Consider the following 144,179-nt stretch of genomic DNA (forward strand, 5'->3'; position numbering starts at 1 on the left):
TTCTGAGAATTCCTCTACACACACTTTAATTTCCTCACAATTTTGGGGTGGGGAATTCCTTGCAGCTTGGGGAAAATTTTCAAAATTATCTGGTTCTTGCCTACAGCTGCAAAATTTACAGATTTACACTCGTTACAAGTTGATCCTTATCACCTCTAGACTTGGAATGGGGTTGGCACTGGTTTGTCTGCTTTCTTTTTGTACCACTGGTGTCACCAAGGCCAGCGCCTCACAGGGATGTTCTGTATGTCAGCAAAAAATGCTGCAGTAATGTGGTAGGTTTGAGGCCTCCTGGGAAATAGAGAGTGAAAACAGTAAATGCACTTCAGAAGTAAATCCCATCAAATTCACCAGAGCCTGCTCGTATGTGGGAACAGTGATGTAGCTTTATTGCAGAAAAGTGGGATAGAAATAAGAGTTTTACTTATTTTATTTTTATTTATTAAGCCCATTCTGTATCAGGAAGGAAAAGAAACTGTGCATTCTAAATGGAATTAAGAGTAGAAACTGGAACTGATTTTAAAGTTACTCAATTAATTCATCCTTCAGAAATACATCAGATATGAATAATGATCAAAATACATCAAAGCTACTTATTTGAAGGGCAACTCCTAGATTTCCTGAGCCAGTTACTTCTTGGGACCTTCCATACAGCGTAGGAACATCCCCTTAGGTAGCTGTGCTGGGTGGGGGATTTGTAGTTAAAATATTTAATGGTCCTCAGCTCTGACAATGACCCACAGCTTTGCAAGTCAAATCCTAATGAGTGATGTCTGTCATGTGGCAGAAACTGGCTTTCTTCACAATACAGAAAAGTAATAAATTAGTCCCTTTACATATCCATTCCCTTGCATTTGAATAACTCCTTTGTTCTGCCCCTTCTACTGTACACAGACAAGCATATACACTGATCTGTACAGTGAGCGGATTTGACAAGGCATAGTATGTGGATACATAAGAACAAATGTATCTTATTTTTCATGGGATGTGCCCATGCCAGCATCCTTCCCTACACTTCTCCTTTTTTGAAAGCTGTAATGTAAGCTAGAAAGAAGGTCTGTGACAGATTTCACATTTATATTCCTCATCTTTCATATTGTAGAAACAATGCACCACATCTCCAGAACCTCCAGAATACATTTTAAGAATGAAAATCACAATAACACTGAGGAGAAAAATGCCACTTGTAATGCTGCCAATTCTCTTCACCTTTCTGCTGAGCCTTTTCTTTCCTCCCTTTTTTTCAATTCCTTGACTGCAAATCTCATGTTATAGTGTGTAGGCAGCAGAAGCCAATCCTTTTTGGAGAGTGTTTACTTAACAGTAAATGAGTTTGATGGACAGATGCCAGGCAGTTCAGCAAGACTTCAAAAGCTTCATAAGTGATGGTCCATAATGCTGACAAGAAGAGTGGGCATACCACTGCCTCAGGATATTATGACTTCTGGATCTCATATTTGTTATGATGCATTGCCTTTCATGCCTAAACTCTTCTTGCATAACCCTTTTTGAAATTATCCAACAAGTATTGTTTCTTGTGGTTTATTGAGTTCTATGTCAGTCTATTTTTTTAAGTTGTTACATAGAAGAAAACGAAGATAAGAGTTCTAAACTGTGTTGCAAAAAACACATTCAAAGTTTTGGCTTATGCAACTCATAATTTAAAGCACTTCTCATTGGACAGGATTTTCTATTATTGCCAATGAATATTAAAGAGTATGTAGCAAATACTTACTTTGAAAGTTATATATTTTTATTCACAAGTAATATATTACATTACTTATGGTTCATAAGATCCAATAGTGTACTGCTAAATCCAAATGCAATTGAAATTGGGACTTTCTTCTACTGCCTCTCTATCTACAACTGTTCATGGTGGTTAAATATAATCCAGAATGTTTCCCAGATCTCTGAGGCAGGTTTTCAGGGTGGCCAAAGGGGGTAGAGGAGGGATGCAAGTGGGTAGAATCCAATAGAAGCTCTAGGTTCCAGTACACCTTGCTCCTAGAAGCCTACTCAGTGGCATCACTAGGGTTGGCATCACTCCGTGTGGTAACTCATTTTGTGCCCCTCCCCAATTAACCTCCTCCCATATTACTCCATATAGAATACTTAGGAATGATTGTTTTTACTAATGTTACTCATAAATCATAATTCCCATATATCACTGAATGTAATGGGAATAGTTGTGACATAACTAGCAAAATTAAAATTATACCTTTTAATTACATGGCATAGTGGTTTGAGTGTTGGCCTATGACCAGGGTTCAAATCCCACTGGGGTGACCTTGGGCAAGTCACACGCTGTCAGCTTCAGAGGAAGTCAATGGCAAATCCACTCTGGACAAATTCTGCCAAAGAAACCCTCCAATAGGTCTGCCTTAGGGTTGCCATAGGACAGAAATGACTAGAAAGCTCATAGCAACAACCAGAACAACTGATACACACAGCCTAATGTACATTGTTTCACATGGTTAAAGTGAAAATACGCCAGTTGTGTCCTTTCCTGGAAGCAGAGGACCTGGAAACTGTGGTGCATGTGCTGGTAAACTCACAACTCAGTTTCTGCAACATGCTCTACATGGGGCTACCCTTGTACTTAGTCCAGAAACTTCAATTAGTTCAGAGCAAGGCTGCTAGGTTGGTCACTGGTAAAACCAGAAGTGATCATATAACACCTATTTTAAAATCGCTCTACAGGCTGCCCATTGGTTTCTGGGTGAAATACAAGGTGTTGGTCATGACCTTTAGAAGGATGTGAGAAAACCACCTCTAAATATTCCATGCCTTAAAAAAAAAACTATGAAATTCATAGGGTCACCATAAGTAAACAGATGACTTGAAGGCACAGACATATATAGGCTTTTTGAGTCAACATAATTCCCCCCCCCCCCAAAAAAAACACCAGTGGATATATGCATTTAATTGCATGCATTAGAATGCTTGTGGATGATTGTGTATATCTCATGGAGATAAGTTCTGCCAGATCGAACAAGACCAGAATTCTCTTTTCATCACCTGTGTATTCCTAAACACCCCTTTCCTGCCCTTTCAGTCCTGGGACTCCATATTTCGTCTAGCTGTTGTAAAGTCCATGAAACATCATGGATCAAAATCAACCCTTCTCATTTCCTGAATATCAAAGCAATCTGTCCACTATGAAAACACCTCAGGTTCTATTGAGGGGCAATCAAACTTTGGATTTCCCACAAAATCTCTATGAATTGGGGTTGGCTTGCAGGTATTAATGTCACACCAAAACATAACCTTTTTGCTGCAATTGGGCCCCCACATGTACAATGACTGTAGCCCTCAGGTCTACAGCTCAGAATTCTTTTGTCCATTTCCATCTGCCTCATGAAACCTGAATTCTCAATTCTTACGGCTTGAATCTTTATATTTCTGGGGACCCTTTCTTCAAGACAGGTAGCTATTATGTCATCCAGTCCTAAAACTCCACTATACCTTTTGACTTTTCTATTCTGATTAGCTCTGCATGCTGGTTCTTTGAATGGGTTATCCTTGAGTGTGTGTTCTTTCCTATTTCTTCTTATAAAAGTTCATCTAGTTTCCCATGTCTGGAGTTTTTATCAGTTTTTATCAGTATAGCTGGTGCTTTGTTCCTATATACATTACCCTCTCTCATAAAGCCAAGCTAAATATTCCCTGTATTAATTAAAATAGATTTCTGCTATCAATGGAAGCCAGCAAGCCTCACACATTTAGGATAACATGAGCATACATTTCCTTCTCCTCCCTTAGAAGTAAATATAACCTTACAAAAGGACAGGAAATCTTTCTTTTTGCAAAAGGCCATCAAGGGAACAGCTAGCACCATACATGCATGATAAAATTCATTGCATCAGTTACATCCATAGACAATAGAACATCCATTCAACACATATTGTGCACTTTTGCTCTGATGCAATTCAGAGCGATTTTGAAAATATCTCTATAAAGGCCTAAAATCAATTGTGAGTCCCAAACTAGAACAGCCTCATTGACTCAAGAGAACTTACAGAAATGCTTACTTAACAAATCCCATTTATTCAATGGATGTTCTCTATAAGGGACTACCCATTGGATTTAGCGTCAAATAGCCCCCCCCCCCCCCAAGTACTATGAGAAGTTGATAAATCTTTAATAGGATCTGAATTATAACCAAAACGTTATAGAAAACAGTATTTTAGCTGATCATGGAGACTAGAAATGTTTGTAAAAATCACACATGAAATTATTTTCATCCAACCCCAATCATATTGTATAATGATGAAAATAGAAATGTCAATAACTGTCATATCTCAGTAAAACTAGAGTCAAATCTCTGCCCACCTACTGCTTCTTCTCAATTTTCTTATACAGAATCTATTTCTCATTTGACTAGTTTAGTTTCTTACATACAACCTCAATTCTTTAGTGAGAAAATGCCAGATATCTTAGTGGTCAGATATTGCCATGGTGATAACTTTTAAATCTAGGTTGGTTGTATTATTTGGAATGTAACTTTAAAAAGTAATGTCTGAACCAGGATTCACAGAAAGAGAAAGTTAGTCTTCTCCACCAAGTTCTGGCTCATGTTTAATAATTCCTCAGGAGTATTCCTTGTTATTGTTATTCAAGAACATGCTTCTTAAATGTTCACCCTTATAAGTTGCTGAACTTCAGCTCCCAGAAGTCCCAGGCAGCATGACCAGTGGCTAGGGACAGAAAGTTTGAAAATCACTGTTTTAAAGAAAATGTGAAAACCCTATAATATACGCATGCTTCAGAAAAGCTTTGTTGCAATTTGATACTAAATACACTCCAAATTTGGACTTGAATCCTTGCTTAAATCCATCCCTTCCTACAATGTCTTTCTCACTCATACTGAAACTTAAAATGGTGGCAATGTATAGAACCTACAGTAGTTTTGCTTGCTGTAAACATCTCTCTTGAGAAGACACTTGCATAGAAGTACTTAAAATGAATGTATTATGTTTCCTGATATCCCCAACTACAATTCAAATTTACTCCATCCCTTTGGGTAGTATTATAAAGCCAATTTATTTGTATCAGCCTCCTCCATCCCCTGCGGATAGAATACTTAACAGATGACTTATTATCACCTCTCTTCTAGTTCTGCTTCTTAAGCTTTTATATGTCCAGGTTTTAAAAAGCAAACATGTATGAGAACCAGAAGGGGATTGATTTTTGTCACTCACTTGTCATTATAAGCAAACATTAAAACCAAAGGCTGGCTACCAGTGAGTTTAAGTTCCCTGCTGCATGGCTGCCAAATTGAAAGTAGGCTGAGAAATACTTCCTTTAGGAAGTTAGCAGAGATAAGGACGATTCACTCTGCAAAACTGGAAATATACTGTAGTTAAAGGATACTTCAAAAGCCCTAATTTCAGTGGGTGGTTCCATCCCTGCTTCTTCTCAGGCAATGCCTTTTTCATCCTCAAGAGATGTTCAATCTCTTCTTCACTACCACTGCTATGATTGCAATTTGTTCCTGTACTGTGTAGCTGAGCCAATATCTATTGAAGTCAATGCAGAATGACTTGGGTCCCTTGGTGTGAGAGAGGCTTTGCTCCTGTCAGCCTTTGACACAACAAAGCATCTTTCTTCTTCTAAGTGACAGATCTATAGTTCGCTATTGACGTTGCTCACTTGACCTCTTCATTTCAAAGAAACTCTTTCTGAATTGTTCACATCCCAATAACCCACTATTTTAGATTTCTATCATGTGGTGGACTTGCCTTAAACCAAGAAACCGAGATGTACTCTAAAAAATGGAGTGGAAGGGGAGAAAATAATTGAGTTTTGTTAACAATAAAACTTCATTTACCCCCTGAAGCTAAGGTTTCTGACTGTCCTTTACAGAAACTAGGAATAAGCTCCTGCCTATTTCTTGGGTGAGAAATAGAGTTTTGGAATAAAGTAATAGTTTTGAACGTGTTTGTGTATCCATACATATTTGAGAAAGACTCCCGTGTCATTTCTAATGTCCTTGTAGTGCAAATATACATGACTTATACTGAGTTCCAGTTAATATATGATTTCTAGGAATGCGATGAATATAGAGGTAAATGTATTTTAGTTTAATAATAGTGGCTGTTCTCATGCCATGACTATGAAGCAGGTGTGTGAAGAAATGCCATCATTCCTGCAATTCTACTTGAGACTAGCTGTCTCAACAGAATAAGGCAACATCTGGAGAGCTCTATAGTTGAGTAAGACTGATCCCCCCCCATACTGATGGTTTCTGCAATTTTCAATATATTTTGTGGAAAATTCCTGCCTTTGAACAAACTAAGTATTTTTGGTCCCTTTGTGAAGTGGAGCTTACAAGCACGGCAAGCACAGCAGGCCAAACTGATTGATCACAAGACAGAAATAATCATCCAGTACTATGTCTTGTACTACAAGGCAACAGTTATCATATTTTCCAGTAGTGTATATTTTACAGAAATGTACAAACAGCACTCAGAAAGTGCACAAATTTTCTCACTTGGCAGGTCACTTGCCCCTGCCCCCAAAGCCCACCTATTTGCCTTTTCTTTTCTTTTTTCATGTTTGTTTAATTATCAAGCATGGCTTTACATTGTCACTATAAAGACAAATGGGTAAAAAGCTAGAAAATAATTTCCCTATCAACTATACTTTGAAGAAGAACCCTAGTTACCTGCAGAAGACAGTCTTACATTTTGACCCTGCAATATTTCACCTATTTGAACAGGCACTATTCAAACACCTTTAGCTGCTAGTTTAAGGCTAAATAAATGAATATGGGAGTTTTCAAGTAGACAGCTACAGTACTGTTTCATGCTACCAGCCTGTTTCAAAGATAATCCCAAAATTGTTATATAAATGTCTGGGTCAAAGCTCCTGTGCAATGAGTCAGTTGACTTGAAGACATGTGCGGTAACTTCAGACACATGTAACAGTAACAATAGATGCACTTGTGTAACAGTACCTTTGGATTTTGATTTGTTTTTTATTTTATTTTTAAAGACAAGATTCTTGGATCTTGAAAGCACAGAGGCCTTTGGGGAGTAAAACCGGTGCTAGTCAGTAAAACTACACTTTTCTGAATGATACATTCCTTTTTAAAAGCAATTCATTATGTAAGCTGTTACAAAAATTAAATAGCAATATACTACTGAATTTCCTCTCCCCCAGTAACTGAGTACATTATTTGTTAAAAATTAAGTATGATTAATGTGAGAATAGCAAGGCCTCTAAAATACCTTAAAGCATCCTAAAAAGCAGCAAAAAGCATGCAGGAAATATTATTTTTTTACCTGAAAAATTCTCATTGCTCCTATACATTTTATTGCTTTTCAAAAGTAACTTCATTATGTCATTACAAAAAAGGTAAATGGTGTTACTTGTGACTCTTACTTCCAACTTCTAGCTGATATTAACATCTGACGAAAGCTCTTTGGGTACATAAAATATGGAAAGAGACTAGAGGAGTAGGAAAGAGACATTAAAATTTAGAAAAAGATGTAATAGTAGAACTCTTGGTCTTTCCTGTTTCACTGAATCTCTTTTTTAACTGCTCATTTCTACATGATTTCCATGGCCCATTAGTTTCATCCTTAGAAAACTACAGTGGTAATGAGAAAGTGCAGAGATTTTTCTCCTTCTACATATGCTCATTTGACTTTATTTTCCTCCTCTAATGTAGCAACCTCCCCTTTCAGCACAGCAGCAGTTTGTAATTATTGTTATATCATTTTATCGCTTTTTATGTCCTCCTAACTACAGAGCAATATGGTGTTCATTGGAGAACGTTTTCACCCTATAGACTGAAGTTTGCATCCATAATGAAACACTGTTCTTAGCATCTATAGAATGTGGGACAATGTACTTATCTCTCACTTTTTAAAAGGTTTATTCATTCTTAATATGTAACAGTCTAATTCCTCTCCAGTCTTGTGTTGACAGTAGGAATGGAAATAATATACTACAATGTTCTAAAAATGGTTGAAAAATTGATTTCACATGTGGCAGGAAACCCTGACAAAGAGAATCCTAGACAGATGAAAATGTTGACAGTTTTTGACTGATTCTCCACAAAACAAAGAAACAAACAAAACAGAAAACACATTTTGGGCACAGGAAACAAATTTCTTGTACAGAAAGCAGTACTTTCTGTGCAGAAAACAAGATTTCTTGTCATAAAATGCTGCTTTTTGATCAGAAAATTTGTTTTCTATGCAGAAACAGTGAGATGCAGCATCAAAAAAGGCCAATGATATTCTAGGCTGCATCAATAGAAGTATAGTTTTCAATGGGGCTCAAGCATTCACAGAATTTGCCTTACGTGGTGGTCGTGGTGGGGTCCAGAATGGACCTGTCAAAATTGATTGATTGATGACCTGTCAAGAATGATTGAGACCTGTCAAAATGATGGTAGGAAAGAGGGAAAAAAGTCTATCAAAGAAATGAAGAGAATGGAGAAAAAGAGCTATTAAAATATTAAACATGGCAAAATTTGAGAAAATTGAATATTGCAGAATTAAGGGTAATTTCTTGTTCTCATTTGCAATTTTGAAACGTGTATCAATACTGATATTTTTCCAAGTGTGTGGGTACTGTATCTCTGCTAGACCTACTTTCCACTTTTTTCTTCTCCATATGAGGAAATATCCGTATGATCAAAACACTGCTCGTAGCTTATCTATTTCCCATTTCTGGACTGAAATCCATATATATATATATATATATATATATATATATATATATATTCCCCTATAGCCAGAATTGATTATTGTTAGTTGATTATATGCTACGTTATACTTTAACTATCATTATGTTATGTATTGTATTTTGTATTTTGTATTTTTTTAATACTCTCTTTATTTTTATTTTGGTATTATATGTTTGTATTTTGTTTTAATTTATTTAATTTTAGTTGAGTGGAGTTGTGCTGGGGAGGGAAGGGATTTATTTATAATATATTCTTTTGATATTGTTTGAATGGTGTTGTGATTATTATAACCCACCCGGATTCCATGTGATTGGGCAGGATATAAATAAATCCATATATATATATATATATATATATATATATATATATATTACAACCACAATCACACTTGATAACTGAGGCCTCGTCAATGAAATCCATACTGGTGAGTGTTGGGCATGCCTTTTTAGGCTCTTTAGTTAGACCTTACTTTTTAGGTTGAACATTCAATGGTATTGAAGGCATAGAAAAGGTCACATGACCATCATAACTTGATCAGGATGTCATCTTTGTGGGTTTTATTCTCCTGGTAGTAGAAGAGTCTGTAAGCCTCTGAGGAGTGCTTGGTACCACCATGTTGCTTCTGCTGAACATGCCTGGGCATGCAAAAAATAGTGGCTTCTCCCTCCAGAATAGAGCTCTCTGCAGCCAGCCTTCCAATTGACTGGCACAGCCCACATGATTCTCATGGTACCCAAAATATTGGTCAGGGGTCACATGACCTGAAAGACCAATTAGAACACATGGGAAATCTAGTATAGTCAGACAGTTTGGAACATGTGGTTCAGAGGAGTCCGAAATCAGTTCCCATTGGTCTTAGAGGGGTCACATGGCCTCAAGGGGGACAGTGGGAACACCTGGGGCAGAGATGGAGGTGAACCCCAATGTCCCGCCCTAGTATTTCCAAAGGGAGAGGCAAACCCATCAGTCTTGAAAGGTAATCAATCAATCAATTTTGACAGATCATCAATAATTCTTCGACAGGTCATAAATCATTTTTGACAGGCATAAAAAAGGTCATAAATCGTTTTTGACAGGTGCTACACCCCCTACTACTAAAAATAAGAGCAATTATGGGCGAAGTCCCTGTAAAACTGAAAGCAGATTTGTTGTCCTCATAGCAATAGATGTCACCTTTGCACAGAACCCAAATTACTGACAGTTGAATCTTGCTTCCTCCCTGGTGGACATCAGCACTGGTTCTACCTGAAGGCAGGAAGCCAGAAAGAAGGCTAGTGTAGAGGCTTTAGGGGGGAAGAGTAGGGTACTACTTGTTGGGGCATTGAAAGACGCACTGTGTCCACCACGACCATCTGCAGAGTTGAACCACATCGACAGGACTCCAGGGAGAAGGAATCTGAAGAGATATCTGCAAAGGTATTCAGGCCAAGAAGGAAAATATTCCTTCACCACTGCAAATGGCCTTGAGCTCCCGGCTTGAGAAAATAAGGACAAGAGCACTTCAAGCTTTCACTCTACACGAGGGCTTTAATAAATAAGTTACTCTGCCAACCAAAACAACCATAACAACAAAACAGAGAGACAGTTACTCTAACACCAACTGTCATAACTGACACTCTCTCTCAGAAGAACTGACTGCATCAACATTCCATAATTCAAGTGTCAACTGTCAACTGCCACTGGAACTGTAATAGGTTCTGCCACAGCTCTATCTTGTGGTCACATACATGTCATTTCCTAACACTACTACTATCCCCTGACATTCGTTTCTGAAGCAACTGCCTCATTTTGCCTTATAGTAGGATCAGCTCTTCCTGCTTTGCTCTGTTGGTTCTAGTGAATTACCCTTCCCTCGTTCTCTTGCATAAATCTTCCAATCTTCCCTGACTCAAACAGGCAACAGTCATTGGACCATTTCCAGGAGATCTACATTACTTTTATGGCTTAATGCCTGCCAAGGAAATGTCCTTTTGACCAAAACACTGCTCCTAGCTTATCTATTTCCCATTTCTGGACTAAAATCCATTTCTCATATCTGGGCTAAAGTTTGCGACTATTTGCAAAACTCTTTGGCTGTTGCTGCTTCTTTGTACATGTTCTCCCTTGAATCCTCACTGTATCAATTTCCCTAACCTTTCTTGTTCTGCTCCTGTTCTATATGTGCAATGAATTTGTTAAACAGATACTCACCCATTGCTGTATACAAATGCTATTCTTCTGTAAATGCTGTTATAGATTGCTTCCCAGAGCTTTTAAAGGATACGTTCAACCCTGAATATCCCAATTTCTGTTGATTAGCTAACATTTTTGTGCCATGTTGTTATACAGTGTGCATTGCTGCAACTGATCCATAACTAGCACCATGATGTAAAAATGTGCATGGCCCAAAATTAATTTCCTTTCCTGATTTGGTTTTGCCACATTTATATTTCTTTTTCCCCCCAGATAATTCAAAGAATGTTTAATAATACTGTGCAAAATTATTATTGTTTGGTATCCGATTCTAAAGATGCTTATTCTTGGCTGACTAAATCCACAAGATGATGCATTGGACCTAGTTATTTGGGGAGTCCTAGAGTCATGGGCTTTAGGGTTTTCAGTGCATAGACAGAGCTGATTCTGTCTCAGAAACAGACAGTCACAGCGACCTTATGGTATACTTTTCAAACCATTTCCAATTCCAAAACATAAAATAAATGTGTTCTGTGTAATGTATGATGGCTTTTTCTATAGTGGTCTTTCCCCATGCACTTGTGAATATGTGCATTAAAACTGATGCAATCTATATATATTTTAGCACCTAGGAATCAACAGCAGGTTTTCCAGGTAGGTCAGTGATGCTTTTGCATAGATGGTGTCTAGTGGACCTGTCCTATACTATGTGCTTATTTTTAAAGTTAGGTACAATGCCACTACAAGAGTGAACCGTTAATAGTAGAAAATCTGGAACAAGCAAGAGAATTTTGTTCATAACCATCAACTGCTAGTTCTCCAAAATATATAGAATGTGTTCAAAAACTTCACAACATATCTGCCAGTATGATCTGTGTTTCTGACAACTATGATAACCCACTTTATTTTATAAACCCCTTCCCAAAATATCTGGTTGCTACTAGCAGAGAAGCCAAGCAGCATTTCAGCAAGATATAATTCTTGACACAGTAATATAGCTGAAAAGAAATTAAAAAAGGATTGGTCTTAAGGGAATCAGTATCAGAAGAAAAAAAATCTGTAGCTTTTTTAGCTTAGAAAATAGACTTTTGTTGCGGGATGATAAAAAGAACAATGATTACGATTACAGGTTTCTAGAAAATAAATGTCCATTTCCCACAGTCATAGGTTCAGGGCTAAGAAAGACCAACCACCGGTGTCCAATATGTTCAAAGACATGTTTCTTCAGACAAGATGAGAAAAGCAGACTACAAAGTTTGTGTCATTACTGTGACATTCTGTTCAAGTTTGATTTATCCCTCTGCATCTAACAAGGACACACTTCAGCCCTTTAAAAGGGAAGACTTTTTGCATTTGAACCATTGAAAGATGTGGTGGAAGTTTAGGCCAGTCCATAACTGACAAATATTCAGGAAGGATGTACAAAACAGGTTTTGTGAAAAGGCAAATTATGAACTAATAAGGTTTTGTCTCTCATGTAGAAGTGTTCTTGACCTAAAGACATTTAGTACAGTATCCTAGCTTTTCTTGTTTCAGTTTGGTTTGTACCAAGTTGTTCTGATATAGCTTGAAACCTTTAGTCTTTACATTACTTCTTTGGTTTCAGTCAAACCAACTCTGTGATGTTCTCAGTATGAATTCCAACTGTGCCTAATTGCAAATGTGTTATTTGAGGCACGCATGTCCTAAAAGCTATTTTAATATATTAGATGGTAATATACTAAATTATATTGGTATATTCTAATAATATATTTAGTATATTAAAACTTGGATGAGTGAGACCTAGATTCAAATACCTGGTCAGTAATGAAGTTCAAAGCTAAGGTCCAAAAGACACTGCAGAAATAATCCATTTTGAGACTGCTTTAACTGCCCTTGCTCAGTGCTAATCCTAATCCTAGGAATTATAGTTTATTGTGGTACCAGAGAAGGCTAAATGTCTCACAAAACTACAGTTTCCACAATTTCCTAGCATTGAGCCAGGGCAGTTAAAGCAGTTTCAAACTGGATTATTTCTGCAGTGTCTTTTGGATCTAAGGCAACTCATTTCCTCACTTTGCATGCCATGATGATTCACTCTCTGAATCATATTTTAGAAACAATAAGCCTCAGGTAGGATCATATCTTTATCTGATAACTGGATTCAGCAGATTGTCCTTAAAAGCAACAACAAAGAGAAGACATCACCAACCGTTTGTATTTCCAAGAAATTTGAAACACGGCATTAAAGGGAAGGGATTGAAAAATATTCTGCTTTACTGCTTCCATCTTCTTCCTTCTTTCATTATGTTTTAATGAGATGAGCTTCTGGATATGATTTCACAGCTTCAGTAAGTTGCCCATCTCTTGAGATTTTCTATTGGATTCCAGAAAGTACAAATGTAATATCTAAGAACAACCCTAGCAAGATTCAGCTCATAAACATCATCCTTCTGTAATCAAAGTATACCTGAAGAATTAAAATGGGCCACATTTTTCATTACTCTGAAAACTACAAACATGATCACAACATCATTAAAATCAAGTAAGAACTCAGATGAGAGAAAGGCGTCTGCTCATTACAATTATGTTTGGACTTTCAAGTTTAGACAGCATCTGCATCCAGACTTTTCCCTAACTAGGTAATTTATAAACTTAGTTGTGGCTTGTTAAATTGGCATTATAATACATATTGTGGAAGCCAATGACAATCACTTTTCTCATCTACTCTGCTGAACAACACATCAAATCCAGAATACTCTTTTCCTCCTTTTGGAATTTTGGAAATTTTAAATTTGGAATATATCACTCACTATAGCAGTCTATTGACATCAACTACGTCCTATACATTGTTCAAATTCTTATTTTGCAACCATCTGAGCTTTAGTATAATTATGCAGGACATTTATTCAACTAGATTTCTTCGTTTGTATGGTCTTGATGCCCTTCCTTCCTTCCTTCCTTCCTTCCTTCCTTCCTTTCTCTTAATTGAAATTAAGCCATATTACATATGATAATTCTGAATGTTTTGTCCAATACCAATAACTTCACTTTACATATGCAGATGGCTAACCGTTTTTTATATATATAAATCATATAGATCTATCAGTTTTGTTTTTCTGTGTGAATTTTGTTTCTGCCTAGGGTCAGTCCTACTCAATCCTATAGAGTTTTCAGATCTTCAGGCTTGGCCCTGAGCTTCAGGGCAAGGAGAGGAATCTCAGAGTGAGAGTACTGCTTTGGAAAGTGTAAACATGATTTTTTCCTCATTTCCTAGACTGGACATTTTACGTTTGGCATACTATGTGCAACTGTGGTTGAAGCTTAATACCTTATACTTATTTATACCAAGGGTTGCCCCTTGTCACATCACCAGGACCCATCTACTGTGACATCATGCAGGGTCATCCCTAGATCTCAAGCTTTGGGCCTGAAACCTCAAAGCCTGGACAGTCCTGACCTGCAAATCCTGCTCTATGTACCTGTGTAATAAAACATTATCTGTATATCACAAGCAGCTTCATTCGATCAACTTATTTGGGGATCACCTTGTTTTTGTAAATAGCTTACTGCTGTAGTGGCTCAGACACTCACACAGCAGTGCCATTTTGAATGTAGGCACAGTTTAATGAATTTGTTACATTATATTTGTTCCATTTATAGTTGATTTATATCCCAGATTAACCCAAACGTGGCATTCAAAGTGATTTATAGATAGATTTTAAAAATTAGAAAGAAAAAGAAACATAACACAATAATAATAGTAAAATACATGCGAACTGAAATAGGCATTAGCAAATAAAAGTAAAGCATACTGTCTACTACTGAAGTTCCCTTCCTAGAGGGCCAGTCAATTGCCATAAATTCACCTTAGACACAATAAATCCATCCCATTGATATCAGTGGGTCCTTTGCAATGAAAAAAAATATATATATAACTGCATCTGAGTCCAACTATTATTTCCCATTCTTTTGTTTCTACAGTAAACAACATTTGATGAATCTTCAGGCTAAAATACTGAATTTTATTTTTCTGTGTAGAAATATTATCTACAAGAAAGCCACATTTAAAAACAATAAATTCCACTACTTGAAATCATTGTGTTCTGGATACTTTCCTGCACTTATCTCCTTAAGGTCTCTTATGTGAGCCTTGTTCGGTAAATCTTTATTGCTCAGCTTTTACCATCACAATGGAATTACATGAAGCTAAAATATAAAACAAAACCATAAATCTCCTGGTGCAATAAAACAGAGAGCATAACGAAACAAAATGTATACAGAGATTCGCTATCATAAACCACCGAGATATTAGTCTGGAAGTTTAAAAAAGTCATAAAACATATTCAGCAACCTCTTTAAATGACATGTAATTCTTAAAATGACCAATGGTTGGTGTTTGTGCAGAAATCACCGAATGTTAAAGCTCAGTCTCACTAATGTGGTTCCAGTGTAAGGAAAACAAATTCCTGGTTTAATTATCTATCATTCTTCATAGTCAATGAAAACCTTATTTTTCCTCTGAGGGGAGAAGTTAAACTGTTTTTTTCCTTATGGGCTATAATTCAAATAGCACTGTGCTATTTGGAAATCCTCCTGTAAAAAGACTGGGGGATGACAGTGTCTGGGGATGTAAACTGGTCATTGATTTTCCTGGAGAACATCTCCATATGCCACATTCCATGAGAAACAGTTTTCAGACAACTAAATGGGTTGCAACTGCAAGTAAAAGGGAGAATTGGAGCAGCCAGAGAAACCCATACGGATCAGCATATGAACATGCTCATATTTTCCAAATATTGTTTTAATGAGTGGATGAGAAACTTTAGGCCTTCCAGATGTTGGACTGCACCTCCCATCAACTCTGGAAGCTTCCCCAGTGGTGAGGGTAATGGGATTTGTAGTCCACTGACATTAGAAAGACATATGGTCACCATTCCGGCTTCAAAACATGTACCAATTGAATCCAGCAACCCAACCTCACTTCTAGTAAAATGTGAGCTAGACAATGTGGGCTAAACAATGGGACTGTTAGGTGGATTTGTTATTGGTTGACCAACCGAATCCAAAGGGTACTCAGCAATGGAGTTTATCACACGGGAGGAATTTCTCTTAATTTTGAATGAAAAGAAAGTGGGGCCAGAATGCATTCATGTGAATTTGCTAGTTCAGCGAATTTACGTGAATTCGAATTGCATTTGAACTGACTTCCCATTGCCCAAAAATAGCTTGCCATTGCCCGAAATTGCGTGTGATCACTCTCACGCAATAACGTGAAACCCCATGATTCCGTTCGGACTTCCCATTGCGCGAATTTGTGTGTGGTGGTCTATCACGCAATAACATTAAACCCCATGATTGCGTTCAGATTGCCATTGGATTATACTTCCAATTTCCCTTGTCTGATAAACTCCAATGGCTCTTCCTCATCCTGGAGAGAAATGGCCAGTAGGGTGCCACAGGGTTCTGTCCTGGGCCCAGTGCTATTCAACGTTTTTATCAATGACTTGGATGATGGAATAGAGGGCATGATTATCAAATTTGAAGACTGACACCAAATTGGGAGGGGTAGCTAATACCCCAGAGGGCAGGTCCAGAATTCAAAATGACCTTAACAGATCAAAAAGCTGGACCAATACTAACAAAGTGAATTTCAGGAGAAATACAGGATACTGTACTTAGTAAGTAAAAATGAAATACACAGATATTGGATGGGTGACAACTGGCTTGACAGCAGTACATGCGAAAGGGATCTAGGAATCTTAGTGGACTCCAGAGTGTACATGAGTCAGCAATGTGATGCAGCAGGTAAGAAAGTAAATGTAATTCTAGGCTACATCAATAGGAGTGTAGTGTTTAGATCAGTGGTTCCAAACGTTGTTCCTCCAGATGTTTTGGACTTCAGCTCCCAGAATTCCTTACTGCTGGCCAAGCTGGCTAGGGCTTTTGGAAGCTGAAGTCCAAAACAGTTGGAAGGCCAAAGTTTGGGAAACACTGGTCTAGATCAAGGGAAGTAATAGTGCCACTCTATTCTACTTTGGTCAGACCTCACCTGGAATACTGTATCTGGTTCTAGTCACCATAATTCAAGAAGAATGTTGGCAAGATGGAGTGTATCCAGTGGAGGGCAACTAAAATACGAATAAGGTCTGGAAACCATGCCCTATGAGGAGTGGCTTAGGGAACTGAGTATGTTTAGCCTTGAGAAGAGAATGTTAAGAAGTGACTTGACAGCCATGTTTAAATATTTGAAGATATGTCATATTGAGGATGGCGCAAGCTTGTTTTCAACTGCTTCAAAGACTAAGACAAGGAGCAGGGAATTCAAGCTATAGGAAAAGAGATCCCACTTACACATTAGGGAAAACTTCCAGACAACAAGAGTGGCTTGAGAATGGAACACATTGCCTCAGAGAAGGGCAGAGTCTCCTTCTTTGGAGATTTTAAAACAGAGGCTGTATGGGAATTTCTTGAGAGTGCTTAGATTGTGTATTCCTGCATGTTAGAGGGGTTTGACTGGATGGCCCTTGTGGTCTCTTCCAACTCTATGATTCTATGATTCAGTACTTCTCCAATGGCCACTGTTTAGTCAGTAAATCTTCAATGTGCCTGAGCTGCTGAAGGGGAAATGTTGGCTTACCTCCGGAGTTTCCCAATTTGCAGGAAGAAACTTCTTACCACACCAGTGGCTTCCACAGTAGGTTGAACATCTATAGGTAGGCCATCCTCTTCTTCTGTCAGGATGGGTTGGCCAAAATGGGGCATTCACAAGTACAAGCTGTGCCACACTGCTATTTTTTTCCTGTTCCACCCATGCAAATGGATGCACCGCCTGCAGCCACCAGTTGCCACCCTCATCTCACCCACCTGGCAGACTATTCAATACCCTGCACAACTGCCAGAGCGATCATCCTAATACGCACACACACACACACACACGTCCCTCCATATTTGCTAGGGTTAGGGGCACAAAACCCCTGTGAATATGGAAAAACTGCAAATAACAAAACCACCATGTTTTTAACTGAGAGGATACCTCTCTAGGAATCTCTAGGTCCTCCAGTGCAACTCTGTGGTCAATGTCCAACAAACACTGACCATAGAACTGAACTGGAGGAGCTACAAATGCCTAGTAGAATATTCTCTCCAGGAATGTCTAGGTCTTTCAGTGCAACTTTTAGTTAAAGTTGACCATAGAGTTGCACTGGAGGACCTAGAGATTCCTAGACAGATTAATCAAATCCATGAATAATCAAATCCACAAATATCAAAGCCGCAGATATGGAGGGATGAGTGTATATATTTAACACTATGTTCATTCAGGCAGTGTTGTTCTTTTCATCCTTGGCCTACACTAATTTCTTCTAGTGGTGATGGAGAGTGAGGTTTGGGGAATCTGAGTACAAAAGGAGCCATCCAAAGAAGCTGTGTACTGTAGTAAGATAGCAAATTTGATTCAAAGCAACAGAGAAAGAAAAAACATGACCGGTGCCAGTAAAAAGGGAAATTGGAGAGTTAGCGAGCATAGCTTTTGCTTTATCTGTATCTACCAGTCTTACATGTTCTGTCTGTAGCACATTTTCTTTCTTTTCAGAAGTAAATTTATATAATATTATCACACATAATGACAGTCTGTTCTGTAAGATATTATTTTTTATGCAGACCAAACAACCCATCTCATAGCTAGCTGTATTCAATAGATCAGTATTAAGTCAACAGGATTTTTATCAGGGTAATCAAGGTCAGACAGGTCAAAGCTGCAATCCAGAATATGAAGACAGGCTATTATTCATTTCAGAAAGAGACTGATTTCAGAGACAGAGGAATGAATCACATCTATCTCATTGCAACACTAGTTCACGGTAGCTTCTTTACAATACAACAGCAAGGTAACTTGCTGACCCAGCTCTGCAAATTTCTTGCTATTCCATCTGATATGTGAGCCAGGATGACCCAATAGTACTAATAATAATAATAATAATAATAATAATAATAATAATAGGATTTATTTATATGCCGCCCAATCACTGGGAATCTGGGCGGCTTACAACAGAGGGGATAATAGATGGTACCCTGCCCTCAGGCTTACAGTCTAAAAAGACACGACACAAAAGGAGAAGGGAATGGTGGAGGGGATGGAGATCAGGTCCAGCATTCTTCTCTCCCTCTGAGACCTGGACCAAGGCAGATGGACTGGAGGAAGGGCTCTTCTTCTTCAGGCTAGCCCTAATGGAGCTGGGCCTGCCTGGTCAACTGCCTCGCAGACCGGAGGATGACAGTTATGGAATGTTCCACTAGTTCTTTCTGAAGTCAAAAACATACAGTACAGTGAAGCCCTACACACACAGGCACACTGGAAGAAATATTCAATTTACCCATTTGACGTTTGTTCTCTTTTCTGAGATGCTCCGCTTCACACTTTGACATTTTGTGTGCTTCAGCTTTTCTGTGGTCCTGATTCTATAATGTTTTTTGGCTGGCAGCTCCCAGGGGTCTGGCAGAAACAGGACTCCTTCTTCCAATGGGCGCTGTGGCAGATAAGTGGCTTGAGGCAGTCTGCACAGCTTGTTCCAGGGTTGGGCTCTTTCTCAAGTGGTCTAATGGAGGACTTGAATGCCCTTGTGAGAGCTGTTTTTTTAGGGATCTTGCATCAGTTGTGAAAGTAGAACCCACTGCATTGCTCTGGGACAAATTAGCATTGGATGACGGTTCCACCCCAAAAGACGTCAGTGAACTTCCAACACCAACAGCACCTAACTGCTGGTCCACTAATGGACTTGGACTGAACTGGCTGTAGGCTGGTATTCTGCCAAAGGGACCATAGGAGCCCACCGATTGGAATGAAGAAGTAGAAGACGACCCTAGAGAGGACTGAACAATAGCTGGATCCTGAGGCAGAGAACACTGTGGTTTGGGTGGTTCACAAACAGTTAAATCCTTAATATCACTGCCACGGAAAATAATGTATTCAAATACTTCATCATGAGGTGGGATTGGCTGATCCGTTGGTCTATCTTCTGTACCGAATGAACGGACTTTGGCCAAGGCGATGGTGGAGTTCTCGGTGTCGATGGTGCAGAGGATGCCCTCGTAGCAGATCTTGGCCTTGGAGATGAGGCTGATCTTGCTCCCGATGTACAGCGTACAACACTTGGCAAACCTCCCACAAACAGGCCAAAAAGGATCTCCTTTGATTCTGTGTGATTTTTCTTGTGTTGGTGCCTATCACACTGTAATCCTTTTAAAAATCAAGACACTTAGATTGTTTGAGTTGGGGGGAAATTCACCGCTTTACTGAATGAGTCATCAAAGTCTTGGTGTCATAGACTGAGAAGCCTGAAAAAGTAACAATAGTAGATCATCTCTTAATGATTTGCTTTCTTTTGTATTGTGGCAGCATTGCATTCTTTAGTAACCCACAGCCTGCCAAACCTACATAATGGAGAAGAAGGAATAATATATTCTCCAACTCCTAGGTAACGCTGTGTATTTTGTTGAATGATGGAGATGAATCTAATAAACAAATGTGTTTTTCCCCAACACTCGGAAAATATTCCCAAGTGTCTAAAAGCCATCTCATTTTCTGGAGGAGCATACCGTGTGTGTCTGCAGCCTCCTGTTTCTGTCTTAAGATCAGAGCCACATGCAAATTCCATGGTGTGGTGTATGCTTTCCCAAAACTGGCCTGCCACTTTCATCCTAGCCCAAGGTCTCCCTTCAGAATCCCTTCTTGGATTTAGGGTGACTGGGTCTCCAGGTGATCTCACTATGGACTAGTGTGTGTGTGTTAGCTCTGTGTTCTTTATGGTAAGCATGACCCACACTTTATTCATTGTTAAGGAAGCCAGTGAGAAATTAACAAGATAATGGTCGATTATGTCCTATTCCTATTCCCTGACCCATTCACACCATCTCTTCAGCGTTTTAAGGGTTGCAGGCAAACACCAGCCTCTGTTTCTTCCAAATAGCAGATGTTTGAGGAAGAGTAGTGTCCCTTTAGTGTGTCACCTGGTGCAGTCCACACACCCTGCACCCACATAGTGACACTGCCTGTAAAATAGTAAATACTTTAACAAGTTCCAGTTCTTAATTCCAAATATATAACATATGTAACCTGAGTTACATCAGACATTTTCCTTCAAACAATTCAGACACTCAGTGCACATTCACTCCCCACTCGCTATTCCAGTTGTATCTTCTTTCAGCTCTCAACTGTGAATTCTCTTTTTAAAAATCCCCCTCCCATTCACAGAAGCTGAGATTGACTTGTCCTTGGTTGTTCCAAATATTGCTTCACTCCTATTCTTCCAAGAGCCACTCAGTAACATGTTTGCACATTGTTTTCTCTGTGCCTTTCCTGCTAAGTTTCACGCATTGTTTTCACTTTCCCCCATCCTATCACTTTTTTCCCTTCATTTAACAGTTAGTTTACCAGCTCTCAGGGCCTGTCCCTAAGTCTCCACTTTTCCTGGGTCACCTCTAAGTGAGAGACAAGGGTGCAGATTCTCCAGTTTTGGTGCACTGAGGTCTAAGAACAAAGGCTATGTGCAAATCTCCAATTCTGCTAGCAGGGCAGTACTTGCTACAGATTGCAAGGCTTAATTAATTTATTCATGCAATTTGTAAAGACTTCCCAGGGGGTCTGTTTATTTGCTTAGTTATCTTTCTCCTTCTCTCACAGTTACTGTGCCAGGGCTTACCCTCTGCTCTGCACTACATACACAATCTGACTAGAAGCAAGTAGGGTAGGTTAAACATTCCTTATCTCATTTCTCTTAATAACTAAGAAAGAAAAACACTCTCATTTCACCTTTATTTGGAAGCAGCCCTTTAGCTAAGATTTCTGTTCTAATTTCTAAAGAGGAAAATAGTTCTGTGTGTGTGTGTGTGCTTGAATGACAAGCTGTGAGGAGCTGTGGTTGATGTTTAATTCATAACACTTAAGAACTATGTGGACTATTGGCTGTAATAAATGAACTGAATTGATTGACTGAACACTTAAAGACATCACCAAGAACCATCCCTAAATCTCTGGATTTGGCTGGGAAACTTCAGGATCTGGAACAATAATAAAATAGCAATCTTATTTAACATATGGAACTTGAACACCATTTAGTGAACTTTTAACTGGTGTAATAATGAATGCTGATTCCCCCTCCCTTTTGTCCAATATGTCTTTTGTTCAACATGGTTTTTTAATGGGAAAAAGAGAGAGGCAACAAAAAGGATGACAGTACCATTGCTGAATCAATAATGGCTCCTTTTGACACAGTACTTAAGACTACTTTGGTGTATTATTGGCCAATAACATAGCGATATCTGCCTCTCTCACATCACCAGGAGACATTAGGTCTGAGGTTTTGACCCTGGGATAGTCTTGACCTGGGGATCCTTTCAAACACTAAGTAACCTTCTTCATATCTAAAGAAGGTAGAAGCAAATACCATACATGAAGCCAATGTTTGTTTATTGTGTTCATTGTTCTCCTTTTGATAGTGCTTACTTCGTCACCTTTTCATTCTTACAACCAAAGTGCCTCTCTAGCTTGCAGTGTTTATATCTTCATCTCCCCAGAGTAAACTTCTTGGAACAAAAGCTATTCATAACATTCAAGTCTATGTGTCATGTTCATAGTGTTTTGGGTAATTGCAACATTTTTGAATGCACATTTCTTTGAAAGCCGCTTCATGTCAAACAAACAAAGTCTTCCAGCACATGAAAGCCTAGCTTTTTTCATTCTTGGACAAAAAGCATGAGAGATAATATTTCAGAAGCTTGAAATTGGCTGAACTGATAGTTTAAGAATATGTGCTGTGTTCATTCAGATTGTGAAGGTGGACAAAATGAATGAAATAATCTGGAATGACTTAATTAAGGGCTCTTCCAGATAGTCTAAAGAATCATGAGTTCTTGCACTAAAGCTCCTTGCATTTCCTTGCCACTGCATCCACAGGTTCTAGTTCTTTTGGGGCTTCTTCTTGGCAATTTTTTGAATCTACACTAGGCCTCTTCCTAATTTTTTTTTTAACACTAGGTTGTAGTTTGCTGTGGTGGTCCTATGGCTTGAAAGACATATTTTCTTTCCCCTGATTATCTTCCCTTAGAGTTATAGTGTGAAAGTGCAAAGATGCTGTTTCACTGATGCACTATAACACTTTAATTCTAAAAACAGTTTTTAGAAAGTAGAGAACGGAGGATGCTTTTTTGTTCCTATATGTTTCAAAAGTAAAAGGAAACATCTCTTGAGGAAAAAATGCTTTAATATTATTAGGTCTAAAGAAGGTAAATATTAGCCAATACAGTGATCAGGTAAACAACATGTGACTTTATCCAGTCTGTAGAAAATGTAGCAATTTAACTTTATTTTCCCATATAATTGCCACCTTCCGTACATTTGTTTCTTAGTCTTTTCTTATGCATGAAGATCAAAAGTGTTTTCAGTCTGAACTGGTGTTGTGTCCTGGTGGTAATATTCATGTGTATGCCCTCAAATTGTTTCCAACTTATGGTGACTACATGGCAAAATGGCACAGTTTGTTGGCACAGTTTGTTCAGAGGTGTCTTCCTCTGAGAGTGAGGGTATGTGACTTGTCCAAGGTTATGCAGTGGGTTTCCATGATGAAGCAGTGATTTCGAATCCTGGTCTTCAGAGTCATAGTCCAATACTCAAACCACCACACCATGCTTTATTTGTTGTTAACTCACCTTGAGTTAATCACAACACATGGTTATCCTGTGGATGAGGCATTTCCAAGTCCCCTATCATCCGCTGCTCTGCTTAAGTCTTGTAAATTCAAGCTCATGGCCTCCCTGATTGAGTCTAGTCATTTGGCCTGCAGCCTTCCTTTCTTTCTACTACCTTCAACCTGTTCTTGCATTATCGTCTTTTCTAATGAGTCATTCCTTCTCATGATGTGGGCAAAGTACAACAGCTTCAATTTGGCCATCTTGGCTTCCAGGGGGAATTTAGGCTTGATCTGTTCAAGGACCCGTTTGTTTGTCTTTTTGGTTATCCACAGTATTCTCAACACTCTTCTCCAGCACCACATCTCAAATGAGTTTATTCTGATCACTCTATTTTGATCCTGGGTGTGAGAAATCTTTAACAACAGCACATCTCCATTTTCATGGACTCTGCATCCCTCGCCTGTTCATAAGTGGCAAATGGAGGGGGACAAAATGAGGTGTGTGTTGCAATTTAAGCCAATGGGGCTTGAATACTGGTGATTTTCCATTTTGCAGGTGGGGGTCTGGAACAAAAACAGAGGGGCTACTGTATTTCAATTTCCCCAATGTCTAGGTTGAATTTATGTAGGTCCTCCATGGTCACCACGAGGGCTCTCATTTAAAGCCCCCGACATTGGAGCTTATCACATGAACTTTAAAACTGTCTTAACTCTTCCTGGGCTGCAGCCAGGATGTGGGATGAAGGCGGGGATTATTGCATGCTAAATTGCTGCCTAATTGCTGTCTGAACTTTTCCAACCATGAAGAACAGCTTTGGGCACATTTCTCAATATTAAGATACTCTCAACAGGGGCCCTGTCTGCACAGGCTTCCCCCCATCCTCTTGGCAGGGAGACCAGAAGATGCATGGCCCAAACCCTGGTTCTTGTGTGAACAGACTGGATGACAGCTGGCCCATTCAGCACCAGGACTGAGGTATAACACCCTTAATACATTAAAATAACTTACTATTTGCTCTGGATCGTCTGAGAAGATCCAGAGCCTTCTGTTCCATTGCTCGGTAGCTGTTCAAAATGTGTCCTTATCTGCCACTCAGTGTGGCTACCACTGCCACCAGGTCAGAATGAGGCACCCATCCATGTGATCAAAGCTGAGTGTTTTGTTCTGACCTCAGAGTGAAGCAACCTTGGGTGGTGGCAGATACCCATGTGATCAGCCACCCAGTGTTGGAACAAGGGGGGGCACTTTGCAGTGGGTGAGGGTCAGGGCAGCTCTGGAGCCAGGATACTCTGGGTTGATCTGCACCAGAACAGGCAGAGCCTAAGAAAGAGGCAGATGTCATCATCAACATCATCATCACAACAACAACAGCAACAACAACAACAACATTTATTTATGATGACCTTTTCACCAAAGGGTGGTCATACAGGACAGGGCAGCCTGGCCCTCCAGGGATGTTACGTTGCTCTTGCTAATGGCATTGAGATTTTATTACCTGTCTTTTACTGCACTTTATCGCCACTCCACACATGGCTAAGAAGGAGAGTGGTCCATCCTGCATATATATTCTTCCAAACCATCTTAACTGATAGATTAACAGAAATAGCATCTGAGACGAAATGTAGGCCCATGGCTCTGTCCTTGTCACTTTTCTTCTGTATGATTTTAACATCGTTGCCTGATGAAGGAGCTTGTGAAGCTTCACCAGCGTGCACCATGTATTTTTTTGTATTTTGGCTGGCCAATAATGGTATGGGTCATCAGCTAATGAAGCCACAATTTAGCCAATTCCTTTTCTGTGGCTTGCATAGCATCATGAATCATACAGCTTGCAAGTGAGCATTTGGATCCATTTGCTTGTTTGTTTTTACAAAACAAAGACATCAGTTGAAGCTACAGATCACAGGGCTGGAACAAAGCTGGTGCCCATATGGTATTTGCTTTGACCATCTGTGGATGAAGTTTGCTATTTAGACAAGTAAGCAAACAACAACAGGCCAAAGAAAGAACAGACCTAATAATAACTGGAGATTTTCATTCACTTTCTTTTCCGTCTTTCTGTAGCCAAAACAAAGTACATAGGAGAGCAAAACTAACAAAAGGAGGTATTCTGCATGTAGTTACAGATACACTGTGTGCATTTTTGTATTTTATAGAAAACATTCTGAACAGCTACAGTTGTAGTGTGTGCGTATGCTATAGGAGGAGATGTCCAGACCAATCCTTTCCTGTTTACTTAGAAGAAAGGTCCACAGAGTTCAATGGGGCCTATTCCAAAGTAAGCAATGCTGTGACAACCCCTAAGCTCAACCCCACATGACAACCCCTAAGCTCAAGAACCCTCATGATGGTTTGACTTTTAGCTCCTATCAGTGACCTTGCAGGTAAGGAGCACTAGGACTGTACCGTATCCCTCATGTCATGTTGTGGAGTCATCATCATGTGGACCAGATTTGTCCAAACAGCTACACAGCCAATTCAGAAAATTGCACCCCCACTCCTGTTTTTCCACAGCTAACAGAGAGACAAATCTGATGCAATAGTTTTGAAGATCTCCTGCACTAGCATTCTTGGGAGTTCTTAAGGGTGAGTAACAGCAAAGTCTCATATACAAACTGAACACTTCTTTTGAGAAAGAGCAAGGAATCCAATTTTTCTCATAATATTTCCTGTACCAACTATGCCACCTATCATCTATCTATCTATCTATCTATCTATCTATCTATCTATCTATCTATCTATCTTCTCCCACCCTATCCTTAAGGCTCTGACCAATATTACACCAATATTTATAATTATGCAATGATGACAGCAGTTCCAGAATTGAATGCCTCAGTAGAAACTGAAGTGCTGTCAAAGGTTAAAAGCTTTTCTATCAAAGTGATATGATCATATTGGAATAGATGAGCTGAAAATAAACTACCTTTTTTCTATACATTTGTGTAAATCACTTAGCCATAAAATGAAACTCTTTCCTGGAAACACCTTTTAGTAAACATTAGCATAATGTATGAGCAGATTAAATCCTGTCTTTCACATCCAGTTTCTACAACACCTTTTGCAGTTTTAGAAAGTTGGCATTAAAATTTGTATTCCTTTGATTCATATATCCTAGTAAACTGTCTAAAATTTTGTATGCATTTTCCCAATATATCAATTTTTACAAGCATCCTCTCCCTAATAAAGTGTATTTTGTATATTATTTTCACCGATGTGCACATGTTTCTGAATGTATACATTCTAGATTTAAAAAACAACAGAGAAAACTGCGCTCCAAAATCCAGAGAAGTGGCAATACCAGAAGATAACTGCATTACCATTCATGTTTTGGCTCAGAAAGTGTAATTAGGTAGCTTCCCATTAAAATAAGAACTGAATGGATTTCTTCCCCATCCCTAGAAGAATGTCATCATTACGTTAAGTAATGTGTTTTTATAAAGAAGTCTTGCATACTGCAGGGATCTCTGGAGAGATGAAGGGTGGGGATATGGTGAGAGACATATATCCCTTCTGGGTTCCTGCCAATTCCCAAGTGGAGTGTTTTACTTTTCTACATAGATGTGAACGACGACCATTAGCTGGGATGGAAGGGAGCAAAAGGGATGAACTTGGAGATCCCATTAAAACTGAAACCTCTTTTCTGTTCTGCACTGAGGAGCAAGTGTGTTCCAATTTTCATCTTGAGTTTCAGGGTGCACACATATGCACAAGTCTGTCATGGATGAACAAATTTGTTAGTTTTATTTTCTCATACTTTTTCATTTCACCCCCTTTCTACTCCATTTATGAATAAAATAGAGGATTTTGGTGAGTTCTTATAAAAAAATGCCCCCCATCTGCACTAATTATCTTCATTAGATGCAATTATTCCCAGCATGGAAATGGCCATGTCTGCCTCACATAGCTGTTAGAGACAAGAGTAAAAAGAGAGTTCAGAAGATTCTAACAGTCACAATTCAGCACCTGATTGAACACAGGGATTAAAATAATCCCAAATCTTAAAACCTGTTCTAAACCTAGCCTCATTCGATACTTTTTGTATATACCTTGGGAGCTATGTTATCTTTGTCCCATTTAAGAATAAACATGCAAATTTGGATAAGTTCTGATCAAATATTGAACTAAACCTAACACATTTCTTATCCAGGCCGAACCCAATGGTAACTAAACCTCATCAAATCTGAAAATGTCAAAATGAGGAAATGTTCAAGAAAAAAGGGATGGCATCCTGTTAGTGACGCACACAGATGTAAGTCTAATTTATGCCTCTGGGTTTTGTGTGTGTGTAAGGCATCAAGATCTGTCTTGTACAATTTATTTATACCCCACCTTTCTCCTTGACTTGGATCCAAATCTACTTAAATGATCAAAATGCCATTAAATCCTACTATTCTATGCCCCCGGCTTCAGACTCAACTATTTACTGGCCAGTGAAGAATGGTGAGTGAAACTGGAGCATTCTGTTATGTGCCTGTAGCTGGTCACAAGATGATGGACAACTGCTGAGATCTCCTAGGGGTCCTCCATACATCCATACATCACCAATGAACACCCAGCAACATGCACACAGATGGTTGCTCTTCTTCTGGCTCCTCTTCTGATGAGCAGTTTTTCTAACCAATACAATCTGAACCCACACTTTTCCCCCTCCACATTGTTGATTGGCTGAACTGCATTTCTGTGCTTTTTCAAACCGAATGCATTTTTTGGGCATGGTTCAAGAAGGCTCAAAGGAAAGGGAGGAGGCACTCAAATTTAACACCTGTGGTTTCTTCCAGTGATGGTAAATAGAAATATGTACACATTCCCTAACAGTGCTGGAGCCCCCAAATTGGATGAATTTGCCAAAAGAAACATGCAAGCAAACATCTTTTAAATTAGGTAGTCCTTTGACTTTTCTTTTACTGTGGTAGAATGGTCTTTTGATGGGGCATGCTATGCTTTTCTCCTTTTCGCTATGTTTTAACATGTGTTCTTAACAGAACTGCTTGCTTAACAGGTTTTTTTTAGCAGTCTTTTAAATTCAAATAGGTTTAAGCCATATTTTGTTTTAATTTGTTGCTAAGTTGCTTTGAGTCCTGTATTGGGAGAAAGGTGGGATATACATTAATTAATTAATTAATTAATTAAATAATATGGATGTTTTTTCGATTGCTACTCAAATCTTCCATGCTATATCAATGCCTTCAAGAGTATTGTAATAAAATGTCAATTTATGTTTGTCCTGTAGAAGGCAGATGAGGAAAGGAAGTGAAGCCAGAGGAAAGGAAATTTCCTACTTATACAAATGAAAGAGCTTCTTAATTAGAACTCCTGTGAATTATATTTTTTTAAAAACAGAATGGGGGTCAACTTCTCAGCTTGCTCTCACAATCTGCTCTCTTTCCTGCCAAAAAAGCACATTTATGTTGGAAAATTTGCTAATGCTAATGCTATTTAAATAGATGGAGATATCTGAGCAAAAAAAAAAAAGTAACGTAAGATTAATGGTGGGTCACTAAGGCTCTGAGCCAGCTGCCATTGACTCCAAGAAAAATATGTTCACTTGCCCTAAGTGAAATTGTTTGTGCCTCTGGAAATGGCAGAGGTTAATGAGCCCTGGGAGAAAAACAAAGCCACACTTTGCATACAAACAAGAAGGAAACTGACAGAAATGGAGACGCAAACAATCTGATTTCTCTGGTTAATAAAATGTAATTGCATGATGGACCATTAGCTCTGAGCAGATGATGCAGGTGGTGTTCTGTTTTTACCCGCAAAGTCACTCAGAATGAATGAACAGTGCCAGAGATCCAACAGTCCTATCCTTCATGTTTTATTCTCATGAGAAGCCTTTTCTATTCAGCGCACACACATAAAGACACACTTACAGTCTATAGCTAGGGCGGTTAGTACCTTCCATGTGAATGGGGCAGGGAATCTCCTCCCAGATTTTAATCCAGATTTTAAAAGAACATATATCTATGTTTTCCATGTTATTTCTGCATTAGGCACTAAGTTTTCTGTTAAAGAAGTAAGGCCCAGACTAGAGATCTCTTGAAAATGGAAATAGTGAACAGCTCTAAGAATTCAAAGATGGATGGACTGTATGTGAAACCTTGTGTTAAGGTTGCCAGTGGGCTCCTGTACCTTTAATAGAGGGAATTTCAGCAGGTGTTGCTTCTTACACAACCAGGTAACAAGCAAGACCTGCAAAAAATTGCTGTTCTGCAAACCATTAAAGACAGAGAATCCCTCTCCAGTTTTTACTCTAGTTAACACTACTTGCATACTTCCCAAAAGGTATAGATAAACTCATTTGAAAAGGCATATAAGGACACATCTATTCATTGTCCACAATGCAAAGACTAGTTTTTGGTGGAATCTATTCTGATTTTTGGCTTTGAAAGGCAGCAATTACCATTCACTAGCACTAAAAAAATCTTTGATTCCAGGGGTTCTGTTTTGTTCAGCATTAATGTTGCCAATTGTTTTTCTTTCTTGTTTGTATTAGGTGCATATAATTCAATGAATTATAGTTGCAAACTGAAATTCTTAATATATATATTTTAAAAACATGTAAAAACTTCAGCAGTTAAAAACAAATGTCTGAGTAACCCTAAATGACCAATACTATCATTTAGTGATAGTAGTCATATAATAGCATGCCTTAGTTCAGCTTGGCACAAATGAAAATGAGAGAAATGAGATGGATAAAGAAGAATCGTAGAGGGACCAGTTATGTGCACAAAAGATTAGACAATGGTGTGAGTTTTCAAAAGAAGAAGAAGAAGCAGCGAGTACTCGTCATGTATTGAAACAAGAGAATGCCCATTTCTCAACAAAGAAGTCGTGAAAATAGAGTGTCTTTGATAGACATTACTACTCAGCTTCTTTCCATTATACTGCATCTTCTTCAGTGACTGCCTTTATCTAAAGGCAGCTCTATTTATTTATGCATGTTCTGTCACAAATATGTGGTTTCTGAAATAATTGAAATGCTTTCTGCATAACCCTTGCTTTTATCTCTGCTTTTTTGTTTATTTTCTGTTACAAGTAGTGAAAAGTTTCTTTCAGATACTTCATGAGAGATGAGTTGATTATTTGTACTCTCAGAGCTCTCGAGAATTGTTATATAACGTAAAGGGGAAACACTTTCAAAATGTAGTTTTTTCCCCTAAGCTCCTTTTCATATTCGAGATGCAAGCAAAATATGATGGAATAGTAAAAGGTATTCAGAATACGAAAACAGGGATTTAATGTGATACAATAAAACAAATGAAATAATACTTCTAATTTTTGAAGTTCAGTATCCCAGTTACTTGATTTGCCTTTGGCAAATTGTCAGAATTCCCCCTCCCCATTATTTTTGGGAGAATTAATAAAATTGATAAAATAAAATAAAGCCTAAATAATTTCTCAATTTAACTTGTTAAACTCCTTAAACGTCTTAAAAGTAACCAGCTTTTTAAAATAGAAATACAGAAGGCCTCAGAGACTGTGGAAGGAGACTTGATACACTCTAACTGAGAGCCCATACAGACAGGACAAAATAAAGCTGCTTTGGGTGACTTTGGAGGTATGCTGTTTAAATGATGCATGCGTCCAAAGAGGCCGGAAGCCGTGCCAAAGCCACGCTCCATTCCTTAGGACTGGAGCATGCCTTTGGCATGGCTTCCGGACTCTTAGGATGCATGCATCATTTAAACAGCATACCTCCAAAGTGACCTGAAGCAGCTTTATTTGGGTCTGATTGGGGAACTCCTTGGCCTAATCGCCAAATCAAAGGAGCCAATAAGATTACATAGTGGCTAACTCATGTTTGGGTACTCCATATAAGCACTTGAGTGAAGGATTTCCTCTTTTGCCCTCCAAAAAATGAAGCTTACACCACCTCTTAGTTATGTTTCCCTGGAGGTCAATAATAAGACTAGAACTTGGAAGGGCAGCTATGAAGGAACTAGATAAGTGTAAAAATATAGAATTGACTTCTAAAGTTAGGATTATCCATGCCATCATATTTCCTATTTCATTATGAAAACTGGATAGTGAATAAAAGTGATAGGAAGAAAACTCCTTTGAAATGTGGTGCTGGAGAAGAGTTCTATGGATAACATGGGCTCTTTACAGACCGCCCAAAAAGGGTGGTCTGCCGGCGCCATCCTTTGCTGCGTGGAGGAGCCCCAGCAGCCAAACCGTGTGACTCCTCCGCGCAACCAAAAGAAGCCGAAAAAGCGGCTTCTTTTTGCGCCGTGGAAATGGCGCCCCAAAGTGCCAATGGTGCACTCGCGGAGTCATTTCCACCACGCTAGGCATCCGCGACATCAAGATGGCAGCGCCTGTTCTTCACGTGTAGAATGGGTGGCGCCATTTTGTACGTGCCAAGCGCATAACAGGGTTAGAGGCATTCAAAAAGGACGCCCCTTTCTAACTCTAGTACGTGCATGGCATGCACTTTTTGCCCGTTTGTAATGGGCCATGGACTCCTAAAAAAGAGAAATAAATGAGACCTAGAGCAAATCAACCATAAATTCTCCCATAAGCTAAGCTGACTAAACTGGGGCTGTTGTACTTTGGATATATAATGAGAAGTCTGTCATCACTAGAAAATACAATACTTGATAAGATAGAATGCCAGTGTGGTGCAGGGTTTCAGTGTTGGGTTGTGACTCTGGAGACCAGGGTTCAGTTTCCAGTTTGGCCATGCAAAGCCACTGGGAGACCTTGGGAAAGGCACACACTCTCAAGCCTCATGGGAAGGCAATGGCACACCTCCTCTGAACAAATCTTGCCAAGAAAACCCCCTGATAGGTTTGCCGTAAGTTGGAAATGACTTGAAGGGACACAACAACATAAACATCATCAACAACAACAGCAAGGAAAAGAGGAAAACCACATGCCAGATGGATAGACTTAATCAAGGAAGCTACAGCTCTTAGTCTGCAAGACCTGATCAGAGCTGTTGATGATAGAGTGACTTGGAGGTCTCTTATTCATAGGGTTGCCATAAGGTGAAATCAACTTGACAGCAATTAACAACATACAAAAACATTATGTTTGGCAGCCAATCTGGAAAGGCATGCTATTTTATGGAAACTGTCACTGGTCTTCATAGTGTACCTGGGATGCTCACAAAAGCATAGGCTTCTATGCAACAGCAACACTTGTGTTTGTCAAAGGGTGAATTCTACAATGTGTCCAACATTGTGATTGGGACCAAGATCCCAACTCTCCTTCCCAGTAATAACATGAAGCACCCCAATCTATAATGCACTGAAATACATGAAGAACCCATCAATATCTTCACTGTTGTATTAAATGGGAATGGAAGAAGGCAGCATCACTCAAATCCAGATTTCACCAATTGCCTCCATGATTCCTACTTCCATTGGGACTCTTATGTTGATACTGATCAGGTTCTACTTCTACATGGGGATCAGAACCATGCGGTGTGGTGGATTGCCATAGCTAGAAGTTGCCTATTCTGAAGCATATTTTTCTTCCTTCTGGTGAACCAGATCAGTAATGCATTTCTATATCTCAGCAGATAATTGGGAGCCAAAACCCACAGTTCCATGATGAACAGGCTTGTCACAATGTTGGGTAGACCATTAAAAATGTTATTGGGAGAAGATGCATACTCCTAAACATTATGAGTCAACATACAATTTTAGGGAAAAAATGTCTCTGGAGAGAAATTGTGATTAGTGTTTCAGGAACAATTTGACAGGTTCTCTCACTGTGTGTTTGTGTCACAGTATTCTTTACTGGATATGTTAGGAAATATTCAGAACTATGACACAACAAACTGTTCTTAAAGCAAATAATTATGCTCTGATCTTTCAATTTTATCTTGTTTTTGTGCTGCTGCCCAATATCTTGCTTTTAAACTGTGTTGGCAACATACTCGCACAAGTGGATTGCAGTTTTATTTTCCTTGTTAATGACAATGTTTAATGACAAAAATTACTTTGAGGCAAAAAAGGATTGATTACTGCATTGTAAATGAGCTCCCCCCCCCCCCCCCCAGTTTTCTTTTTATACCATTATTTTACAATGGGCCAAAGATATTTACATTGACTGAGGTTGATTTACATATTTTCCCCCTTCGGCATTTTTTAATCTAAGCTTTCCTTAGATTAATGACTAACATCATTTATAATCTTACTAATTTTAAGTTACTTCCAGCCTCACCTGAAGATCTCATCTCACCTAAACTGGATTGTTATGCTGCTGCTCTCTCTATCTCTGTGATTAGTGATGTATGTTATTTAGTTTTAATTTTTTTTATTATTTAATCTCCTTTTGTATCCTGTCAATTTTTAATAATGAGCATTTTTACTTTGTTGTAAACTACTTTGAGTCCAGAACTGGGAAAAAGATGGGACAAAATTCATCATCATTATCATCATCTTCATCATCTTTATCATTGTCATCATCTTTTTGTGAAACAGTTTCTCTTGTTTAACATTTAAACGTGTCTGGGAGAAAAAAACGTACATGTTACACTAAACTGGGCAATCTGTGGACCTCTAGATATTGCTGAACAGCAACTTCTAGCAGCCCTAGACAGCATACCCAATAGCAAAGAATTCCAGAGGTTGCAGCTGTTGGAGAATGGCTGGAGGGCCACTCCTGTATTACACAAACAATTTTTTTAAAAAGCTAATGATATCATAGAATAATAATTAACATTAGTGACTACACATAAAAAATGGGTAGTGATGGGAAATGATGAAAGCAGGGATTTGCTGCCACTGGCCATTTCTAAGCATATCCAACACCATTGTCTGCATGGGCCAAAATGCCTGTGTTCCACTGGCCTCATGTTGTGTTCACATGATGCAGGCCAAAATCCAAGGGCCAGCATCTGCACTGATCTGGTGGATCCAGCCTGATCCTGGGGTAAATAGCCTTTACCATGGGTCAATTTGACCCTTGGTTTGTCACAATGTTTCCTGGAAACTCTATCGGCAAAACCTGGCTGTTTATACTGCCCCCCCCCCCCAGTGTTCCTCACTATTAAAAACAAATAAATGAATTGCAATGCACTGTAAGTGTAAATTTTCTCTCATATTAACAAATGTGTGCCTAGATTTATTTCTTGGAATCATGAAGATAAATAATATAGAAATTCTCAATTTAGAATTAAATGCCCTGTTTGCTGTGTTCGTAATTCAGTTTCTTCCAATCACTGTAATATATCTAATGTGGCCATCCATATAGGTTTGTTACACTGTGGCACAGTTCTCCCTGTATTTGAAAATAATGTATGCCAAGTTCATGGTTAGTTTTTAAATTGATTGTGACAGATACAAATGAGAATGAGCTGCCATACTGACAAACCTTTCCTAGGAAATGCTATAAAAGGCAATGCTCACCATTTAAGAGATTTTGTAAGAAAAAGTCTAGGACACTCAACTGAAAAAAGGAAAGTGATTAAGATTGTGAACTCCTAAAAGGTAACATTTGTTTTTAATATGAATGTATTGTATTTTTATGGTGTTTTGTATTGTTATTGTGCTGTTCACCGCCCTGATCGATGGAAGGGCGGTATACAAATAAATTTTTTATTTATTATTATTATTAATATATTGATACATGGGTGCTTGAGTAACATGGTACCAAAACAAAAGGCTTGGTGTGTGTGCTTAAATCCAAATAAAACAGTCCTTTAGTCATAGAAATGCTTTAGAGATGTGAGGGCCTGGAAATGTTAGGGGAAATGTTAGGGGAACAGAATCATACTGGCTCCACAATGCAAGTTCGCACGCCACTCCCAATTTTCCTATTCTGTCCTGCCCCCTAGATTTCCTCATATTCCAATTTCAGCTGTCACATATATTTCCTAGCTCCCAGTCATGGACAATGTACACATTCATTGGGTCATCTCACCATAAACGAGTCTAACACAATTGGGGGCTTGTTCCCACTATGATTTAAAGTGAATTTCTGATCGGATTATATGACTGTCATTCCCATTTGAAACCAGTTCCGATCCTAATTTGATTGATTTCTGTCGTGATAAAGCAAGGCAAATGGGAAAAAACCATTTTTTCCAGACACTAGTTTCCTAGCAGTTCTTTTGAAAAGAATGGATTCTGAAGCATGTTCAACAAGTGGGAATGACAGATCTGAATCACATCATTCTGGAAGGGAGGGACTAATGGCAGAGAGGTGTTTATCATCCCTCCTCAGTTTTGGTATATCCACCACCACCACCCCTTAGCGCTGCCTTTGTGCTTGTGGTGTGACCTACGGGCACATGATTTTTTTTAAAAAAAAATTGATACAAGATTTAATTCATTGATTTTGCAACTACTTAGAATCAGTGAGACTTTTTTGGATGAGTCCAACCCCTACTATTAGGAGGGAAAATGTCCAAAATGATTTACCATTTCCTCACATGGCAGGTGCTCCATTATTTTGATCATTTTAGATGCCTCTTTCTGAATATTTTCCAGCTCTATGATATCCTGTGTGTAAGTGCGGTAAGTGTGACAGTCATCAAGGGGCCCTTTCACACTACACAATGATGACACTATGATTCCACTTTCCTATCATGGCTGGATCCTATGGGAACTGGGGTTTATAGTTTGGCGAGGCACTAGAACTCTCTGGCTGGGAATTCTTAAGGCTCCTCTCTAAACTGCAAATCCTAAGATACCATACAATGTTTCCACGACAGTTAAAATGGAATCATAGCTTTACAACTGTGTAGTTGGAAATGGGCCTACAAATAAGGGTACTTCTCGCCAAGCCATATCACTATAAGTAGATGAAGGGACTAAGGTGCTTTTGCTGCAGAGGAGCTGAGTACTCTCTGGTACTAGGGAATTCCTATCCTTTGCTGATTGCAAAACCCTTCTTCAGACATATTTTACAGCATTAGTGAAGATTCTTAGAGGCAATTGTGGCTTTGTTTGAACTGGGGAAAATGCTTCTCCAAGACCATTTGGATGACATTAAGCTATCAGTATCTGGCTGACTGGCTTTCTGGCTTCCTTCCTTCCTGAAGTAAACAAACATATACACACAAAACCTGTTATTCAGAAGTCCCTTCTGCTCTGGATCACACATCATTTTCTCTGTAAGCTTTTGAAAGGTTTCTTGTCTCTTCAGAACAGTCAATTTATCAAACCATTGCTGGACTGGTCTTCTTTCACCTTCATAACTTGCATAATACGAGCAACAGTACATCTGACCTTGCATTTGTTTCAGTATAAAAACTCTTCTATGCCGACATTGAGGTTGAAAATACTGTTTGGATTCTTTTGTAAAAAATAAAAATTGTGTGCATTTGAGTGTCCTATATGAATTGCTTTTCCTAACTAAAGCTTAAGAGCTCATTGTATGTCTTGCTGAGAATTCAATGACTTCCAAACTTTCATTATATTTCGGATTCAGATCTCAGATGAAATGTATGTAAATTATTCCCATTTAAATGCTTGCTTTCTGCTGTCAAATAAAAACAACAAAAATGAACAGCAAGCACACTTTTGGGGGAAAAAAAAACCATGATGCAAACAGTGGGCAGAGGCACACTTGTGGGTATAGAGATGTGCATAATGAAAAAGTCTGTTTTTTTTATAATAATTATTATATTTGATATGAAAACTTTTGTGTTCAGATTATACGTGGCAATGTAGACATATGACCTTTGTCCTTGGTAGTCTGGCTGTTAAAAATGCTTCAACCTAGAAATATGAACATATGTGACAATCTTATATTTTTGCTAGAGTACCTAGGTAGATAGCAATAGTAACTACATTATGATACCGTTTACTGATGTACTAAGCAGTTTACAAAGTGTAAGCTAATTGCCCCCAACAAGCTGGGTACTCATTTTGCCAACCTATGGAATGATGTCAGGCTGAGCTAACCTGCAATGTCTGGTTCGTATTGAACTGACAACCTTGTGGTTTGTGAGTGAGTGGCTGCAGTACAGGCATTTAACCACTGCATCACCAGATAGATCTCATTGCTAGATCACAGGCTAAGAACAGTCCTTATGGATATTGCTTTTAACCAGTTGTGGCTGGCATTGTTGCAAACACATTCGTTTTGATCTAAATTTCTGACTGATGTAATTCCTCAAATGGTGAACATGTCATGCAAAGATGCTTCAGAGGTACAATACTAGATGTATAGTTCAAACTAGGATGGAAAGATTATTTACAATATTTGTGGCCAGGTTCAAAAATGCCTTTTCCAACTGTTAAGGATAATAGACCATTAACAATTTTGTGCAATTTTCTGCTGGTATTACAATATCCTAAAGTGCTGTAGAAGAATTATTCTGTGGAGGAAACAAGTGGTGTGTGTGTACGTGTTTCAGGAGGCACAAACCTCCAGTTTTCTGCATGCGTAAATATTCTGCAGAGGAATATTCATTTTCTCTCACAGTAGGCAGAAAAACTAGGGGCCTAAATACCCTAAAGGCTTCAGATCCTATCTGATCTTGAATGCAAGGCAGGGTCAGCCCTGGTTAGTACTTGAATGGGAGACCATCAATAAATACTATAGAGTACATTTCAGATGAAGAAACTGGTGAAACCACCTCTGAAAATTCCTTGCCTAAGAAAACCCATTTAAATTCATGGAGTTGCCATAAGTTGATAGGTGACATGAAGGCACATACACACGCACAGAAAGGAAACAATAAAAGTTATTTGTCCTCGCATCTGAGGATGAAATGGGTGAGGATCTACACATCCAGATAGAAGGAAAAAAATTAAAATATGAAAATGGATTAGCATGCCAGCAACTTGCTATTCTGGCTCTGTCTAATGGTGATGGCATCCATTGCACTTAGACTATATGAAAAGAAATCTGAATAATGAAAAGGGGTGAAAAAATGATGTTTGCTACACTATGCAGTTATCTTGTGGGTTCCAAATATTCTGAAAAATGTAATTTACCAGTGCTTTTGGATCCTTAGCCAAATCTGGGAAAGTTCAGTATGTATGTATATGTCCAAGAAATCAGCAACATACAGAAAATCAGCAAGATATTGAGAACTAATATCTCAGGCAACAGCAGATTCTTCAGGCTCCTAGGTTCATGCTGAGAACACAGAAGCCCTGGAAACTTCAATTCTCCAACATCTTGGCATCTAGAATGCTATTGTACTAAGATTGCTGCATCAACCACTGGTCTTCTTGCCATTCTTGCAAAATATGTTCTGATCAAAAGAAAAGGAAAGAAAGATGGCCTGCAAGAGGGTTGGACAGGGTTATTCTCTCCACAGTGTGTAATTCAAGGCAGAGGCCTCTAAGCCTTATTCAGGGCATCTTTGGCGGGATACAGACTGCCCAAAAAGGGCGGTCTCCCGCCGCCCTGGTTTGATCTGCGACAAACTGCGCTGCTCTGTCGTGGAACAAAAAGAACCCACAAAAAGCGGGTTCTTCTTGCGGCGCCTTTGTGATGCCGCAATGCGCCAATGGTGAACTTGCGGTGTCACAAAGGCTCCGGGACATGCGGACGCTAGGCGTCCATCATGTCAAAATGGCGGCGCCCATATGTACAGGGCACCGCCATTTTGACACTCTCATCACGTGCTAGGAGTGAGGCCAATATGGACTGTGTGTCCTCGGCCAACCCCTAGCAGGTGATGGGGGTGCCGCAAAGGCCTGTCTAAATCGGGCCTTTGAGAATGCAACAGACCTATATCTTGAAAGAATACACAATCACACTTCTGAGTCTTGATTTCAGTATTAGAAATTTACCTGCCATCCTAATTCTTCTTTATTTTCTATAAAAATAGACTGGACCTATAACATACTGGACCTAAATCATGAGGATTTGTGAGGTTGTCCTGTCCAAGAAGAATCTGTAAGAATAGATAATCTATAACAGTATATTAAAAATGCCTATTGTCCCATATACAATTATAAATTTTTGAACAGGACAATGTCTAACAACTCCAGACTATTTACATCCATCATGCCTGTTAACAGAATTGTTTATCATCTCCCTAGAAAGCCAGCAAGGCAATCAAACCTGGCATGTAATATGTGCCCAGGAATACTTCATGCCATTTGTGCTGATTGCTCTAAATTCCTCTATAACTTCTTGAAAAAAAGAACATTGCCAGAACCTGTGGCAATTCCATACTGTTTGTGCTGAATTCATTGATGACACAATCAATAGATCATACCTTATTGAAGAACAGAAGATTGTTGTCAAGGCAAAGAATGAAATTGCATAAAACTAACCTAAATCACTCAGGGAAAAGTACCTTTATAAAGTCTGTGTCTGCAAATGTCCTTTCTTTCCCATCTTCACATCTGTGGCATGCCTAATTTTTTTTTAATGACATTCATCCTTTCCATGCCATTTTTGTTTCAATTTTTTTTAGCACATTTGAAAAACTGCTTGAAAAGTTCTCTGAAAAGATATTCAAATATACGTTTCTCCTCCCAAGATGTGTTTGCAACCATCTGAACAATGTGTCCATTCCAAACACCATAACGGAATCCATGTGTCAACAGTCCAGGAAGTGGGACATGACTAAAGTTGGGGAGGGGGACAAGAGGTTAAACTGAGCCGACATCCATAAAATTAGCTCTTTCTAGCTTTTAAAAAGATAAGTTCATTTCAAATCAAGCAGGGAATGCTCACTCATTTTTGTTCCCATGACTAGCTTCTTTTGGGGAGATTACTGGCTTCAAGTTTACAGTGGAGTAGCTGTGATTTCCTTCCTCAATTTCTGTATTCTCCTGATCACATCAACATTTCTACTTTGTTGCATTCAAAACCACACTCTTAAAACTTGCAACAGCTGAAAGCAACAGATATCTTAAGGGAAATGGTCCCAATGTGTGGAGTCAGTTTGCCATTAAACATTTGTTATACTATCTGCTTTCTCACCTGTTCTCCAGGGATGATCCATTCTCTTCTGTTTCCATAGTTTGTCTTGTCATAACCTTCTTTTACAATATATTTCTTAGTCATTTTAACATCTTTATAGAGGTATCTAAGGGATAGATAAAGACAGAATGGATTAGCCCATTTAGCCATGCATCATGATGCTGGCATAAAACCTAAAGAAGTTATTGATTAACCTGGAGGAAAATCAAAGCAAATGGATTTCACTTTGTAAGGGCTTTTCGTACTGTACATTAAGTTATCCTTCCCTAATGGGATTTAAACAATGGATCAGTCCATTAAAAGCTACCATTTTCCCCTTGTTTCTCCCCTTTACATCATTCTGTGCTGGTTTTCCTATCCACAAAGGGAACTAATACATTTCACATACTTCCTTTTTAGTTTCAGTCAGAGAATTTAATAGATGATATAGACATAGGATATGGAAACTTTAATTCAGGAATATTGAAAAAAATATTTTCTAATGAAACACTAGATACTCAGGGACGCATGCAAATTATTGTTTAGGACCTTGAGTAATATCTTTATGCACAAAAGGCAGTGGTGAGACCATGCAGTAAGGTCATGAGAGGTAATTAACTAATTAGTTTTTTGTTAGCCAGTTTTCAATAGTGACCAAAACATTTAAAATTGTAGTGATGTCTCTATGCACTACACATATTCACAACCCTGGCTCTGCTATGAATGTGTAGCCCTGCTACTTTTTCTTAGAGAGATTTTATGTTTATTTCAGTAGAGACAGACCAGATGGCTGTTGCTAACATATGCTGGACTATGTATTCTTACACAAAAGTTTGTATTCTTTGGCCATGATTCCATTGTCAGTGGATTGGTGAATCCTATGGGACACATCCTGTTAATGGAAGCATGAGTGAAATTACCACTCATGTAATTTGTGTAATATAACCATTACACAAATGACTGCACTATTAAAAATCACGGTGGGCGCATCAGCTCCATAGAAATAATGCATTTTGATATCACTTTAACTGCCATGGCTCCATCCTACAGAATCCTGGGATTCATAGTTTTGTGAGGCACTCTTTGGCCAAAGAGTTGTAAAATTACAACTCCCAGAATTCTATAGGATGGAGCTGCAGCACTTAAAGTGGTGTCAAACTACATTATCTCTATAGTATAGATGTACCCTGCATTACTGTCTCCTCTATGACAATGGAAAAGTTATGATGTCTTATCTTTCTGTTATAGAGTGTATCAACATGGTTCTAAATGTATGATTGATTGTGCAATAATGTAGTCCTGCATCAAAGGATATAGCATAAGAACCATATAAATCCATCAGTGGATACTGCCTGACACAAAAGCCCTGTTCTAAGTCACTTTGTTCATTCTACACTGATAAATAAAAGAATCTTCTGTGTGCATGCACACACAACCCTGCCCAAAAATATCCACCCCCCCCCAAAAAAAAAACCCTACTGCAAAATTTTAAAAAACCCCAGCAGTCCTGCACCAATATTAGACATTTTTAAAGGACAAGATGGCTGGATTTTTAATGCAGAAAATAGCACTCTTGCTCTGTGACTATTTTGAAACAGTGGAAACAAAATAATTTCCCCCCATACACATCAAAGTGACTGGTGCAGAAAGAACTCAAATCCATTTCTACACAGAATAATTTTATGAAACACTTGTGCAAGTGTGAAAACTGGATGAAAACAGTGCAAAATTTGCAACACGTTATTATTCTTCCCAACATGGTTCTCTGACCACATGGAAACTCATTTTTCATCCTTGAAAAGGATGTGTGCATATATTTTCCTTCCCATGCTATATGTGTTTACCCAGAAATAAAATCAATGTTATATGGGCCCCAGACTGTGTGGGCATATAAAATCTGGATGTCTTTGGACATAGTGGATTCTAATCTCATTTGCCTCTCTTCTAATTTACTATTACAACATTTCTCTCCTCTCCTTAATCATACACAGAAGGAAAGTATGGCTATTCAGAACATTGTTGATCTCAGAGTTGATGGGTAGAGTTTTTAATGCCATCCTGATTCCCTAAGGCTTTTGTGTATGATGGCTCTGACTGTGATAATAAGAAATTAATTTTGAGAGGTTTTTGATATGGTCTTCATACTGAATGCTTGGCTTCCATCAAGCCTTTGGTAAGTGTAAAAAGGAAACTGTTTTTTTGAACAAGGAAATACAGCAAGATGCTATCAAAAAGATATGAAACCATATTAAAAGATAATGTTGTAACACTCATTATTGCTACAGATAAAAAGAAATGCTCCAAGCAATGTCCCAGCCAGATTCTACCATTTCCTGCTGATAAAGGTAATGCAGCAACCAATTTGAATTACAGAAATGGGCAAAACAGAATAATTTGGGGAAAGAATCTTCAGTGGTACATTATGTAAAGATCAGCACAACATCTCATGAAAAGTCTTTAGCAAAAAAGATAATGTATTGATAAAGACATTCAATCCCATATTAATGACGTGCCCCAACAAGAGCCAGCTAAAATTGCTCTAAAAAGATGCTAATCTGGATACTTCTCATTGATTTTGCTGCAAGCATAAGCATTCCTCTGGGAAGATGCATGGAGTAGCATCAAATTAAGGCTTTGGGTGGGAAATGGTTAGAGCATGTAATGGATGAATGGAAATACATCCAAGGGACATTATAGACAGTTAAATACAATTGTTATCCAGGTACATATCAGACCAAAGCTACTGTGCTTAAGGAACATTGGGTCTCAAGGGGACCTAATAGGACACCTCTAGTCTTCAATGTAGTGGTGGCTGGTGGTTTTCCTGATATTATTGCAGTGAATCTGCTCCAAAGTTTAGTGCAAACTAAAGACCTAACCATGGGAACCTCATCCACACAATAAATTCAGCACCTCGAACCATTTCTTTAAGCTTCAAACTAAACCCAGGGAGGATTCATTATCTCAATGAAATAAGAGTAACCACTTGCAACTGTTTCAATTCCCCATCATTGGCATGTTAAAAGTTAGAAAAAATCATAAGCCACAAAATGAAGAGCTGGATCACAGTAGAAGTTGAAGGGCAGCCTTTCTTTGTTGACATTGTATTTGAATAAGTAGCAGTTGTTTCTAAACTTTTTTCTCCAGTCTTTTCCAAAGGCTATAGCTCCCATAATACCTTGGTTATCATGTCCATTGGTTGGAAAACTCTTGGAGTTGCAGTCCAAAAAAGTATGTTTCCATGTTTTGGTCCAAGAAACTTAAAGAAAATTTCTCTGGCTCTCTGTGGGTGTCATTATCTACATTTAGATTCCTATCACTATCTTAGGGCTGGTACAGACTGGCACTAAAAGCCACCTTGTGGCTGGTGTGGGGGCATGGCATATGCATGCCCCATGCCCCAAAACCAGTTCAACACCTCCCAGAAGCCACTCACCTGCCCACATATTGGCTGGCTTCACAGTGCTCCAGCAGTGTGGAGTTTAGATACTGCACAAGAGTGTTGAAAAGCTGTGGTGCCCCAAAAAGGAGCAGCATTTTGCTGCCTCTTTTTGGGCTGAAAAAAACACTGGATCAAGGCTGCTGCATGCAGTTGCCATGGCCCTGATCCAGCTCTCAAAGTGGTGCAGTGACCCTGCCCTTTGGGCCAGTCTGTTTCGGCCATTAGTTACAATCTTCTCATGTTCTCCAGAGGGAGAGAAAGGCAAGCCAGCTCCATTGGGCCTTGCCTGAAAGAAGAAGGTCCTCCCTCCACTCACCATCCAGAGGGAGAGAAGGGCAGGCCAGCTCCATCAGGCCTAATCAGAGTAAGAAGAAGGGCCGTCCCTCCAGTCCATCTGCCTTGGTCCAAGCATCAGAGGGAGAGAAGATCTGCTGGACTTTCCCCCTTCCCCACTGCCATTCCTTTCTCTTTTTGTGTCTTGTCTCTTTAGATTATAAGCCTGAGGCCAGGGAAATGTCTAATTAACAATTTGTAAGCCACTCTGATACCCTTTTGGCTGAAGAGTGGGGTATAAATAAATACATAATGTTCGTCCACATCCTTTTTTTTTAATGTGTGGAATCTCTTCCATCTTTCCTGATGCTGGTGAAACATTTAGCTAAGGAACGGGTGGAGAGGGGGACATTATCCTTGTGGATTACTGGAAGTCTGGAATCTTTATTTTCAAACTAGAGAAAAATGTTCTGCATGAAAGTCCCTCCATTTTCTCAAGCGTAGTGGGTTCTCTCATTATGAATTTTACTATTACACAGAGAGACTTGGCTTCAGCCCTTTCACTCAATTATAGCACTATATTCTACTTTAACTGCCATGGCCACACCCTATGGGATCCTGGGATTTGAGGTTTAGGAGGGGAATTAAGAATTCTCCATCATAGTGTTCTAGTGCCACGTCAGATTAGAAACTCCACAGTTTTACAAGATGCAACCATGTCAGTTAAAGTGTCGTGGAAAAGGACTCCCCATTTAACTGCTAGAATCCTGGTAAAGTATTTCACTGTAGAGTTAATAAGTATGCTGGTCCTGCGATGTCTTTTGGGTATGAATGGATCAAATGTCTAACATTCTAACAGATAAATATTACATGCTGCAATTGTACATTGGCAGTCATATTGTGTGCTTAGAAAAGTCATGTTTGCAGTAAGTGATCCATTATATTCTTGTCCCAGGCAAAATACCTTGAAGGAACTAACACCTCTCTCCACAAACCCATAGAAATCATACACCCCTTTTCTTTTCTTTTTAAAAAAAACACTCCATTGGCAGGTGAGTATTTCATTTGTTATAGAAAAGAAAGTACAAAGAATTGAAGCTACTTTATTTATTTATTTATTTTATGGTATTTATACCCCGCCCTTCAGCCCTAAAGGCTATCAGAGCGGCTTACAATTATTGTTTTTAATTAGACAGTCCCTTGCCCTCAGGCTTACAATCTAAAAGACACGACACAAAAGGAGAAGGGAATGGTGGTGGGGAAGGGGATGAAGTCCAGTGGTTTTTCTCTCCCTCTGATGCCTGGACCAAAGCAGATGGATTGGAGGGAGGCCTCTTCTTCTTCAGGCTAGCCTTGATGGAGCTGGGCCTGCCTGGTCACTCCCTATATAAGTAGGACTAAACAAAAACAAGTTGCTAGCTATCAGTCAAAAATACCACTTGCTTTAATTTTATTTCAATTATGCCAATAAAAAGGTGAAACTATTTATTTTCATACCATCCTTCATCTTGGTCTCACCATTGGATATGTTTGCTATCAGTCACAGTGACATCATCTTCACAGTATAGTAATATCATCCAGTTTCTATCCAATTCCTGTTTTGTTGAAATTCTATTGGTAGTGACACCACTGAAAGCATGAGTGACTGCTAGGATAACCTATGTGACTAATTCAGAAAATAAGTGACAACAACAACAATAATTTATTTCTTACCAGCCTCTCTCCCCAGGGCTCGAGGTGATAGTTAGGAATAAGGAAATGGCAATGGAGCAGCATCATATAGGAGAAAATATGGCAGGAAATAAAAATGTTAAAGACTGGCTTTTTACTATTCATGTATTTGTTGAGAAACATTCCCCCATCTCCAATTGTTATTCCTTCCCCTAAAAGAAAAGAAGAAAATTTGGTCCACATTTCTACTGTGGAAAGTACTAAGATGACTACAGATCCCACAGTTTCAGTAATTTGTCTTGCATTAAAATGAATTGACATTGGTACATACATGTTCTTTGATGTCTGGAAAGGATTAAATTAATGAAAGAACCTGGATTACTTACATTAACATTATATTTCAGAGGAAAGCACTCGGTATAAAAATATTATCACCAGACTCTGTTGCTGATAATAGCTGCAATATACCTTATTTGCATGTGCTTATTTTTTAAAATGGCTATACTGTCCATCCACAAAACTGGGTGCTTATAATTCCAACTCCTCTGGTCACAGGCTTAGGCTGAAATGAATAGAAATTAGTCTGTGCACAAACATAGATTGCACTTTGATGATATAGTAATATATCAGCCACCAATATGTTAGGGGGGAAATACATTACACTAAAACATAGGAAAAACCCTTAAAAACGGAACAAGATAAGAATTTTGTAGCAGAAAAGGAGAAGGAAACAGCAATTTAGGTGATACCTAAGAGTAAATGCATTAAATTGATATTAGAGAGTCAGGGGAAATTTCTTTAAAATGAGATCTGAGTAGTTTCATGCAGAAAGAAATTGGAGATGTGGAAACCTATCACACATGTAATTCATTTTAGGCAACAAAAGATTTCTTTGAGATCTGAGAAAAAGAATCACACCCAGGGAAATGAATAACATTCTGAGAGCTGGACTCACTGACTCCTTTGTGGAAATTATGGGCCTTTTTAAGATCTAGTTTCTGATAGTCTTCTGTTATTGACAGTAAGCGTGGCATAGAAGAAGGAAAAAAACCACACACACCATAAAGGAGAACTTTGTGCTGAGTAAAAATACCCAGATGAAAGTTTTCCGGATTACAGCAAACTATGGACACAGGAAGTACAGTTCAAAATGGGGATGGAAGAGAAACACATTTGGTTGGGATCTTAATGTGATACAAGCATTTGTAATGTGAACCTGCTTAATTTCCCCAAAGGGCCCGAACTGATAGGCTTTGGGTCACTTGGTATGCTATTTAAATGCTGTTTAAATGACACACACATCTTAAGTAGGGTTGCCATATTCTTCTTCCTCTAAACCAGGACCAGGAAGAATATGGCAACCCTACTTAAGATGTGTGTGTCATTTAAACAGCATTTAAACAGCATACCAAGTGACCCAAGGCAGCTTTATTTTGGCTTGTCTGTTCAGGCCCAATGATGTGAACTGAAATGCAGTTATAGCCCACTGTTCAAAATGGTTTAAATCATGTTACAATCAGGTACAAAAGTAGATTAAAACTGAGACTGAGTTCATAAATATTAGGAGGAGCTTGTCTTTTTTAAAGCGGGGATGGATTTTCTGCCAGTGCAAAACATTATCCCAAATATTCTTCACAATTGTTTTGTTTGTGTGTGTGAGAGAAAGAAAGAGTGCTGAGCATTATTTCTCCAATGTGGAGGATGCAAAATGGTAACCAGGTACCAACATAATAATGTTGCTTCTGCTTGGTTCAGCTGTTTCAGCAGCAGCAACAACAAAAATAACAACACGTGCTTAGGAGAAAAAGAAACAACTCAAATACTTTGGGTTTTATCATAGGTTTCCACTGGTGAGAGGGGACCCTCTGTTGTTTGCAAGGCTAGTGCCCCAACCATTGAGAAAAGAGAATGGCAAAAAAAAAAAAAAAATGAAGGATATATTATTTATACATATATAAGTCATTTTCCAAAAAAGTGAAATTAGAAATTTAAGTTCCTCACCAGACGACAGTCTTGGGGCAGGTTCTCATTTTGTTTTCTTTCTACAAGTTCCTATTCTTACTTTGTCCTGTGTTCTATGGCATATGTTTCAGGTCCATCGCTGGCAAAAGAAGAGGCCACTGTCTAACCAAATAAATCGATCAATCAGTTGCTTTATATCTCACTCTTTCCCTAAGACTGAGACTCAAGATGGTTTACAAATGTTTTAAAAAACACACAACTAAGACTAGATGTAGCTGAAAACATATAAAAATAAGATTAAAATAAGACCTCTTGGCTGTCTGGTTCCACTGTGTGCCTTTGGCTATGTTCCAGCTGCCTTCCAGGATGAATGAAGGAGATGTAGGTATGTGTACTGTGTGTTTATATGCTACCTTCTTGATGTCCCAGTATATACTTTTCCTCTGTTGCTCAGGCTTTCATTGCTAGTTTCTCCTAACTGTTTACAAGCTCTGGTTAAACCACCACTTCATCAGCATTACATCCATAGCTAGCCTTCAGGTAGTAAAGCAACACAACAGCTGGGTGGTGGAGGTAGGGGTGGGTTTGCCTTGTATGGGTCCCCTTGTAAACATATTTTCCCAATCATCACTGGTGTCTTGAAAAGCTGATGGGGAAGAGTCGGGATGCAATGCTTTGCTAATTTTAGTCTCAAAGAAAGAAACAAATAACTGTAGCAATTTTCATCTTGCTGTTAGAATATCTTGGAAAACTGCATAATGTTTGAATACTATTCACAGTTTGAGATTGACTCTATGCAAATTAATCACACATGTCATTGTTGCATAGAAAACAGTACTTTTTCTGCATGTCAAATAACATTTTCTTTACAAAAAACAATATCTCTGCACAAGTGTAACTGTGTGTGAATCTCACATAGAACAAGTCGCCTACTTAAAAAAACAAACGAACCATCAATTCAAGATTCTCTTTTTAAAAGGGTTTCTTGGCATTCAAGAAACATGTTTTTAAACCATTTAAATATATATATATATATAGGACATCGCTAGGAAAGAACAGTGCTGGCCCTTCACTGAGACAGAATGAGATAGCCACCTGAGGTATCAGACTGTGGATGTGAGAAAAATGTGGCAAGTTGTTAACTTATTTACTTTGTTATTGTAGTTGTTGTTGTTTAGTGGTGCCAGGGATGGGGAGAAGTACTTATAGGATGTTTAGCTTTATATGCATGTAAAACATGGTTGGGTTTTGTGCAAATTGATTTGTGTGAATGTGGGCAGCTGTTCACCTGAGGGAACAGAATGTATTGAGCTGAACATAACTCAAATCTTATCACGCCTTCAGTTTTAGAAAATGGCATATAATGAATAATAAATAACAGCAACAACAAAATCTATATGGCAAGCATGTGTTAGCTTCAGTTCAGAAAGAGCCCTTTGTGTTGATATAAGGTTGCTGTTGCTGTCTAACCTATGTATGGTGCCCCCAGGGTCCACTTTAGAAGACAATCCTGGTAGACATTTGATTGTGCTCATGAATTTGTTGTTGTGTGCCTTCAAGTTGTGACTTACAGTGGACCCAAGACAAACTTGTCACAGGGTTTTCTGGGACTGAGAGGATGTGACTCACCCAATGTCACTCAGTGGGTTTCCATTGAATTGAACTATCCTGACCACATTGAAAGTATTCACGTTGATTAAAATTTGTTTTACTCTATTTGTTTTTTAAAAACACACAAAACAACTCAATGTCTTGTTTTCTTCCGATTTTCCCCAGCAATGTTGGTTCAAGATTGCCTTTCTATTATTTGCCAGAAGTCTTTCATTTTTTAATACCCAAAAAGTTTGGAATGACATCAGAAAATCAATGATGATTATCCATTTCTTGATTACTAAAAAAAGCAAACCAATCCTTTAAACAAAAACTACATGCCTCCTTTTGGAGATTTATTTCAGCTAATCTTGGTAATGCTCCAGGACAGAAATGAAGACAGATGGAACCATACTAGCATATCTGACTACAGGGAGAAAGGAACCACTTCTAACATGCTGCAACCAGACTCAGTTGTGATGAGAAAATATGGGCAATTAACAAGGATTCATGGTAAATGTAGCTTTCAGGAAACCTTTCATTCTAGAACTCCCCCCCCCCCCCAGTCCAATTCAAGAGGGTTGCACAAAACATGGTGCCCTCAATATGGAAATAATATATAATTCCCAATTTCTTTGAGAATCATCAAAAAGAAATTATGTCAAGAATGGCTTCAAAAGCCTCAAGTAAGCTTTGCTCAGGTGTTGCCAATTCGAAGACCTTCTGCACTTAAGAATAGTTTACTACCAGAATATAACCTAGCAGAAGTTTTTGTGTAAGAGAGAAAAGATTTAGTGTGACTATGTATATAAAAAAGAAGACAATCCAGCTGCCTTAACTGTCCATTTTTTGGTGTTCTGAGGACCACTTCATTCTCCATCTAAACATCTAAGGACCAGTAAAAATAGCTCTCTCATAGTCATCTTACTTCACCTAGCTTCAGAGATAATGTACATCATGTAAAAATTTCATAATTATGATACTGGAGGGAAGAACTATAATTTATTGTCAAACATGAGAAGTTAATATAATCCTGCAGTAGTCCTACATTCTTCATATCTGAAGCTTACCTGAAAACTATACTTCTGATCCTGAAGATTTCTCCCCGAAGAAAAACCCCAGCCTCTGCATCATACTTGATCATTGATACTAAATCAATGTGATGTATTTCACCTAAAATAGAAAGATCTTATATGGCAATGCAAGATTGCACAAGCTTTGATAAATCTCCTAGGTTGTGGAGTTCCTAATGTGTGAGATAAATAGAAAATATTGTGTATTGTGTGTTGGTGTTGCCAAATTTCTCTGTCAAAAAAGGTTGCAATTGTATGTGCAGTAGGTTGTATGGTTAAAAGTATGCAGTAGGTTGTAGGGCTAATTTATTTAAACCAGTCATATTCATTGCTACATAGATTAAACATACAGTTGGAAACACAGTCTGGAATATATTCACTTTGTCACTGGAAGCTGAAAAGCAGCGTGGACTACTGTTTGTGGTGATATAGTAGGGCTCGATATGGTGCAGCATCCATATGCATTGAGCCCTACTATCGGCACCATTATGTCACAAGGCTGCGGCCTCATCCACATGGGGCGCAGCCTCGTGACATAAGGGTGCCTGAGTGCTAAAATGGCTCTGGGTGGAAGAGCCATCACAGGGCTGCATCGCAGCTCTTATGATGGCGCAAAAAAGAAGCCACCTAGAGCGGCTCCTTTTAAACAGCGTGTCTGTATTGCAGCATGTGGATGCTGCAGCACAGATGTGGGGCAAAGATGGCCAGCATGGAGGCACCTGTTTTTACTGCCCCTAAACCTAGCAGTTTAGTGTCTTCCCCTTCCTGAACAGGAATAGCTTGGTCACAGTTTTCCACAGTCTGGTAAATCTATGAGCAAGACTAGAATAACCTACTATATTTACTGATACCTTTGAAAATAGCTGCTATTATAAGAAAATAGCTACAATCATTTGATAGTGGAGCTGTTCCAGTGGTTTCTAGCACTTCCCTCTAGTGCTGCTGATACTGCTACTGCTGCTTACTTACTTATTTTACTTACTTATTTATTTACAGCATTTAAACCTTGCCCTTTAGCTAAAAAGCCTCCCATAGTGGCTTACAAATTGTTAATTTGTCAGTTCCCAGCCACTGGGACCAAGCATGATGGAGGTGTGCCTGGTTGCCATTCTCTCCCTCAGGCTACCATTGATTGCACTCTCTCATTCTGTCTCTCTCTCTGGGCTTGTCTACACAGGTGAAATGGCAAAATGGTCTCATCATGTTTTAACAGTGAGCCGTCCAGATAATTCAAGGGATAATTCAGGCCAAATCTGAACCTTTTTTTACACCTCAGACATCTAAACGAGAGAAAATGTAGTCTGGATTTGAATAGAAAATCTGGATATTCATTCGTGTATGTATGGACTGAGCTCCATAGTCACATAAGCGTGGAGCCAGAGGTATGAGGAATATTTGATGGGTAGGACTGTTTGGTTTGGCAAGCCTGGTGTTTGTCACCATGTTTTCTTACTGTCCAGCTATGAGATCAGCTGTGAGGGGTTGAATTGGGCTCTCCCTTCTTTTCTCTCATCTTTCCCTCTAATGCATTTGTTTTACTCGTCTTGCCCCTATCCTTCTTCCACCCGATCAGCACTGTGTCATCTTTGCTTTGACTTCAGTGACAGGAACGCATGAATTCCCTCTTTCCCTTGATTGATTGATTGATTGATTGATTGATTCATTCATTCATTCACTTGCTTGTTTGTATGATTGCACACACTCCCTCCCTGCTACCACCATAATTCAATTGCTTGTTACTGCAGAGATCTGCAATGTATATATGAAGGGGAGGAAGTGTGTGTGATCGCTACATAAGTGAATGAGTGGATGATTGGAGAGAAGAAGGAATGCATGAGCTTCATATACTGAAGTCAAAATAAAGATGATACAATGCTGATCAGATGCGGGGGGCGGCGGAGGAGAAGTGTACAAACAGTAAAAATACAAGTTTATTTATTTTTGTTTCTTCCTCCTGGGTGTGTGTGAGTGCATTTACGATTCTGTCCCTCCCTCACTGGGACAGCAAAGAGGGAAAGGGGATTGGAGGGAGAGGCATCCAGTCAGATTGCATGGTGGTCAGTAGATTGACAGACAAGCCATAAGGCCTATTGGTTGATATGTTGATGCATATTGGGGAGGGGAAAAACAGTGGGTTCACCAAAAGGAAATGTCTGGCCCGTTGTGCTGGTGTCATTTCAAAGTGTTCTCTATGTGTGGAGTTAATGGGGCAACTGTGGGGTCCCTGCAGATCAGAAAAATGCAAAATGGGGTCCTTTTTGCCTATGTAGAAACATCCCCTCTATCCATTTGTGGGTGTGAAAAATAAAGCTCTTTCCAAAAGCTGGGAAAGGTGGGACAATTGCTTACGTTTCTAAAAGCCTGTTTATAATCTTGTTATCTTAATTTTGAAGCTATCCTTCAATTGACCCTATAGGCAGAAAAAACCCCAACAACTGAAACTCTCCTATTCCAATGAAAGAGGAAGAAAAGTGTCTGCTTCTTGCAAAGAAGTAAAGGGTTTCACAAAAATTTGTTGGGTGGGGTTTGGCACAGCGCTATTGGAAATATTTTTCAATGGTGCTTAAGCAGCTGCTATAGTTCCTGGAAAATCCCTGAGTACCAAATGACTGGTCCTTATAACTCCCAAGGTGATTGATTTGGCATATCATGAAACAGAAGCAGATTTTTAGTTACTGAGATTCTTGTTGTTTTGCTTCTACTACCAAGGAGGAAGAAATACTTGTGGGACTTTCTGTTTCAGGAGCTGAAGCAAGCTGAGCAGCCTTGTACTTGCAGTGGGACAAAGAAGGAATCCTTTGCTCCTCCACAGGGGCCAGCCGGAAGGAGACTTGACAGGACACCTTCTCCCATGTAACTCTGAACATATGCTATTGTTGTTCTTGAAGCCCTTCCTTTGTGTATCCCAGCATCCAAGCTGCAGCAGGTAGCAACCATACATTGGCTCTCCTTATTTGTGAAACTCTGTTTTTCCCCAGCCATCTCTTTTCCTGTCCTTATCTCATGATGCGAAATTCTTTCCAAAATTATTTTACCGGCTTTTAAATATCTGTGAATAAATCTTTTAACAGATATCCTCCCTTGTTTTGCTATCTTTAATAAAATAATGCTTTTGATTTTAATATATGTGCCTTTTCAAAATGGCCCTGACAATCATCTGTGTGTGCTGTATGCCTTCAAGTCATCTCCGACTAATGGCAACTCTAAGGTGAACCTATCACAAAGTTTTCTTGGCAAGATTTGTTTCGAGGAGGTTTGTCATTGCCTTCCCCTGAGGCTGAGAGAGTGTGACCTCCCCAAAGTCACCCAGTGGGTTCCATGGCTGAGCTGGGAATCAAACCCTGGTCTCCAGAGTCATTGTCCAACGTTCAAACAACTATGTTCTCCTAGCAATCATACTACCATGGAAATATTTATACTAAAAACCCAGTTTACAGAGTCTCAGTTAATAGATAAATATTGACGTAGAGACAGAAAGCTACAGATATCTAATGTGCTACATCTCAGCATAAGCAGACTGCATTCTGTGCCTGTAACAGCCTGTGAAGAATAACAAAATGGTGGCCCTATGAATAATAATGATGGTGGCACATTCCTGTGCAGTGGATTTCTATGGGAGGAACTACAATTTCCCCTCAGCCATTTGCCTCATGTATATGTGTGTCTATGTGTGGGGTGTAAATGGTGATGAGGTAGTTCTTATATTAATGGACACCATGTAGAAACCATGCTACACAGTGATATTTTCATTGAAAATTTTTTTGTTCATCGGATGGGTTTTCCCAAGATTCAAGTTGACAACAAGTGGTAAACAAAGTGTCTACTCTACAGTGCAGCTTCCGCTACATAAATGCAAACGCTGCCCTGGTTAGACGAAGTCATGCTGCATGGATGCTGCTCTAAGGGAGAATTTATTTTCAAATTCCTTTCAGTATATCCATGGCCCACAGAAAATGTATGTGGCAAATAGCATTATAGACTTCTTAGGGATGCTGGGAAGCACAACAATGGGAAAGCCTGGCAGATTAATTTTCATTTGTGCTGAATGGTAGGCTCATTTCAAGGCTTGAGCGTAGCATTTCAGATGGAGGGTTGTTTTTTTTTTTTAAACTGAGATATGCCAAACTTGCAATGCATTGGGTGGGGTAGGGAATAGTATTATAGAGCTACTGAAATCTAAGACTTTTATCTTGTCTGCAGTATGTCTCAGAAAGGTTTGGGAACATTTGAGATATAAAAATGGCTTATTAAATCTCCTTGTCCATCTCTCTTTACATTACTACCTTTTTAAAAACATTTTGTGTGGAGTTTAGGTCTCCCTCCCTTGATATTGTAAATGTGAATTTATTGCTAGTGAATGGTGTGATGGAAGCACAGTGATGGAGACTGAAATCCTCTTATTTATTTCCCACAGTGTAAGCAGCAGCAGCTCATGCTTGACCATGATGAGCTTCTAATGGGCTTCAGTCATAATGGTGAGATACTGTCTGAAAACATACATCAATTGTGTTGCTTGTTCTGATTTTCTTAAGGGGGAAAACAGCCCCATAGAACTAAGCAATTGTCAGGATATCGCTTGTGATAGTGGAGTTTCCATTCTGCACCAAAATGGGATTGTGTCGGCAACTCATTAAGCTGCCAATAATCTGATTGAATATATATATATGTATGTATATATATATACACACACACACACCACACACACACACACACACAAAACTGTGATGTTCAACAGAGCAATGGGATAAAAGAAGTGGGACTTACAACTATTTTTAATGCAAACCAACTCCCAGCTGCTTCAAGCACTTAGGGCCTTTCTGATTCTCTTCTATGAGCTGCATATGCAACAGGAATTTGCATTTGGTTATAGGACTGCCAGACCACCTAAGGAAATTTACTGCCTGAGGAAAAGGATCACAACTTCTTTCTGTTTCTTGTACAGAGCTGGAATGACTGTCCTGGAAGATTTCTTGATCGGGTGCTTCAGTATGTTAAGACACTCTTCCTCATGGTGGACAAAATAATTTGCAAGTATTATTTGCATTCCTACGCACTATATTTTTCTAAAGTTTCTCTTCCCAAGGAACCTTTTTTTTATTGATGCCAAAGAAATTCTGCCATAGAATTCCTGAAATTTAGATGCTAGGTCCATTGTGAACTGCGAGTATGCAATAGAATAGATCCAGTATCCCCCTACCCATGCATGCTGTTTCTTGTAAAGGAAGATAAATAATGACAGTCGAGCTTCCATCATGTTGGAATCATGTTCATTGGAGATGTTGCACTTTCATTTCTTGGGCTTACTGCAGTTGCTTATATGCAGGGATGAGGATGCGTATCTTCAAAGCTAAGCCAGAATATCTCAGCTTCTTTTTGGTTTATAGCCCCAAAGTATGACTTCGTTTTGATTTCACCTGCATGCATCATATGAACACACTGCCTTCAAAGTGGCTGGAAGCCACCTTATTTTGCCCATCTGTTTCATCCAATAGACAGTATCAGGAGGAACCAATACAATCATGTCCAGAGTCTGGATTTTGAATTTAACATGTTACTAAGTATACAGATTCAAGATTTTATGCTTCAAAGACTCTAATTAAAAATCCATATGATAAAATGGAAAGATCCAGCAAATTCAGATGTCTATAAATTCTATGTATTTGTTTATTTGAGAGGTATATGGTGCAACAACACCTTTACATTATCAAAGGCCAGTCTTCTAGATGTTGTACACTGGACTATTGTTACTGTAGACCATTTTCCATTTCTGGTTGATTGTCTAGTAGCAGATAAAAGTAACCCAACCACAGTGCTACAATATGAGGGAAAATATAGCTGCATGACACACTAGGACAGCCTGGTTGCTGCGGGGGGTGGGGGGTGGGAAGCTCCCAGGCCCTGGCAGACCCCCTAATTGGCCAGCGAGGCCTGGTAGAGGTGGCATTTCCTGCCAAGCACTGGGACTACATTTCCCAGCTAGCGCCAAGGGGCAGAAGTGCCATCTGAATGGGGTGAAGCTGGGAGGGGTAAGACCTCCACCCTGTCCTGCTTCTGATTGGTTAATAGGTCTATTTAAAGCCACGTGTGCACCCCCAAGGACAGTGCCATTCCAAGCTCAGCTCTCATCAGAGGACGTGCTGAGCAGGGGGATCGGGATGAAGCAGCAGTGGTGGTGGTGGTGGTGGCAGCAGCAAGGGAACCAAAGTGAGGTGCCATGGGCACCATGCCAATTCAGCTACCCAAGTGTTAGTAGCTGCTTAAGTGGCAGCTGCAGCAGCAGTTCTCTCTACCACAGCAGCTACATCATTCAGTGCATCTCAGCAGCCTATCTGTGTAGATGCAGCAGAGTAGCAGTGGCTCCCAGCATGCCTGCTGGCTTGGCCACCCCCCCCCCCCCACTTTCATCAGGCAAATCAAGTCCGCTATATTGCCATGCCCCATAAGAGAGCTCCACCATAAGGGGACAGGTCAGTCAACCCAGGAAGTCCTGGGTGGCAATGGCCCACGGCGCCACCAGTGGTCCCAGCCTTCACCAGTGGCTCCAGCCTTGCCTGTTCCATCACCAGCAGCCCCAGCCTTGCCAGTTCCTTCTCCATCGCTTTGTGAGGATGCAGTGGTGGGTTTAAGCCACACAATTACTGTCTGCATTGAGAAGGTGGGAAAGGTCAGGCTATCACGGGAGTGAGGTTGAGCCAAAAAGAGGGGGTGGACACAGCAAGACTTCTCCGCAAGCAGTTCCAGTTCAAGCAGCTCATCCAGCAGCTCCTCCAGTTCTGATGCCAGTTCCTCTACAACCAGCTCCAAGGCCATTGAAATCCCCAGTACCTCTTTGAAGGGGGACAAACACAAGGACCATAAGAAAAGGCATTCCAGTAAGAAAAAAACCAAAAGAGCTTGTGACAAATGATCAAGGACCAGACAAACAGGAATGGTGAGTGCTGTGGTCCAGCCTTGGGCAGAGATTACTACTGGCTGGGGGGAGGGAGGGGCTCTGGTCCAGGATATGCCTTCTTGGGCCATAAGGCGCAGGTCCAGGTGACTGGGTTTACAGAGTGTGTGGGAGGATCAGCATGCCTCTGAGTTCCCCAAATTTTCACATAGTGAAACTAACACCCCTGACTTCCACTTGTCTAAAAAAATCAGGATACTCTTGGGTTGTTGTGTGCATGTGTTCACCTTGTTAAAGCCAGGGGGGAGGAGGCAGGGGCAGTCACCTCCATCAAAAAAAGCCAAAAAAGAGGCCAAGGCCCTTCCAGGGGAATAGTCTTTTGCTAATTGGATCAAGGGCTTCAGGGTTTTCATGGGGCTTGTTGCCATGGCCTATCTTGAGTGGTCCTGGCACCTGATAAATCATATACTCAATGTCCTAAGGGTCAGGTCCATCGGTTGGGGGGGGGGGAACTGCAGCCATTGCTTATGACATGGCCTTGCACCAGCGGGCAACCCAGAGCAACTCCGAAGTGTGGGACCTTATAGAGAGCAACATCTGATTGCTCGAGGTCGGCCCTCATGCCAGGCTGAGGGGAACTTTCAAGTGGGTAGACAAAAATTTGTGTTGGGAATTCAACACAGGTAAATGTGTTCAGGCTCAGTGCAGGTTCAAACACTGTGTGAGCTTTGCATGGGCCTGCATGCCAAGGTGGCGTGCTCCTAACCAGTGGGCTTCCAGCAGCCCCTTTGATCAGGACACCCCACTCTGGCAGCCTCCAGCAAGAGTGACAAAGCCTCTAGCTCTGAGGGCAGAGGGTTGGGGGGTCCGAAATGAGCATATTGAGGCTGCCCAGCTGCCTTTTGGCCTAGCCCCTACACCTGTCTATTCCTAGGCCTTGAACCCCTTTTTACAATGTTACCACTTCAGAGAAGCAGCCATCCTTCCCTCAAAGGGCTTCACACAGGCTTTCAGGAATTTGGGCTCCTGCTTGGACCCCGCTTGGCTTCTGACACTAAGAACCTAATTTATGTAGAACTCTGTGAATTATGTAATGTATGTTTTTTTAATCAATAAGAATATATATATATATATATATATATATATATATATATATGAGAGAACCTAAAATCTGCCCAGGAAAAACCTCAGGTCCTCAAGGCCAAGATTAAAAAAAAAGTCCTCTGGGAGTGGTGCCAAGAAAGCTCTGGGGGAATTCGACCTTATCCCCCACCTGCCCCCCGTCAACAATGCCACCCCCTGGAGCTTTGCTTGGTCTGCTATACTTCTTTTGACAATGCGGTCAGATTAATCAGGTCCTGTGGCCAGGGGGCCCTTCTGGCAAAATATGACATTCAGTTACCTTTCTGACTGCTCCCTGACCACCCTGATGATTTCTGATTTTTGGGTTTCAAATCTGAGGGCCTGTGGTATTTTCATAAGGCCATGCCAATGGGTTGCTCCATAAGCTGTGCAGCCTTCAAGAACTTCAGCTCCTTCCTTAAATGGGAGGTCAAGCACAGTGCCACCTCCACCTTGGTCATACCCTACTACCTTGATGACTTCCTGTTCATGCGAGAGGCTGGAAGTGATGGTTATGACAAGCCACTGTCCACATTCCAAAACCTGCCCGCCAAACTGGGTGTCCCCTTAGTGGCCAAAAAGACAGAGGGCCGGGCCACATCCCTTTGGTGGAAGGTCCCCCCCCACCAGGGGATGGGTGGCAGCCTTCAGTGGTGATAGCCTAGGTCTTGGATCTGGTGCTGAGAAGGTTGCAGTGTTGCCATTGTGGGGGCAGCATCAAATCAGTGTCCCTGGTGACAAGGGTGATTGCATATGCAATCAACTGGTTACTGGAGATGTGAATGGCGATTAACCAGTCATCCGTTTTGTCATCCTGAAGCTTGGCTATGACCAAGGAAAGTGTTCATCAATCAATAATGGATTGGTCGATGACAGATCCAGATCTCATGCTTTGTGGGCCAACCCTACATTACAGCTGTTGTCAATAAAGCCGTGGACTTTTACCTTCTAATTGAGATTTTGTGTGGTCATTATTAGGGCAGTCCCCCTCCATGGCAAGTTGTTAATGGATGAGGGGACAAATTACCCAATCAAAAATGTAAGTATGATTTTAAAAGTTTCCTAGTGTCTGGTAAGCCTTTTTACTGCAGAGCACCAGCTGGCCCCAATGTCAAGGAAAGGGATTTGTGGAAGACTTAAAAGCAACTGATGATGATTACCAGTGTTGGCTGTGGTAATTTTGGGACTTAACAGACTGCCCCTTTGGAGTGGCCTACAGTTGCCCCTTTCCTCACTGGATCGGGGCTGTGGCAACTACATGCTGTGGCCCCAAATGCAGTTTTTTTTTAAAAAAAAATACCCTTGTTTAAAAAAAAGGATGTTTCATTCCCATACCCATCTAATACTTCTTTTGTCTGATTCCATAGAAGCAGGGACATAGCCAAGGGGGGGTTCTTGGAGTCCGGACCCCCCTTCCGTTAGATAAAACGAATGGTGTGTGCTGCTGTGCCGCTGCACCCAAGCCCCATTATAATGGTGGCACTTAGTCTGGACCCCCCCCCCCTTCCCAAAATCCTGGCTACGTCCCTGATAAAAGAGTAATTGAATGCCTGAAAGTGTTATGCCATTCAGAATGAACATCTTGATTTTGCCATTTTATAGAAGGGACACCATTTTACTATGCCACTGTATTTAATGGGACGACCATCCATGAATTTTGGTATCTACTGAAGGTCTTGGTACCAAACTCCAGCAGATACCAAGAGCTCACTGTATTTGGGGTTTCCATAAAAATTAATGGGAAATAAAAATGAAGGGGAATAATAGCAAAAAATTTTTTTTATTTAAGTTTGATTTCATGTCTAAATGACTTAAAAAGGAATTTGAATAGTAATATCCAAATAAATTAATAAATGAGAAAAAATATATAATAATATTAGGCACTGTAAAAAAATACATAAAATGACTGGCACTTTTCTCTGTGGATTTTATTTTTGTGGCTTAAAGTAAAAAAAAAAAAAAAAGTAACAGTTTATGCCAACCATTTTTGGGCACAGTGCAAGAGTTTGTCATAGCCATGGGAATGTTCATTTTCCACCTAGTTTAAATCTGTGGCCATGATTGGACCTCTGTGCTTTTAAGAGAGGTAAGACAGGCAGAAAGTGGACTAATGCAGCTTCTTTTGGAACAGCGGTGCATTGGTGAGAAGGAATCATTTGTCTCCCATTATCCAAGAGCGCATTTTTCTGCATCTCCCTAAGTGAGGCCAAATTATAACAAATTGCCATATAAAAACAAAATATAAATTTGTTAAAGTCTTATTCCCCCATAGATTTCCTTATAATTTACCATGTGACAGCAGTTTACATTATGAAGAATTTTTCATGGTTAAAGCAGTTTCTGCTTAAGACAAATGATGCTTGATAAGTCATCTGTGAAACAGACATTTACATTTCCCCCCTTCAGGTATTTTATGTCTCTCCCCCCACAAGTTCTTGTAGCACTTGGCTGACAGTTCCATTCATTCGTCAAGGCTAGGCATTAAATCTGGAATATATATTATTTTCATAATTTAAAGTGTATCAGTAATACCCAATAAAATGCATAAATCAGGTGTTATGGCATTGCAGTCTCTCTCCCTGTAATTTATATAGCTGCCTACATTTGATCCAAAAAGGGAAGCCAATTTTAAAATCTTTTTTTCCTCCCTCCTGTCTAATTCTGAAGTAAATAGAATCTACTGTGTAGATTTTGAAGGTTTCTGAACTAGACATTATTAATTGTTATAATACTTTAAACCTCAGAAAAGAAAGTGAAATGCTGCCAGGGCCATCCTGCAGTTCAGCCGAGAAGAAAACACAGACTTTTTGACAGTGGCAGAGGGTGGGCTTCACCTCACTTGGGCAGTGAATCAGTCTCACTTTTTGTCTAAAATTTAAAGGAGTTATCCAAACTATTGAATGTATTTTGGAAATAAGGTTCAGCAACAAATTTTTGGGTTGTTTCTTTGAATGTTCAAACCAAAATTGGAATAGATTTACTACTCCACTTTGATGGGGACCGGTTATGTTGATGGCAGCTTATTCCTAGAAGCCACTGTGTCATACAGTATTAGACTCTGGAAGCCTACAATACGTCTGTACTATAGGTTTCCAGAAATAGCTGTAGTTCCATCTTTTAGAATCATGGGTTTGCAGTTTTGCAAAGTTTTAACCTTTTCTGCCAAAGAATGCTGGTGCACCACAAAGCTACAAATCCCAGGATTATGTCAGATGGAGCTCTGGCAGTTAGAGTGGTGTAAAATGGCACTATTTCTATAGTGTAAATGCACCCTTAGATTCAAATCCCTGCTCATCCATGAAGCTGAATTTGGGCTACTCCAGGGACAGGAAGTGTATGCCTTTCTAGGTATTGTCAAGCTGTGGTTCTTGTCATCCTTCACCATTGTCTATATTGGATAGAGCCAATAGGAATTGAAGTCCAACAGCGTAAGAAGGGCTACATGTTTCCCACCTTGGGTAGCTGTAACTATAACCAACTATTGCAAGAATTAGACTAAATTCACATTTCCCTGAATTCTTATGAGGGATAGAAGAATACTACTGTGGTGGTGATAATGTTGATAATGGTAATAGTAGTAGCAGCAATCATTACAAATTCATACATATGTACATTGACTTACACAATGCAGAACTTGTTTTTAAAAGCAGAAATTTATGTGGGATATAACAACATCTAAGTTCATGCAGCTGATCCAGACCTTGCTCATAGTTCCATTCCATTAACTTCATGTGAATAAGATTGTAAAACTCCACTCCCTTGTTTTTGCCCTCTCATTTTTATTGAACACATTTTATACAGAACAGTGAAGGCAAAGGCAAGTGTTACCATACTGACTGTGTGGGTGCTGTTCTAATTCAAGACAATGTGCCGTAACAGTGCAGGGTAAGTAGGGATTGGAAGTATTCTCCCTCTACATGATTTTAAAAAATTAAAACAAAAAAGGGTGTGACTAGGCTGCAATCCTACACACACCAATTTGGGAAGGAATCCCATTGACCAAATGTGGGCTTTCTTCTGAGAAGTTTTATCAAATTGTACTGCCTAAGTATTTCCTTCTGTCCCCTTTTTTATTGTTTACATAAATTTTAAAAATGTTTTATTAAGGTTTGAGAAGATTATTTTTCCAAAGGAGAAAAATTCTATCCCCTACCACAACAAAAGCATCAGAGAGTTGGGAATGGGGAGAGAGATTTTGAGTTGGTGAAAAGAAAGAGTTAGGTCCACATCTGATTAGAGAACTCAGTACAGCTAAACTTATATGAAATGCTTCTTATTTCAATAAGGCTTTTCTACATATGATTAAGTCTGGATCAAACCTTCTGTGAATAAAAGAATCCACAAATAGGGGATATTGTTCAATTGTATTTACATGAAAGCTGTTTTTTTTAAAAAAAACTCTTCCTAAAATATGACTTGAAATTCATAGAATCATATAATAATAGAGTTGGAAGAGACCCCAAGGGCCATCCAGTCCAACCCCCTGCCATGCAGGAAATCCAAATCAAAGCATCCCTGACAGATGGACAGCCTCTGTTTAAAGACCGCCAAGGAGGGCCCTTTATATTTTAACATGTAGTTAACCTTCATCCATGAGGGCTAGACAGGACATTTTAATCCACAGGAGTCATATTTTGTTGCACAAATCACACACAACTAGATCCACAAGGTAGACATTCTGTGGTGCTGTCATACTTGTTTATAACTACTCCAATTTTAGACACTTGTTATATACAGGTGTTTTTTTTCTATTAATACCCCCCCCCCCCAAAAAAAAAAAAAAACCGTCTGGGTTTAAACCGTGCCAAGAAATCTATTGGTTTGCCATCGAAGGACCATCACCCCTCCTGCCATCAATGTAATATATGGAAGCAAAAATTGTCTTACACCATTTTTCAGTGAAATGCAGCAGAGCAAAAAAGTCAAAGTCTGGGAGTCAGTCGGTTGGCCACATTTAAAAAAATTCTTCTCAAAGTATATATTCAATTTTTATATATTTTAAAATTAAATATATGTTCAAGTGGAGGTACAGTATAATTATAATGTCAAACCCTAATAAATAAAAATTATGTGTTGATAAAACAAATTGGTTTCAAAAATTGCTAGAACCCAATTTTGGTCAGGTTAATATAAATAGTAATGAAACTTCAACATAGCCAAAGATCTGCTCAGGAGAAAAATAACAAGCATTTGAAGATCTTTCATACTGTCCAAAGCACAGTTGCCCAGTTGCCGGAGGATTCTTTCATAGCCACGAGGGGCCAAGATTCCTTCTGCTTTATGCTTTTAACTACAGTAGTAAAAACTGAGGCTCCCAGATAAATGTCAGTGATCTGGATATATAATAAAATAGGTGAAGCACCTACATATAGGTAGTTCTTCATATGTATGTAGCAAAAACCTCAATTGATTATAGTAAAAATGATTGTTCCTGATGATATAATAAAATAATAAAATATAGGAAGCACCTACATATTGGTAGTTCATCATAGATATGTATCAAAAAAAACTCCATTCATTATAATACAAATGATTATTCCTGATATTAGTTGTGAAAGGGTTAGATATAAAAATGAGAAGTAAGTAAAGATATTCAAGAAGAATTGTAATATTTTTTTGTTATAATTTAGGAAAGTCACATGGTTTGAAGAGACTACATTCCCTGATCTCCTCCTCTTACATGGCTAGGCTGCCTCAAGAACAGTGTGTTATCATAGATAGATTTTCTTCCTTTCCATTTAAATTACCCCATGGATTTTCTTGCAGCAAATTCAAATATCCATTGCCAAGGCAAGCCTCATCAGCACCTTGAAACTGGCAAGGTGAAATATGGAGTGCACAAATATAACTTGAGATGGAGACCTCTTTTCCCCAATTATGTGTTCCACAGTCCAGTGTGAAAAACCGAAGCAATTACTTTGAGCATGGTTTATACTAGATATAAACCTGTTAGTTCTACCCCCCCCCGCCTTCTAATGCCTCCTGCAGGGGAGCTTGTTGATCCTTGAGGACACATATCATGGGCTTGCTGTTGTGTCTGCCCCTGAGTGATCACATATTTCTCCAGCACACATTGGAGCACAGTAAGCAAGATCCATCCTAATCCTGCTACCACCTTCAGCCCCACTTTTCCCTTATCCCCAAACTTGCATATACTTCCACATAGAACTGAGAACAGAGCCTCTAGATTCAACCAATTTAGCTTCTCATAACACTGGTGAGGTTACTGAGTTCAATACTTGAAGCACTGGGGAAGCATTACCACATGGCCATTCTGGAATATGGCTTTGGCCTATAGCTTTCTCACAAAACTAATTGTTTTGCCAAGGACAAGAAATTCTTTTAGGATTGAGAACAATCCCCACACTTGTGGGAAAGGTTTAAAACTTTACTGACACCTTGTACAGAAAAGTATATATGAAAAGAATAAAGAAAAAGCAGTGGATAGTCTCACATTCTCTGTTCAGCTTCTGGAAGATCAATGCAGGCTAGGACAGTCAGTGTGGATGCTGCACACTCATGGTCTGGAGTATCTCTGCTGTTGTCTCCAAGGACTCCCAACAGCTGAACAGAGGAGTAAATTTACTTAGAGGGTTTTGTAGGTTTCTATTAACTGCACTTTTTATATCTTAAGATCTGCCTGCTGTAACAATAAACTGATTAAAACCTTTCATCCACTGCAGTGTTTATCATCTCCAAATCCTAAAAGAATCACTTTTTAAAGGAAAAAAACCCCACTACACTCTGCAAAGAGAAACAGCTCCCTAGGGGTGTATCCACAGTGCAGAAATAAATGATGCCACTTTAACTGGTATGGCTCCATCTTATGGAATACTGGGATTTGTAGTTTGGTGAGGCACCAGAGCTCTCTTGACATACCAGGCTGAAAACATCATCAAACTACAAATCCCAAGATTCCACTGGATGGAGTCATGACAGTTAAAGTGGTGTTAAACTGATTTATTTCTGCAGTTTGGCAATAGCCTCAGAACTGTTAGAGTGTAAAACAATGGAAGATAAATGTATCATCCAGCTAGAGCTGCTGTTGTTAGATGTGTTTGTTTCACATATGGGAGCAAGTGTGTTACAGTACAGCGTTTAGGCTAGGAAGTGTTTTAGGCAATGGCAATGGCATAACTAGGATTGTGTGGGGAGTGTGACCTGTGCCAGGTGACACCCCAGGAGAAGGGTGACATCTGGTTGAGCTGTCCTCTTGCTGTGGGGTGAGAAGGGGCAGGTGTGCCCCTCCAGGCTTCACTGCCATAATAGCTTCCTCATGAGAAGGAGGCTGCCACTACAGTGAAGGACAAGGGTGAGCATGGCCCTCCATGTGTCACTATGACAGATGTATCCTACTCAAGAGGAGGATGCCACCATAGTGAAAGAGTAGGGTGAGTGCACCCTTTTGGCTGTCGCCACTCCCTCAGCAATCCTTCTGGAAGCCCCCCAGCCTGGATGACACCAGTGGTGGGAGTGCCACTACCCGATGGGGGTTTATACCAAGGCTAGGAACTAGGAAGTAAAAGCAGAGTTACTTCATAAGAAAATGACCTGAGCAGAGAACACAATTGCTCTTGAACATACCCTGTCATAGAGTAGAACAAGTCTAACCTCCTGTTTTACTAATGGGCTTCTGGTGATGCAGTGAGAGGGGTGTTGACTACAAGTGACTATGTCAGAAAAGTCAAAGTAAGTCCAACCAGACATGGACTAGAGCTTATAAAAAGGCCAGTCCATCATGGTGCTAAGAAAATGAATATTTTTCTGCTGTTATTACCTCTGTTCAGGTTCATCTAAATAGCTGCTTCAAGTGACCAAAGGCCTACTGAATTCATGAGAAGAGAATATACACCACTTGGCAGCTTACTGTTAACAGTCTGCATGGCACTTTGCAGGTAAAATTGCTTGGACGAGCTTGGATGAACTTTGCCTTAGATACTACAGTTAATACAGCCCTAGTAGATGTAATTTTGGTGCTTGCTTGTTGAGCAGCAGCAGTGATGTATTCAAGTCTTTTACTCCAAGAAGATTTCCATACCTGCCTGCATCACTGTTAAAACATTCATGAAATGTTGCTCAAAGATGGAGGAAGTGCATGTGTCTGGAAGCCAGGTGCGCTTCTTCACTCGTTAGGGAATCATCACTCCCTCTAGCATCCCTGAATCATCACCAGGGGAGCGGATTTCCTATGAACACAAACTTTGCGTTCATAGGAAATCCAATCCCCAGGAAAGATTCAGGGAGTGACAATTCCCTGACGATTGAGGAAGCACGCCTGGCTTCCAGACACACACTCTTCCTCCACCTTTGAGCGAAGTTTCAGTTGATGTTTTAGTAGTGATGCAGGCAGGTATGAAAATCTTCCAAGTCTCAAATCAAGTTTTAAGTCTCTTTCCTTAAGTCTCAAGTTGAGTCTCAAGTCCTTGCAAGATACTTTCAGGTCAGGTCTCAAGTAAACTCTCATGTATGGTAGCCAACTTTTAACAAAAAAAAGGAGGCACTGTGCATTCCTTGAAGAAAAACAGCAAACATGTTAGGCAATGGGCTTGAGGCGGGAGTCAAGGTCTGCTTGGAACTCAAGTCTATTACCCAAAGCATTTGCAGGGGGTGGATCTTGCCTACTGCTCGAAGTGATGATGCCTGCAAGACAATCGCTAAAAATATATAAGTTGTGAGTCAAGTCAAATCAGTGTGTTGTTTATTGACCAATGGAGTTCAATCGAGTCACTGATGTGACCTGAGTCTGACTTGAGACCAAATCATTCAACTCAAGTCTACATCAGTGAGCAGCGGTGAATATTTTTAGGTTGCATTGCCCCAAATTGTGCACGGATACTGGTAGAGATGTTTTCCACTATGTGTACACTGGATGCCTGGCCAGAGGAAATGGCTGATTGGGTAAAGAGAGTAGTGAAGGCCTCTCTGCAACAGGGAATGGTACCACTGTGTCTAAAAATGACAATTGTAAGACTATAGTTCATTCGCCCCCTTTTTTCCTGCAGTATTGCTAACTCTTATTATGACCCTAACTGTACTTTGTAAAAATACATTAAGCTCTCATGGAGAGGCAATATATGTGGTTAAAAAAAATTTTAGTACTACTTTTTGTAGGAAAAAAAAATCTATTCAGGAATCTAAGGGTGCATCTACACTGTAGAGATAATGCAATTTGACATCTCTTTAACTGTCGTGGTTCCATCCTATAGAATTCTGGGATTTGTAGTTTTTTGAGGCACCATCATGCTTTGTCAAAGAAGGTGAAATACCTTGTAAAACCACAGATCCTAGGATTCCATAGGATGGAGCTACAGCACCTAAAGTAGTGTCAAAGTGCATTATTTCCACAGTATAGATACACCTTGCATTTCAACATGGGGAAAATCCAGTGTTTAAACCATTACACCACTCTGGCTCTTACCAGGGCACAATGAATTGGGGGTACAATCAACAAATTGCCTGGGACCAACATTAGCAGCTCAGGGGGATTGCCCAGTAGCAAGTGATTGCTACAGCAGAAGAATATCTCACCTAACCAGTCCATACATACAAACCTTGGAGACTGCTACAGAAAATACCCTTATGGGAGGATGAATTGATAGTGATTCTTTGTCCCACTATCTCTTTGTCATGTGGATATGCAGTCCTGTGAACAACATGTGAAGGGGGCTCATGAGGATCTACCATGACATTAGAAACAGCCATCAGATTTGAACTGTATAATAGAAGCAGCAGAGAAGCCATGATAGTTTTCTAATGTGTATATATGCCCTTCTTTATGCCCGCACCTTCTGTAGTCCCATTCTATCTGGTCATTATATATTATCTGATTAAGGGACTCTTTTCCCATGAGGATTCACATGATGTTCTTAGTTATTTCATAAAGAACATTTTTATAGTCAAAATTCTTTGTTGGGGTTAGATATGTGTCATTGCAACTGCTTGAATTTATTCAGCCCACATAAAACAAGTAAATTAGCCTTCATAAGGCCAGCCTAGTCTTTTTGGTAATCCAATATTTCCTTTGTGGGATTTAATCGTTTAAATTGGCAAGTAGGTCAGGCTGGACAAGAGCTTGCAGAACTATTTAGGGAGGGCTGCATGGTGTCTGCCTTATTTCATATTCCTGATTTTATCTTGTGCTAGTTCCTCATAAAAATTTATCAAATAGCATGACTTTTGTAATGGAAAAATGGGTGAAATCTGAAAAAAGAGAAATCCAGTGTAAATGAGCTGATTGTATTATATGAGCATTAGCTGGATTTTACTGTATTATGTAAAGCATCATTGAACAACAAGTGGGTGTCTACGCTATAGTGTGTGTGTGTGTGTGTATTCATAAGTAATAATAATAATAAATATACATTGTAACATAGGAGTTTTGTTAACAAAAGCACAATGCAAGAAATTGTTTTTTTAATTAACAACTATTATGATTTCAATCCATAATTTAGCCAATTTATACTGTCTGGGCCTATGCCATCATTAGCACTTGGATGGGTATGGTCTTCCACTCTGGTAATACAGAACATGTCAGGGATGATGGGAGTTGTAGCTCTTCACCTCTGGCTCGAACTCACCACCTTGTTACGCACCGGCGCTGACCAGTTTTGGCCAGTGGTTAAAGCTTTGCTCTAAAGCAGCAGAGTTACAGAGAATAGGCTGAAGACCCTGACAAACTCTCCAAGCCTTCTCACTCTTGCTTCCACAGAAGTCTTCCCACTTCTTCAGGATCCAGCTGGCTCTTGTATCTTCACTCAAGACACCAGACAACTCAGTAGTCTTATATAAAAGATCTACTTTATTCTACTATATACAGCTCCAAAACTATCCAACACAACTCCTCACTACTATCCACTACTACCCACTACTACTACCCACAAAATACATTGGGATTCATAGCCATTATTATAGTCCTTGGATCATACCACCCACTCTTGTCAGTATCCACCCAGTGGGCGTGTACATCCATTCTCATTGGTTCTCTTGTTTCTACCCAGAATTAATGATTTCATCATCTCAGCCTTGACCACTTAACAATTCTCAGGTGTGTTCAATTATCCACTTTGCATTTCTGTCCTTGGCATTTAGGACTTGCTAATTGCATTACCTTCTACACCTGTGTGGCTCTTACTTGCTTCTGCTGAGTCACCCTGACTCTCACATACATGTTTTATTTCATTCACTGTATATCCCATGTTGCTTTTTCCTTAACACATTTGTGGTTAAATTCAAAGTCATTGGAAAAAGAGATGGTGAAGTATTGACATAATGGCTTTCTCTTTTTCAGTCACATGGAAACTGAATGTATGTTTGTTCTCTGGTACTGCAGTATCAGTATTTCTCTCCCTCCCCCCTTGTACAATAGTTTCAACGGGACATGCTGTACTCAATGTAGTGCATTTTCTGTCCTGTAAGTTGCACTAGGTTGTGCAACATATGTTTGGTCCACTACTGTAAAAGCATCAGAATGCTTTCATTTTGTAAAGCCATGTCATGTCACCATGCTTTATATTTTTACTGTAATTATCTGTACTGACTATGTTGTTTTATTCTACATTTTGTGTTTCTGTGTGTGGCTTTTTTTGCATTGTATTTTAGTATTTTATATTGAAATAGTTACAAATGTTTTATTCTATTCGTAAAGCACCATGTACATTGGTGGTGCTATATAAACAACAACAACTAGCTACACAGACACAGAATACTGCTCTAGATGTGAAATTAAGTGGCCATTTTTAAAATGATTTACTGTCTTATCCTAGAAACATCCAAAATCAGAAAATGAATTTACCACCCAATGGAACATCTTGATTACTCTTTTTATTGATTGAAGCTGGTTCTGAAATACTGCATAGGACTAAAGAAAGAAAGAAAGAAAGAAAGAAAGAAAGAAAGAAAGAAAGAAGCAACTGCATCATTTCAGAGGCACACAGAACTAGTTAGGACCAAAATAAAGAGCACTCTCTTCGAGTCTGATGAGTAGGAGATTTGAAATAATTGATCCAGACATTCTGTCCCTTTAATTTTCTCCACATTCAGAAGATTCACTGGGGAGATACTGACAAAAATATTGGATACACTTTAGCTTATGCACTGAATAAAATGGATGTAAGGAACCTTTGGTCCTACAGATGTTTTGAATTACAGTTTCCATAATCTCTTACAAATGGCTATTCTGGATACAGTTTCTGAGAGGTGAAGACTATCTGCAGGGCCACAATTCATCTATGTCCATCCAGATGATATGTATAACTGTACTCTGCCATGCAATTGAATATGCTTTTCCATTCTGTCTATCACCCACATTTCAAAATCTTTTTCATAAGTCATGTATTATACATAAAAAATATTCTCTAATATACAACATGAGTTACAGAGAATTTATTGTATACCAATCCCCTACAGGCAATGTGTCATATCCCCCGTGGAAATTTAAAGTTTGTCTGAATGGGGAAAAATATGATAGATAAAATGTCCGTGATAAACCAACTCTCTACAAAATGACAGTTTCCTGATGTTTTGGACTTCAGTTCTCATCAGCCTCAACCAACATGGGCAATGGATAGAGCTTCTGGGATTTGTAGTCCACAATCTGTAAGGAAGATCACAATGGAGAATTCTATTAGGAGGAGCTTGAAGGTGATCAATGGGTGCCCTCTTCAATTGGGTCACATTCTACTTCCTATCAGCATGGGAGGAAAAAGAGGATTCTTATGTTTGGACTGACTGTGTAAAATTATTATACCTGCATCTATCTGTCTGTCTGTCTATCTATACCAGGGGTAGGCAATCTTTTTGAGCCGGGGGCCGGGTTGCTGTCCCTCAGACAACTGGGGGGCCGAAGCCAAAAAATAAATAATTAAATAATTTTTTTTTAAAAAAATGAATATATAAATAAACCAGGACAAATGTAGGACAAAATTTTCAAATGGAAGACACTTTTTTTTTAAAAAATGGAGGACACGCGAAAAAAATTGCTGATTTTTTAAAAAATGTTAATATAAATGCATGTTTCTGAGGCTTCTATAGACAATTGCCCCCCAAAGGTCCCGGCGGCAATCGGCGGCAGGACCAGGCTGGGGCTGGTCCCAAGGCCTCGCCGGGCCGCATCCAGCCCGCGGGCCGCAGGTTGCCTACCCCTGATCTATACACACATAGAGAGAACATTGGTATAACACGAAGATAATTTCCTTGCCAATATTTCCTTTATGTCAATATATTATGGCAGATATTAGAAGTCATTGTTGCCTCCAATATTCCTTAAAAGTGGCAAAGGACAAATAACTTGAACTTTTCTTTCTGTGTAGTGTGTGTGTGTGTGTGTGGTGTCAGTCAAATAAACAGTTTACAAACAAAGATATAATTGAGCCCTTTCTGAACATTTCATGCAGTGACAAAGTGAAGTAGTACTTATAATGACTGTATATGCACCAGTAGTTATTTGATTGTTTGGATATCTCTAAATACCTGCTTCTAAAATCAAGGAAAATTGAGATAATGATGCAATGTCACACCTAATATCTAGTGCTTGCCTCTAAATGGCTTCATTTAACTGGATTTATGCCAGATCCTTATTGCTATAGTATCGTAGTTTTATTGCAGAGGTTGAGTATTCTTATCCAGAATTCTGAAATCCAAAATATTCTAAAATCCAAAATTGTCCACATGAGTGGCTAAGATTGTGACACCTTTTGCTTTCTGCTGAATGAAACAGGAGAGAAACATAAACTTTGTTTCATGCACAAAATTATTAAAAATAGGTATAAAATGACTTTATATGCATTGTACATGTTTAAGGTATACATGAAACAAAAATAAATTTCATGTTTAGACTTCAGTCCCATTTCCATATCTCATTATGTATATGCAAATATTCCAAAATCCAAAAAATAAATAAATCTGAAATCCAAAATACTTCTGGTCTCAAGTATCTAGGAAAAGAAAGATTCAACTTGCTTTGTAATCTCTTTTAGATTCAATATATAATGCATTTTCCCCTCCATGGAAGACAGCTTAAGTCCACAGAAGCAGCTGTTTCTAGTGTAATTGTATGTGCTAGTCTTCAGGGACTACAGATGGTATCTATGCCAACAGTAAAATCTACAGTTTTAAACTTTGCCGAAGCCCTTATATACTCACCCCTCCCTGTTTTTCCTAAGATAGGTTGCAAAAGCAGTTCTTATGAGTTGTTCTGTCTTTCTGTTTGGCAAATACACTACAATATTCACAACAGATTTATAATGTAGAAACAAATGGATGCATTCATCACTTCAAATGTTTACAGAAATCCTTGTGTGTTTTCCTACATATATGTCTGATCATGAGCCAGAGATCCAAGTGCAGGGCACACACCTCAGTTCAGTAACTCCTGTCCATCGTTGTCGTTGTCGTTGTCGTCGTCGTCATCATCATCATCACCTCCTCCTCCTCTTCCTCCTCCCCCCCTCCATGTGCTTTGCATGGTAGAATGGAACAAGAGTAATACATGAATTCCTTCCAATATGAAGACAAGATAAAGACTGGGGGAAATTACACCATGTGTGGAACTTTTGGCTGGAATTCACAAACACAGTTACAGATGCACAACCTAAAGTTATGCATTCGTAATTTTGTCCCGACTCATATTCATAATCCCTATATATTTAGTAGTATAGGGAATACATAGAGATTGTTAAAATCCCCAAATCCTGCCTTACTGGGCAGAAGCCACTGTCAGCATAAGAGGTCTGTTGATCAGGATGAAACAGATTGGCAATTCCACCTACTTTCTATAAGCAATCTCCAGCGTAAGGAGGGATTGCATCAAGGATTCTGCTTCTGATTGTTGCACTGGAAATTGCTGATGGGAGGGTGTGCTACTTCCTGCTTGACAGGAGAACAGACCTCCATCGCTCACAGTGGCTGCTGCCTAGAAATTTAGGATTGGAGGAGTTGGGCCAGGAGACACTACTTACTGTACCTAAGTAGCACATGCAGACTTCATAACTGGTTATGTAAATAAGTAGCTCGTGTAGAATTCCAGCCACAATCTATTATCCTTTATCCATTTTGCATGGCTGCCCATGGAATTAAATAAGAAAAAAAATGTAAAATATACCTATATATCATCTGGGGTGAAATTGCTTAATTTTCGTGGCCTATCTTCTAAAGACAGGAAAATGTATAAAACTTGTTTGTTTGTTTGTTATATCTCACCATTTGGTCAGCATAGATTACAACAGACCAATAGTGAAAAAAATCATGTAAACAATTAAATCTGATTCAAAAAGCATTGAATAAAAAACAGGTTTAAAACCATTTAAAACATAACAGAGAAGAGAAAAGTACAACAGCTAGTTAGTAGTGAAAAGTAAAAATTCAGACATAAAAATGAAAACAATTATAAATGTTGAATTTCTGGGTAATGCTTTTCATATGGTATATACAAAACATGTTCTGCTCATACTTGTAGTTCGTGTTTCACACTTGTGGCACATTGTATTAGTCTGGAAAATGATGGATTGATAGTGCTACCTTGATATCATAGAAGGAGTGTATGTTCATATCTCTGATTTCTTCTTGAGTTAGAGCTTCACACTTGTCACTGCATCATACTTAAGGTGTTCTGTCCTTGGCTGTTTGCTGATGCTGCTCTCTGGCAGAGAAAGCAGGATGCAGCATAGCTAGAGTAGCATCACTGAGCATCATTATTCATGAGAAAGGATACAAGAGCAAAGCAACTTCATAAGGCTGATTTGCTTTGTCTTTAGTTGTGTATATATATATATATATATATATATATATATATATAGAGAGAGAGAGAGAGAGAGAGTGAATGCTTTTCGTTATTTATGTATCATGTACATGGATATCCTGTCTTTCTATAAATTATATAAAGTGGCTTATATTCAGGACCAAAATACGCCAACATGACTAAATAATGACACAGTATTAAACAAGACACTCTAAAATCTTCAAGCTTTCCAACACAAAAGCATGTTTAGAATGACAGTTTTCAAAAGCTTGCTAAAGTAAATGTGTTTAGCATTCTTGTAGCAGTGTTTGTGTATTAGTAGCATCACAAAACCCATCTGGTACAGTTGTTCCGGTGACAAGGAGGAATTTATTGCCCTATACATATAGACTAGATAAAAGTGTAGAGGAATGAAACAGGAGAGAAACATAAAGTTGTCTTTCAAGCAATGAGGTGGTCTGCTTACCTTAGGGATTTTATAAAAGCCCTAGGAGCGATCATTATAAAATATTAGAAAAGCCTCATAAGCCTGTCAAAAATCCACTAGTGTGTGCTTGGCTTTTCTCAGATCCACTTTTCTTCCAATTTGGATGACCAACAGAAAGGAGAGAAGGAAAATAGCCTGTCATCCTAATAAGGATGTTGTGAGTCATGTCTAAGATCCCCACCCCTGTCTTCTACAGCATCATCAATCTATCAAGGAAAAAAAAAGGAGTTGGAGGGAGGACAAGACACCTTTACAGGTTTTTAATACAATGTTCTCACCTCATTTATCACCAAGTGTTCATGACAGGAATAAAGAGTGGATGACCATTGGTATGGGTGGTAATTAGACATTTAAGTGCCTAGAAACTATTTGCATATCATCATAGTAACTGGACCTACTATAAATTATAATCTCCCTTTGCTGTGCAAAATCACATAGTTTAAATATTGGGAAATTTTACACAAAGCAACTGAGACTGGAATTCACAATCACGGTTACAAATTGAATAACTTAGAGCTATGCATCCATGACTGATTTGTATTCACAATAGCTACATTTTCATGACTGCAGCCATAGTGTAGGGAATACATTATTGTTGTTGTATGACTTCAAGTCATTTCCAACTTCTGGTAACCGTAAGGTGAAACTATCAAGGGGTTTTCTCGGAAAGATTTCTTCAGCGGGGGTTTGCTCTTGCCTTCTTCTAAGGCTGAAAGAGAGTGAATTGCCCAAGGTCACCCAGTGGGTTTCCAGGGCTGAGCAGGGATTCAGAGTCTGGTCTCTGGAGTCCTAGTCCAACACCAAAATCATGGCACTACATTGGTTCAGCATGAAAGTCCCTCATAGAATTTTCTCATTGTCCTTGACTGTGGTCCATGAGCATTTGTGAGACAATGAAAGTCGGCATGGCATAGTCTCTTGCATTTCGTATGCCCAAGTAAATACCTACCCTGGTTCTGTGTTTTATGGCTTAATATTATTCAATATATCTGAGAGCGCTTTTGTATATACATAAATGTATATTTCATGAGTATGTTATAAATATCTATTTTATAGATTTATTTCCATAAGTTTTATATGTTTTAAATGTTTTATATCTTTTATATATGCTTTGTTGTTTAATGGCCTGTTGGCATATATTATCCATCAACGTGACTAAGGCAGTCTCTGTCCCATACCTAGGGTTTAGGTTGGATTGAAATGGATCTAGATTATCAATGTAGAGTTTAAGATTTCCTGGAGCTGGGGTACCAGCATATGCTTAATTGTTTTTCCAAAAAATTGAATATTGGGGACTGACCAGTAATTGTACAATACAGTAAGAACCAGAAAGGACTTTTGAAGGAATTGCTTCCTTTCTGCTGAAGGCTAGCAATAATGGAAAGTTCAGTTCTGATGTTAGTGTGTCGGTGAACTTACTCTCGGTTTTAATACCCACTCTAAAGGAGGTCTTTAAAGTGTTGAATGTTTCCCTTCAAATAGGTATGGGCAGCTCATTTAAAGTTCAAACTAAAAACTGAAGACATTAGAGCCATCATCAACCACTGCTGTACAGGTTGCTCCACATGATATATTTGAAATGCATATTAGGTGTATATACAGTGTGCCCACGCCATACACGGGTGCACTATACATGGATTCCTGTTTACGTTGAAGCCACATGGCAATATAAACAATGACGCGCATGCACATGCCCCATTATTTTCTATGGGGCGTGAGCATACACAGATTTTCCCTTACCTGGGTGTGTGTGTCTGAAACGGATCCCCCGCATAAGGGAATGGCTCACTGTACTGATTCCCGCCTCTCCCTGCAGATCGAGACAGGATTACAACAATAAAAACAACATTACAATAATAAAAGCTACAATATCATATAAAATACACTCAGTAAAACAGTAACACCACTACCAATTCAATGCATTGACTAAATCTTCATCTAAAATACATACCATTACAAATGGAGGTGGAGCATTTTTGACTCTCTTATAACAGATTGAGTGGATAGGCCTGCTGGAAGAGATCCATCTTAAGTGCCTTCTTAAAGGCATCTAAGGTGGTGATGAGACGGATCTCCTCCGACAAGCCATTTCACAATTTAGGGGTGACGGCAGTGAATGCTCTGTGGGAAGTTGTTAACACGGTCTTTATATGCTCTAATAAATTCTTCCCAGATGTTCTGAGAGTGCGGAGTGGGTTGTGTAGGGAGTGGCGTTTCCTCAAGTAACTTGGGCCCAAGCCATGTAGGGCTTTAAAGGTAATAACCAACACTTTGTACTGTGCCTGGAAGTTGATTGGCAGCCAATGAAGAGATTTTAATACTGGTGTTATATGGTCTGATCTAGATGTTCCAGTGATCAATCTGTCTGCCGCATTTTGCAACAATTGAAGCTTCTGAACCTAGTATAAAGGTAGCCCCATGTAGAGCGCATTACAGAACTCTAGATGCATGTACCACTTCTTCAATGTCTTTTTGGTCCAGGTAGGGACGCAGTTGGCGTATCAACTGAAGTTGGTACCATGCACTCCTGGCCATCATATCCACATGGGATGATAACTGTAGAGATGATTCCAGGAGTACTCCCAAACTGCAAATGTTGTCCTTTAGGGGAAGTGTGACCCCATCTAGGACTGGTTGACAAATTTCCACCCTGGACTTGGTGTGCCTATTGCAAATACCTCCATTTTCTCTGGATTCAGCTTGTTTTCCCTCATCCAGCCCATTACTGACAGAGGAGGGATGCCATCCTTAGTCATGATGCATGATACATCATGGATCTTATGCTATGAAGTGAGATTAGAGCCAGTGCTGCCATTAGATGCTGGGGAGGTCTTTCTCATGCATCTCCACCTTCTCCCCTCAATTGTAGGACAGAGCAATGCGTGCTGCCTGGACTGCCTCAGGTGTAGTGGAGGGCATTGCCACATAACTGCTTGTATTAGATGATTAAGGGGCTTGGCCATATGCCTTCTCAGCATGGAATGGGGATATGGTGACATCTTGTCCTTCACCTCAGAGTACAAAAATGGTTTTGGAAAGTATTGTGTAAGATATTCTACTAGAGATGTGGTTACCCAGGGACCTCATCATAGCCCAGGATACTGAATCTGCATAAGTGGGAAAAGGATCTGAGAATTCTGCTCTGACTTTAGTATATTCATTCATATATCTGCATAACTCCCCCCAGGTGTAAAGGTGTACAAGGAGAGACCCTCTATCAATCACTGAGATAAGATGTCTAATAAAAGGAGAGGATGTGGTGTATATTACACCTGTTCCTATATCTATTTAGTATATATTTAGATAGAGAGCCACTGTAGTGTTGTAGTTTGAGTGTGGAATTAGAACTTTTGGATACCAGAATTTGAATCCTTGTTCAGCCACAGAAATTCTCTGAATAAGTCACACTCTCTCAGACTCAGAAAAGGGCAATGGCACACACCATCTAAATGTATCTTAGAGTCACTATTCATCACAACAGATCCTGAAAGCCAGAAAAGGGGCCTTGCAGACATTTCTTCAGAACTTCCTTTGACATTCATTATCAAGGGAAAACCCTAAGATCGCTGTGTGTATTTTGTAGCAGACAGGGCTTTCTGTTTTGCTTTGAAAATAGGTTGTCTGACCCTTTCCAAGTGAATTTCCCCACAAGACAATGTGTGTGATTTCCATTAAATCAAGCAGAAACACAATTTCCTTTACAAAAAGAAGGAAAACCCCCATTTGACAAAGCTAACTCAGAATCCTGCTGTGTGATAATCATTACTTTTTCCAGAGTAGCTCCCACAGAACATTGTGATAGACACTGAATCAGAAAGCCATTGGTCATAGAACAGTGAGCCCTGTTCTCACTGCAATCATGCTAAATAACAATAACACAAACGTAGCAATATGTGAGCAAGCAACTATTATCACATGTCTTCACAATCATGTGACTGAGGCTGCTGCCGCCATCATGCTGTCTTCTGAATTCCACTTTAACCCCACCTACCAGCTCTATGTCCTATCAAGCATGCCTTTCATTTATTTTATTTTTCAGTTTTACTGCTGTTCTGCATTTTTGCTAATGACATTGAAGGTTTTGTTTTTAAGAAATACAAAAAGGGGGGTCAGGTTAGTTGGGAATAGTGAGGGGGGTAAAAGGGCGAGGAAGACACTGTGACACCACATGACTGCCAATATTGCAACTGTTGCAGTAGTGATGTTTTACACATGAGAAGTATTGGTGATTGATGATTGGGAGCTATTGATGGGTTTCCCAGTCAATGAAAAGGGAGTCCCTAACCACACTTGGCAGACATAGCAGCAAGGTGGTGATGTGTGATGAATATTGCCAAAGATTTGTTCAGAGGAAGTTTTCCGTTGCTTTCCCCTGAGGCTGAGAGCATGTGACTTGCCCAAGGTCATCCAGTGGGTTCCATGGTCAAGCAGGGAATTGAACTCTGATCTCCAGAGTTGTAGTTCAATGCTCAAACCACTATGATGTGCTGGCTCTAGCTTTCCTTTACAAAAACAATATCTTCGGGCAATTTCTGGGGAATTTGGTTGGCTTATAGTCTATGAATGGCTCCTGTAGGTCACTAAGCTGCTTAATAGAGCCACCAGTACAGTTTTCTTGCAAGAAAAATTATAGGACAACCAATAAAGGTCTGATGGCTGGAAATGCCAAGCAAAACAAAATATTCTTCTTCATTTATGATGAAACTACACTTTGGTACATGACAGGAGGAAAAGGAAGAGATACTGACATTCTATGTCAGTCTCTGATAGACCATATAGTTGATCCATGGCTGTGTCTCTTAAACTGTCTTGAGAACTATTTTCAATTATCTGATAAATTCTTATTTCAAAAGGAATCAGTAGATGTGGATATTGCCTTGACTAGACATTGGAAATCAAAATATGTGTGGAAAAGAGCTGAATACTACAGTGCTTATTGGTGTACAGCTCTTTTTGAAAGGAAGACTTAAGTTTTTGTTACAGCAGTGTTGACACTTTCTTAGTGTTGACTTGTTCTCCACATCCACAATTCATATCACAACCATACATATAATTCCATAATATCCTGATCATAGAGGACAACAAACAGAGAGCAGGATCAAACAAGATGTACTGTGTAAGAGATAACAGATTGATTGAAAGGATATGTATCACTAAAGCAATCTGGAGTGTTCTGGCATGTGCTTTAAACCAAATCTATTTTCCTGGAGTATTAAATGAATATTCTGCTAATTCAATCAAGGTGTTGCTACTCAGGAGAACTACCCATGTCTCAGGGCATTGTGATTTTGATATACCATTTGCAAAAGGCCTGTCGTTTAAAAAATTATTGGTATTTTCAGCAAAGATTGTTTGAGTATTAAGTGACTTTTCAACTCTCTGCAGAAATTAAATGCTACCAAGAGCTGTCAGAAAAGCATTCATTGGAACCTGAAAGTCAAGTGAACAATTTCTAGCAATTCACAGTATTTTGGTGCTGTTTCCATTTCATAATGGGAAATATTCCATGTGGGAGATGGAACATTTTATATATATATATATATATATATATATATATATATATATATATATGAGAAAATGATTTTCAAAGTGAGTTTGGAAGACTTTGGAAAACTCAGAATGAACAAATACAACTTAATACAGGTTTTACTGATTTGGGGCTATCCTTAGACATTTGGACCAGTTGTACCTTACAAAAGGGAAGATAAGAAAATAAATATGACCTTTAAACTCACAGCTATCATACATCTTGATGTTTTGGCCCCAAAACTTGTCTTAACACTTCCTTAAGATTTTTAAGCCTTCAGTGTGGCTCCTTCACCACAACAGTTAGGGTTTCTGATGTGTCTACAGCTCATTGAAGGCATGATGTGACATTATAGGTTCGCATCACAAGAGTTTCCTAGATTCTCATGTTGCTATGAAATTGGACGTTTGGGAAGATATATATCCTCTCTCTAAAGCAAAAGAGTTTGGTTCCTATACAGATCCAAATTGCTGTGTGAACTACTAGGGAAGAAATGGATGAGGGCTATATATATGGCTGGCAGATCTGAAGCATTTTCTTAGGCTGTTGCCATATTGCAGAATGAATGAAGTTTGACACTGCTTTAACTGTCTAGGCTTCATCTTACGGAATCTTGGGATTTGCATTTTGTTGCAGCACCAGAGCTCTCTAACAGAGAAAGCTAAATATGTCACAAAACTACAAATCCCAGAATTCCATTGCCATGGAGCCAGGGCAGTTAAAGTGGTGTCAAACTGCATTATTTCTAAAGTGTAGATGTACCCTGAGAGGCAAGCCCTGAACCACTCTTCGGATAAAATAGAACTAGTGTCTATAGGTTCTAAGCCTCAGTTAAACTATCACATATTTGCCTCTTTGTCAGATTCTCTTAGCAGAAGTAGTGTTAGCCCTGGAGAAGCATGTAAAATAATACAATATTAGGAACAGAATATGAGCCAACGATGAGTTTATTTTAATTGCTTTCAATCAAAGGGCATGTTCACAAGTGCTATTACCCCTCAAAACCCACATAATATTAAAGACCATAATGTATCACTTCTGAATATTTTTATGTGTGATAATTAATAAAAGAGCCACTTTAACTGCACACTGAAGCTACTGTATTTTTTACAGCTGAATTGTACATGCAGAAAACACACATTGAAAGTGCAAAAAATACCAGTAGCGCCAGTCTTTGCTGCAATATATATCTTTGGTTAGATGTACAATGATGGTAGAACTACCCTTTTGGCATTTTATTTTATGTCTGTAATGGACAATGACCCTAAATGTTGTTTAAAGTATTTTACATTCCAGGTGCATTTGCTGTAATTAAGAATAAATTTGCAGGGCATGTTGGGGGAAGGAAAAGGTAATAAAAAGATGAAAGAATTAACTCAGCAAATAACTTAATTCAATGAAAATGTTAATGCTTCCCAATTTTAGTGAAATTTACCTGGATGTTTTAGTGGAAGTAACAGTACTATGCACAAATCTCAATTAAAAATAAATCAACACAGTCTAACTGAAATTATACCTAGAGGAAATTGTGTCTGAAGTATCAGTATGCAAAGAGATTATTGTAGCACCTCTGAGACTAACTGAAAGATGTTGCAGCACAAGCTTTCGTAGACTTGGTCTACTTCCTTAAATGCTTCCACATATGAGAAAGTAGAACAAAGCCCTGGACAGACCGGCAAAAAGTGCCGGCCTGTGGGTAGAGTTATGGCATAGTGCCTGCATGCTCGATGCTGTGACCCTGCCCCCATTGTGCCATTTTGGCATGTGCTCACTTACACAGTGTGCGCCATGATGATGCCACTGTGGCGCAGCACCCAAACAATGCAGTGAGGAGGGGGCGTCATCATGGCCCACCGCTATGCCTATGAGGCCCCTTCCAGGGAGCAGAAAAACATTTTTGTGGCTTCTTTTTGCTCCCTGTGGAGCCCCCAGTGTGTGGTTGCCACAGCCCCAATCCAGAGCTAAAAGGGGCAGAGTTCTGCCACCCATCTGTACAGCCCCCAAGTCTACAAAATTTATGATACAACATCTTTTGCTTGTTTTTCTTCAGCCTTATCACCTTGAGGACTTCTAAAAATGCTTTATGTATTTACAGTGGGCCCTTGTTATCCGCTGGGGTTTGATTCCAGGAACTCCCATGAATAACAAAATCCGTGTACGCTCAAGTCCCATTAAATACAATGGCATAGCAAAATGGTGACCCTTATATAAAATGGAAAAATCAAGGTTTGATACTTGAAATTTATACTTTTTTTGAATATTTTCAAGCCATGGATGCTTGAATCCATGTATTAAAAATCTGTATATAAGGAGAGCCAACTGTATTAGTTGGTTTTGAATATCATTCTATCTGCAATCACTCACACAACCATGTTGTGTCATAAGACCATCCATTATTCCCCACACAGCTTTTGGAACATTCCTTATATTCCAGACTGGTTATAGACTTGAAATAGTTTATTTTAGGGCTCATTTTTCAAACTGCTGCCCTTTCAGTCTATTATTTCTCTTCTGGATTATTTTAGGATGAAAAATACTCCATATATATTTTGTTAAGTAGTATCTTTCCTGTTGCATATACAACCACTTCTGGTGATTTACAGTATTGCTCTGCTGTTCTTTTACAGCCAGAGTTGCCACAACTCAGTTGGCCATATGTATTTATAGCACAGAGTAGTGCAATTGGGGGTTTATTTACAGCAAAGATTGATTTCACACTCGAAGGTGTTTGTGTGTGTGTGTGTGTGTGCATGTGTGGGTTTGATAGAAGAAACAGCACATGATGGACTGCAGTCGGAAATATGTCCCCATTTATGCTGCTTGGGGCATAATGCATCTATTGTGGATAGAGAATTCTTTGAGTCTGAAGCAATGGCAAAATAGAAAGTGTAGAAGACATATGAAATTTAAATAGTTAATAAAGTGATCCAGTTGTCTGGTCTCATCATTTCCTAGCTGGTAAGAAAATTCCAGTTGGTTTTATCCCAAATGACAAAGGAAACTGAACTCAAAAATGCACCAGCAGTTGGAGGTTAGAATTAGGTACAAAGCTTCACTGTGGTCAGAAATCCTCTTCTGCAAGCATATATGTGGTTTGTTCGGCAGAACCCAATTCTGGCAGCTAATTTCAAAAAACTTCCAACAAAACAATCTGCCAGAAGAACTGCTCTGCTCAGGGGCATGACTGGGAGCTACTACTCTCCAAACATCTGCCTTTGAGCATAAATGGCCTGTGTGTTCACATGTGTCCTTTTAAAATGTTGGAGCTCATGGGAGAGGTGTTATGAGTGAGGTAAAGCTTAGTGGGAGGAGACTGCAGAGGCCTCTGTTTTGTTTTTGTTTTTTAATTCTTTTAAAAATTTCTCTTTAAAAATCATATTCTACCAATTTTTCACTTTAACCACATGAAACATGTAAATACCATTAGGTTGTACATATGATATTGTAATTTAAAGTAACAGTGTGCCTGTTTATGTTGAAAGCCATGTGACAAACAGGAAATGGTGCACTGCAATGGGGCTCGAGCATACGCAGAATCTGCCTTACATGGGGGGGGGGGGGGGTCCGGAACAGATCCCCCGCATAAGGCAAGGGCATACTGTATAATTTTTATTTTGCTAATTGTTTATGTCATGGCTATTGTTGTGACTCATAACATTGAGTAATATTAGTACAAAATACATCACTAAAGACTCTGTATGGTGTGATGTGGGAAGTGACACCATGACTTACCACACTGGGTGACACCAGCCCTAGTGACACCACTGGCTCTGTTGTTTCAGAAATTTGAGCAAAAGAACCAAAATACGGGCTGGAGAAGAGACTGGGCAAGAGAGAAATCATGTTACATCTGATTCTTTAGCACAGGGACACAGGTATAACCTTGGCCCAACATTAAACCACTGCAGAGATAAGTGATTTCCAGTACCTTCTAGGCCTGGATTTGGATTCAAAACAGCTTCAGATAGCCTAGTGTCAATTTAGTGACCCTTGACCATCTTGGCTATCTTAGCTGGTTAGTTAAATTAAAATCAATAGGTCTTAATTTAGTTGTAATTAACTTTTCACATTGCTTTGAATGAGACCTAAGTGCAATGAACTTAGTCTGGATCCAAACCATTTAAATTAGTGGGACATGTTTCTGTGTATGCATACACAGCTGGCACCGTTAATAGTATTAAGGCTATAATAAATTGAACATATTCAGACTTTAGGATCAACCATCTCTTAGTGTTATAGCACTTGAGTTGAATCCAGACTTAATGATGCTTAAAGCAGCCTCATTCAAATCAATGGGGAAAATTAATTGGGACTTTAGGTCCCACTAATTTCAGGGGATCTTTTCTAAGCATGACTACATTGGATCCAAACCTTGGTTGGGTTTGGAGAAGCGGGGGAGGGAGAACAGCCTGAAGGCTTTCATTAGGTTCCTTCTCAAAAGTGTGAGAGAAATGTTTCTAGACAGATTTGCAAACTCAGGAAATAAAACATAGTGGTTTATACCCATTCATTTTCTGTGACATTAACAACACTGTGCAACAAACAATGTCATTCCCCATATATATTGTAATGCATACAAACGACCCTTTAATGACTTCTTCTAAAGTTCTTGCAGTGTAGGGCTAACTGGAATATAAAAGGAAATCATGCATAGACAACATAATGGATTAATCATTAGAGCTGGGTGAATCATCACTCAATGAAAAAGTTATCTTGCGTTAGTGAGCACTGCAATGGGTGAGCTCTATGTTGATGCAAATTAGTGTCTAAAGATTCCTTTGACAAAAAATCCACATATTTTAAAATCTTTTCTTTACAAAACAAAATAAAAATAACAACTGAACAAACAGAACAATTGCCCTTTTAACTAATGTTAAGTTGTGCTGACTTCAAGAAACCTTAGTTAAAAAGTAGCTTTCAGAGAAGTAGCCTTTGCATAAAATGCAAAATAAAAGCATAAAAGGAGGAAGGAGGAGGGGGGAGAAAAATCTGTGGCAGCACCTTGAAGACTAACTGGTTTCTACTTGTGCATGAACTTTTGTGGATATAAACCCACTTCTGCAGATGCAGTACTGAGTGGTACTAGGGCTTCATGTATAAAGCATATTTATATAGTTGTGAGAGTAGGGTAGATTGTAATAAGATACAGAAAGATTGCATATCATGACCTTTGCACTAAATTTTCAAAGGACTGCATTAGGCGATACAGGTCTTTCAGATCTTTATAGCGGTCAGTTAGTGTTGATGTATGCAAGCTTCCCAAATTTGCTTATGAAATGATCTGCTTACCAAGTGAAATGCTTACCAAATGTCAGTTCCATTGGGTTCAAAACTCTGTCTGGGAAGATATCTTTTGTTATTTGCACAGTGATGAGGACTGTTGTGCTAATTCATGTCGTGTGCCATGAAGCCTTCGTCTTTGTTCATATCCCTGTAAATGGATTGGAATCTTTGAATCTAATTTAATACAACAGTTTCTGTTTCTAGTCTTATTTTGCAATTTCCTTGTTCAGAGATTGCAGCATATAAATCCTGGAAGAATGATATGTTCTGCAACTGGTTTTGGGATATTGCTATTTCTAATGTCAGATTTGTGTCTGTTGTAGAGACTGTCTTGTTTGTCTAATGTAGAGTGTAGAGGGGCTTTGCTGGCACTGGCATAAGCATAGGCCTAAACATAGAAATATGCATATAACACTTCGGAGGGAGAATAAATAAATGTACCTATGATGTTGTAAGTGATGTTATTGACCTTTGTAATAGAGGTCCCAGAGTAGACCTACTCTGGGAGTATGTACTTTGCTAAAGTACTCTCTCAGATCTGGAGTCAGCTTTGATTGACAGACTGTTTTCATATGGTTGTCATCAGGAAACACTGGGTTTATCTTGATTTCTAAGTCTGGCAGCACACCCTGAGGGTGACTGCTCCATGTCCTGAGATATGAACTCTTTACAGATATCAATGAATGGCTGTAGCTGCAAAGGAAAACAAATGCTGCCTCTACACAACAGAAATAATGCAGTTTGAAGCCACTTTAACTGCCATCTTTCAATGCTAAGGAATTCTGGGATTTGTAGTTTTGTCAGATATTTACCCTTTGCTGTCAGAGAGCTCTGGTACCTCAACAAATTACAAACCCCAGAATTTGTACAAAACACAAATCCTAGAGTTCCTGATCATCCTCATGGCTACAGAGTACCTCCAATATCAGAGACACTTCTGGGCACTAGTTATTGGATATTATTCATTTACAACAAAATATGTACTATCCTGTGGTGTTGTTGGAGTGAAGACAAGCTTATTTCCCAGCATTACAAGACCAATGAAAATGAGAATGGCTTTCTTGTTTCAGTGAGGAAACAGAAACTTGTGTTAGCTCACCTCACACTAACAATGTTGGAAGCCCTTGACCCTGAGAAATTTGTTGGATATATTTTGAATCCTTTGGCTTCAATCATATTTTTGGTGTTGCACTTGAAAAGCCTTCCATGCCTCATTACACATTACGTTTCACTGTCAGTAAAGTTGTAATGGCAGCTCTGCACCAAACCTCTGCACTACAAAGAAAGTAGAAATAAATGTACAAAGCAGGAGACTCGGGTTTAAGTACTCAGTCCCTGCCATATTTTTTTTTCTTGCACTATGGAATCTTCTCAGAAACATAGGCATCAGCAATCAGATTACAGACTTGTATATGCCTACATTTACCTTCCAATGATCAATCAGAAAAGAAAGCACGTTGATTGTAAAATACATAGGGAGAACAATGACATGTTATGACAAACAGACACCTTGAGGGAGTCTAGAAAACATTTTAATCATATTGTTGAGTTTGACCCAAAGCTTTTGTGAACCTGCAGGGAGATGAGAACAAGACACTTCTCCTTTAAGTTATGTTTGCCTTCAATGAACAGCAAATGTAACATAATAAAGCCTCACTCAATGCTTACTCCTTCATCCTTTGCTGTTAGGTAGGCATGTTCCTGTCAAAACACTGAAGCGCCCATTAGTTTTACTCTGAAATGGTGTATATGTCATTATGTGTCTGATTGCAATTAGATTTCATACAAATTACATCTTGATTTAGGAGAGGTTCTTTTAAAAAAAATAACTTAGTAACAATAAGAAATATTGGACTTTGAAGACACAACCATGATTAAGATGTTTTGAAGCTGTATTTATGGGCAATTAACTATGCCCATTTTAGATTATCTCCTCCAGAAGGGTTTCCTCCCTCCCCAACATAATCAGTACAAATAAATAACTTTAGGACATGTCACCTGATGTTAGAAGTGACAACACTGAATAATTAGATACTACAATTAATCAAAGTGCTTTAGAATGGATAATGTCGCTCCTGCAGCTTGTGATTTTTCTCTGTAATATTGAGTTTCAGTCTTTGAATTTTGTATCAACCATCTCATCAGCTGCCAATTGAGATACAGCACTGAAATGCTCTGAAGGCCAAGGGATAGGTGTCTTAAACACACACACATACACACAACCTAACTATTGATTTCAGAATTGAAACCTGAAAGCCAGAGGGTTCTTTTCTTTTTCAGGAAAAGGAGTAAAATGAATGAGGCTTAAAAGGGGGCTATTGACTTCGTGACTTGTCCAGTTGCTTTTAATTCAAGCCCAGGTGCTATTGGCTGTATTGGCATTTAATCACAGATCTGTAGTGAAACAAGAATTTAGTTTAAAGAGGTGTACATCAGTTGTTAGGGGAATACTGAAGTCACTGAGGGTAAATTGAAGCTGTGAATGAAAATCTCTGAAGGGAGGAAGCTTTCTTGATGCAAATGCATGGGCTATTAGAAATTAGCTGAGTGTGGTGAATTGGACTGACTATGGGCATAATCTAAACCCGGTTTCATCTAGATCCACCAATATCAAGCAAATAGCTTCTTAGTGGAAGAAGCTTATACTTAAACCATTGGTTCATCTAGCTTTGTTTTGTCAACATTGATTGGCAGTGGCTCTCCAGGATTTCAGAAAGGAGGGTTTCTCAGTCCTTGTGCAAAGTTTCAAGAATTAAATTTGGGATCTGTTATGTGGTATCAGAATAAGAACCTGCCTGCCAGAGAATGGTCAACATGATCTGTCAGCAGGTTTCTGGAAATTTTTGAGAGACAGGTCTTTCTATTACCACCTTGGGCTTCTGAGAGTGAAAAGACAGCTGTCCATCATCACTGAATCCTCCCCCCAAAAAACACCTGCAACAAAAGATGTGTTATTAAAATGTAGGCTAGGTGGAGGAAGCCCTGAATCAGGTGCAGGCATCATGAATACAGTAAGCAGGGTGTAGCGAGCAGTGGTGAACTAGGGATAAAACACCATGTTGACAAGGTCTTAGATTCTTTATTGTATGGTGATAATAAAGCTGGTTCTCTAATGATCTACTGTGAGCCATGTGGCTCAGGTGGTTGATGTGGAAAGGAAGCAGCTCACATACCCTTTCATCCACTATCAGGAAAGTTGCCTGACATTCAGCAACTCTCTTTCTTTGTCTGGATGCAACTGGAGCTGTCGGTGATGCTTTCACCACCTACCAACTTATCAGGAAAGCCCACCCAACACCCTGTTCCAAGGTGACCTCTCTTAGAACAAGAAATTGTGGGCAAGATGGACACTGTTGTTCAATGATGGTGGCAAATACCATTTAAAATTTAATTAATTTTAATTTAAATAGTCAAGATTTGTTACCAGTGCAATACAATGAAAGTACCACACTGGCTCTGTGGCTACCGCTTTTATGAAGAATCCATCAAGGTGAGCTATATGAGCGAGAATGTTTGTAATACACTTGTGAGGGTGGGGGGTGGGAGCGAGGGAATGGTAGAAAAAGTAGTGCTGACATATCTTCCTGCCATATGTAATAAAGCATGTTGTACTAGAGGCCAAGCATGTTGGCCCTAGAGGCCAAAGAATTAATCTAGGACCAGTATATATGTGCAGAATATATGCTCTTTCAGTGAAGACCATATATTTCCTCCCCATCCATTTGTAAATGGAGGCTTTCCCCTCAAACTTTTTTTTTTAAAAAAAATGATGTGAAATTGGCAACAATGAGCAAAAACTAGCATTCAGTTGGTTTGATAAAGATACACATGCATGTGGCATCATCTCCAAACAGAATAATACATTTCCAGAAATGAAGAATGAAAGCCTTTGGTCAATACCATGTGCCCAAAGTAGAAATGCATATCTTTATGTGCAAAACTTAGAAGCTAGGATCTCTTTCCTTCTTTGAGAAGTGTGACAATGAGAGATTTTCTGCCAGTACTGAGAAAAATTTCACGTTCACAAAAGGTAAAAGGCAAAAGTAGTCCCTTGACATCAATGTCTAGTTGTAACTGATTGTAGGGGGCAGTGCTCTAACACGAAGAGCCAGCATTGTCCAAGGACTGCTCTGGTGGTACCTATTCATCTACTTGCATTTGCATGCTTTCAAACCACTAGGTTGGCAGAAATGGGACTAGTGACAGGAGCATCATGCTGCACCTGGCCTCGAACTGCCAATCTTCTGATCTTCCAAACATCAGAATTGGTGCCTTGACCACTAAGCCACTGCATCCCAGTCACAAAAATTGTACAAATTGTGTAGCTAAAATACAGTAGCAGTTACCCTGCTGTATCAATATCTAAAAATTAGAAACATCTAGTAGATTGTTTGCCTTTTCTAACTAGTCAGGAGGTTTGTTTGGGTGCGTGCATGTCTGTGTGTCTGTATGTGTAAATCACAAAGGGAAAAAGCACTAGATTTGCTTGAGACATTTTGTACACATTGTGGAAAGCTTGATGCCCTTTTGTTTTGTTCTAACACTCAGTGACAGTGTTCTTATGTTGTGGAAAAAATTGCACAGGATCAATGAGTGAGTAATTAGGCAACATTTCTCCTCATCTCAAGCCAAAAGCCTATTCAAGCCAGAGTGCAGCACATAGTGTTGGCTTTTTCATGACCTGCTAATAAGCCTATGGATGAATGACTACACTATGAGTTGATTAAAAAATGTGCCTTCCATGTGGATCAAAATAGGAAATTGGCTTTTAATATCAACTCAGTCTCTTATCTGACATGTAGCTAAATAATGGGCTCCAAATTAATGAGGTGGAATCAGAAACCAACCATTTAAAGGCTGGAATTCTGGTAGCATAAGTTCCCTTACAGAAGTGTTTGGACATTTTTGCCTAGTATGAAATATCTGCATTCAATTCAAGGCTGAAGAAATTTAGTTGTGCATGATGAGCTATTGTGTGTTCAGATTAATGGTTGGTTGTGCATTTGGTTGCATTTCTGCATTGAGGTGCACATCCAGTCATGTATTCAACGCATAGGTTGCATAGCATCCGATGCATAGGTTGCCATTCAACACATAGGTTGCATAGCACAGCCAATTAAAACTCCTCATGTGAAGGTTTACATTATTCAACCCCCAATTAGGATCTTGGCTAAGTGCCAGCATCCCATTGCTCTGATTCATCTTATGTCTTGGAATGGACCACCTTTGTTGACAAAAACCAAATCAAGGTAGTCAGAATACCATGTATAATCTGATGACTATGTCAGCTGCAGATGCATTAAACGGCTGCTTAAATATTGATCAAGATAGTAAGAACTTTGTCAAAATCATCAAAATGATGCTTAACTGTAGCATTTAGGCTTTCTTTTGATAAAGGCCATAAAAGTAAGATAATACTCAAGAGTGGAAACATCTTTTATTCTAATGAAAGTCAAGATGAGCTAAAGGTTTAACAACATTTAGAGCAATGATAATTATCACCAATCCCCTTTGTACATTGAGTCAGATTTAATTTGTGCTAAAGAGAAGGGGGGAAGATATTTACCATTGCACCCTAATGGCTGCCATTTCTTCCTGTTACTTAAGAAGCACACTGTGCTGTCTTTCTTGGAAGCACACTTTCCTGACATTTCTGAACTTCGTCCAAAGTTTCCATGTATAGGTTTCAAACAAGAAATGAACATATTTCAATATAGGAGATAAATATGAAAGGCAAGAGCTGCCAGATTTTCCTATCATGCTGAAGGAACTCTCCATTTATTTTATGTGTAGACCTTAGTTGCCAATATGTGCAGCAAGTGATGAGATTACAGCATGCTACATCCCTCCCACCTCCCCTGTAGTGCTACATAATTCTATCAGGGCATTTGTACTGAGCATTTAAACCCTCACATAGTTGTTAAACTGCTCATTGACTGAAGCAGCCAGAATAGCTCCATTATGATTCCAGAGTAGCTGATCTCTTTGCAGCCAGATGGTGCACAAATTGGTCCAATTCCTGTGATACAGATGTTGTCAGGCCCTCTATTTGTTAACACTTGGAATCAACATCCTTGCTGTGAATGTAGTTTGTGAGGCTTCTCTTCTTTAATCTTGAATTTGCTCATCAATATATTGAAATCTGTTCATACCACAATACCATCCTTCTCATTAGAGAATTAAATGAGCATTTTTTGTCACCATGTGCATGCCTGACCAAGGAGCTGGCAATAAAGCATGTATAATAACTGAGGCTATGTGTGAGTGAATGCTCATTAGATTAACTGTCTTGCTTCTTCCATGAAGGCAAGCTGAATTTGACAGAAATGGCTTTGAAGAGCTTCATCCTCTTGGGTTTTGTCCTCACCTGTAGACATTTGTTCACTACATAGGAACACTGAACCATCCATGTCAAATGGACCAGGATGAAAGATCAACATAGTCCTTTTGATCACTGGATAAAACATTTCACTCATGTCTCACATACAATTTGTTTACTCTGACATTTAAAGCCTAGGTAAGTGGCTGCCAGAGGGAATTTCAGAAGTAATATAATAGTGTTAAATTGTAACACAGAAGCAATCATTACGACCTTAACCTGGTTTACACACAAGTGTGAATCTTCACGTTTTCCAACATGTCCAGATGACCTTTTAAGCTGCAGTCCTAAACACTCTTACAAGGGTGTCCTGTTGAATTCATTAGACCTGCATCTGAGTAAACATGTATATGATTCAACTACTGAGAATCTGACAAGGATTCAAGAATCAATGATAGTATGAAGATAGTATGAACACAGATTGTGGGTTTAATTGTGGGACATATATATTCCCTGCAATTAATATGTTTTTACCCTCACTGTGGGTTTTCCTCAGTGATATGTGCCTCAACAATCAGACTTGCAAATGACTCATGTTTATCTTCTGTTGCCCAGTCTCTAAACAAAGCATGCTAAATACAAGAAACATAGCTGTGAAAGACCCTTTCACTACTTGAGGAAGCATCTCTGCTAAGTATATGCTAAGCATATTGAGTATTTTGATCCTTAGTGATGGAAATCACTAAGTGATGGCACAAAACAGAAATGTAAGGCAAGCTCACTAATTTCCCATCCTTGGTGTGAAAGGATCCAATGACAGATTAAGACACACTATTGCAAAAATTATGAACCTGTGAAGAATTTACACATGGAAAAGAAAAAGGACAAGATTGTTGTGGAAGAGAAGAGACTTGAGAGAGGAAGAGCTCAAATTTTGAAATGGTTAGATGCATTATAGTCTAAGTAAGCACTTCATTTTGTAAAACCAAACAAAAGGGGAAACTTTCCCTGACTTTTCAAGTGTGTAAAAGGTATGAATGCTGACTCAATGCTAGGCAGTTCAAAGCCAACTCCCCAAAAGGGCTGCTTGTGCTGTCATTGTTTGATAATGGAGAAAAAAGTGTTCTGAGGGGATGGTGATTCAATCACTGTCTCCCAGAAACTGCTAAAACTTGTGAGAAAACAGAATGACAATTCTAAGCAACAGTGTTGGGAAGTGACAGAATGAATTCTAGTAGTATAGTAACAAGAGCAAAAAAGCAAAGAAAGGAGAAAAACAGGATTTCCTTTGACAAGGAGGCATGTCTGAGGCTTCTGGAAGTGTGATTTGGCTTTAATACAAGGTGCATATTGCCCATGAACCTTGTTTTCAAAGAAAATTCTAGGATATTTCAGGGAGTGTTTGGAGGCTACAAAATATTATCTCTCTTGCTTGCACACAACCTGTCTTTAAGCTGTTGTTGTTCATTGCTTTCAAGTCAGCTCTGACACATGGTGACCCTATCATAACATTTTCTTTCATAAGATTTAGTCTAAGTGACTTGCCCATAGTCACCCAGTGGTTGAACAGGGATTCCATGGTTGAGCAGGGATTTGAACTCTAGTATCCCAGGGCTGAAAGCTAGAAGGCAGAGGATCAATTGATGTGAGACATAGTTCTGGATTGCCAAAGAGACATATACATGGGTATATGTCCAGTTCTAGAAAAAGAATGGGATACAAATAAATAGAAATAATAACAACAACAACAACAACAATAATAATAAGGTCTGGGAATTAAACAGCATCAAAATAAGCACTACCAACCCACATTGGTCATTGTAATGCATAATGTATATTTTTTTCAGCACGAAGAGCATCTTAAAATATTTGGGAGCAACACTGGAAGCCCTGGGACCATGCATCCTCCTTAACAACACTTTGCCCATTCTTGAGCTAAAGGTGGTCTGATACAGCACTGAAGGTCTCATTTAAACGGGATTATAAACCACCAGCATTAACACGTCTTGTCTGCAGTCTCTTGTCTTTACTCATAAATTTTGAAGCATTGGTTGTTTTTAATAAGTGCACAAGAGGAAAGGTCATAAAAAGGATTTATCCTATAAGTGGAATTTGAGACTACCCAAGTGAAATTCATCCATCACTAATAGAAACTAGGTTTTTTTTTTTTTTTTTGGTTTTTTTTTTTTACATCAGAACAATAAATGCATTTTGAAGTGAGGTCTCAGATTTATTTCACAAAAAACATCTGTGCAGTATTAAAAAAGTGCCATTTTCTCACTATGGTTGTGGGGTCTATTGCAGTTTCAATAATAAAAAATATATATTCAGCAAAGACAGGGAAACTGTGTCTGACCCTTGCAGCAACTTCTTTTACACTTGAAGATTATATGTCTTTGATTAATAAGCTATATATCAGAAGCTCTTTAAGCTGAGTTATGGCATTGTTGTTCTGTGTTTCTTCAGCCCATTATATCAATGTCTCAAAGGTATTAGAATGTACTATACTAGGTCACATTAGCACTTACACTATTTAGTTATAGATTATGTCTTTAATTAATGTATTGCTTATGAAGAAGTTGGATTTATAGTCTTATGGGCTGACTTACTAGATGTCTATAAAGATAGAGCTAGGCAACATTTTCCATACATCTGCATGAGGGTGTGTGTGTGTGTGTGAGAGAGAGAGAGAGAGAGAGAGAGAGAGAGGGAGGGAGGGAGAGAGGTATTGACATACTTCAGCGGTTGAATTACTATCTGGTGAATGAGCAGCAGTGGGGAGATGCTGGAACAACACAGTGAAAGAGCATGGCTGCAGTTGGCCTCAAAGAATATCAGCAATAGCAAAAGCTACGATCCTATAATATCTCTGGTTTAATCTGATTCAGAGGTTGAAGTACAACTCCCAGCTGTAGTCCAAAAAGCAACTTTTCCAGATTCTTCTTTGGTCAATTATCGGATGAAAGTTCCAACCATAATATGTTATTTGTTCTTCGGTCTGATGCAGCGGTGTAGCAGGACTGGGTGTAGGGAATGAGGACATTGCCCCCCAATAAAAATTCTTCTTCTCCAAATGAAATTTTCTTCTGCCTTCACATTTCTAGCACTGCTGTATCTTAAAGCTTCAGTTGAGCATCTAGCAATACAGTTTAGGCATCCAAAGAAAAAGGAAGCCAAAGTTACCAAGGGAATGCATACAAGTTCTAGATGTGAATGATTTTCATTGTCTCACCCTCTACAATGCTAAACATATTTGGGGGTAAGAACCTATTGGGGACAGCAATGTCCTTTCAGGATGATGATGTAGGAGCTATCTAAGCATTTATGCAGATATTATAGAATTAAAGAATGGGCACAATCCATTACCTCATATGTAGAAGATGATGTTTATTAACACTCTACAGTAGTCTGATTAACTATGGGTGTGGTGGTAAAGGTTCTTGACCTTTTATGACTATCTTAGTTACTGTTTATAAAATGCTATGGGTACATTGTGTTCTTAATATACCTGAGGCAAGGATGGGACTATGGATTTAATTATGGAGGATGAGAGCTACCATTAGGCAGAATACAATACAATACATCTTTATTGAATAAGACTCCAGACCATTTCAAAGAATACAAGATAAAAGGAGGGAGGGAAACGTACATAGTTGAAACTTACATAAAAAGAAATCTCTATTTCTTTAGGCGGAGTGAGGCAGTTGCCTCATCAGCAGATGATGGGTATGGTGGCAGGGTTGGAGGCAAAGCTGTGTCAGTCATGTAATTTGTCTTAAAACCTGTAAGCTATCCTGCTGCTTTCAAGAGAGAATGTGGCGGGATACAAACCGCCATATAGTATGTCTTCTATACGTACTAGGGTTAGGAAGGGGCGGTGCTTCCGCACCCTCCTAACCCTAGTACGTATAGAATACGTACAACATGGCGGCGCCCCTTCCACATGGGGGCCGCCATGTTTACGTACTGGACGCATAGCGTCCAGACGTGTCGCGGCGCCTATGACGTCGTGAATGCGCCAGCAGCGCCTCGCGACGTCATAAAGGCGCCGCAAAAAGAAGCTCTGAAATGGAGCTTCTTTTTTGCTCTGCGCGGGAGCCGCGCGGTATGGCTGCTGCAGCTCCCACGCGGAGCAAATGACGCCGGCGGGAGACCGCTGCAAAGTGGCGGTCTATATCCCACCTGTGTCTTTTTCAGTAGGCAAGTAAGATTCAGCTATCAGTCATGTAATTACTTTGCATTTATGGATTGGGGTTGTCCTTTGCTTGAGGCAGCAAACTATTATGCCAATCTTTTAATTAATGGACCCACACCTCTGTCCACCTCCAAGTAAACACAACATGGATGCTCTCAATGTTCTGTTTGGAACTAATGGGGCTATACTGAAGGGCAGCTAAAAGCCACCTGAATTTGTCCCTGGTTGGTGCTGCAGCAGCCTCATGGCACAGCACTGACCCGCTCCCTAAAAAAGCTCTAGGCAGCTTCTTTTTAGGACTGTCATCATGGCACTTGCGCGCCATGATGACGCCCCTGTCTGCAAGCGCCGTTTGGGTGCTCTGACATCCATGCATCATCATGGCATGCCCCACGTGGAAGAGGCTGTGCCGACATTGTGCACGGGTGCTGATAGTAGGGATGGGCACATGTGGATGCCCAGCCCTATCTAGCCCTAATTTTGGGCCCAGGCCAGCGCAAAGCGCCTGTCTGTGCCAGCCCTAATCTTCCCAAATTGTGGTTTATTCTCCTATTGACCATGCTATAGGTTCTAATTTAATACTCATTGAAATTGATTTGAGAAGACTGACAGTAGCATTGGAAATGTTCCCTGTCATTCTGCTGAATGAATTATTGTAGCTGTGAATCATTTAAAAGCTTCAAAGCTTCCTTAGCTTACAAGTTCTTAAAGTTACCTCCAACATTTGCCTGGAGCAAAATTCAAGGCAAATTTGGCAGTTCATACTCTGCCAAAACCTCTAAGCCATTTCTAAAAGACAAGAACAGGAATGCTTCTCAGAGGGGTTGCACAGCAGTAGCTCTCTCCATTCATTCATATATAGATGTAAGGATGTTTCACAAGCTGCTCTCCTTAGATGAAAATAAAAGAGATTTGTGTAACCCTTAATTATACGCCTTGATTTCTGATAATCAGTTCTTCCTGTTTCATATATGTACTTCTGTTTTATCAAAAATCATGTGTACTAGTAAAAAGCAGAAACCCATTTATTTCTCCAACATAACAGAAAGTATATTTTCCTATATATATGCAGATGTGAATCTGCTGAAAGAACATAGCATGTGAAACAGGCTATATCAGATCTAATTATGTCACTGGTGCCTCTCTCACAGGCAAGCTTCCTCTCAAACAGCTGGGCTGGAGTGATGTTGGTTTATAAACCAACCTGGGCCTAAAATGCTATTTGAAAACACTGAAATTCTGGACCATGCCAACAAGTATCAAGTCAGAATGCACAGGGAAGCCTTTGAAATCCTCAAACACTTGGACAACTTCAGCAGGAAAGAGGAAACCTTGAATGTAAACAAAGTTTGGCTACCAGTCCTGAAAAACACCAAAATCAAGACTCAACACATGCAAATGAACATCATCTAGGATCCGTGGGTTTTCCTACAGACAATGGATTGCTCATTAAATAGATACACCTATCCTCCTCGCATAACCTCCCACCCTGAGGCCTTGCCATTCAAAAACAGACCAACATATAGATTAACATATAAACCACCTCCTCCCAACCAAGGTTCACACAGCATATTTACTCCACTTACTTCCATGCCACTGACCTCTGAAGATGCCAGCAACAAATGCAGGTGAAATGTCAGGAATAAATTCTTCAAGAAGATGGCCACATAACCTCCCTCCCAACCCCCCCCCCACAAGAAAAACAACCAAAGAAAGTTTTCCAAACCATGCTTTGATAGGGGAAAAATCCCAAAACAAACAAACAAAAACAAAACCCTTTCCCTAGCTTTGTTTTTAACACTTTGGAACACACTGTTTTTAACATTTGGATGTAGTGATACAACAAAATAAAAAATTTCAAGGGAAAATGTAAATAATTGAAAGACTGCTTTTAATGGTTTCTCCTATTAACCAGTATCCCTCCCGGACCATTTTTTCTTTTGTTTTCTTTTCTTTTTAACAGTCTTGTTGTGGAAACTTTCCCAACAATCTAATTTTATAATAACTGTCCTACTAATGGTGGAAAGGATGATAATAATGACAATTCTCATTATAACTATGATGAGGGTGATGAGAAGAGTGGAAAATGAGAACAAAGACATGATTGAGAAAGGGAGAGAAGGAAAAGAGAAGGCGCTTAGGCAGGAGTAGGTGGGTGGGGAGAGAAAGCAGATGAGAAAAAGAGAGAAGTGAAATCAAAAATTCATTTCTAGATACAAATCAAAGGGCTGATCATGACCTATATCAGTGATGGTGAACCTTTTAACGGCCGAGTGCCCAAACTGCAACCCAAACCCCACTTATTTATTGCAAAGTGCCATATCCCTCTGGCTTTCTAGTAACAAACTCCAGAAAACTCTATGCTGGGGTGACGGCACATGTGCCCACAGAGAGGGCTCTGAGTGCCACCTCTGGCACGCATGCCATAGGTTCACCATCACTAACCTATATGGTATACCTCCATCCTATCTGAAAGACCATATTTCCTCATACATACCTGCCAGAGTTCAAAGATCTACAGGGGATCTACAAGGAAAGGCTTTATCTCAATCATGCCACCATCACAGACATGCTTGGTAAGGACGTGAGAAGGAGGGGGCTCCTCAATGACTGATCCCACATACTGGAATTCCTTTTTGCTGGAGGCTAGGCTGCCACCATCCTGCTTTCCCTTTGCCAGAAAGCAAAGCACTTTCAGTTTAAGCAGGCTTTTAACTGGTTATCAGGGGAGCATCTTACACAGATGTGTGTTTGATTTATTTTTTCAAATTTTGTATGCTTTTAAAATTATTTTGTACTGTTTAATGGGTGGATTCTAAACTGTTTTTAACATTTTATTCTTAAGATTTTTCAGTTTATTCTCTTTTGCAGTCACTTTGGGTCTGGTTCTGAGAGAAAGGTCACATATAAATAAACAGACAAACAATTAAACGTGTAAGGATTCAAGTGTCTAAACAAAGCTGAAGAGGACAGACATTCAGATCATACATTTTGTTAATAATGATGCAACCCACATGCACATCAGGAAAAGGGGGGAAAGTAGTTTGGTACTGAAGATGAATAAAGTTAATAATACAATTAAGTGTGGAAAGTTAGCAAAAAGATGGGGAAAGTTTCAGAGCAGCAATCCTATAGCATCAAATTCCAGATGACATTGTGGTCAACTTTGGAAAAGCTGTGTTTTTTATTAAGCAGTTGTAATAAATATGAGAGTCAGTGTGGTATAGTGGTTTTGTATTGGACTATGATTCTGGCAACCAAGGAATCCCAGTTTGGTCATATAAATCCACTGGGTTACCTTTGGCAAGTCAAACTCTCTTAGCCTCACAGGATAGCAATGACAAAACCCCTCTGAAGAAACTTGCCAAGAAAACCCCATGATAGATTCACTTTAATTGAGTTGGAAATGTCTTGAAGGCACAACAACAAATATATAAGTTTTAGAATTGCTAAATTCATAGCTTTGGCCTTATGCTTGCATGTAAAGACCAAAGATGATATTTATAACAAATTTATATAATGGCTGTTTGCTAATTAGAATAATTTTTTTGACTGACTGACTGGCTGGCTGGCTGGCTGAAGTAGCAAATTCAGCAACTTCTTTGGCAGCAAATACTTAAGATATTGACCATTTCTTCCTGCTGAGCCCTGATTCTAGCCAAAGTGTTAGAAAATTTAAGAGAAGAAAACACACCAGGTGTTTCTTATTATAAATAGTTCATGTCTTATCCAGATTGTTACTCAGTGTACCACAGATAAAAGTCACAACGAGTCCATTTGGCATTTTGTCCAATTGAGTAAAATATGACAGTTTGGTATGAGATAATACATTTCTGAGAAGGCATATTTTTCATTTGGTTTCATATGGTGCTTATAAAAATTGCAACAGAACTGGAGTTATGGTGGAAACCTAATTTGTCAAGATTTAGCTGAGTTGTAGCAATCAGCTACATGGGTTCAGATGTTTGTCGGATGTGATATAAAAAGAGCTGCAGCATCAATTTCTAACTTTATGTGAAAGTGAAAACTACCATATATTTGCTCTTGCAGATGCATGTTCTGAGAATCAGTGGACATGTGAATATTATTTACTAGATTTGCTCTTCCTCACAAAGCAAAGAAGGAAACTGGATGTACACAATGATAACAACTAAAGCCAATTGTGCATTTAAAATGTAATACATATTATATTATATTTATTATACCATGATTGATACCTGCATTAAACTGATTAAAGAGGTGTCTTGTTTTATGTGCAATTAAATGTGCAATTATGTTGTAGAATGATAATAAGTTACATATATGCCCAAGAGATATTTGAATCTCTAATGTTAAAATAGTATATTTGGTTTTGTCAATAATGGTTTAAAATATGCTGGCAGAATGAGGTCAAGACATTTTTACTGCTTGAGGAAGACCAAGCAAATGGTACCCATTAACCATCCAGTTCAAACTGTGCAACGATTAAGATAGATAAGTTGTGTTGTTAGTATAGTAGAAAATCTCCATACCTGGTAGTACAAGCACAATAAATTACAAAAACAACCCATACTCTGAGATCTTCTGGGGAAGGCCTTTTTTCTGCCCCACCAACTTCATCTGGCCTTTTCAGTGGCTGCTCTCAGGCTCTGGAACTCTCTCCCCGGAGAAGTTAAACTAGCACCTTCCCAACTTTTACTTGCAGACAAGTAAAGACTTTTTTATTTTAACAGGCATTTGATGAGTGATTAGATAAGAGCCATCTTACAAAATGGATGGGATATTGCTAACTGTTGTGCTGGGATGTATGTGTATTTTAATAATATATGTTTTAACCTGGTTTTAATTTTTTATTGTGTAATTGTGTTTTAAATTTATATCTTGTGGATTTTTAACATTGTTAAAAATCATTATAAGTTGTTTTGAGTCTCAATCTTGGAAAAAGGCAAGACAGAAATATAATAACAACAATAACAATGTAAATAACTAACATTTTGCCACCCTTTCATGACACCTCAAATCTACTGTTTCACTCCACCTAATCATTGGGCCACTTTGGGTGCATGGAGTTTACATGATGTATGGCCCCAAGGTGGCCAGAAGCCATGCTGAGGCTGCACTAAGCCAGGAAAAGCTGGCCCTTTTAGGCTAGTTTGTGACAGCAGTGGCAGCAGCCTACTTCAGGAGTGGGCCATGCGGTTGTCATGGTCCCAGCCCAATCGCAGCAGGAATGGCCTCTGGCCACTCCTTCTGGGCCATGTGCTTTGGGCTTAAGTCAGTTTAATTAAACCATATTATTATGACATCAGAGCTAGGCCTACTTGAGTAATTGCTGGGACCCAAACAATGGACATTATTGCATAGGTTCCTGAAAATTAGCCTCTCTGGCACAGATGGGGAACGGAATGGGGACGTCCGGCAGCATCGGTGGCATTCTGGCATGCGGTAAAATGTGTCCTTTCCCTGTTCCATTTCCATCTTGCCCCCTTTCATCCCACTGCAATTGCGTTCCCCTGGGCCTGTGCAATAATGTCTCCTGTTTGAGCTGTGACTGCTACTGTCATTCACTGTATTATCTCATCTCCCCAGCTGAGTGGGTGAACAGAAGCAGAAACATGGTGCAACAGCCTTGGGTATGTTGAATTACAGAGGAAGTAGGTGGAGAAGAAGAGGGAGCCAAACAGCCCTTAGACATTATTCCAGTAAGGATACCCAAAGCTGGGCTCATCCAATGGCATCTTCATTATAACAAGCAAAGTCATTCCTGCATGTTTGCATAGGAGAGTCCATCATGTGAAGGATCTCTTTCAGACCCCACAATTCAAAAATAAATTTGACCATGTAAAGGGTCTATAAGTGACCCAGGATGATGTAACCATATAGACCATCTAAAGGATCCATATGTCACCCTGGTTATAGAGGAAAAATAGCTTTCTGAATTTTCCTGAGAAATGCCTGTTATATTCCTCCCTACCTCTGTGCCCCCCCCCCCCCCCCGGACAAAGTATATTTTCAACTATATACCTTAGCCATGAATAAGAAGGATTTGTGTGTGCAATTCATTTATGTTCAGCTAAGCATTGAAGTAAGCTATAGATTAGCTTGGGAAAAGCTAAAGTTTAATGGCTATAAACTTTTCATAATTCTGCCCAATAAATGCAGTTTTTCTGTAGATTTTTAAAAAGTTTTAAAACTTACAAATTACCCATGGCACTTTGTAGACACCTTTATTCCTTTCTTCCTGCTTCTGGAGATCAGCTCTAAGATTCTTTTCCTGAATTTGACAGTTTACCACTTGTTGATCATGTGTACTTTATAAAAAACATTGCTGTAGACATTGAGAAAAATGTATTTCTACAGGGGTACATTAATTCTTAATACTGTTGGGATTTTAGCTCATCCTTCTCCTTCATACTTCTTTTTGGTTGTCACTCTATTTAGGCATTAGTCATGCCTGGATTGTGCTTTCTTTCACCGCCTGAAGTAGGAATAACTACTTCCTACAGCTTCATATCAGCAGTACTAGAACCTTCATAAAACCTTCTGCTTGCTTTCATTTTCTGCCACATTATTAAGGCGGCAGGTATCCTGTGATGAAGAGTGTCTATTGCAGTAAATATGTGAGATTTTACTTGTAATGTTTTTCTTCTTCCTTGTATTATCCTTCAGTATCACATTGTAATCATCATTTTCCTGATATGCTCTGATTCCTTGCTATTTTCACAGATTGCTAGAGTTTGTTTTTTGTTTGGGAAACGAACTAGCATTATCTGTACCTTGTGGGAGATGTCTGTTACTGATTACCTGCCATAAAATTTGGTGTGGCTGAACAGTTTTGAGGTTGACTTGATATATGTGTAGATACTGTAGGTACACAAACTTTTAAAGAAGAAAATCCAAGAAGAATATATAATAGATACTGATACAAGAAACCATCACATACTGAATGTAACACCCAGGTTTTTTCTATGCCCCCAAAGGTCTCTCTCTCTCTCTTTCTGTGTGTGTGTGTGTGTGTGTATGAGTGTGCATGTGCTTTTAAGTCACCTGTCAACTTATGGTGGTCCTATGAATTTCATAGGGTTTTCATAGGTAATGAATATCCAGAGATGGTTTTGACAGTTCCTTCTCTGAAACATAGCCTACTGTACATGGTACTCATTGGTGGCCTACCATCCAAATTGTACCATATACACTCGACTATAAGTCAACCTTGTGTACAAGTTGAGATCAACATTTCGGTCCAAAAATGTGGATTTTTGACCCAGGAATATGTCGAAGGTCAGACTTAAGCGGGCAGCCCAGCTAAAGAGAGGCTGCTGATAATTAATTGCCCTTCCCAGACTGTTCCAGTGAGAAAAGGCTCCAGGGTGGTCCATCACCCTTCCCAGCTCTTGTGTCAGGAATTTCTTCCCAATGTTAAGGTGGAATTATTGAATTATTTGCTGAATGGCAAGTCAGTATCCATGTCAGTCAATCTATACTATTTGGTCATACATTCAGTAAAATCTCCAGTCAGACAGATTGATAATGGTCAAAGTTCCACTCCACAACCTTTTAAAAATTTAGCACCACTAAACCTCTTTGGAATGCTTGATAGACCTCTAATGAGAATTAACCAGTCTGTGTTCATTCTCCCCATATGTTACTTAAAACTAGTCAATTAACTTTATGCCCTAGAGATCACTCAGTACTTGGCTCATTTTCATACTCTACCATCAGCTGTGGGTACCTGTTTGGGGGAAAAGATGGGTTATAAATAAAATTATTAATAATAACAACTATAAATATGGGGATATAGCTTTGTCCTTCAGTATGTTGCTGTCACTTCCCCAGCCAACTCACCCATGTACCACATCACTCTTTCTCATGAAAGAGTCAGCCCTGTTGCCATGACATGTTAGTAGAAAGATGATTACTGTGACCTGTCTGTACTGTGCGTACAGACAGGCCAAAATAAAGCTGCTTTGGGTCACTTTGGAGGTATGCTGTTTAAATGATGTATGCATCCTAAGAGTCCGGAAGCCATGCCAAAGCCATGCTCCAGTCCTAAGTAATGGATCATGGCTTTGGTGCGGCTTCTGGACTCTTAGGATGCATGCATCATTTAAAAGCATACCTCCAAAGTGACCCGAAGCAGCTTTATTTTGGCCTGTCTGTATGGGCCCTGTGTTTACTTCTTTCAGTGTACAATATTGCCTAATGCTAGTTCTGACTCACATAACTGTATTTCAAATGTTATGACAGCTTGTGAACAAAAATCTTATTTAGCTTAGATCTCACCCTACTCACTGTGTAATAAACTATTTCAAAAAGTAAGATGCTGTCATGTTAAGGAGCACACTTTCTGTGGTGACTTCTGCACTTTGTTACTCTGCTGTGATAGTTGTAACACTTCATACCACTCTGGAGTGTTATGATCCATGATTGTGCCGGGCTGCCTTCCTTCTTTAGTCAAAGTCTCAGGCTTATTCTAAGCAGCTTTTATCCTATTGTCACTACTACCTGACCTTTGTTGTTGTAAACTGTCTTCAGGTTTCCCTCAGCTCATGGCAGTCCTATGGATGAAGCATCTCCAAGACTGCCTTCCAATGCTCTGTTTAGATCTGGTAGATTCGTGCCCATGTCCTCCCTATTTAAGGCTACCCATCTGGTATGTAGTCTTCCACTCTTTCTTCTACCTTCAGCCTTTCCCAGCATTATTATATTGTCTAATGAGTTGTGCTTCTCATGATGTGGCCAAAGTGTAACAGCCTAAATTTGACCATATTGGTTTCTAGGGGTATTTTAGGCTTGATTGATTCAAGAACTCATTTGCTTGTCTTTTTGGCTGTCCATAGTATCCTCAGCACTCTTCTTCAGCACCATATTGCAAATGTCCCTATCTGGGAATAGCAATTTAGGTCTATATAAATAGTCATTCAGCCAGTGCAAGTGAGTGCATCACCGTGCACAGGGTGAGGGCTCAGCATCTGCATGCTCCAAGCCCTTATGCTGCTGCCCAAGCACCATTTTGGCCCAGGCCTTTCTAGACGGTGCATGCCATGATGACACACCTCTGCCGCAGCACCCAAATGGTGCAATGTGCACTGCAGCACTTATGACGTCCCTTGCAGGGAGTTGCTTGGGGCAGCTTCTTTTTACTCCCTACAGGAAGTGGTTCAGTGTTGCTGTGTGTGGTTGCTATGGCACTGATCCAGGGTGAAAAGGGGTGGCTGCATGCTGCCCATCTGTATAGTCCCTAGGTGAGCTGAGTCAATTAGACTGAAGTGGACCTGAAGAGCTTGGGTCAGCCTGAAAGAAAAGCATGGACGCCTGACCTGAAACCCAGATGGGATGTTGTCAGATAGATACTGCCAGAGGGTGAATACAAAGCAGGATGGATATAACCCTAACTGTGCCTGAAAGATTACCATTGCCCCTACATTTAAATTATCTATTCAGGTGACACACACACCTATCCAAAATAATTTGTAACCATTTTAAAGCAATAGCAGTGATAGCAGGTTTTCTTTAGCACTATAGAAGGTGGCAATTTAAATTTATTCCAACAGTAGTCACATCTTTTTTGGGGGGTGGGGTGTTTCACCATAAGATGAACTCATGCTTCATTTGATCCCACCTCATATTGGTTGTAATAATCCTCTGTCATTTCCCTGGCCATATAGTCACCCTTCCATATCCTTCTTTATCTACAGACACAACCATCCATGGCTTGAAAATATTTTTTAAAAATATAAATTCCTAAAAGCAAACCTCAATTTTGCCATTTTATATAAGGAACATGATATTACTATGCCATGTATGTAATGGACCATGAGAATCCACAGATTTTGGTATCCACAAGGATCCTTGGAACCAAACCCCTAGTGCCAAGGGCCCACTATATTTTCAGTCTCATTTTCTGATCAACTTCTGCTTGCTGTGTGGGGCATACATGTGTGTGTTATTGGTCCTCCTGTTTCTTCCCACTGTAATATCCTCCCTCTCTGTCTGCTTCCATCCCCTTTCCCTGTATTTTTCTCTCCTTTTCTTCACAAACATTCTCAAATATTCATGGCATGATGGACCTTTGCTTCTTCTGAAGTCATTCTATGAGAAAGTAGAATGAGGGTGGAGGTATGGAATAGAATTGGACATGATAGGATAGTGGGATTTTAAAAAAAGATGTGAAGTGTGTGTCTGCTTATGAATATAGGGATAACATGCTTCTTTCTGTCTGCAGAAGGTAGTGTAGGAAGATTAAAAAGCCACCAGTCTGTATCAGCTCCAAAGCCAACCCCATGGTAAAGTTATATGTGGGCTTATTGCCCAGTGGATTTAGGATGCCAGACAGACATACTTAAAAGGAAATAAGACCCTCCCCCAATGCTTCTTTGTGCTCTTTACTTTTATGTAAACTGTGCATTGTGACATATCAAAGTTTTATTTAGAATAAGCTTTTCTGCACTGCTGCCTAATTCATCAGACATATGTGGGCTGAAGTCCAGAAAAGGTTATCCCAAATACATTGTGTACTTTCTAGCTGGGCTTCACTTTTTGAACTCCTGGCAGGCACACATTGCTTGTGTAGGTATGAGAGTGAGCATCTTTGGTTTTGTATGTTTTGGTTTCCCTTCTCTTCAAGAGAGATGCTATTTTTTCTTACAAGAGTAAAAACTAGAGAAATGGGGGTTTAGCCACCCATGACCTCCCAAGGCCTACTCACCTGCTCTGCATGCAATCTCTTTTACCATGTAGGAAATAGAGTCATGAGTAAGTGAAAGCAAACCCACTTCTCTTCCACCTCTTTCAGGGAAAAGTGCATCCTGTTAGCCTGGGCAGTTACATTGTGAGCAAACTTGGACAGAAAGCTACACAAAGGAAAGCTGTAAGGACTACATCATTAGTGAAGTATTGTACAGCTTGGACATCATGACAATTTTGGTGGGAAGGCGGAAAATATCTATACTGGCAAACCTGCCAGGCCATCACCCAGTATTATTCACACTCCTCATCACTTCCAGTTTGAAAGGACTGGAACAATCAAAAGAGTGTGTGAAGACAGGGACCTTATGCTGCAGGAAAAAAGAGAACTTTCCTGAGAAGTAATGCGAGAAAGCTACATTGATTTAACACAAAGCAGTTTTTAAAAACTGCTGGAGCATTCACAACTACAAGAAGTATATATCTGGACAACACTGAAGATGTTAAGAGATGTTTGGTGTAGTGCTGCAAGTTTCCAGAGTACAGTTAAAGCTAATCAGTGGGAGGACTGCATATCAGGACCTCAGTGTCAGGCTTGTGAATCAGCCAGGCTTGGACTTAATAGTGGAATTAACTTTTAGTTGTAAGGGAATGGAACATTAAGTTTCATAGCTATTCCCTTAATGCTACAGTAAGGTTATCTTATATCCTTGAAAGAATACAACATATATTTATAAAGTTCAATTAGTGTTATTTACAATATAGTCTAATTGTTTATATATATAATATTGCTGGAACCTCTCATTTGTTTTGTCCTATACCTATGCCTACCGACTAGAAAGGAAACAACAACGATGGAGTAGGAATTTTATGGTGGCATAATTCAGTAATGCATTCTGTAAAGGCCATAGCTGGGATAGTCTACATGTTCACCTCCAGAAACCTAGATATTGTGGTAGCATAATGGTGGATTAAGAATAAAGACCTTATAGTATCCAGTTTGCCCACACATCCTAACATGGTGGTTCAATTGGAAATGGGATAATTATAGAACTTGTCACAGCTACTCTTATCCATAATAAATTTGCTTCATCCACTCCCAGATTTTCTTGGAAAACTCCTCTCCCTGACCCCTGCATATGAAGCAAATTTGAGAAAGTTAGTAGGCATTTTCAGCACCCTGTAATATATAATGGCTGACTGTAAACTTACAAATTGTTCCCGTAGTCTCTTTTGTGAATAGGATATCAGTTAATACAGAACAAAGCAACAATATTTTCCTTTTCATATAAATAGAGAATACAGGAAGATGAGACCACAGGTGTTTCCCCCCCCCCTTTTATTTCACAATTCCATTCATTTTCATCTTTAAAGAGCCAATTCATTTAATTATCTATGCATGAAAATCATAGCTGTCTCAGCTGTGGTAGCTGCATACTCACTTCATTGTTTGTTTGGTTTTCATCTTTACTGTACTTTCTGTTACTGTCCATGGCTATGCTGGTAACAGAAATCTTCTTGACAACTGACTCTAAAGATGGAAGTGATGATCTGCAAAGGAGACTCTTCTCCTTAAAAACAAGAGTAAAGGCTCTCCTGTATAATTCTGCAATCCTTTATTCACTTAGAATCATTGAATTGGAAGAGGCCTCAAAGGCCATCATGTCTAACCCCCTGCCATGCAGGAATACTCAATCCAAGCATCCCCAATAGATGGCCATCCAGCCTTCTTTAAAAACCTCCAAAGAAGGAGACTCCACCATACTTCAAGGCAGCATATTCCACTGTCAAATAGTTCTTACTGTCAGGAGGTTCTTCCTAATGTTGAGGTGGATTGTCTTTTCCTGTACTTTGAATCCATTTCTCTGGGTTCTAGTCTCTGGAGATGCAGAAAAAAAAATGTTCCATTTTCACTATGCCATCATTTCAAATTAAATATATGAAAGGCTAAAATATCACTTCTTAACCTTCTCTTTGCCAAGATAAACATACCCAGTTCCTTATCTTGCTCCTCATAGGGTATGGTTTTCAGACCTTTCACCCCTTTGGTGGTCTTCCTCTCGACAAAGTATGGCAAAATAACCTCTGGGTCTACAGAGTGCGATGTGATGAGATAGGAAGAAAGGTAGTGGAACCTCAACAATCCAGCTGATCATGTCAGTGGGTCATATATAATTGCTCACTCAAGAGCAGAGCAGAGCAGAGATTGCAACCAAAGTGTTGACATCAATTATATTATTTACATTCCTTTTTAAAAATGAACTTAAAAAATAAGATACCTTTTTCCTAGCATTCTGTTATGTTATTTTATGGTATTTTCTCTCTCTGGCTGTTTCCTTCATGAGCTTTTCACTCTGTGAAACACAACCACTGGCTGTGAACAGGATGATGTGATGTGCAATGGATGTCAAAACAGGAGAGCTGAACATCGTTTTGCTTTGTTGTTTGTTTGAGTGGAAATTATCGCACAACTATTTTTGCCCTGGCCGTGCATGGGATGGGATCAGGGCGGAGTGGGGGGAAATGGTTGTTATTGCATAGTATATTGCTGCTGAACTGCTGCCCGACCATCAACTGTCCCCTGGGCGCACTCTGCCGGCTGAATTTGGTGGTGCGGAAGGCTTCCTTTGTTTCCACTCTTGTGAATGTTATTGGTGATGATCTGCTCTTTCATCTTGACACTTTTTTTTTTACAACTTTCCTGTCGCTGGTAGAAATTCCTATACATTTCCATGGCTGAATATGAAGCCAAAATCTCTAGAGAGGTGGCTTCGGTGCCCATTCCAACATTCTTTGAATCTTTATTTTTTGAATGGCATAATTCAGTGTTTATATGACACCTCCACTTTGCCACCTTTTTGTCTCATGCTGATAAAGCAACAGTTCTCTGTGATGCATACATCCTATGAAAATGTCTTATGCTCCTCTTTGAAGATATGAGCATGATAAATTGTACAAGTCAGTCCCTATTCTGCAGGAGAAATAATAACCATCTGAAGTGAAATTGATTATGAGCTTTTTAAAGAAAATTTTCAAAGAAAGGAATGGAAATCCTAAAATGTTACTGATAGCTAAAGAATAATGTTATGAGATTTTTACTGGAAGCAAAACAAGCACATTAATGCAAGTTAGCATGGAAAAACACACACACAAAAAAGAATCTAATGGGAGAGACTGTCAATATGTTTTCATTTCAGACCTATGACTTTTGCTGAAGAATTCCAATTTGAAAAATAAGCAGCCCAAAAGCTGCAAAGATACTCGATTCTAAAGTAAAAAATTGCACAACTCCTCATAACTTATGATGGAGTTGTTTTTTTTTTTTAAATGTAAGCTTCTCAGAGACAGACTAATGTGTGGGCTGGGAAGGGAAATAAGAAAGGTAATCACTTTCAGGGGTGTATCTAATATTCCAATTCGCAGTTGAAATGTACAATGTGATGACAGTATAAAAGAATGTTTCAGGAGAGAAAGGAAGTGAGAGACACAGAAAAAAAAAAGAGAAAAGAAGCTAAAGCTGTTAGTTATATAAAAGCCCAATGCCCTGCATGAAAATGAACGCCATAAGGAAGGAACGTGTCCATCAATTTTAAAATGGGTCATTTTAACTAAGCCAATATGAATGGACCATAGCTAGTGTGGGTAAGAATGCCCTAGCCCCATCATTCTTTTAAACAGAGTAATGTGTCTACCATTCACTCATTCTTTCACTTGTTCCTTTTTCTTTTTTAGCACTCCTGTTTTTTCAAGCTCCTGCTTTGCTCCAAATTCCTCTTCCTTTTCCATGACTGTTCTAGTCTCTGAACCTTGGCACTCCAGACCAGTCCTTCCAGGATGTGAAGTTCATGAAAAGTTTTCTTTTCTCAATCCCCTTCTTTCTCCAAAAGCTTCATTTCACCAAATTTAGATGAGGTTCCTGACCCTCTTAAGACTTTTGCAGGCAGGCACCTACAGGTAGCTTCAGTATAGGAGGCGATGGAAAACTCTTCTTCCATGAACTTTCTTCATTTGACTCATCCTAGGTCCAAATCATGGAAGTTCTGCATGTCCTGGTTATTATGTTATTACTATGAAAGCCTGACAGATCTATGTAAGTTGTCTTCTCATCTTTTCAAAGAATCTAAAAAACATCATAGTGAGTGATAATCAAAAGGCTTTAGGACTCTACCTTCTCAGATTTTGTGTGTTTCCCAGGAAGTGGGAAGTTAATTGGAAACAGTGTCTTTGAAAGTGACAGGTGGAGGGTGACTACTACTGGAAGAAGAGAGAGGGTAGGTAATGTGCAGTGAAAGTGTATGTGAATTGTCACAGAGACAGCAGCATTGTGGATTACTGGACTAGGGTTCCTAGTATTGCATGGTGCTGATGAAACTGTGTATTTACTGATGGAATGCTTTGACAATTGTGTCTCCTTGAACAGAAGTGATCTACAAAGTTATGTGGAGCGACACAGAGAAAGCCGCTACTCTCCCAATTAGTTTCACATTTCTTTTCTCAAACTGTAAAGTCTTATATTCCAGAGCATACAGTCCAAATAACTTTTTATTCTTTGCTATTAGATGCTTTTTTATTTATAACTCATCTTTCTCTGGACATGGGACCCAAGGTGGCTTATAAGCCTAAAGCCTGATGATTAAAAAAAGTGAAAACACAATTGAACAAGTTATCATATTAATACACTATTCTTTTTGGAAGCATAATATTATAAATGCAGACTTAAGGAGGGCACCAAATCAATTTTTTTCCTGAGTCTGGAGTCCTATATTTTAATAGACTAAATCCATGGAGTTCTGCAGGGGGTGTCTTCATGCTCTGTTGACCTGCAACAAGAATTCAGATGTGTGAGTGGAGGGACTCATAAAACCAACCTAGGAAAGGTGATTCCATGAATGTACACTAGAGGACAAATACAGGAAGTGAACCAGCCTCACATATGAAAAATGAACATTGCAAATGGAGATTTCAGAGAAAACTCACACAGCGGAGTTGAACATGCATGCACATACTTGTGGGATCTCACTTTACAAGCATGGCTGACTTCAAAACCTAGTTGGGGTAGCTGCAAATTTTAAGTAGTCACTTGTTTATTTGCTATATTCCTCACATACACCATCCTTATAGTTGCAGCTTTTTAAATATAATTAGTACATGTTGTGATATAGTATTAGTGTTCTCCCCTCCTCTTTGCCAAGCTCTCCTTTGATTTACTGTTCTGTAATCCTCCTCACTAATGCACCATAAGATGTCTAAGCTTTAAAGTAAAGGTTCTCCTTGACTGATAGGACCCTATCTGGAATATTTTGTGTCACTTGCAGGTTTGAACACTTTACTCTTCATTCATTCTTCTCCTAGTCATTAATAAATATGCTAAAAATTATAAGCCAGAATGTAGACCCCAGCAGCTCTTTGGTGTTTCAGGAAGTTTAAATTCAATTGAATAAATTAAAATGAAATTAATTTTAATATAGAAACTAATCTACTTTAAATGGGCATCCCATTAGTAATATTATTCCTTCATGATTACCACCCTTATCATACCTTGACACAGATTTAATGAAAGCACCAAGATTCCACCTCACCCCCCACTTAGAGTGGCAAACGTCTTCAAGTTTTCACACCCGTTAAATGTAAAAGCACTTTCCTCTCTTTTTCTTCCTGTCATTAGCTGCCTACTTAGAATTCTCATTTCTGTGGTTTGTTAAGAACTCTGCTTGTGAAGCTAGGGGGAAACGTGGTAGACAGAGGAAAGGGTGGGTGCCTTTGGGAGATAATGGGCCAATACCCATTTATAAATGTTCAGAAGACCATGCCCTCACCCTATCCACTCGGAGTGTACATAGAAAACCCATAACCTGTTGATTCCCATAGGGCCCTACACCAGCCACCTGGCAGCATGGACATAAAGGCATGCCACAGACAGGGCAAATGACCACAGTGGAAAATGGAGGAAGATGTATATATACATGACTTACAAAGCCCCATCTAACTTATTCTCTCTGCTTCATCCAATTGATTGTTGCTTCTGGGCTTTGAGTAATTTGCATTTGGCATCTAGAGAAAGATGGATCTGGGATATTCTGACAGACCTATTGTTCACAATGGTTCCTTGTTTTCTGTCTGAATGGCCAAGTATCTCCACAGAGGATGGGGGTGATAGTGGGGAAAAAGACAAACAGGGATATATCAAATACTGAGATGGGATAGGACTTTGACTGTGTGTAGCCAATGAATTGGCCAGAACTATGCATTTTCTAGAGGAATAATCTGATAAGGGGCATAATCATTTATGAGCTTTGCAGGGCATAACATTGCATCATTTACACCCCATCCCCCACCCCATGCAACTGACTTTACAGTTCCCATATACCCTCATGACCAGTTAGTGGCTTGAGGCTGGTGGGATGCCCAGGCAGGGTTCAACTCTGTTTCTCTAGCTGGAAGACAACTCCATCCTCCCAAACCTCCAGCTCTTTTCAATCAGTTGCCTGCAGGGAAAGAAACGGCATTCCACAACAGGGTGATGAATATCTGGTACGATTACCTTAAAATCATCATTTACACCACCAACAAGAGTCCAATCAATATCTGAAAAAGAAAATGGGATGAGGATCCCTCAATAACATGTCTATCTGTTAAAGTATGATGGTGTTTATAACTATTGTTGTTGTTAGCTGCCTTTGAGTCGACCTCGACTCACAGTGAATGAGGCATCTCCAAGCCCCCCTTTCAAATAACTCTCCACTCAGGTCCTGTAGGCTTAGGCCCGTAGTCTCCCTAATTGAACCTATCCATCTGGTATGTGGCATTTCTCTCTTTCTACTGCCCTTTACCTTCCCTAGCATCATTGTTTTTTCTAATGGGCCTTCTGATGATGTGGCCGAAGTATGACAGCCTCAATTTAGTCATCTTTGGTGCGTTACAGACCGCCCAAAATGGGTGGCCTGCCGGCGCCGCCATTTGCAGCGCGGAGGAGCCCCAGCATCCAAACCGCGGGGCTCCCCAGCGCCGCAAAAAAGAAGCGCCAAAATGGTGCTTCTTTTCACGGTGTGGTTATGACACTGCGAGGTGCCAATGGTGCACTTGCGGTGTCATTTGTGCCATGTGAGGTGCGGACGCAACACATCCACTACGTCAAGATTGCGGTGCCCGTGTGGAACGGGTGTCGCCATTTTGTGCACGCTCCGTGCATATTAGGGTTAGGGGTGTCAGGAAGTGACGCCCCTTTCTAACCCTAGTACACGCAGAGCGCGTACTATAGGCCCTTGCAGAACAGGCCTTCGTTTCCAGGGACTGTTCAGGCTTGATTTGTTCTAGGACCCAATTGATTGTCTTTTTGGCCATGCATGGTATCCTCAGCACTTTTCTCCAGCATCACATCTCAAATGAATTAATTTTTTTCCTATTTGTTTCTTCATTGTTCAGCTCTCACATCCACACATTCATCATAACACCACCACTTGTTTTTAAAGAAGCATTAAAAGGCCTATTTTGAAACTGCTCTACTGCTTTGGTGTATTGCGTTTATTCCTTGAGTCCTCTCTAGATGTTTAGTCTATGAAACTAACATATGGATGTATTGCTCCTGCTTAGCTTGTTCCTCCTTTCCTCTAGACTATAAAGGACAGACTATGAGTCTTCCACATGCAACAATATTGGTGTTTTCCTCATGTTTAGTATTCCATGTCCCATTGCTGAATTATAGATGCTATATGGATTTTCTTGGCATCTCACCTCAGGCTATGCTCTTGCCTACTCCCTCAAAGTTAAAGACTGTTGCTATTTATAATTTGACTTATTGGCTTAGAATGTAACTTATATTTGACTTATAATTTGACTTATTGACTTTAAATTTGACTTGTCTGTTTTTGTGTTTATGTTCAATATATCTACATATCTATCTATCTATCTATCTATCTATCTATCTATCTATCTATCTAATTTGTCTTATTGTAATTTAAACAGCATTCTTATGTTAGCAGGTGGGACTGATAAAATAAAAGCTCTTTGAAGGCAACTAGATGTAGGAAGAATATTTGCAAGACTTTTTGTTTTGTTTTGTTTTGTTTTGCAGCACAATGCTATAGATATCTATTTGCAAGTAAGATCCATTGTGTTACTTCCAGGTAAGTGAGAATAACCAATACAGGAACCAACCGCCCCCTCCCAGGAGTTCATTGTCTCCCACACATCTACCTGCTTCCCAGGTACCTGGTTTCTTCACTTTAGATTGCAGTATTTCCCTGCAGAGTTTTATTTTGGAGGCATATCACATTTCAGGGTAAATAATGCTTCAGTTCCAGGACTATTATTTCATATGTAAAGAAGCACATGGGTAAGATATAAATTTGCAGGGAAAACATGTTGCCTGGGGAGTCTATTTATTCATTTGAAGCAGGAGTGGAAAGGGCAGCTACAATCCTCTTTGTGTCCTCTCAGCAGAGAGTCCATGTGTTTCAGGGCCCAATCCATGGGTTTAGTGTGACCAGACTGGACAACATCCAGCCTGTTCAGCACCAAGCACAGGGAATTACACCCATAGAACAGAGTATAAAAACTCTGTGCGGAAGTGGTGGATGTGCCATGTGGCAGAGTAGGACATGTGCTAATAGCCACCCAATGTCCAAACGGTAACAGCGGGCTGTCCTTGGAGTATTCTGACTGATTCAGACATTGCACCCTTGTGAGGTGAGTGTCAGACATTAGAATTTGTTATTTTATTTTGGACTAACAATCTAACCTCTAATATATAAAGCTTTCTTTAGCTTCTTTTCCTGTATCCCTTTTCACAAAAAGAGCTGTTTTGTAACTGGCACAGTATTTTGGGTATGGAATACTTCCCTTATACTTCCATTATAGCTCTTCCTTTTTTCTGCTCTTTTTTCTACATTCCTGGCAACATGTTCATCCTAATCCATCATCAGTGTGGGCAGAGACTGAATAAGTTATCACTTTTCTTGATACGCCATGTGCAGAAGATTGCACAGGGTATGCAGTGCTTTGCTGATAGCAAATGTCTTCCATATCCATGGTGGAAAACACAGACCTGGATGCTCTCTTATTCTCTTTTAAATTGAAGTAAGCCCTTCTTCATCCGCCCCTCTCACTCTGTTGAAAAGAAGGGAAATGAGAACCAATGTACTTGCACTGGTGTCACTTATAAACCATCCTGAGATACTGAGATAGGGAGGGATTGAAATATTTAAACAAATAAAATGCATACATACCTATATACATACATTCTTGCTGTTCTGTTGTTCTTCACAATGGGTTTCCTGGCTGGCAATAAACTAATTTTTTGACTAGGAATTAATATTCCTTCCATTCCCACACTTAAGAATGTTAGAAGAACATGCTACAAGACAGTGCCAAGTGGCACGAAGTTTTCCACGATCATTGCTGATCTGGGCTATACAGTGGGCCTTGCTATCTGCTGAGGTTTGATTCCAAGACCCCCTATGGATACCAACATCTGTGGATGTTCAATCCCCATTACATACGATTATCCAGTAAAATTGTATAAAATAGCAAAATCAAGGTTTGGTTTTTGAATTTTATATATATATATATATATATATATATATATATTCAACCATGGATTATGGAATTTGTGGGTACAGAATCAGTGGACACAGAGGGCTGACTGTACTACTTGTACATCTATCCACAACATGCATGTTATGTGTGGTTAAACTGATATTTATGATAACTTTATGAATCAGTGATCTCTAAATGACCCTGTTGTTTATCTCCCTTCATGTCTTGCAGACTCAGGGCTGCGAGTACCTTTATTGAGTGAATATATCTTTTGTTCTAACCTTTTTTCCCCTGCTGCCTTCAGCTTTCCCCACCGTTGTCTTTTCCAGTGAGTTATGTTGTGTTGTTATATCTCCAATATTATTATTGTTGCTGTGTGCCTTCAAGTCATTTCCAACTTATGGCAACCCTAAGGTGAATCTATTATGGAGTTTTCTGGGACTGAAAATATGTGATTTGCCCAAGGTTAACCAGTAGGTTTCTATGGCTGAATGGAAAATCAAACTCTGATCTCCAAAGTCATTGTTGCTGAGGAAGGGGAGAGGTGTAAATAACACAAAGGACAACCAATTGGCAAGAAAAAAGGCCACAACTTTATTGAATACAGCAACAAGTAAAAAAGAGGGTTGGCCTGAAAGCATGAGGTCTGCACCTGACATCCACCAACCCCAGTTGGTCAATGAACCAAAATGCCTGGTCATGGCCAGGCTTCGGGATGACAGAGGGGTAACCAGCCTAAAGTGTGTTCACCACTTAATGAGCTGCTATGCACATAAGGGCATCTTCACCCCATGTCACCAGGGAACACTGAATCGATGTCGTCCTGCACTCGTGACATCGCTAACCCTCAAAACCCCAGGGTCACAGTGGGACTCCCAATCCAGTGCTCTGCAGCACAGGAAACCACACCCATGAGATCTGAGACCTATGCTGCCACCACAGAAGGTCACCTCCTATGAAAGTTGTAACAAAGAGCCCAAGCCTAAACAAGGGAGGGAGGGTGGGGAGCCGTCAGGAAAATGGCGCCAAGAGCCGGCGTGGCAAGGAACAAAATAGGCTGGCCAGGAAGCCGGGTTGCCCTCCCTGGCCTCCTGACCAATTAGGAGCCACAGCTCCGGCACACAGCCAATCGGAGCCATTTCTGCCCTTGAAAGAGAAGCTGGGAGTTGTAGTCCCCCAGCCCGGAAGTGGCCCAGTGGCGCTGTGCTTCCCTTCCACTCCTAGGGGAGTCGGGAGCTGTAGTCCACACCCAAGTGGACCAGAAGTGCCGCAGGCGACTATTGTGGTTGCACGCCTGCTGCCAGGCCAGAACTCAACAGGGACCTTGGGCTCGCAAGGCAAGCAGACCACCGCACCTTCAAGCCCCAGGCAAGCCAGCCCAACCTCCCCCCCCCCAGGAGCAACTGGACCAGCCCAGTGAGTCGAGTGGTCCCATTTCTCTCCTCTAACCACTTTACCACGTTGGGTCTCAACATATGTCCGAAATACAATAAGCTTAATTTAGCCATTTCTACTTCTAGTGAAAATTCAGATTCAATTGGCTCAAAAACTGTAAAAAACAAAAAACAAAACACAACCCCATAGTTCTGAATATTTCATCCCATTTCCTTCTGTAAGAATAATATGGTATCTTTTTGACATGCTTTAAGTCTGACATAGCTCTGATTATGATATTATCTAGCCTGATTTTCTTGGCAAGTAAACTGGAAAGCCACACCGAATGGCAAACTGCTTTGAAGGAGGAGAATGTGATGCAAAAATAAATAAATAAAAAAGGATGAAAAGTCTGCATCTATGGAGATATGTTAGTTATAGAACAAAGTTCCTATAATGTGTATACCTTATGTGTAATCTGAAAACATATATATGCACAGGTAATTTGTAAAAATCTTAGAAAAGGAATCTAATTGAACGTGAAAACTGATACAAGAATGAAACTGAAAAACAGAGACCCCCTTTCCATTGCATTGCTTGTACACCAGCATTAATTGGCTCACCTGAGTAAACTGCATTGACTAGGCAAAAAATAAGCAAGCAAGCAAACAAAATCCATCACCTCTGACACAGTGATTTTTCCAAATAGGCAAAAAAGGCCTATATGCAGCTGGCTGCTTTAATGGACAGGTGGGTGGTGATGGAAATTTCTGGCAAACAAGGCTAGCTGTGCACCATATGGGTTTATATAGCCCCTTGCTCTGCTGCCCTGGTTGGCATGAATGATAACTGCTTGTCTATGCCTATAATACCAGTATGTGCCACTTTCATCTAGGGTCAGATGCAATGCCACTTCATCCCTGGGTTGAACAGATGGAGTTATATTCCTGTGGGTGTTTTCAATCAGGTCCCTATCACTGCAACTCAGGCCAACTGTATTAGCGTTGGAACCAAAATGAGGAAGCAATGGGACAAGTGATACAATGGATCTACTATCCTGTTCCAGACCCCTCTCTTCAGCATAAACTATAGATTTTTTTAAGTCTAGGAGGTTGGCAGTCAGGATTCTTAGAAAGCCTGACAGCACCCACACCCCCTTATAGCATTACTGAATAACCTATTGACTACGCAGTGTAAGATAACAAGTATCCCTTTTATCTTTCTTGGCAATGCAAGTCAGGTCAGCATTTTGGTCCAGGGCCCTTTCACACTATATAGAGATAGCACAGCGATTTAACTGCAATGGCTATATCCCGTGGAATCCTGATATTTTGCAGTTTGGTGAACTTTCCGGCAGAGAATTCTAAGTACCATTGCAAGACTAGAATCATAGTACTATCACTATGTTGAACAAAAGAGCCCCAGTTCTTCTTTCAAGTGAAAGCTCCTTTTACATCAAATTATACTTGTCTTCAGGCACTGTCCACTCAGGAAGAAAGCCCTGTATATGATTATTTGTTTTTCAGTAAATCATCAGGCAGAGTTTGGCAACTGTTCAGTGACAACCCCTGAATCTAGTGCAATAATGGTGTTGCTTGAAAGGACCACTATATTCAAATTTTAGATTACTTTTGTTTTTCTTCCCCCTGACCTGCAACTAAAAAGCATGATCTTAAGTTACAGTGGGAGACTGGAATGCAAAACCTGGGGCCCTAGGCTGGATAGAAAATGGGATAAGTTGAATCTTTTCCCTCATTTGACTTCAGATGCTCACTATTATTTATTTATTTCCCCCAGATGCTCCAAATAGTGGGCCCTGCACCTTCTTCCATCCTCTATTGCCCTAGACTGAATCTTAACCATAATGAATTTTGGCAGCTCTTAATTGCATTAAATTACTTACTAACTAGGTAGAAGAGCAAGAAGAGTCAGTCTAGCCAATACAGTTTTCAAGAAAAGGCACATTTAATGCCTGGCTGGAGTATAATCACTGTCCCATAAGAGATCTCTATGTTTTGATCCCAGCAGAAGTGCACTAAGGTATTGATTGCCCCACTACTTGCCAGAATTAAACTAACTAATGGAAAGAGCGTCAAACCATGTTGATCCCCCCTTCACTCACAGAAAATGTCATTTTCTGCATGGTCAGCTTGGGGGCGTTTGCATAAAAGCATAATTTTTGCACAGGAAATATGCTTTTTCAGGCAACTTCTAATAAATGTGTTTATGAAAATATAACAGGTATAGCAATTGTTCTTTTTTCCAATGAGTAATGGGTGAATAACTGGACAACCTGTTGAAATTGGATGTTTAAGGAAAAATGCCTATTTGTTCAAATTTGGAACAAGCCTCTTCCGTCTAGAAAGCACCACTTTGGATCCAAGTCTCTCTCTCTCTGTGTTATCATTTGAATGACATCCCCCCAGAAAACAACAACAACAACAACAATATTCTCTATTTTCTTGTATATTATGTAGTATGCTGATAAACCAAGTTTATTATGACCGGTTAAATTCAGAAACAAAGCATTTAATTCAGGCCATTTCTTTTTTAAATGATGGCTCATGTGTGATATCCTATGAAGTACATCAAGGGTGGTCAATCATGTAAGGTGTGGGTTTCATCGCCCCTGCTTACCCAGCAGGTCACACATTAGCATGTTTTCGCTGGTTTGTTTTGTTTTGTTTTCGTGAGGGGTGATTGAAGGGTTGGGTTCATGGAATTGGAGGAAACAAATCTTTGCATTTCTGTCCAATTTTGGCTAGTTTGGGGGTGAAAAATAATCACCTGCAAGTCACCTTCAAATTATTAATGTAGGGCTTTGGGGAGGGTTCTGGGAGCTGGGAAAAAGCAAATTGTCACATTTGTGGATAATTTGGGGGGGGGGGTTGTCTGTAGTCTGGGGGCTTTGGGGAGCTTCAGGGCAATATGTAGTGGTCCCATGGGGCCCACGGGCTGAGAATGAATAAAACATTTAGAATCACAAAACAGAAAAGGAATACTAGAATTCTCTGTATGGAGTATAGTCCTGAGTAAAGAGATTAATGAATATGGGTGTGAAACAAACCACCCTGAAAAAGTAGGCTGGAGGTGGCCGATTTTCCTCCGGAGGGACACCGCAGCAGCCAAACTGTGTGGCTTCCCTCCGCCCCAAAAAGAACCCGAAAAAACTGGGTTCTTCTTCGGACACTGAACAGATGTCATGGGTGTGCCATTGGCACACTTGTGATGTAAGCAACGTGTAGTGATGTCTTTATGCTGTGCGTCACTTCCGTCATGATGGTAAGTCGCCGTATGGATGGGAGGCCACTATTACAATGCTGCCACAATGTACCAGGGTTAGAGACCAAGAAGCAGCATCCAGGAAGTGATTATAGGGTTAGAGACCATGCACCAACCACATGGTCCCTAACTCTAGCACGTCACAGCATTGTTGTAATGGCGGCCTCCCGTTCATACAGGGGCCACCATCGTGACATAAGCAATGTGTAGTATATAGACATCACTGCGTGTCACTTACGTCACAAGTTTTACATCATGCTGGCTACATTACATCATGCTACCTACACATCATCCATTATAGCATCCTGTATGTATCAGGTACCGCATAGTGAAAATTTTCTTGCCCTCACTTACAAGCCAGCAGTCACTGTGATCTGTTGCCCAGTCGATCAGGAGGCAGATAGCTGATCTCTATGAGTATGAGAGGGAATTGTGACAGGGACCTTACTTTTGTCTGTCCACCGGATTGTTCATGGAAAGGGTTGGAAATATCAGTTAGCTCTTTGCTGACCAACAGGAGAGCAGACCCTCGTTGCTCGCAGGGGCAGCTGCCTAGTAAATGGGGATTCATAGAATCAATAGGAGTTTATCACACAGGGACCATATGTACCTCCAACCAGATAATGATTAAAATGTCTGCATCCCACAAAAGGTTGCAAAGGTGCAAATGATTTTCACATGCAGAACACAATAACACTTTAGAGGCTCATTTCTAAAGTGAGAAAGAGGGTAGAATGCATATTTGGTTTTCACACAGATGCATGTAAATCCCGTTGAGGTTTGGGAATCACTTTTTGGCATGTGCACACAGACAAATTAGTTGCATCACCAGAAGTCGCCAGAGCACACATGGCAGCAAACACAATCATCCAGAGAAATAAACAATTTAATTTATACAACTTTTTAAAATAAAAATATACTGTACTGTTCCTTACTTTCCCAGAAATGGTATCCATCCTAAGTAAAAAGAACAAAACATTACCCAAAAGATAGGAAAGTTTTTTTTAAAAAAAAGCATAAAAGGTTGCTTTCCTCTCGGTAACCAGACATGAAAAAGCAGCACCGGAGGTAAACTCACCCCAGAACCATGGGAAATTGACAACAAGTACAAAAACTGTGAAAATCCCATGAATAAACCACAAATAGCTTTCAGAGTAGTGCAATTGTGCCAAAAAAAAAAAAAAATATTGTGAATGAAACAGAATGAATTCACAATATTTTCCTGAAAATGACTAATTGCTGGTTCATGTCTCTTTCTGGTCAGTTTCTTAGAGGTTTGCACACAATGTTGTTGAAAACTAATCACACTATTGCACCTAATACACTGGATAATCACAGGTTCTTACCTTTTAAACTTCCAATTTTCCCCAGGTGATAAACTCCATAGATTTGCAAGAGACCACAAGGGCCATCTAGTCCAATTCCTTGTCATGCAGGAATACACAATCAAAGCACTCCTGACAGATGGCTATCCATCCTCTGTTTAAAAGCTTCCAAAGAAGGAGACTCCACCACACTCCAAGGGTGCATGCTCCACTGTCAAACAGCTCTTACTGCCAGGAAGTTCCTCCTAATGTTTAGCTGGAATCTCTTTTCCTGTAGTTTGAATCCATTGCTCTGGGTTCTAGTCTCTGGAGAAGCAAAAAACAAGCTTGTTCCATCCTCAATATGATATCCCTTCAAATATTTAAACAGGGTGATGATATTACCTCTTTTGTTCTCCAGGCTAAACATACCCAGCTTCCTAAATCTTTCCTCATAGGGCATAGTTTCCAGATTAGAATGGGAATTATTGTGTAGCACTGTAACTATGCCAATTACACATTTGTATCCTTTCAAACAAGATTCTGACCAACATTATTAAATATTAAATGTAATACATAATATATAAATGTTTGAGATTATTTGTTGTTTTCTATTAACATCAGTGGCAAGTTGTCAGCAACTGCAGGGGTTAAAACTGTGAGATTTCCATTCCTTGTAGGTCAGCACTATTTATCAGTACTGAACTTACATATTTCTAGTAACAGAGTACTTTCAGACTCTGTACTGTAAAGCCCTATGTGCCCATTGGTCTCCAATGGATGAGAGACTAAAGAAAGCATTAGCATGGGACTTTGTCTGAATAATAAATTCTTCCTGTTTGTGTTTTTCTGTGTAACTTGGCTCTGATCCTCTGGCTTGGTCCAACAACTCCTGGTCCTTGGCTTCCTTGTTACCTTGGACAACGGATGACAATTCAGCCTTGATACCACAGAAGAAATATAAATAAATGCAATAAAATATTCAGGGAGAAGAAAAATTACCATGATTGTGGATGTCCTTTCAGAGTTTGATAATTTCACTTCTGTTCATGTACTGATATATATGGCCACTCTCTTTCCTTGGAGTTAATTAATCTGAAATTCTGGCACCGCGATGAATATGATGGAAATCAGAGGCATAAATAAGCATGCAACAAATAACAATATTTTGGTGCTGCAGTTCAGTGAATCACTAAACCTTCTTTGTGATTCACTCATGAAGCTTTCCTTTTGGAATGACTAGCTGCAATTTAGAAGCCCTCATGAAAATAAATCTGCTAGATGGAGGGATTTTTGAAGGACTCATTGGAATTGGAGTTCTCATTCATTTAAAATGGCAATGTCTTGAAGCTCTCCTCCTACAGCACTGAAGAGAAAATTGCAGATGTATATGTGAGAAAATGAGCTATCTCATATTATTACATTTGCATATGAGGAAAATGTTAATACCCTATTATCTCTTCTTCCCTCTGAATCTGTGGAAATTCCATAAATCAGATTACTTTCTCTAATCTATGTTAGCAGGCGGCTTTAAGCAAAGTAGATAAAAGACACTCTGAAAGTACACTCCTCACATAGTCCTAAATTCTTAGAGCAAGTGCTCCCCAACCAGCTATCAACTTGGTGAAAACTTGACAGAAAAAATATAGGAAGCTCAGCTTTAAGCAATCAAATGGATGTGTCAGAGATTCAGTCATGTGTGAGCACTTCATACTTATACAAAGGGATTAGCTTCTTTATTTTTATGATTTTTTTTCCAGAACGAAGGACTTTTTCTTTTAGGATCTCCAAAAATGTTCATCCCTCCTTCCTCCAAAACAATTTGCTCTTTTAGAAACTGTGAGATGACCATTGATCACTGCTACATCTTTGCTCTCAGTTATTGTCCACTGTATTAATTTCTTCTGTCAAATGCTGGAATGGACAAGACTGCACAGTGGGATGATCTAATGGGTAAATCGAGATGCAATTCTTTGCTAAATTGTTTCTCAAAGAATGCCATGATTAATTTTAGCACTTTTCTTCCTGCTATGAGAAAGTCTTTGAAAATTGATCTGGAGAAGGAAATGATTATCCAAGTATTTGTCATTTTTAGAACAATGTTTGCAATTTTGACTGGTATCCAGTAAAAACACTTGGTGGAGATATATTCAAAATCAAGAATAGTGGTTCCCCCCAAATCAATTAAATGCATATATACATCACCCCACAACATAAGCACAACACAAGATACAGACCTAATCATGATTAGAATAGACCTATTAGAATCAATGAGATTAATGCTTATCACAATTAACTTAAATGCTACTAATTTCCATGGTCTGCTCTAAATCTGAATACAATCCACTGGTTTTACAAGGTAAGGCATGATACACTCTTTCTTTCCAACTCTGCTAAATGATAGCTTCTCCATATTATTTATCTGCAAATTCTATCCTGTCTCTTCATAAAATATTAAGGATAGATTACAATAAAAGGCCTTTAAAAGCAACATAATCATGCAAAATCTAATATGAATTACAACAAAATTTGAATTAAAACAGATTGAAAGAAACACTAAAAGATAAAAGTTTCTAACTTCATTGCATTTAATAAACTTTGGCAAAAAATGTAACTATAAGCAGGTACTCCCTCATATCAGATTTGCAGGGGCTGCATATATTTCCCCCTTACATTCAAATATAGTCACACTATAGAACATCTTAGTTTAATAAGTTGGTTTATACACAGTGCATTCAATATATTTTGCCAGTTGTTTTCTGATGGATGGACTGATGTCATAATCATTTGTAAGTTAATTGCCAAGTAATAAATCTAAATGTATATATTTGAACCAAAGTTCTCTGTTACTGTAAGTTTTCAAATTATTTTTTAAATCATTGACAGGTACATTCGCTCATGGACATCATGGGAACCAAATGCACCATGGGAAAACATTTTCCCCCGATTGGCCAGTACTACATATACTTTCTTCTCAAAAAAGGTGGCCAACAATTTAATTTAACAAATGAATAGGACCAAAAATACAATCACATTTTAGTTTAAAGTTCTTGTTGCCGGTAATAACACCACTTAGGAAAGCTATGCCAGCCTTTTAAAATGAGAAAACTCATGCAAAACCTGGAAAGTCAGAAAATGGTGTCATAGGGAAAGTGACATGGCCATGTTGGGAACATTAGATTTCAGGAGTTGCCTTATTCCTGCTTTACATTAATCACAATCTGAACATTGTTTGAGTCTCACCTTTGGGAAAAAATGTGAGGAATAAAGAAAATAATATAATACAGCAGTTGCAAAATGCTCATACACAGTGGTTCTCAAAATGTTTATCCTTGGAACCCTATTTACATCTACATGCAGACATTACACACCCCTCAATGTACAATATGATTAAAAATATTTTGTTTGTTTAGTGTATTTTCATTCACACATTCATGTATATTCATGAACATGCATGGCTATATTAATGCAGTAGTGTCTCACCCAAGAACTGGGACAGTGATGGGACAGGAGAGGGGAAAAGAGCAAGTGGCAGCTCAGGATGGGTTGTGCCAGAGGCTATACAAGCTTTCCCATCCTCCTTCTCCTCCTCTGCACTTTCCCACAGGCAGAGGTGGCTGGTCCAAGTTCCCTCCTTGCATTTTTCTTCCCCTCTGCAACAGAAAAAGGTTAGGAAGGGGGGAATATCAGGGCCTCCAAGTCTTCAGCCTCCCTTGAACAACTCTTGTGCTCCCCCAGGAGTCCCACTCCATAGTTTGAGAACCACTGCATTAAATCGTAACAAATCTAGGTTTGAATAACTTGAATTTTAAAAAAATCAGAGGGAGTAAATCATGACTATTTATATTAGAGAGTTACAAATCTCCTGGATTTGACTTCTGAGCTAACTTAAAGGTTTGGAGGCATTACTAGTTTCAAGAGGAATAGCATGCTCATAGGTGCACCAGGCAAACAGGAAGCCCACATAATCAGGGTCAAAATGGACATCTATGGGTGCAAATTTGTATGGATATGGAGAGTTTGGTGTGACAACCTGCAGAATCTCTAGATTTCAGAAACAGGGTTGGAATGATACCAGGGAGAGGCCCTCTTCTCATTTATAGGCTAAATCTTTGTTATTATGTGAAAAGAAGAGAAGAGTGAAAGGTGATTTGATAGCCATCTTTAAATACCTGAAAGACTGTCTTATGGAGCAGCAGAATATAGGACTCAAATCAAGGGATTAAAGTCGCAAGAAAGGCTGTTCAAACTAAGCATTAGGAAGAACCATCTGATGGGAAGAACTGTTTGATAGTGATAAAGACTATCTTAGAAGTTGGTGGACTCTCCTTCATTGAAAGTTTTTAAAAAAGGTTAGTTGGCCATCTGTCATGAATATTTTAGCTGCAGAGTCCTCCATGATGCTATGTCTTGTGCAATAATGTATGCTGACACAACATGTAAAAATTTAAAACTTGAGTGCACTGACAGTCATTCCTATAAAAATAACAGTAAGCTGAGGCAAAAAGGGAAGACTTTCAAGAAGACTGAATATATGGCACAGCTGAGATGAGAAACTTGTAATTTTCTTCCCAGCAAGCTGTAGGCCCCCTTCAATTATACCCTCTTTGCTCTAGCCATGTTACCAGAGGTCTTTGCCCTGGGAAAAGCTTAATTTGCCATTCTGAAGATGACCTGTTTTACAAAGCATAGTTAAATACAATGAATAATCCCTTTTTAAAGTGTGATTTTTCATTTCTCACTTTCATTTCTGACTTACTCTGCCTTCAGCATAATACAATATAATAATTATTGTTAACAGCAAAGTCAGGATTTTCCAAAACATAGCTTTGGCACTTCTGAGCTTCAAACTTTTACAATATTAATTAAGACTTTCATCTGTAACCTCCTGGGTTCAGGTCTCTTGCTCTTACTGAAACTAGGTTAGCAGTAATGAAATTTTGGTTGGTAATTTCATCTTTAAAGCAACCTGGCTTTTTAATAAAGCAGTGATTCTCCAATGATGGATTGGGAAAGAACAGTCAGACACAAAAGCTTTGTGGGTGATTCATGTAGAACACTAGAAATATATGGTAAAAGGGATTGAGTGCCTGGAATATGGGCCAAAGCCTTGTTGTCTCCAGGCATTGCTGTTGATACAAAGAATAAGTGTTAATAGGATAAGCTCTAGATATGAATGCATTCTCAGTCATGCAATTAATCCAGGACCAAAGAAATCTGCCTTAATTGTTTCTACATTAATCTGGGTTTTTTTTAATGTTCCTTGAAATAACTGAGGGAATGACACCATGGAAGTTAAATTCAGTTCATTATGTGCCTGCACAGACATTTGCACTGTTGGGTGCAGGAACTTTGATATCCCATGTCAGGGTTAGGTCTCCTTGGGGCTCCAAACATTTTAAAAGATAAAATGTCATTCTCTCACACTAAGTCCATAAAATCTCAGTCTCAGAGAACGATAGTATGATGATACCCATAGGCTTCCAAAAGCTTGAAGAAAGTTTTTGAAAAAGTTTGTGGCATCTTGAAATTTACTTTTTCATCAAAATGGCATAGATTTTCATCAGTGCTGAGGAAGAAATAGTGAAGGAAGGCTAGATAAAAAGTCACTTTAAAGCTGACCAAAAAGGAACTTTATAAAGTTTTTATAGTACTTTACATGCACTATAACTGTAACAATGCATACCATGTAGACTGTTCATACCCTGTGGAAGAAACTACAATCTCTTTTACAACAAAGATTAATGGTGCTGATTCCCCCTTACTCTCAGCAATTCCACCCCATGAAGTAGATTATTGCCTAAGAATGTTTTTCCCATTTCATAATCAAATGAGAGAAAAATCTCTGAAAGTTAATTTCAGGATACTATCAGATGTTTATTTTTCCTTATTATAAAAGACTAAGTGGCTATGCAAACCACACACCCTGGTCCCAATCCAGCCTTTCCAGGGTGCAAAAAGGAGCCACAAAAAGCGGCTCCTTTTTATGCCCTGGAAAGGGCATGATAGCTGTGGCACTGTGTTCTTTGGGGCTATGTCATGTGGACACAATGCCGGAGAAGCGCCATGACACCACATGTCATGTGGAGTGGTGCATGGCATCATGGCTCCTGGGGGCAAAGACAGGCCAATTCTGTCATGTGGGCGCAACACCCCAATTCTGCCCCTAGGCCAGTCTTAATGGTTGGTCTGCACAGGGTCTAAGGCTACCATTTCGTGTTTCCCAGGAAGACATCCCACAGACATAGGATTGTCAGATTTCCTTTTCCAAGGGTAGAAAGAAATGTTCATCCCCAAGGTGAGAGAGCCAATTTTGCAAGCCCGCTACATAGCTGTTACTTTTATGATATTGTATCTCTGATGTCAGATAAGATAGAAGTGAGGCATGTTCCTTTTCAAGAGAGACTGTGGATCAATAAGTTCCAAAGCATACCATTCCTTTGACATGACCTTAGAAGAGGATGAAAATTACACCAGCACAATTTATTAACTTCCCATTGGAATGTATTTCCCCCCTTAACTGTCTACAGAAAGGCATTATTTTTTAAAAAGGGAAAAAGCACATACTTGATTTGCCAATTTGCTTTTGTGAGCTGGGGAGGGATGAAAAGGTATTTCATTCACCTTGGCTTCTCCCTCTTTTTGACCATTGCATTGTTCAACAACCATTTTTATATTCCACCCAGATGTGGGGCTGAAGATGGATCACTCTCTCCCTTTCTCTTTCTCAGTTGAATCATTTGCATGGAAGAAACATCTCTGTTTAATTTAAGTGGTTATGTCAAGACTCAGTGGTTATGTCAAGAGGCTAGACATATGCTTTCTTGGGTGTTTGGGAAGTAGGTGAAGAATTTGGATTCCCCCAGACCACACAATGTTGCAGCGGTAGGTGTGTTTGCTGGCTTCCATGAATCAGAGGCCAAGCTTGTTACATCAAAGCAGTGTGTGCCTTGATGGAAAAGTGTGTGTGGGAGGATGAAACCTAGGTGTAAAAGCTAAAAGGGTGTTATTTGGGCTATCTGGAGCTTTAACCATCACTTTAAGTCATGCAACTTTGGGGATGGATTCTCAGGTTAGCCTTCCAGTGATGGACCAGCTAAGAAGCAACCCAGTATTTTGGGTTCTCCTTGGGGCACAGGTGCTTCACTCAAGGGAAGCTGTGTAGGAGGTATGGGAAAGACCAGCTTCCCTCCCCTTTTGCATATCCTAGGGTATAAAAATAAACAGGTGGTAGTTTAACAAAATGAAAATGATAATAATAAAATTTAACAAAAAACAGCCCATATTCAACCCAGTTTTTTCTTTGTGGTACCATTATTTCATGTGTTGGTCAGCAAATTTCTGGTTCAACAGGCTTTTTGGGAATCAATTGTTTATGAAGAAAGGACTTTTTGTATTTGTACTTTTTATAATTGTAATTAGACCCTTGATGCTAAAACAGTAAAAACTGCACCATGATAAACCACCCATTTTACATGTATTTTTTTAACATTAACAACCAACATAGCAGCATGTCTCAAAACGGACATTAGGCCTTTGGATTTACTTTGTTGTTTACTGTTGTTATATATAAAACTAGATACACACCAGTGAGTGGCTTAGTGGAAATCTACAAGGACCATGAGAGAAATGCACTTTTGCAATTGGTAACAGTGAGCACCAAGGACTGAAAACATCACCTGATTGCTAGAGATATGAGAGAATGAATGTGCTTGAAAGGCCAGTTATTGAAATATGTTGGTTATCAAATGAAACTTGCTCTTTGTGAGGGGAAGACTGAAGCAGATAAAATATGTCACTTTCAGTACATTAATCCTAATACTTCGGAGAATCTGACAAGTTCATCTGATAGAAATGGTAAAAAAATGAGATAAGGAAGTTGAGTGTCTCTAAATCTGGATAGCATGCATATATGTCAACAGTCAAAGGGAGAGAAAGGCACAGGTTTTTATTCAGACAAGGATCAGCTCTTTTCAAGATATGCACAAGCAAATTGTTTCTACTATTGTTAAAACAAGAATGGAAATATCCCTGCATGCATAAACTACATCAAACTATGGCAGACAAGTTATACTGGTACCCTCCCTACTTTATTTTTGCAGATTAACAAAGATTTTTCTATTCTGACAGGCATTTGATGACAAATAATAATGCCCTTCTTACACAATGCACTGCATATTACATATCTTTGCTGGTGTGTGTGTGTGTTTCAATATATGTTTAATCTTGCTTTTATTCCCCCCCCCCCCGATAGTTTGATTTTTTTTTTAAAAAAATGTGGCTTTTTAATAATGTTTTTTAATTGTTGTAAGCCACTTTGAGTTCCAATCTGGGGAAAAGGCAGGATAACAACAACAACAACAAAATATATTGATATGGAAACCTAGGTTTATTTTGTTGTATTGTGTTTCACACCCTATGTAACAATAAAAGACATAGACAGCAGTCAGATTATTATACCTCTTCAACCTCAGCCCAGTTTAACATCCAAAGTCCTGGCTGAATAAACTTGTCTTTTTTGATGACAGAAAGACAAGGATAGGAATCCCAGAGCTCTGTGGGATTCAAATCCCTAGTCAGCCCCAAAATTCACAAATCAATGTATCTCTTTTTGGTTAACCTACCACACAGCCAGACAAGATATATTGACCTTATTTTGTGTTGCCCATTTATTCTCCTTGAAAAAATGGCAGAAATCAACTGTGCCTAAAAACATGAATTAAGCTGAAAATAGTTCTCTTTTGAAAAAGTCTAATTTGGTTGGTGGTCCTGTCTTAAGTTTGTGGGTGTGGTTGATTGCTGAATTAATCACTATTTTATAGTTTACTGCCTCATTTTATTTTCTAATGAGGTTCCCTCATTTAAAAAAAGATCACAGGACAGAGGTGGCTTACTCACTAATTAAGAAAGAAGGATTCTTGAGGCAAGTTATTGGCCCAGCACCCATGAAGTACATAAGGAATTTAATCAATCAGCCAGTCAATCAATATATGTCCCACGTTTCTTCCAGCATGAGATTCAATGTGACTCCATTAAGTAACATCAGCAGCATGTGAGGAGGAATCCTGATTAAATTATTGAGTATGAGAGAACTGTTGTTGTTGTATCTCTTGTTGTTGTATCTCTTTAAGTTGTTTCTGACTTATGGCAACCCTAAAGTGACCCTATCACAGGATTTTCTTGGTAAGGTTTTTTCAGAGGGTTTGCTTTTGCCTTCTTCTGAATCTGAGAGAGTGCCACTTGGCCAAGATCACCCAGTGGATTTCCATGGCTGTGTAGAGATTTAAACGGTGTTCTCCAGTCATAGTCCAATACTCAAATCACTGCACCATACTGGCTTCCACATGAGAGGCTATCCCTAAGCAAAAAGTTACATCTATGTTCATAACATCCTGCAGCTAGGAAACAGTATTTTGTGGACAAGGAAATCTCACTGACAGAGATAATCAGCTTTGTGGCAAAGTGATCGGCAGATTGTTTTTGTTTAGTTTTGTGAGTCAAAACACAGCCACAGTTTCTTCCATCTCAGCCAAGTGAGAAGTACTCATCTTAGGTTCTGGTGTACTTTACTGAATTACTGCTCCTGGAGCCTTGAACCTGTGGCTGTTCTTTGAGCCTAACTCTTCAGTCCTGTGAGTTTGCTTTTTGGGGTTAGTATTTCCCCACTATGAAGCAACTGTGTTGTATTAGCTGGTTATTTTTGTTATCCATTAACTGTCTGCCTTTTATAAACCACCACCAGAATATTTGCTGTTACCAATGCAGTCATTTTGATCCTTATGTGATAGCCACCCCACTTAACTCATAATACAGTGTCTGGCCTCTTTGTCTTGGTGCAATATACTATAAGCAACATGGTCTGGGAAGGGAGTTATTTCACTGTACCATTTCAGTGACATTCACCTGGGAGTTTTGCAGCATAACCGTATACATGTCTACTCAGGAGTAAGTCCCATTCAGTTCAGTGGGGCTTACTATCAAGTAAGTGGATGTAAGATTGGTGTTGGAATTGCTTCTGTAACATTTGAACCAATGTAACAATTCAGAGACAATGATCAGTTTGCTGTACTGAGACATTAGATGTCATACTTGGCATTTCTTTGCTGCTCCTTTTTCTCTTTGTGATCTAGTTTGTCAGCCTCCGTCTATCTGATAAGGGGTTTGCAGAATCACAGGCATTATATTTTCAAGGCATTGTTGCCATGACAATATGGGGAGGGATCTTTTTCTCCTCTTAAGAAAGACACACACACACACACACAGATTAACAAGAGTACAAATCAGTCTAGCTCTTTGAAAATGTTAAATTGTAGGGATTTGTCTACTGTTAAAATTAAAAAGTGAACTAAACTTTCAATTGTCAATGGCCCAATAAATGATTATGTGTCTATTGCATTGCAGCAGCCATCTCCTTATTGTCCAGTCTTCTATCACACTGCTAACATTTATAAGGGAGAAATGGATTTGCAGGATGAATAAAATGGTTCCATCCCATACTAGTATTATGGTCCTGGAAAACTGTGACTCTTATGGTAAGGTGGGACAAAAATTGCTCACCCAGTTAAAATAATCTCTGTAAATGGATTACTAGTGGGCACTATTTGAATCTTCTAGTGTTGCTGGACTGCAACTCTTATCGGCCATAACTGCCAAAGGAGTTGCATCTAAACTGCAGAATTAATGCAGTTTGACACTACTTGAACTGCCATGACTCAGTGCTATGGAATTCTGGGATCTGTCATTTTGTGAGATATTTATCCTTCTCTGTTAGAGAGCTCTGGTGCCACAACAAACTACAGACCCCAGGATTCCATAGGATGGAGCCATGACAGTTAAAGTGGTGTCACACTGCATTAATTCTGTACTTTGTCAACAATCTTGGGTTGATGAGAACTCTGTCTAAAATTTATTTTATTCATATCACAGCTTTCTCCCAAATCAGATTAGAGGCAGCTCATAACATTAATTTAAAACAAGACAGATAAATTAAAATCTAATAATAAAACACATATTTGAATAATACCATATTAAAACATAATTATGTTTGAACCAACGTAAAATCTTTTAAAAGCATGACAATAACTATAAAGGTTGAATTCAAAGATATAGTTGTGTTAGTCTGTAGAATCAGAATGTAGAGAAATCTTGTAGTACTTTTGAGACTAACTAAAAGAAAGAAGTTGGCAGCGTGAGCTTTCACAGAAGTCGACGAAAGCTCATGCTGCCAACTTCTTTCTTTCAGTTAGTCTCAAAGGTGCTACAAGATCTGTCTAATAACTATAAAAGTGCAGCAGATACACCTTGTTAAAAGACATTTCTGCACACCTATCTAGTTGCCAAATGCATGTTTTGTTTTTGTTTTAAAAAGGTTTTCACCTGCAAGGAGAAGCAGAGCAGAGAAGTGGAAGCCTAGTCACCAATGGCAGAGAGTTCCACAGCCTGGGAGCAGGCACAGAGATGGCTGTCTCCCACGCCTGAACCAAATGTACTCATGAAGCTGATGAAATAGATAGAAAATGTTACCCTAAGGATCTTAAAACTCTGGCAGGTTCATATTGGGGTGAAACAATCTTTTGGATAAGATGGACTTAACCCATAAAGGGCTTTATATGCCATAATGCTTTGACTTATGCCTTGAAACAAATGAACAGCCTCTTGCAACAAGAGAGCTAAATATTCCTTGTAACCAGCCCCAGTCAACACTCTGGACATGGTATCTTGACTTTCTCTGCACAGACCCAAAGAAGGTTGCAATACAGATTAAAACAAAATACAGCTAAGTATCAATTAAATTCTGAAAGAGCAATTTAAAAATCCAGCAGAGTATCATAGTAGAAACAGAACAAAAAACAGTTAAAAGTATAACATTTGGAGGGCCATGCATTGCCTACTTCCGTACATCATTGCAATAATGGAAATGTATGGATTGCTTCAATTGAAGAGTTTAGTCTGAATAACCACTCCAGAATGACATAAATGATGATTTAAGTAGAAGATATCAAAATACTACATTGAATAGTAGGTGTTGTAGTTTCATGTAAGATCTGAAAATCTTGCTCATGGAAGACACTCGTCCAAAAAATCCCCAGGTTCTGACTTTGGCTAACAGGCCTAGGAAAGAAGCTCATTCTATGTAGAACTGGAGTAAACCTCTTCATCTACCCTGGATGTCAGATTTCACACAGAGTGAACATAATCTTGATGGTGTATGGGCTAATCTTCATATCTCAATATGAATGGTAAAGGACTAGGTTTCCAAAAGCTAGTTTATGGAGACTAGCGGACAGAAAATTTCTGTTGCTCCAGCCCTCAATGCTTCCTTCCATGACCATCCACAGTTTTTTTTTTTTTTTGAAGATCCGAATGTGATCCCAAATGGGGATATTTTTTTCTGTGAACTAATCTAGGGCTGCATAGTAGGGTGACAAGCTGTCCTCCTTTTCCAGGACATTTCCTACATTTCAACCTTCTGACCAGGAGGAATTCCAAAATGTCCTCCATTTTGAGCATGACTCATTAATTTATATTTATATTAGTGTTTTTAACTTTTACTTTACAATGTTCTACCTTTTTCTTGAACACTACATTTTATGGTGTCTTGTCCTCCTTTGCAGTTATGTCATCTGGTCACCCTGATGCATGTATGCTGCAGAAGTAATGCCATTTGACACTGCTTTAACTACCATGACTCAGCTAGGATTTGTAGTTCGTTGTTACACCAGAGCTCTCTGAGACAGAAGGCTAAATATCTGACAAAATTACAATTCCCAGAATTCCATTTCATTGAGCCATGACAGTTAAAGCAATGTCAAACTGCATTATTTCAGCAGTACAGATAAGGTCTAGGGCTTCAATCCTATATGCATGTATGTGGGAATATGGCTCAATGAGCACAGCCAGGTTTATATATGAGTTGACATAAATAAGATAAATTTATGAATTAAAATATTTCTACCCCACTCTGTAACACAGAGACCTCAGGTTGGCTTAACTTTAAACAACAGGTTAGATAATCTAAATATGAAAAGAAAAATAATCTAAATATGATAGAAACATATTAACCATAATAATGAGTTAATACAGACTCAAAATATTAGAAACATTTTTTTTAGATTATGCACATTAGTATTTGAGATGAATTAATGAGGCCCAAAGGCCTTTCTGAGCAGCCAAGTTTTCACCTGGCACCTAAATGAAATCAGTGTTGGCACCAATCAGGCCTGCAAGGGGGTGTCACAGCTGAGAAAGCTCTGTCCCATGCTCCAACATAGTGCATTGACCTCACCTGTTGGTCACAGTCCTCCCACAGCAGATCTCAATCTTTGGGCTAGCAAAGTAATTTAGGGCTCAAAATACCATCAAAAGCAGCTTGCATTCAGAGTAGAAGGATATTGATAGCTAGTGTAATTCTTTCAAAACTGGTGTTATACACTGTTGTTATACTCTTCCAGTCAGCAGTCAAGTTGCTTCTTTTTGCACTAGCTGCACTTTCATCTTCTCTATGCTCTATATGGCACCCAAATAGAACAGATTTCAGTAGTCTAATTGAGAGGTTACCATTCTATGAACTGATGTGGCTGGTTTATCTCTGTCCAGTAAAGGCTGTAGCTTGTAGTGCATACCTTACAATCAAACTATTGTATGTAGACCACAAAAGCCTTTGTAAATTTAGTCCCATAATAGCCACTTTGGGTCACATGCAAGAAGACAGGTGGGATATAAATTAAATTTAAAAAATAAAAATAAATAAGACACAAGTCCTGCTCTCTGAAGATCTGGAATGGTTTCCTAGCTCTTAAAATAGATATCTCTAGCAATAAAAATTTAAAATTTGGAAAATGAGAACAATTCTAATGCTAGAATTCAAGGGCAGCAGGCAATAGTTAGCGGAGCAATGAAGAAATGGTGTCCAGTTTTATAAAACTAACCTGAAGTCCACATCTTTACAAATGTCTGAGGATAAAAATAACTGATTTAAAGCCTTGTTTTTCTGGCAACTGGTTCAAGTGGACATAGCATGGTGGAGCGCAGGGGGGGAAACAGGCCAAACAAAGACACCTGAGCCATTTTTTTTTTCTGGTTGGTTGGTAACACTGATTTTAAATTTGTGGTCATAATTTCCTTTAAATAAAGTTTAAAGAGAATAATTCATTCATGTCTGCCTATAGATCTCATCATTCATTCATGTCTGCCTATAGATATCCTAATAACTTTGACTTCTTTTTATCATAGTACCAGGTTTGCTAATGATACCTATCTAGTTGCCCATTATTTCAGTAAGCCATTTTACTGCTCTATTGCATTTCCAGTTCCATCCCACTGAATAGTTGTATTTCAGTTTATTTTGCCTGAGCTACATTAGCTTGCATTTTTAAAGGATGAATGATTCTCAATTTGTTACTTCCAGTACATATTTAAATTATGGTCCATCTCCTATGCAGTATTCTCAGCACCACACAATCCATTTCGTACTTTTTGAAAATGTTCTCCATTGTTGTTCCCTGTTGCTTTTCAGATTCTTAATTGCAGTTTTAACAATGAAGCCCATCTTGTATTCAAAGCAATGTTCTCAGCTCACTTCAGGGCCTCTGAATCAGGACTATAAGTCTGAAATGTATCCAGCTTCAGTTGCTTCTTCCTGCAGACTGCAGAACCACTGGAGATTTTGTGAACTAGATGAATGATGAGGGAAGGAAGTACACATGAACTCATAAGCACAAACTGCCCATCATTTTTTTTAATATAATCTTTATTACAATATATAATTTAAAAAACAGAGTATACAGATTTATGTTCTAACAGACCAATTATTATATACTTGTACTCTGTGCCCCCCTCCCCCCCATTTCGCCTCTTAATCTGTTGTTACTTGCTTAACTAAGTTACATTATTCCTCAACAGTGTTAATCACATTTCTCCTATGTCTCTCGAATACCCCCACCTCTCTAGCTTATCTATTGAGATTATACCTTTATCTTTCTTCTTCGTGCACCAACTACAAGACAGTATAATTTATCATCCATTTCTATTTGTTTTCCTTGTGTCTATTATCCCTTTATATATATCTCATTCAGTTTTAGCCACGCTGGATCTTCCTCTGTCCCCTCCTCACCTTTAAGCTTCATTGTTAATAAATCCATTTCAATCACCTCTAAACATTTCTCTAACCAAAGATCTATTCCCGGTGGTTCTTCCCTTCTCCAAAATTTTGCAATTATCATTCTCGCTGATGTGACTAAATATAATAGTGGCTTGATTTTTCCCCTCAGTTCCTTATCTTCTACTATATTTAATAAGTACACTTCTGGTAACATAGAAAATTCTATTTGTATTATTTTAGTTATTTTTTTATGTACTTCTGTCCAAAATTTATGAATTTTTGAACACGTCCACCACATATGGTACAAGCTTCCTATACTTTTTCCACACCTCCAACACATATTTTTCCCATTTTTATACATTCTTGATAGTCTGTTTGGGGTCAAATACCACCTATATATCATTTTGTAATAGTTCTCTTTTAAGTCTGAACATAATGTGAACTTTAGATCCTGCCCCCATGCTTTCCCCCAGGCTTCTAGTCGAATATTCCTCCCTATGTTTTGTGCCCATTGTATCATATTTTGTTTTATTTGTTCCTGTTCTAGTTCTAACTTTAATAATAATTTATAGAATTTTGAAATTTTCTTTTTCCCTTTGTCTAATATAATCAAGTCTAATTCAGTCTTTTTTGTAGTTATTCCAAATTGCTTTACGTCTGTTTTGTATCTTTCTTTTAGTTGATAGTATAAAAACCAGTTTATTGTATATCCTTCCCTATTAAGCTCCTCTCTTGTTTTTGGTTTTAATATCCCTTCATCCATTTTCAATAAATCTTTATATTTAAGCCAATCCTTCCCTTCAATTTTGCCTCTTTTAAGAATCGCCTCGTGTGGAGATGCCCAATTGGTAATTCTCTATAAATTTTCTCTTTGTACATTATCCATACTTGCCATAACGCTTTTCTTAATATATGGTCTTTAAATTCCTTATTTAAATCAACTTTGCCCCACCACAAATAAGCATGCCACCCGTATCTCAAATTGAAACCCTCTAAATTTAACAATTTTTCATCTTTTAGTTCTATCCAGATATTAACCCAATCCAAACAGCTAGCATAAAAATATAGTTTTAAATTTGGTATCCCTAATCCTCCCCTGTCTTTATCATCTGTCATTATTGTCCATTTTATTCTTGCTTTCCTTCTTGCCCACACAAAATTTTTTAGGTCTTTTCCCCATAACATGAATATATTTCTATTACATATTATTGGTAGATTTTGAAACAAATATATAATTTTTGGTAATACACACATTTTTATTATTGCTATTTTACCCAATAGTGATAGTTGCAGTTTAGACCATTTTTCCATATTTCTCTTAATCTCTTGCCAATTTACTCTATAATTATTATCAAATAATTCGTTATTCTTTTTTGTAATGTATATTCCTAGATATTTTACTTTCTTATGAATTTTTATTCCTACTTCTTTTTGTAGCCTATCTTGTCTGTTTTTTGTCATATTACATATGATCATTGCCGATTTCTCTTTATTTATTTTGAGACCTGCATGTTCTCCAAATTCATTAATTATTTTTAAGATTTTGTTTACATTTTCTAAAGGGTTTTCCGTAACAATCATCACATCATCCGCATAAGCTCTGATCTTAATTTCTTTCCCTTTAAATTTACATCCTTGGATTTCCTCATCTGCCCTTATTTTATTACATAATATTTCTAAACACATTATGAAAAGCAATGGTGATAGTGGACAGCCCTGTCTTGTTCCCTTTTTTATATCGCACTTTTTTGTTCTAATTCCATTAACTATTATTCTTGCAGATTGTTCTTTATAAATTTCTTCTATCCACTTAATCACTTAATCCACGGTCATTGCCGTTTCTAAACTAGGATTTTTTTCATAATACTCAATTAGATCAATAATTATTCTTATATTTTGTTTGGCCTGTCTCCCTGGGAGAAATCCACATTGGTCTTCATTTATCCATTCCTTTAATACTATTTTTATTCTTTCTGCCAATATTGTTGTTAATAATTTATAATCTGTGTTTAGTAATGATATCGGTCTGTAATTTTGTGGATATTTAGAGTCTTTCCCTTCTTTTGGTATAAGAATTATATTTGCCTCTTTCCATGTCTCTGGTACCCCCTCTATTAAAATATTATTGAATACTTTTTCCAAATGCTCTAGTAAGTCTTCCTCAAATATTTTATAAAAATATAAAGAGTACCCATCGGGACCTGGCGCTTTCCCTTTTTTCCCTTTCTTTATCGCTTCCTTTATCTCTTCCCTCGTTATCCTTAAATTTATTCTATCTTTAATTTCATCTTTTATATTAATTTTTTCTATTCCCTCTACATACTTTATAAGTTTCTCTATCTTGTTTTTGTTTTCATTTTTCCTTCCATATAAGTCTTTATAATATCTAAGAAATATTTCTCTAATCTTAATTTGGTCCATTACCCTTTCCTGATTTTCTGTCATCATCTCTGATATCTGTCTTTCCTCTTTCATTTTTTTCACTTTGAAAGCTAAAAATTTCCCTGCCTTATTACCATATTCGAAAAATCTCTGTTTGGCAAATTTCATTTTCTTTACTATTTCGTCTGCTGTTTTGGTGTTTAATTGGTTCCTAAGTGTCTTGATCTCTTTTTCTATCTTTTTACTATTGGGTTTTTTTAATTTTTTCCTTTTCTTTTTCTTGTATTTTTTCCAATAATACCCTAATTTCCTCTTTTTTCCCTCTATTCTTTTCCGCTTTTTTCTTTAACAAATGTCCCCTAATTACTGCTTTAACTGTATCCCATATAACTGTCATTTTAGTATCTTTTTCAGTGTTTTCTTTGAAAAAAAATTTCAATTGTTCCTTTATCTCTTTTACGATTTTTTTATCTTTTAATAGTGAATCATCTAGTCTCCATCTAAAATCAATTTGTTTTTGTATTAACTCTAACCAAATTTGATTATGATCCGAATTTATTATTATTTTGCTTTCTTTAACATTTTCTAGAAGTTCTTTTGAAATTATAAACATGTCAATTCTTGATGCTGAGTTGTGTGGGTGTGAGAAAAAAGTATAATCTTGGCTTTGTCCATTTTTGTATCTCCAAAAATCTGCTAATGACATTGTATCTACTAAGTCAAAGAATTTATTTGGTAATTTCCCTTGTTTATCTTTTATCTTTTTTGCCGATCTTCTATCTACTTTTGGATCTACTACCCCGTTCCAATCTCCCATTAATATGTGCGAATCATAGTCTAATTTTTTTATTTCTTTATACAATCTCTTATAAAATTTTGCTTTATTCTCTGTGGGTCCATATACACCTAATACCAGAGTTTTTTTCCCATTTACTATTATTTCCAATCCTACAAATCTTCCTTCTTTATCATTCATTACCTCCACCACCGGGATTTTATTCCTTATATAAATTGCTACTCCATTTTTCTTTTTATCCCCCGCTGAAATGTATACCTCACCTAATTTTGGGTTTTTCAGATATTTTTCCTCTTTCCTTTTAATTCTAGTCTCTTGAATGCTACAAATATCCCAATTTAATTTTTCTAATTCATGGTAAATTATTTTTCTTTTATATGCGGAGTTCATTCCTTTTATGTTCCAAGAAAGGAACTTCATTGTCCTGTCTTCTTATGTTCCTTCTGGGTCTTTGTTGTTTTCTTCTTCCTCCTTCTCCCAGTCCTTCTTCCATTCACATAATAGTTCAGTATTCTCTTTCATTAGCTTGGTTTCTTCATCCCATTCAAGGTCCACTCCTCCAATAGCTCCCAGCAGTTGTACTTCCTCTTCTGGATCGTTCTCTTTTCCTGGATCTACCTGTCCTTCTTCATGTTCTTTTTCTTCCTGTTGGGTCTTCTTTTTTTCTTGTTCTTTCTCTTTTCTCCTCTGCTCTTCGTTCATGTCTCTGTTCATCTTTTCTTCTTCTTTGAGCCATTTATTGTAGAACACTTTAGCCTTTTCTATCGAATCTATCTTGTAAAACCTCTGTCTCCACGTGAAAGATATTCCCTCTATTGGTTCCCATCTGTATCTTATATTCTTCTCTTGTAATATCTTTGTTATATTTGCGTAGTCTCTTCTTCGACGTAATATCTCTCCAGGGACATCTTTAAACACTTTAATCTCAACTCCATCTATTGTTATCTTCTTCGCGTAACTTTCCTGTATGATTTTATCTTTAATCCTTTCTCTAGTAAAGTACACCACAATGTCCCGGGGCAAATTCTGGTTCCTTGCTGCAGCTGAATTAATCCGAAAAATTTTATCTATATCTAGATCTAGATAATCTGGTGTGCAGTCTATCAATTTTGCTAATACTGGTATCACCTTATCATATAAGTTTTCATTGTTTTTCTCTTTTAATCCTCTTATTTTAATACATTTTCTTCTGTCCTTTAAGTCTCTCAATCTATTTTGTTCCTTCTCTTGTCTTTGTGTTATGGTTAATTCTTGTGTTGTCCTCTCAAGTTCCTCTGTCTTCACCTCTAATTTAGTTGTTTTCTTTTTCACTTCTTTTACATCTTCTTGCATCCCTTTTATTGTATCTTTCAATTCATCTATCTCTCTCTTAAAGTCCCGTCTTAATTCATCACGTGAGTCCTTAATTTCTTGCCTTATATTAGTTTCAATTTTTTGAATAGCTTCTAATATTTTCCAATTCGGGTCAGTTGTTTTTAGTTCTAAGGATGGCCTTCTTGTCAGATTATGTTTTGCTTCTGCTTGTTGTATCATCTTTCTTTCCTTTTCTTTTTCACTTCCTCTTGTTACTATTGTCCTTTCTGGTTTTTCCATTTTATTTTGATTTCTGTGGTAAACTCCTCCAATCACTGGGTGGCACTGTCCTATTTGTGTAGTCTTATTTTGTTTTCTGTAATTAATTCCTCCAATCACTGGGTGGCACTGTCCTATTTGTGTAGTCTTATTTTGTTTTCTGTAATAAATTCCTCCAAGCACTGGGTGGCGCTGTCCTATTTGTATGAAGTCTCTCACAATACAGTCTTTCTCTTGCCACCTCTCTTATTTAGCTTATCTTCCAGCTTCTCAGCTGCAATTATTCCTCCTAACCTCTTGGTGTCTCTGCTGTTCCACCCGATTCTTCCTGTTAGCCAGTTATCTCTCTTGCCTCCCCTCCTTATCTATCTCCTTCCCTTTTCCTCCCCCACTTCCTGTCTTACATGTGGTTCCCGACCTTGAAAACGCCAAGCCCGGCCGCCATTCCACTCCTCTAGTCTCACACAGGCCCCACAGGTAGACTTAAATTTCAGTTCCTTTTAAATCTTTCTTTGCTTCACTCTGTCCGCCGTCTACTTCTCTTCCTCGTCCGCCGTCGTCTACTTCTCTTCCTTGTCCGCCTCCTTCTGCTTCTCTTCCTCATCCGCTGCCATCTACTTCTCTTCCTCGTCCGTCTCCGTCTACTTCTCTTCCTCGTCCGTCTCCGTCTACTTCTCTTCCTTGTCCGTCGTCTTTTGATTCTCTTTCTCTTCCGCTGTTATCTTATCTTCCCTACTCGCCGATCTGCTTTATTCTTATTACACTCCCCCTTTATTTTCGGTTGAGTTTACTGACTGCCTTGTTGTTTCCTCTTAGTGTTTTACCGACAGGCAAGCCTTCCTTCATATAATCTCAATCTCCTTCTCCTCTCCTTCCTTTCCTTCCTTGATACGTCCTCCAACAAGGTCTTCTTTATGAGGACCTTCCAAAAACAAAATAACTGCTTCTTTCCAGGCTTGTTTTCCCTCCCCTAAAAACCGGCTCGGCGAGGCTTGGTTTCCACCCCTGTCTTGCGGTTGCGGTCTGCTCTCGTCTTCCAACTTTTTTACCTGAATTAGAGGGTATATTTACCCAATTCCGGGTTCAAAAGCTGTGTGAAGACCCCGTGAGCCCACCTGGGTCCCCTTTAACGGGGGGAACGATCTTCCTTTCTTAGAAAAACCGCAAAACGGAACAGCCAATCCACCTGCTACTGTGGATTGCTATTAACGCTTCACCATCTTGGCCCCTCCCTCCAAACTGCCCATCATTTTATACAATAACTTCCTGGTATCTGTATCTGTGCAGAGCATTGGTGAGCAAATGTGCTGGGATTGGACGTTAAAGGAGTTTTTAGGGGATAGGGATATGGAGGGGGGAGGTTGGTCTGTTGTCATGTGTTCACATTGATTGTGGGGGTGGCAGCACATTTTTCACTTGATTACATCAAAAAGGGGGGATTGGGGGTCTTTTGGTGAAGGACTTCAGGGGCGACAGAATGTGATCTAGGTCCTTATGTGGCCAATTGGTCACACTTTCCCCACATCTTGTATAGAGAATCAATAAGCCTTAATCCATAGTTATTAAAGGGCAGTAGACCATACAGTTAAAGGCACAACTCTTAGCCATGTTAGTCTGTGTTGGCATTCAAAGGAGTCTTGTAGCACCTTTGAGACTAACTGAGAGAAAGAAGTGTGTAGTATAAGCTGTTGTAAATACAATTCTACATCTAATGAAGCAGACTGTGTCTATGAAAATGATGCTACGAGATTGTTTTGTGCAAATACAATAGCATTTTTAACACAAAAATCCCAAATTTAAAAAAAAGGTCCTGAAATATGGAAAAATCATATAGCAGTTGAAAATTTCTTCATCAGAATGCCTTAACACATTGAGATATCCTTAATCAATGAGAAGGCAAAATTTTCTCAACATTCTTCACATACCTATAGATAACTAGCTTTGAAAACAGAGGTACAACCTCCTTCCCCATTGTACTAGTACTCTGCTACCATGTGGAATATATCTTGGCTGGATCATTAATTCTTAGGCAGGACTATCAAAACTTTGGTAACAGTGTAGCACCAGAAAGACTTTCAAATATGTACAAAAATGTTACTAACAAATGTTGGAACTGTAATTAAAAGGCTGGGACATTTTACCATATGTGGTGATCATGAGATAATGTTAAGAAATGTTGAACTCAGATTCATGTAATGTTGGATGACACCTTAAAAATCAAGTTCCATAAGAGAC

General features: G+C 39.1%; 1 pseudogene; it reads right to left on the minus strand.

The window, feature by feature from the left end:
* Positions 1-19,162: 19,162 nt before the first annotated feature.
* On the minus strand, positions 19,163-57,190 carry LOC149312324 (protein LSM14 homolog A-like; annotated as a pseudogene).
* Between the last annotated feature and the right edge of the window lie 86,989 nt (positions 57,191-144,179).

This window comes from Sceloporus occidentalis, unplaced genomic scaffold (assembly GCF_023333645.1).
Source record: "Sceloporus occidentalis isolate IW3139 unplaced genomic scaffold, rSceOcc1.0.p SCAF_5, whole genome shotgun sequence".
Classification (NCBI taxonomy): domain Eukaryota; kingdom Metazoa; phylum Chordata; class Lepidosauria; order Squamata; family Phrynosomatidae; genus Sceloporus; species Sceloporus occidentalis.